At 39.5% G+C, this 126,194-nt stretch overlaps 1 protein-coding gene across 3 annotated transcripts; it reads right to left on the bottom strand.

Moving 5' to 3' along the window:
* Positions 1–25,881: 25,881 nt before the first annotated feature.
* Positions 25,882–125,848, bottom strand: Scel (sciellin). 3 transcript variants are annotated; one of them, XM_036199394.1, is made up of 30 exons: positions 125,743–125,848; positions 109,580–109,641; positions 108,806–108,920; positions 105,758–105,817; positions 101,960–102,028; positions 98,261–98,299; positions 96,975–97,052; positions 96,068–96,157; positions 95,324–95,389; positions 76,359–76,439; positions 74,187–74,252; positions 71,837–71,896; positions 67,831–67,875; positions 66,295–66,354; positions 65,949–66,008; positions 63,872–63,928; positions 61,431–61,490; positions 60,000–60,059; positions 56,482–56,541; positions 55,226–55,285; positions 47,647–47,706; positions 47,452–47,511; positions 47,261–47,317; positions 39,262–39,324; positions 36,478–36,570; positions 35,499–35,570; positions 33,209–33,283; positions 30,203–30,311; positions 27,952–28,054; positions 25,882–26,793 (listed from the first exon to the last, which is right to left on the bottom strand). In XM_036199394.1, the coding sequence occupies exons 2-30, from the start codon at positions 109,620–109,622 to the stop codon at positions 26,777–26,779; spliced, it is 1,938 nt and encodes a 645-aa protein (XP_036055287.1). In that variant the 5' UTR covers positions 109,623–109,641; positions 125,743–125,848; the 3' UTR covers positions 25,882–26,776. The 3 variants fall into 3 exon arrangements, with proteins under 3 accessions (XP_036055287.1, XP_036055288.1, XP_036055289.1); XM_036199395.1 differs by lacking the exon at positions 47,261–47,317; XM_036199396.1 differs by lacking the exon at positions 96,068–96,157.
* Positions 125,849–126,194: the final 346 nt, after the last annotated feature.

The following is a 126,194-nucleotide window of genomic DNA, read 5'->3' as shown; positions in this document are numbered from 1 at the left end:
AATAAAAAGGTGGTTTCAGAGTTTACAGAGAAGACATTGACATGAAAATGCATTTCTCATTCAAAATTTTATGGGAAACATCCATACATCACAAACTCAAAACCAGATAAAGAAATGTGTATTTTCCAATAGTCCTTATTCGGCACACTTTAAAGATTACACAAAGTCACTGAAGTTACTTTTTAAAAACTAAAATTAACTTAGTCACCTGTAACTCTCATGTTAACTACAACTATCAATTACCAGTTCAACCACTTATCCAGCAACAAAATTGCCCAAACAGCATGTGCTGCCTAGTGTATATCAAGTTGACACCAGCTAGAGTCACTGAAAAAGAGGTAGGGTCAATTGAGAAAATTCCTCCACAAGATTGTGCCACTGGCAAGTCTGTAGAGCATTTTCTGAGTGACTGATGTGGGAGGGCCCAGCTCATCGTTGAGGGTGTCATCTCTGGGCTGGTGGTCCTGGGTTCTATAAGAAAGCAGGCTGAGCAAGCCAGTAAGAGTTGGGGAAGTTTAAGCCAGACAAACCCTTCCCTTGCCAAGTTGCTGTTGGTCCTGGTGTTTCACCACAGCAATAGTAATCCTAAATAAGACACAGCACAATATCTTCTTGAACATAGGAATAGAATTCCTTAAAAAAAAAAAAAATCTAGCGACACCCTGACTGTTGTTATCCTGGTTTTACAAAAGAGCCAGGTGCAGTTACTTGCCCAAGTTTAGTCATGAAAAAACAACAGCAATTCTCAACTGTTTCTACTGGCCCAATGACTCTCCTCTTTGTTCCACATAAATTCACGACCATGGATCCAATTACCTCAAAAAATGAAAATTCACCTGAAGTGTAAACTGAAGATCAAGTTGACAATACAGAGGACAATGCTTCACTGAGTCTGCCTCACACTGGAAATGCCTGCTATCCATACAGGAAAGAGTAGAATGCTGTCCATCTCAAGGCCCATGTGGTCTCTCAGTGCACCATGGGGTGGCCAGCACATGGCAAAGAAACATTGAAATCATTTTTTTTAAAGATGAATAAGTAAATTCCCCAGTTGTATCTGGAACTGAGATCAGAACCTGATTAGTTATTTGCATAATTGCATATGCCCCATTTATCATGTAGTAGCAACATGGGAAGATAAGAAGGCTTTTTGTAGGCCCATGATAATTGATTATGTCACAATGACCCAGACAGAACTAGAAAAACCCTTGCTGCATTGAATGTGCTGTGTTTTGAAGTAAGTGGGTAATACAGAAAGAAATGAGTACATCAGTAACACTCTGTGTTTGGATTGCATGTCTTAACCTCACTCAACACTCCTGCTTAGACTCATGTCAAAAAGTCATGTAATTATACCCTATAAAGCCATACAGTAGTGCTTATAGTAAGAGTAATAGTAATAATAATTGTCTGTTTCTTTGGCAAGCTATACTTTTGAAAGCCCCTTGCAATAAATACTTATTATATGTCTATTATGTTTAAGTCACAGTAGTATATAATTTTTAAAAGTGAGTAAGTGTCTCCACTAAGACCTTATCTAGTAAGGAAAGCAGGACCCAGATGACTAACTATAGCTCAAGACTCAGTGTGACAAGTATAAAGATGAAAACAAAAGTCAGCAGTGTAGGAGGTGGCCAAACACAGCGACTTTAGCCATAAGTTCAGGTAAGGCTGCATGTAGTGAGAGACATGACTTCATCTGGTGCCTTCCATCCAACTAGAAAGCATTAAGACAAGTATGATATCCATTAGTCAGGATACGGATGCGTCCATTCAACAAAACAGTGGGGATGTAGCTCCCCAGATCTCAATACTAAATTCTCAGTATTGTCTCCTCAGTAGTCACTGCTTTTTTTTTCTTAAAAACTCTAATTTCTAGCATTGTCATGATAAAGAAATTGTATATAGATTTTCTTAAGAGTAGGTATTGGTGCTTAATGACTACATATATATGAACTCATCTGATCATCAAACAATGGCAGAGTGGTTATTATTCTAGTCATAAATTAGGAACTTGAGACACAGGAAGGTGAACTGGCCCAATGCTTACTTGGTGAATAAGTAGGAGTCATAGCAAGGCAGCCTTACCTAGCTTCTAGCTGAGAGCCCACGTTCCTAGACCATGATATCTCTCCTTGGGTCTTTGGAATCTCTGGCAGAGTTTTCTGATTTAATGTCTGTCTTATTTGGGGGGGTTAGTGTTGCTGTGATGAAACACCATGACAAAAAGCAGGTTGTGGGGGCGGAGTATTCGGCTTCACTGAAGGAAGTCAGGACAATCACTCAAGCTGAAAGGAGCTGATGCAGAGGCCACAGAGCAGTGCTGCCCACTGGCTTGCTCCCCATGGCTTACTCAACCTGCTTTCTTATAGAACTCGGGACCACAACTCCAGGGATGGCCCCACCCACAATGGGCTCAGCCCTCTCCCATAAATCACTAATTAAGAAAAACGTCCTGCAGGCTTGCCTACAGCCCAGTCTTCTGGAAGTATTTTCTTAAATGAGGTTTCCTCCTCTCAAAAGACTCCAGCCTGTGTCAAGTTGACATAAAATTAGCCAGCACAGTCTCCATCACCTGCCAAGAACAACTGCCAACCAATGCAAAACTCAGTGGCCAGGGCTGCCTTGAACAAAGGCACAGGGAGGTATTACTGGAACTTTGAAGGTCACCAGCACAGATTAGAGAACAGCCAGCTTCTGAGATCTACAAAGTTGCCAGTGCAGACACAATGCTGAGGCAGTACAATGGTTCTTCACTCTCACTCAATGTTTATTTCTGAGCAGAGGACAAAGTTGGTATAAGCCATCTCTGCACTGTTTCCCATTTCTGGACATTACAGTTCTTTACATGCTAATATCTCTCTAAAACATGTCCCAAAGAAACAATGATCAACCCAAAGAGGTATCACACTGGGAAAATGTTTTATTTAAACTATATCTTTAAAGTATTTTATTTTAAGATTACTTTATAATTTATATAATTTTATATATAATATATAATAAAATAGTTTTAAATTAAAACTATACTTAAAAGTATATTTTAAAGTATAAAAGTACATACACTTTAAAAAAGAGTCAGAAATGTTTTTTACCTAAAACAGTCTTTTTTTTTTTTTTTTTTTTTTTTTTTTTTTGGACTGGGGTTTTCTCTTCTTGAAAATAAGTACCTAAGATTGCTAAAACCCCAAAGAATAGCAATATACTTAAAGCATCTTTAAAGTATGCGCATACCCAAATACCATGTGTTCCTTCATGTGCAGAATAGGGGTGCCTCTGTGTGTGTGTGTGTGTGTGTGTGTGAGAGAGAGAGAGAGAGAGAGAGACAGACAGACAGAGACAGAGACAGACAGAGACAGACAGACAGAGAGACAGACAGAGACACACACACAGAGAGAGAGAGAGAGAGAGAGAGAGAGAGAGAGAGAGAGAGAAGGGGAAAAGGGGAGGGAGGGGGCAGTGAAGGAGGGAGAAATGAAAACTGGTAGGGAACCATGAGGGAGGATATCTTTTTTTGTTTTTCATTTTACATACCAGCCACAGTGCCTCCCTCATCCCTCCCCTCTTCCACTCCCCCCATCTTCTCCCCCCCCACACACTCTTCACTCACTCCTCAGAGAAGGTAAGGCCTCTTTTGGGTAGTCAACAAAATCTGACATATCAAGTTGAGGCAGGGCCTAGCCCCTCCCTGTGTCAAGACAGAGCAAGGTATCCCTCCATAGGAATGGGCTTCAAATCCAGTTCTTGCACCAGGGATAAGTCCTGGTTCCAATACCAGGGAACTCACAAACAGACCAAGCTACACAACTTCCACCCACATTCAGAGGGCCTAGTTCGGTCCCCTGCAGGCTCCTCAGCCCAGAGTCCCGGAGCTCCCAGTAGCTCAGGTCAGCTGTCACTGTGGGTTTCCCCATCATGATCTTGACCCCCTTGCTCATAGAATCCCTCCTCCCTCTCTTTGGACTCTGGGTGTTCAGCCCAGTGCTTGGCTGTGGATCTCTTCATCTGCTTCCGTCAGTCACTGGATGAAGGCTCTATGATGACAATTAGGGTAGTCACCAGTCTGATTACCAGGGTAGGCCAGTTCAGGCACCCTCTCCACTATTGCTAGGAGTCTTAGCTGAGGTCATCCTTGTGGATCCCTGGGAGTTTCCCTGGCACCAGGTTTCTCCCTATCCCCGGGATGTCTCCATCCATCAAGATAGGAAAAGGATATGTTAAGATAAGGGGAAAAGGAAAGGGAATGGAACCCATCTGACCCGAAAGCTAACAGGAGGACTGTTCGGTGGGGACAAGGACACCTGCAGCAGGGAAGGAGGTAAGAAAGGCCCTGTGGAGGGGAAGGACAGCAGGAAGGGCCGTGTGGAGGGACGTGAATAAGAACACAGTAAGATGAGACATGATGTATATAAAAATGCCACAATAAAATGCACAATTTTATCCTAAGTTAAAAACTGATTCAAGATAAATAAAGCAACACTCTTCCCAATAGCCAAACTACATAGTCAGCCACTGTCAGCAGAGGAATGGATAAAGTGTGGCCCTTGTACACAATGGGGAATTGTTCATCCACAAGAAGAGAAAGGCCCAAATTTTGAAGGGAAAAAGATAGAAGTGGCCAGTACAGTGTTCAGCAAAGTAATATAGACATAGAAGGATGAGGACCACATAGTTTGTCCCTCATCTGTAAGAACTAATGGCATGGAAGTAAAAGAGGGAGGGAGCCAGTAGGAGAGAGCAGGGACAAGATAAGAGAGACATAACCGATCCCCCAATAGAGGCACACTCTGTGCCCAGTCAAAGATGTCACGGAGAAATTCATTGACTTAGTGAGTTTTGGGGGAGTTGTTCTGTTTGAGTTTTGGGTGTGCTTTTGTGTGTGTGTGTGTGTGTGTGTGTGTGTGTGTGTGTGTGTGCAAGTGTGTGCTTGCGCATGCCACATGTATGCAGGTGCCCTTGCAGGCCAGAAGAGGGCTTTGGATTCCCTGGAGCTGGAGTGACTGGTGGTCATGAACTGCTGGTAATGGGCGCTGAGACCTGAACCTAGGTTCTCTGCAGGTACTCCCAACCACTGAGCCATCTCTCCAAGTTTTTACAATCAGTGTGAGCTGGTGAATAAATAAAAATTACCTCAATTTCTTTCAAAGTTTAGCAATATAGGACAAAATGACTTTGGTATCATTTGAGTCTTGCTGAAGAAAAATGCTATTTACACCACCATAGGGGATGGGTTTAAGGTTTGGAAAGGATTACTTTAAAAACAATCTGTTTTCATGTCTTCATGAAATGTTCCTCTCATCTCAACAGTCTATGTAGTGGAATTTTCACTCACTCAAAGAATTACTTCTCTATATTAGGAAAAGATGACTTAGGACAAGAGAGCAAAAGGCTGCCCAGTCATCATGTTCCAGGAGTCAGTGTTTGTTTAAAGGAGTGTACACACCCTGTACACATAATTATTTTAAAAAAACAATAATAATAAGATTATAATAAGATGATATGCATTGAAGTTATCATCTGGGAGCGGCCTTGGTCTCCACAGAGATGCTGATTATACTCCTGCCCCAGAAAGTCTGTGCCATCATGCCTAAGGACATGTCGTTTGAGTGAGAATGTCCCTCATAGGCTCAGATGTTTAGGTCCTTGGTCCCCAGTTAGTGGTGTTCTTTGAATAGGTTAGAAGGTGTGGCCTTGCGGGAGGAAGTGTATCACTGAGGGTGGGATCTGAAATGCCAAAGTCTTGTGTCCTTCTCAGTGCACAGTCTTCATATGCTGCTTGTGAGTCAAGATGTGAGCCTTCACCTGCTCGAACCGACACGTCTGCTGCTTGTTTTCATGCTTCCCCACTGTGATAGACTCTTTCCCCTCTGAAACTACAGCCAAAGAAATCCATCTTTCTATGACTTTCATAGTGGTTCATAGGTCATAGTGTTTTTATCACAGCAACAGAAAGAACTAACACAGACAGCCAATCACTGTACAGTGACATTTTGTTCAACAGTGAACTGTATTCCTATCGTGGTCCCATAAGATGATGTCATTATGTGACATTGCCATCTTAGTTTCTGTCAATGCATTTATGATACTTTCCCAGTGATGAAATCATCGTAAAATACATTTCCCAAGACATATCCCTATTATGAAGCAGTATATCGCAGTATGTCCTTGTTTTTTTTTTTTGATCTCCAGAAATAGCTTGTTACCAGAAAGAATGATATGTATTCATTGCTATAAAATGCTTTATGAAAAATATGATCGCCTTTCCCAAACCAGAATTGAAGCTTGAAAATTATTGGCTCTGGGAAATAGAGAATAACCAATCAGATGTGATAGGAGAGAATTCACAACAGGAGAGTTTTACAGCTTTATACCCTTAAGCTTCTGTCTTTAGACTCTGGACTTAGTCTGGTGAAATGTAAAAGCAATTTTTACTAGCACATGGAAATTAATATCTGGAAGTTCCCAGATGCTACTAGAAAGCAGAAGACAGAGCAAACAAAAACAATACATACTGATCTTAGTATTTCTATTGCAATGATGAAACATGATGACCAAAAAGCAAACTGGGGAGGAAAGGGTTTATTTGGCTTAAATGTCCACATTGTAGTCCATCACTGAAGGAAGTGAGGTCAGGAACAGGGAAGGAATCTGGAGGTGGGAACTGACACATAGGCCATGGAGGGGAGCTGCTTACTGTCTTGTTTTCCATGACTTGCTCAGCCTACTTTCTTATAGAACCCAGGACCACCAGTTCCATCCACAATGGGCTGGGCCCTCCCCCATGAATCACTAATTAAGTGCCCTACTAGCTTATCCACACCATGATCTTTTGTAGAAATTTTTCTCAATTGATGCTCCCTCTTCTCTGCTATGGATATTGCTCTATATAAATAAAATGCTGATTGGCCAGTAGCCAGGCAGGAAATATAGGTGGGACAAGCAGAGAAGAGAATTCTGGGAACAGGAAGGCTGAGTCAGGAGACTCTGCCAGCTGCCACCATGAGCACCAACATGTAAAATACTAGTAAGCCACAAGCCATGTGGCAAGGTATAGATTTATAGAAATGAGTTAATTTAAAATATAAGAATTATATAACAAGAAGCCTACCATGGCCATACAGTTTGTAAGCAATATAAGTCTCTGTGTGTTTACTTGGTTGGGTTTGAGCGGCTGTGGGGCTAGCGGGTGAGAGAGATTTGTCCTGACTGTGGGCCAGGCAAGATTGGAGAAAACCTCTCTGATGAGTCTAGCTTGTGTCAAGTTAACATAAATCTAGCTAGTAAAACTGACCCCTTGTTAACTTGACACACAAACACATCACTTTTCAACCAAATCTTTCCTTTCTCAATTATCCCCAAGGTGGCCTATTAATATCACGGTATAAAACATAAATACCTTTGAAAGTCCCACCATCTTTACAATGTCAAACACATTAAAAGCTCAGTCTCTTTAAAACATTCAATTTTTAAAAAAATATATAAAACCTTTTTTAAAAGTACAAAGTCTTTCAAATGTGGGCTCCTGTAAAAATCAAAATTAAATTAAATACGTTCTTCAAGAGAGAAGAACCAAGGCTGTTCTTCAAGAGGAAAGAACCAAGGCACAGTCATAATATGAACACAGCAAAACAAAGCTACAAACTTGCATGTAACTCAATGTCCAAATATCTGGGATTCAATCACAAGCTTCTCAGCTCTTCCAAGGGGCTTGGGTCACTTTCCAGCTCCATGAAGCATGTCCCTTAGGCTTAGGCTGGCACCCCTCCACCTCTGATGTACTGTGGGATATTTGTACACCGTGTGAAGATGTATTGCTGTAATTAGTGTAATAAAGAGCTGAAGGGCCAATCGCCAGGCAGGGAGGATAGGCGGGATTTCCAGGGAGAAAGAGACAGAGGAAGAGGAATCTAAGCTCTCGAATTATGAGGGAGATGCCAGGAGACTCAGAACAAGTCAGACATACAGAAATGGATAAGAAGTAAAAAAAAAAAAAAAAAAAAGCCACATGGTAGAATGTAGATTTTAAAAAGCAGATTAATTTAAGTTATAAGAGAATGTTGAGGGGAGGGGCAAGCCTAAGCTAAAGACCAGGCTTTTATAACTAATAAGAAGTCTCTGTGTCATTATTTTTGAGCTGGCAGCCCAAAGAACAACCTGACCACACTGAAGTTTTGGTGGTTATCCAGTGGTACTGGCATCTCCAAGCTGCTGGGATCTCTAGCTGCAACTGGGATGAACTTTCACCAATAGCTTCTCTTGGGCTCTTATCAGGGACTCTAGCCCGCTACCCAGTGCTCTCCATGACCCTTCCATACCTTCAAAACCAGTACCACCTGACTCTTATACTACCAAGTTCAGCTGCTAGCATGAGGTACAACCGCAGCCATTTCTGTAAGACAGCTTCTGTGTGCTGACCCTGAGGAAATACTTCCCAGAAGGTTTTGCCTCAGTGATGCTGGACTTTCTCACTGCTGATTTCTTAGCTTCTGCCAACCACCATCAATTATCCCACTGATGCAAAGGTTTCTCTTCAGTGGTGACAGTCTCTCATAAACCAAGGCTGACACTTCAGCCACAGATGGCCAGAATGACTGAATTTAAATTCAAGATAGCAAATAGCTCCAGTAGTCTTTAAACTTCCCTCTGAAACTTCACGAGCCAGGCCTCGATCTTCTGTGCTGCTCTGAACATTCTAATCTTCCAAGTTCCTCAAGATCATCCCACTGAGCTCTCAACACTCAAGGGCTGTTTTAACCCAAAATTCCCAAATCCTCCCCCAATCCTCCTTCCAAACATAGTCAAGTCTGACCCAGAAATACCCTACTCCTGATACCAACTTGTTTTACTTGGGGTTTCTGTTGCTGTGATGAAACACTCTGACCAAAAAGCAAGCTGGGGAGGACAGGGTTTGTTTGGCTTAATGCTTCCACAGCACTGTTCATAATAGAAGGGAAGTCACAATAGGAACTCAAACAGGGCAGGAACCTGGAGGTGGGAGATGATGCAGAAGCCATGGAGGGGTGCTGCTTACTGGCTTGCTTCCCATAACTTGCTCAGCCTGCTTCCTTATAGAAACCAGGACCACCAGCCCAGGGTTGGCCCCACCCACAATGGACTGGGCCACCCCACCACCACCACGAACCACTAATTTAGAAAATGCCCTACAGGCTTACCCACAGCCTGATTTTATGGGAATATTTTCTTAATCTAGGCTCTCTCCTCTCTGATGACCCTACCTTGTATCACACAAAGGTACACAAAACTAACCAGTACAATAGGTTTAAAAGATCAATGCATGGAGCTGGAGAGATACGTCAGCAGTTAAGAGTACTGGCTGCTCTTCTAGGGGACTTGGGTTTGCTTCCTCTCACAATCAGCTCTAACTCCAGTCCCAGGGAATCCAGTGCCCACTCTGGCCTCTTCGACCACGGTGTGCTCAATCTATATAGACATGTATGTATGCATGTATGCATGCATGCATGTATGCATGTATGCATGTATGTATGCATGTATGTGAACATAAAAAAGAAAAGATCCCTTCATGTCAAGAGTCTTTTGATCCCAGAACTTGGGAAGCACACATAAGCAGGTATATCTCTGGAAATTCAAGTCCATCCTGGGCTATATTGAGAGTCTGAGGCTAACTAGAGATTTGCAGTGATACCTTGTCCTGAAAGAAAGAGGTGGGGGGAGAGTTAGCTCATTCAATGATTTTTCTAGGAGACAAGTACAGCTACGACCAAAAATCAAAAATAATTCCTCGGAATTTAGACAATGACTGTGTAAGCCTAACCGGGTAATAAGATGCGGTGGTAAGTTCTTGCATACTGGCTGATAGTACTAATTTTTAATCTGTGATAAGAAAGCATTGTCTATGTAAATCTGGATCAGTAAAATATGATATGATTTCCTTTATGGTTTAGCACATGTCTACTTAAATATTGCATATACTGTATTAAGTATGATACATACATGGTACATGCACATGTAATCAGTTCATAAATACAGAACATTTATCTAAGCTTTTAGTATTTATAGATATATATGTAACTTACCTATATTTGTTTGAAATTAAATACTTGCATAAACTATCTTACCAATCACTAAAAATCTAAATCTATTACAATAGCTTATATGTGTTTTATGTACTTTACACTTACATATTTGAGGTTTAAACCTTATCTGTAGAGTTTGTAGGCATTCATTCACTTATACATGTCTACATATTATTCTATTTCCTTATCTGAACTGATCTTTATGACTTCCTTTTCTTTTATCTTTTGGGTTAATTGTGAATAAATTCATTAGTATGGACCATTTAACCTATTTGTACTACTTCAATTATACCAGCCAGAATTTATCTAGTTCACTGAATTTCAAAAGCTTTCTATCATAATTTCCTATTTCTTTGGAATGATGCTAATTATATATATACATATATATGCATATATGTATATATGTGTGTGTATCTTTGGTATCTCTAAATAGACTTATTCTTAAGTCTTCTAAAATAACATTTTAATTTTATTTAATGTCATTTATTTTCCAGTTACAATAAATTTATAGAGAATACTGTTGAACCCCATTCCTGGTACCCCAATCTGTATTAGTAGGGTTCTCTAGAGGAACAGAATGGATAGAATGGTAGACTTCCCTCCACTATGCCATCAGGAACACTGACAATTTGACGGTGTATTGGACAGGCTTGGTCATGGTGCCTGTGCCCCGATATCTTTCTCTCTGACACTCAGTCCTATGCTGTCACTCTGGGCAGCAAGGGTCAGCAGCCTTGCCTGTCTCTGGCCTTTCTTCCTGGAGGTAACAGAAGGAGAGGGAGAGTGCTCCACTTCTCTCGGGCGCTAAAGCAGGTGTTCTCATGGCTTCTGCTGCTTCTGTTGCTGAACAAGTCATCCTGGGGCATCCGTCGTCAGGACCCCTGCACAGGCTGATGTCCAGAAAAATCACTCTAGTCATTTTACTCTGTTCTTTCTTTGTTCTCCTGTAGTTTTGTGCTGGGACATAAGTTTATGAGCGCTTCACAGTATGAACTTGGAATGACATTTTGATGCATCTATGTTCTTGTATCATTTACTTAAAAAAATAGTGGATCATAACCCCTAGCACAGTCAACACCCGACTGCTTCCTTCACACTCCACTGTGACTGAAAATAAGCCTCAATGCACGCTACTCCACCAGCATGCCTGCTGCACTCTGAGGAGAGAACTCAGTCAAGGCTTTGTAATCCCCCTGACCTCCGTTAAAAAAAAAAAAAAAAAAAGAACAAATTGCATGTTGTATTTTTCTCCTAAAAACAAATTCCACCTGTGTTGATGTGGTGACTTACATGTGGTCAACCAAAGTGGCAGGGGTTATGGCTTGTTTCTTTGCCCCTGCTTCCTAGAAGTCCTGGTCCTAGATTTGTGACTCTTGTCTCTATATCCTGGTCGTCAGCTAGGAACAAACATTTATATACATACATATATATATATAAAATGAAGAGTTGATTTTTTAAAAAAATGTTTAATATGAGTTGTAATGGATTTTAAAACTTAGGATAAATGATATTTTTAAAATAAGCAACTCAGAATCATACTTGTGATGTTTTCTCTTTTTGGCACAGAAAGGAATGGAGAAGATGAGGGAGGTTTACATTTGGACTTGTTTTAAATTTTTAAAAGCTGTTCTTTTAAATTTACCATCTGTTACTCCAGTACTTCAAAGTGGCTATGGTAACTGTTGGGGGATACCAGAAGGCACCATGGCATAATTGGGTGTGGCTTGACCCTTCCTGTGCCTTCCTCATGGAGGAAGACCAGTTCATTGTGAGTCTTGTCACATTTGCAGAGTGTTTCTCTGAAAATATAGATTCAAAGTCCAGCTAATCCACGGCAGAGATAAAGAATTGGCTGTAGACATTTGCATAAGCCATTGAATTAAAAGGTGTTAATTCGGGGAAGAAACTCCTATCATCCTCCTGAGGTGGACTTCTAACATAAACAACATTTCCAACAAATTTATCCAGAACTTAATAACACAAAGAAAAGATGTTTAAACCATGCGATTAGTCTTTAAGAAAGAATGATCAACTGTGAGGTATGTTAGCACAGACTTTAATCTCACTGCTTGGGAGGTGGAGGCAGGAGGATCAGAGGTTCAAGGCTGACCCTTAGCTACAGAGTGAGTTTGAAGCCAGCCCCAGCTACATGAGACTCTGTCTCAAAAACAAATGAAAGAAAACAAGTCAGAACTAGGAAAACACAGACAGACACACAGACAGACAGACCATAGCTATATTTCAGACCCCGTCCCTTACCTAGAGATCATTGTGAGTTGAAGAAAGCACACTGTGAGTGGTGGCAGTGGATTGGTTACTCCAAAGTTGTGAGCTGTACGCATAGCAAAGGAAAGTACATGCATAATGCATTTGCACCACTGAGAGCTGCGTGACTAGCACAGGAGAAAGTCGGCCACTGAGGTGTGGGATTTTACCGCCAGGGTCCTCAGCGAAATCAATCACAATATCAGGATGGATTTGCCCCACCTTTTTTATAAAGGAAAACTTACCTGAAGCATGGTAGACTGAAATAGGCTAGGGATGTAGACCAATTGAGTAGCGATGGGTAACTTTAGAGATTTATTGAGGTCTTTAAATACCATGTACGTCAAAAGAGGAAATATTCTTGGAAAAAGAAATGATAGGCTATATACCTAAGTAATGCACTAGATAACCCTGCAAATTCTTACCCAAAACTAGTTGTACTGTGTAAAAAAAAAAAAGACTTGAGAGACAATTTGTATTAGCTTAAATCATCCAAAGATGGAACCATTTCAGTATGAACCAAAATATTAACAACCTTCAGCTGAAATACATCAAAACTGTCTACATCTATTAGGCAAAAATGACCTTTTGGCCTCTGGGGAATATAAGATTTGATTTATGATTCAGAAAGCTAATAAGAAGTATAAAACACTCACTCCACAGAATTTCTATTCAAATTTATAATAGCCAAATTGATGATGATACAAAGGGTCTTTTCATTGGTATCCACTGGTTAATAAATGAAAAAGAAGGGAAAACCACATATTGAAATTCCTAATAAGTTTCTAACCTCATAAAATGAGAGGTATGGCATTATGTGTCTCTGATGGAAGTACTTATGTCAGTTACTAAGAAGACTGGGGGGGGGGGAGCAGTGGGAGAGAGCTGTCAATAAATGCTTGCGTTGTAAGCCTGAGGACTTGAGTTCTCTCCTTAAAACCCAAAACGGGGGTTGGGGAAGGAGAGGGGAGAGGGAGAGAGAACCAGCCATGGTGAAATGCACTTGTAATTCCAGGGATGAGAAAGCACAGACAGGCGGATCCCTGGAGATGGCTGTCCAGCCAGCCTTGTCTACTTGTTAAGTTCTAATACCAAACATTGTTCTCTGTCCCCTGCCCCCGATATGCACTTGTACAGATATGTACATGCAGAAAGGAGAAGGGAGATGGAGAGGGAGGGGGAGACAGAGAGGGAGAGGAAGAGAGAGAGAGGGAGCTTCCACACAGTTCATCACCACCTTTACCACCACCCCCATCACAGAAATAAATCAAAAATACAGAAGCCAGCAAGGTGTCTCAGTGTGTAAAGGTGCTCGTCACCAATCCTGACAAGCTGAATGTGATCCTAGGATCCCACACACTAGAAGGAGAGAAAGGATTCTTATAGATTTTCCTATGCCATCCTCTTTGGGAAAATAAAACTGTCAACTGTAGGAACAAAGACCCAGCTGCTGCTGGTGGTCTTCTCCAACAACAAAATTGCTAAGGGGAGGGGGTAGAGGAGAGATGGGGAAGAACCTGTACATGGTAGTCAGCTTCCCATCATGACAGAACATACCTGAGACCACCAGCCTAGAAGAGAATAGGCTTATTTGGCTAGACAGTTTAGAAGTTCCAGTTCATGATCAGTACATCCCTTTGTCTTTGTATCTGTGTTGGATCATCATGGTGGGAACACACGGCAGAGGGAAATCCCTCATCTCAATGCCAGGAAGAGAATAAGAGGTCAAGAAAGGGGCTACAATCCTACTGTCCCTTTCAAGGGGATGCCTTGCAGTGACCAGATGACCTTGCATTAAGGTCCACCTCTCAAAGTTTCACTAAGTCCCAAGAGCCCAAACTGGAAACACCAAGCTATGGATACATGATCCTCTGGGGACATTCTAGATCCAAACTTTACTGCTGTACATCAAAAGAGACAAGAAAATGTTAATAAAAGGCGGTGCCTAGAGATCATTTGAATCATAATTCAAACATAAGTAGAATGACGTTTATGGAATATTTGGGGAAATGTGAACACTATATGGATATTTAAGGAGACTAGAAAATCATACCTGATTTGATACATATAATTAGATTCATTATATTCAAAAATCTAAACACAGTAATTATAATATTGTAAATGTATCATATTAACTATCGTTCTGTTACTCTTCTGAAATAGAAACAAAGTGGGAAAGTGTAGGGATGGAGTAGGATGCCTTTTCCTGGAAGAGTAAGCTATGAAGTGTTTTCAGACTTGGTTGTAATTTTCCCAGGACCGTGTGTTTGAGCAATTTAATGAATTGGTAGACTGTTAGAGGACTTGAGTGGAGGAGAATTCTCTCTATGTCACTTCTCTCTACTAATGAGAGTTGGTTGACATTTCACGATGAACAGAAGTCATTGATATTGACAGCGTCGCTTTGTTTAACTCCTTGAAGTAGAGTTTGGCTAAGCAACCTAGAACTTATGATCTTCCTGCCCCCCCTTTATGAGTGCCATCCTTTCAGCCTGCACCTCCATGTACAGCCCTATCTCAAGAAAGAACAAAACATAAATACATGTGCCTACATGTGTATTTGTTAAAATGTGGTGGAATCTTAAGGTAGTTTCATCTATCCTATGGATTAACCATTGAAGATTGAGTTATAAAACACAGGAAAGGAGAAGAGGAAGAGAAGGAGCAGGAGGAGGGCGGAGGGGAGGGGGAAGAGGAGGGGAAAGAGGAGGAAGAGTTCTTGAAGAGAGAAACAGGAAGAAATAGGCACCTTTGAGACCGGATATTTTCATGTTTGTGTACCCTCATGTTGTCATGTCTAAGTATGGAATTGAGCACATTAACAGTGTATACCTATGGTGATTCTTAAATGCATTCTTTCTATACTGTGGCTGAAAATGTCCCAGATTATGGCATTTCTGAAAAGGGAAGATAATAGATCCCAAAGCACACTCCTGTAAAGAGCCTGAACACAACAGGTGTCCAGGGAGGGAAGTTACTGTGTCAAAATATTAATACGGACAGAGGTTTTGATTCTCCCTGTCATTTCCAACTGTTAAAGAAAATATGCATGCCCAGTTTTCCACCTCTCACCTCCTAAAAGACAAGGGTAACTTTCTCTTGAATTTCATCTTAAACTACTCTACTGAGTCGTTTGGAGAACAAGAGGAGAAGGGAGTAACATTAGGAAAGCTGGGATTTAAAAATATTTTTTATTAATTAGATTTTTTTCATTTATTTTACATACCGACCTCAGTTTCCCCTCCCTCCTCTCCTTTTGTCCCCCCCCCCACCTCCCATTTACCCTCCTCCTTATCCATCCCCTCCCCATTCAGAAAGGGGCAGGCCTCCCATGAATGTCAACAAAGGATGGCCCATCAAGCTGAGGCAGGACAAGCTCCTCCCCCTGCATGCATCAAGGCTAGGTGAGGCAACCCAGCATGGGGAACAGGTTCCCAAAAGCCGGCTCAAGCACCAGGGACAGGTCCTGATCCTACTGCTAGGAGTTCCACAAACAGACCAAGCTACACAACTGTCACCCACATACGGAGGACTGGGTTGGTCCCGTGTAGGCTCCCTAGCTGTTGGTCCAGAGTCTGTGAGCTCCCATGAGGTCAAGTTAAGGAAAGCTGGGATTTTAAGACCTCTATGGGACTAGTTTGACAAAAAGAAGAGAAGAGGAAGAAAGGGGAAGCAAATCAAAGCGGATTGTAGTCTATGTTTGTGTCCCCTTGACAGGCCTCCAAAGGGCACTAGACAAGACAGAATCCTGTTGAATGATGTGTCAGGAGCTGAGATCCCCTTAGTGTGCTGTTATGGGACTGAAAGTACATATGGATTTATAAGGCTTCCCTGTTGGCATCATAGCTGTGTAGAACAGGGCTAACCCTGCCCGGAGAGAGATCTGCATTTTTCATAGGCTTCTGGGAAGTAACTTCTAAGCCTTTGGATGATCCACCATTCTGTGTATCTAGGTTTCCCTAGGGTCACAAGTCATGCTAAATGGATATTATTACACTAACCAAGTTGTTTATGGGAGGAAATTTTGGGCAACTTCAAATCACTCTACCCCCAGATGGGCTGAAAACTAAAGTCAGGCATACAGAAGATCAGTATGCTGCCGTGACGAAATTTCAATAAAAATCCAAAGCTAAGGGGAGCAACTCTGATGGTCCTTCTTCAGGATGGATGTCCATGAATCACTGTAGAGGAAACAGGTACAGTACACACAGGACTGAGGAGAATGACTGAAATTCAACACTAAACATCTCTCAACACTGTCCTGTGCTCTTATTCCCTTGGCTTCTGCCCACTGCATCCTCTCTTTGTAACTATGAATATAAAAAGGTTCCCCAAGTTTTGTGAATTTCTTTAGTGAGTCATAATTAACAGTGGTTTGGTGCCATTATTATCATTACGGGGTGTTCCCCTACAAGACAGCAATACCTGAGGGTCAGTAAAGAGCATGGAGATAAACCACTCCAGAGTTGGTTTCAGGGAACCGTGTCTGCTTTATTACACATGAGCAACCACTTGTAGAGTGGGAGCCTATGGACTGTGATTGGTTAGCACATTACCTAGGACTGGACAGTGAGCACTCACACCATCAGGGGCTCTATGTGGAAGAGACTCATTGAAGGAGACATGGAGAGTGCAGACTGTCCACAGGCCAGCTACTGGCTAGTCAGGCTACTTCAGAATTCAGTGTTCTGACTTCTGGGACACAGTGTGCCATGTTTCTTATTTAGAAGTGCACTGTGCCAGGGAGGCTGACTGCCGGCTCATGACTGCATTTTCTCCTACAGTTTGGGGGTCCTCTCTGACTTGTAGTTATGTAAAAAGTAAATGGTGGATTTAAGCACCCCAAACCAGTGTGGGTCTATTAAAAGTGAAGATGGCTGAAATTTTTTGCTGAAATGTATTATGAGTTATATTCTTACACACCATTTAAGTGTGAAAATTACAAGTGAAAGCGGGAGCTATATATACTTAGAACAGAATTATAATTCAGTTGAGTGTGGTGGCTAAGGTCTTTAATACAACCACTTGTATGCCTGAGGCAGGAGGATCACAAGTTTAGGGCCAGCATGGGTTCCATAAAATTACATATTAATAAATAAGCTGTATTTCCAGAGAAAACATTAGAATTCATAATAAAGGGAACAAACTCAAATCATTTTTACTAGAGTAAATCTAACAATGTGGGTCTAACAGTAATCATAAACATAATGTTTTGGAGGCCCAGAATGCATATTATCCATATTAACTTCAGGTCCAAGGTTTGATGCTATAATGTATTTCATGGTACATGGGCTCAACATGACTCCAGTTTTAACTAATTAAATAGTATCAGGGTACAAAAAGCAGCTCATGAAAGAAGAAATCTACATAAATGTAAGGTAGATTGTGGGAGCCCATTTTCAGGTTCCTAGTGGTTTATCCAGCAGGTCTGCATAGAGAGGATGATTGGACCACGGGCCTGAGTGCAGGTGTCTGAGAGGGTCTGCACTTGGCTGTGCTGGGCGGGTAGGGGGGATATCTTTTGCTCCACCCCTTGGCGTTTCTCTAAATAGGGCAGAGACAGAGGGCTTGTCGAACAGGTTCCAGGCCCTCTCCAGGCTATCCTTTATTTTCTATCTGTTTATCCCACAATCTAAATCTTTCTACCTAATATTTCCTGCTGTGTGCACTCAAGAAAACTCTGGGGAGCTGTGAGGTTGGTGGGTAAACGCCCCACAGTAGATAGAACTTTTTTTTTTCTTTTTTGCAAATATATGACAAAAAAAAAAAAATCTCATCTAGACAAAACCACAAGTTAAGTAGGAGTTAGCATAGTGTCACTCTAATTCTAGAAGTTAATAAAATACTGAAGCATCTAAATATAAGAATAGCATGGAAGGCTTAATCTGTCACACTATTCTATTCTAGTGAGGTAATTTTGGGGTTGTTATAATTACTTTAAAATTCTATATATAGCATAGGAGATGTTAACATGTTGAGTGCCAATCTTAGCTTTACCAGTGAAAAATGGGCTGTATCATGGTATTGGTCATGATCAGAGATCTCCAACTCCCTTTATCTTTAAATCTGGCAAAAATTGGAGGCATCAGGTCAAAATCATAAACAACCACATGGATCTAAAACACTTTCTTAACATTGAAAAATTTGTTTTAAATGATCTGGGGAAAATGTAACCACAATGTTTGTCTATAAGGACCATGTCCAGCTAGACTATGAGCTGACAGCCACTGGCGAGTCACAGAACAGGTCAGTGGCACTGTCCTTTAGGGATCTGTGGCACCCAGAACCTGTTCCTTCAGAACATTTGTGGTGTCTTGAATGAGAATGCCCACCTCTCCCCCCATAAACTAATCTGTTTGAATGCTTGCTTCCCAGTTGATGAACTGTTTAGGAAGGTTTAGGAAGTGTGGCCTTGTTGGAGGAAGTATGTCACTGGGGGCTATGTTTTGAGGTTTCAAAAGCCCATGCCAGCACCAGCCCCTCTCCCTTTCCTTGCCCCCAAGTCCCTTCTCTTCACACCACCCCCTCTGCTTACAACTTACAAACCAGATATGATACCACTCCAGATCCACGTCTACCCACCTGCTTCTGTGTTCTGTTCCCCACTGTAATATTGGTAGACCAACCCTCTGGAACAGTTAGCAAGTTCCCAATTAAATGCTTCATTTTAAATGTTGCCTTGGTCATGGTGGCTCCTCACAGCAGCAGAACCATTACAAAAGCCATCATGCTAGCAGGAGAATGGGTAGGAAACACATTTCACAGCCTCCCTTGTAGTTAGGTGTGGGCAGTGTGAGTGACAGCTAGGAAGGAGATGACCGTCACATCCTTTCTCTTTCTCAGTCACACGCCAGTGTGAAGCAGTTAAGCCAGCTTTGATCACAAGGCATTAGAGCATGACAGAGTAACAGTATGCTCTGGACAGTTTTGTGTACAAAAATGAACTTTTGTTTTACTGTGAAAAACAGTGAGAAAAACCTCCCTGCTTGAGATACTGCTTTTAGTTAGGTGTTCTTTGCTAGAGACACTTAGTCATGCCATAAAAAATAAAGATTTATATTTATATAAATTTATATAAAATGCGTGCTAGAAGTCAGTGCTTTGTACAGTAGAGAATGAGGAGATAAAAATTAAAGGCTAGAAATCTAATATAATATACCAGAAAGTCATCATTTAAAGACATGTTTTATTTTTGTCTCTCAGAGTGTGATAAACTGTATGTTTCATGAGCTGGAAGCATCTTACAGTGCCATAAAATAGAAAAATACTCAAACACATGGAGTGTGTGCCACAGACAATGGTGTACACAGAGGCATATGGTGTAAGAAGAAAATGAAGTACTTCAAGTTGTCTCCGGACCTCCCCACATGCACCATGGTATATACGCATGTGCACACATGGATGTATATGCACTCATATGCACAAATAAAAATGTACTAAAAATTTAAAAATAAAAATGAATTTTGTAGGGGAGAGAGAGAGAGAGAGAGAGAGAGAGAGAGAGAGAGAGAGAGAGAGAGTTACTTAACAAAGGAAAAAAGCAAACAAAACCCAACTTATCCAGATAATTAAGGTTACTCTCTATATGATAGTCTCATAATGGGATTACGTAGTCCTCCCCTTCAGTACCTACAACCTCATGAAAAAAAAGGATCAGAAAAAAAAATCTTTGAGTAGCAAGGTCATCAAAACCAGAAGAGCCAAAGAAACCATCACAAGCCACAAGCAAGAAGAAGCAAAGGAGGCGTGATGAGGAGAAGCGATGCAGTCCACAGTTGGGACCCTATGGAAGAAAGAAGACAAAAGGAATCCAAAGGATGCAGACATGAGTTCACACCACAGGTTCACTGGATGTGCCAATAACAGCGTGCACACTTCAGCCCTCCTCTCTGCTGTGGGGTAGCTCACTGCTGTTTGAGTTCACTTCCCCAACAACAAATGTTGCCAAGCACCTTTCCTATACCGTTACCTTTTATGCATCTTCTTTTGTGAAATATCTGTGCAGATCTTTTGTCTATTTTTTGTAGCAGGAATCTTAACAGGTCGTATTAATAAAATCAAACCTGAGGCCAGTTTTTGGGGTGAACGCTGGAAGATCAGAGAGACAGAATGAGCCAGCTTCCTAGCCTCGCCAGTTCCTCAGCTGATCCTGTTTCCTCAGACTGGATGCTTCTCAGCTGAACTGCTGCTCCAAAGCCTACAAGCTTAACCAGCCAAATGCTGCTAGTTTCTGGTCTTCACGCCTTGTATATCTTTCTCTTTCTGCTGTCGATTCCTGGGATTAAAGGCATGAGTCACCATGCTTGGCTGTATCCTTGTGGCCTTGAACTCACAGAGATCCAGAGGGATATCTGCCTCTGGAATGCTAGGATTAAAGGCGTGAGTGCCACCATTTTCTGGCCTCTGTATCTAGTGGCTTTTCTGTTCTCTGACCCCAGATGATTTTATTAGGGTACACAATATTTTAGGGAACACAATATCACCACAATCTTTAATGAAGTTTTTTTTAATTTTTATTGTGTTTTAAGAATTATTTGGACATATTGGGGACAAGTTCCTTAACAGACAAGTGTTTTGAAAATATTTTCTCACTGTTTGTGGCTTATCTTTTCATTCTTTTAGCAGTTTCTTTTACACAGCAGGGTTTTTTTTTTTTTTTTATTTTTCCCAGATCGTTAATTTTTTGTTCTGTAAATAATGGTTCCTAGTGTTCTATCTAAAGCTTCATCAGGTTGAAGAGTATTTGGGTTTTCTCCTACAAGTTTTATAGTTTTCCATTTTGACATCTAGGTCTCTGAGTCAGTCTCTGAACCTCTGTGAAATGTGTGAACACAAGTTAGTGGGCCAGATTTGTCTCAGCGTGATTGAAATCTGCTCATAAATGCAATTAATATTTCAATGGCACAATTAGAAAACGGTATAAATGTCATGTCAAAACACAAAATTACAACACATTTAGGGATCTGTATTGACATTATTTGTGACTGTAGGTACAGCCAATACCTTATCCTATCAAACAGGGCCCAGAAGAAACTGACTCTAGAGACTTTTCCATTTCACTTGGGAAAAAGAGCAAAATTAACAAACTGTGATGATTGTCAAGTGAGGTATATCAAGTTCTAAATGTTTCTCTCTCTCTCTCTCTCTTTTTTTTTTTTTTTTTTACCAGATATGATTTCGTATTGCACAAGGGAAAAGAACGTGTATAGTTGATGAAATTCCAGCAGGAAGTCTCTCCTGGATGAGAAATAACGCTGCTTCTGAGTTTAACATTTTCACTTGAAACCACCCCCCCCCCCCCCCCCCTGTAAGAGATAAGACATCTCCTGCCTCAAATGAGGTGAGGGATCCCACACCACACCATTGTTTGTTCCCATCCCGGGTGGGATCCAGATCACACTCGCCAGTCTCCTGACGCTCCCTCCCACTTGCTTGTGGGCTCCTCTGTCTAGGGAGAAGCTTCACCCTGGGGCTTGGAACTAAGTGTTCTTAGGAAAGAACAGAAAGTTGGTCTGAGTCCTATCTGAAGAGTGTTTTATGTGGGGACTAAAAGAAACTTCAGGATCTTTTGGCCGCCCTGTCTCTTAGCGTTTGAATTTCTGTCTCATTATGTTGAAAAGAAGCGAAGTTAGACTCACCTGGAATGTGATCTGATTTTATTGCCAAATCCAGGACAGCTCCTCACCCCAGCTGTTTCCCGGGCCGGTTCCTGCCTATTATCTAGGTCTTATTTGAAATAACCCCTCCCCCTCTTGCCACATTATGTCCCAAACCCTCCTATCCACACAGATGGCATGCTTCATTTCCTGGGTGGGTTTATTACTGTGGTTTCTCTCTTTCTTTCAAAGTGCTCCCTTCCCCCTGTAGACTGTAAGTTGCTTTCAATGAGGTCAAGGGCCTTGGCTGTTCTGTGCAGCACTGAGGCTGAGGAGCCGTTTCCTCCAAACAACTGAGAAAGCTGGGGAGGCTCGGGAAGTCACAAAATTCACTGGAGGCCTCTCCAAGGTTGTACAAACAATAAATAGTTGCAGAGGACAGGGGCTCTCTAGTCAGCCAGTGTCTGAAGTCCTGCAGGGGGTTCCAGGAGACAGCTTTAGAGTGATTGCCTACGCTGGGTGGGCTTCTCAATGATACAGCTGCCATCGCGTTGCTCATAGTCCCTAGAGTAAGCACAATTCTCATTGGTTCACCAGGCTAGCCTGGTGTGGGACTGGTGCCTGTCTAGGGTTGTCACCTTTCTGGCAAGATCAACGAGATTCTGAAGGGAGACTCTTGGCCTACCTGACTATTGCAACAGTGGTCCCCAAGATGGGATTTCTCCAGGAATCTCATGCTGGAGGAAGAAAAATGCTAAAAAGCCTGATGCCAACCAGAACAACTTTTCCTTCTTGGAAGAGATTTCACACGGTGTTTACGTCCAGTCTGAGCACTTTGTTAGGACAGACTGGGGGAAGATGGACTGGGAAGAGGAGGGTTACTAGATATCTTTACATGTTACCATTCCTTTTCTGTTTAATTAGCTAGGTGAGCACATGGTGGTGATCCTGACTGGTTAAGGTTGCTACAGCCCTAGATAAGGTTGCTACAGCCCCAGATTTGACCCTAAGAGTTAGTGCCAGGCTAAGTAAATGTTTGTTCATGTCTCCTCAACACAACACAGACTGTCAAAGAAAAGCTTAGAGTTGTTTAGTAATTGAATGAATAATGAATGAATGAATGATGGTAGATTATAAACCGTGGATTCTTTTTTAAACATTGGGAAAAAAAATCATCCCTTACCTTGTGCACTTTACCATTTTGCAGAACCATTTTGCAGAAGACACACTTATCAAATGGCAGGTCAAAGATTCAATGAATAGTGCCTAGTCTAGTTTTTATCCTTCTATGTTACCCAGGCTGGCTTTGAACTTAATGTCCTTCGGCCCAGCTTCCCATGTGCTGGCATCGCATACCCAAGACATCCCTCTAGCTGGTGGCCAACTTTTGTGTTGTGAATAATTCAAATAAAATTCTAAGTACAAACAAAACACTCAGTGATCCATAGGTATGTAACAAAATAGATCTTAAGCAAATAAGGTGAGGAACAGAAGCAGACTTGAAATCTCTGCAATGCTTGAGCTCTTGGTACATTAGAAAGCCGCATATCAAACAGGAAGCCGTCAAGATAGGCAGAAAGTAGCCAGCCCAATTTAAAGAGGATATTTATAGGTACCTCTGGGGAAAATGCTGACTACTATGAAAGAGGTAGAACTCTACAAACCAATTTATTTACAGGGTACCAAAATAATTCCACTGGCAACTAAGTCATTCTCATTATTAGCTTGTTATGATGTAGATAAATCACTTGTTTTGATAGAGCTCTGAATCCAGCTGGACAGGACATTGTTCTAAATGCTCACAACTTTCCAACATAGTAAACAAATCAGCAAGTCACAGCAGTGGGAGCTGGACCATCTTGTCACTCAGAATCAATTAACTGAGCAACTGCAGTCCCATAATTAAGGATATATTCATTCTTGAGTCAGATCCTCTTACTTGACCTTCCTTTAAAAGTGCCCACTCCTTTAACAAATTCTGGGTTTGTTTTTTTTTGTTTTTTTTTTTTTGGTTTTTTGTTTTGTTTTGTTTTGCTTTTGCTTTTATTTTGCTTTTATAAAAGGACACTGTTGTGGGTTTGAGGAGAGGGCTTTATCAGTATGAGATGTTTCGTGATAGAATGAGTGAATGATGATAGTGTTTGCTACACAGGAATGAGACTCCAACTCTGATGCCCAGCACTTCATGTAAAACCTAGGCACGATGGTTTATGCCTGTAACACCAGTGCTGGGGAAGTAGAGCCGAGCATCTGAAGGAGGCTGGATAGCTAAGAAGATCAGTGAGCTCCAGGTTCAAGGAGAGATCATGACTCAGAAAAGTGGAGGGAGGTCACCGAATCACCACATCCAAAGTCAACCACCTCTGACCTCTACACATATGTAGTTGCTGCACACACATCGCACATGCACACACAAAGAAAGCTGTCTTGATAGAACAATTATTTCTCTTATGGAGACTTTTTAAAAATTTATATCAGAATTCAGGACCTGGTATTGGTGATTTGGTAATCTTATTCAGGAGTAGTATGCCAATCATATCATGGTTAATTGATGACAAAAATGATGGAATCTTCCAGACTATTTAAAGGATCTGTCATTTCAATAGAGAGAAAATCCTCAGACATAATGAAGTAGTCTTAATGAAGCAGAAACCTTTGTCTCTCTGATGCATGGATATTCTGTTTTCCAACAGCTTTTAGCTTGGTTTAATACATTATTGTACAAGAAAGTGTCCATAAACCTGCTATGGAAAAGTGAGAAATGTGTCCTCTTCAGATTTTTATATTTGTAAATGATATTCAGATGATTTTAATTACTATAGAGGCATTGAGATGTTAATGTACTTTATAAAACAGACGGGGCAATTTAATCCTTGCTTTCTGCAGTCCATTTCAACTCTAAGAAAATTATTTCTTTTGATCCACTCTGATAGCATGTAATAAAGGAACAATAAAACATATGGCTCAATTACCACTGCTTCTCATCAAGCATGAATTAATGAATATCAAATTATTATTAATTGTTTTTCTGGCTCCTTCCCCATAGGACAATTACACATGGCTGAATTTTGATAAGCACTTTGTATTTAACACTTTGTGGACCAGTGTCTAAGCGGGACTGGTGCATCCAATTATCACACAGGAGAATGAGTTTTTGAACTTATCACTGTTTGCAAATCATGCAGTCATCTTTCAGTTTCCCTAGTTTGTTTTCTCACAGCTTCCTGCCAGTGCCCTAGAACTCCATGTGCCAGCACAGCCCAGTCACTCTTCCTTCAAGAAAGAGTTGCGGGGTTGGGGATTTAGCTCAGTGGCAAGCACAAGGCCCTGGGTTCGATCCTCAGCTCTGGCAAAAAAAAGAAGAAAGGAAAAAAAGAAAAAAGAAACAGTTGCTATGTGCCCATAGAACACTTTATCTGTTCAATTTATCTATGTTAGCAATAAAAATGGTTTCTTGTGTGATTATTGAATTTCCAACTCTGAAACAAAAGGATTCTTTTTAAAATAAAATTCAAAATAAAAGATACATTTTAAGCAGTTAAAAATAAGTTAACTCAGCCAGGCAGTGGTGGTGCACGCCTTTAATCAAGGACAGCCTGGGCTACAGAGTGAGATCCAGGACAGGCACAAAAGCTACACAGAGAAACCCTGTCTCAAAAAAATGAAAAAAAAAAAAAAAGTTAACTCTCAGGCTGGAGAGATGGCTCAGAGATTCAGAGCACTGGCTGCTCTTCTGGAGGTCCTGAGTTCAATTTCCAGCAACTCCATAGTGGCTCACAATCATCTATAGTGGGATCTGATGCCCTCTTCTGGCATAAAGGCATATATGCAGACAGAGTACTCATGTACCTAAATAAATAAAACTCTCGTAGTGTGAACTATATATAACTTATGGTCACTATAATTGCCAGAAATTGATTTTAGTGAATGATAGTCAATCATTATGGAAACTCATTTTTATTGTCAGTCATCTGTAAACATAAACTGTAACATGCACACATATAACATGTTTATAATCCATAGCTATTACTTCTCAGAGAATTTGTACACCCAGATTTTGAAATGCATGCAAAGAAAGTTTAACAAATTACACATCATATGATTTTACCTATCACCCATAAAGCTATAAATTTCAGTTTTAAGAATAGTCTATAAAAGATATGCCTGTGATAAACTGAAGGAAAATAATTAGGTGAAATTATTTATGTGTCCCAATACTGTTAACAACTATACCAACATATTTCTAAATAGCAAACTTAAATTTCTTTTAGAATCAGACAACTGGAAAAACAAAAAGGGACCTTGGAAATCATTTTGACTAATGCCTGTGGTGTCACAGAAGTCAGGAAACTTTAAGTAATTTTCTAAGGTACAAACAACTTGTTACATTGATCTTGCTGAAAAACTATAAGAAAATTTCTATGTGCATTTTCTTTTGCAGAAAAAAACAAGTTTATCTTGCTTCTATGCCTATTTGTCAGGAGGTCAACAATGCTCTAATACAAATTATTAGGGGAATATAGGCTAGAAGATAGGAAACTTGGTTATAATGAAAATCAAGATGGGCAGTCAAATATAGAACAGGGATGGCCTGTTCAGGGCTGACACTGCTCACTGACATTGACTTTGGTAGCTAGAACTATGTGAATGTTTATCACTAAATCTTACCAGATATCAGATGTTCTTTTCATGTATGTGACCTTATTCAAAGTAATTAGATTATTTGTACAATAACAAAATTGTTATTTTGATACAAGAGATAATCTTCAATGTAAATCTTTTCTAGAGCATATATATATTCTTAAAATGTAGCTTTGAATTCCTTAAATGAAGGCTTTTCTTCGTCATTTCCACATACCAGTGTTACTGAATCCACTTTGCTGAAAATTCAAAAACAAAGACACGTTAATCAATATGAAAATAAAACCACCACTGAAATGTGAAAGAACAGCCATTCTCCCAGGGGCTCCTACTGGATGAAGCGTTCTCTGATTCCTTCTGGTCCTGAGTTCTTCACTCTGGTTTTGGTCAAACACGAAATGCCACACACTGGGTGTGTGTATTTAAGAATCGAGTGAGATTCACAGCTGAGCGGGAAACAATGTGGGGAAGCCAGATTGCGGAGTACAGATATAATCGGGCTTAACCTTACAACTGATTCTGACGCCTAACGGAACATGGGTCTCTGGACACTTTTCCAGATGTAGCCACCCAGTAGCTCATTCAGCTCACCCATTTGTCATTAACTTCTGTACTTTCGATCCCATGTAGGAATCCCTAATAATCCCATTCACTGTCCCAAAGTCAGCAGGAACAAAGGCCCTTTAAACATTGTGATTGTGGTCAACTTTGGACCTTCCCCTCAATAGCAATTTGTTTCTCTTGTTCTACTTACTATGCACTTCCTTGTAACAATCAATTAAATCTTATAGGACCTTATTTTTCCAGACATATTCTGCATGTGTTTTAGATCAGTACTTAAATTTCTCATGCTTAGTTAAAAATGCACGCCCATAACATCTTGCTTTCTCTTTACTGATGCTAATTAAGAGTCCAAATTATAGTAACATTTGGTCTTGCATTGTTAAAAAAACACAAAACTTACATGCTATATTTAACATAGAATATATAAAATTAACTATTTCAGGTAAAAGTAACATTAAAAGGCATTCACTGTATTACCAGACTATATTTAAATGTACTTCCAAGTCCAAATGGACATCCACAGAAATGATTCAACTTAAACAGTCATTTAATCAGCAAAAATTATTTCTGCTTCACAAACTGGAAAATTCTCTAAAATAAATGGCCTCTTTGTTTATACTGCATCCTGACTGATACAAAAAAAATAGTATAAGTATTGACTGATTTATACCATTAAACAAAATGCTGTCACGGTTTAACTATCTGCCACTTCCTTCTTCATTAGCTGCATTTCATGAAGTATTGAACTTTACCGGAATATTTCATATTTATCAACACTAAATAGTCATCTGAGTTAGTAAAAATAATTGCTGCTCACTGAATATGGCACTTACCCATCACTTTAGAGTAACAAGGCTCACAATGTATGGTCTGTCTATAAATCCAGATACTGTCACCTGCTTGTAGATTTTCCAAAGGCTTCTTGCATATTTCACACTAAAGAAAACAATATATGGAGTTTATATACTATAGACTGAGAATGTGTCCTCAAGGGAGTGGGAATAGAAAAACCTTTCAGTTCTTCTAAGACCACCCTCCTGAGAAAGTCACAGACAGTCCTGAAGAGATGTCACAGGGAAACTGAGTGTGCTTGCCTATCATCACATGCCAAATTTTTCAAATCAATCTCCACAGCATCCTTCCATGTGCAGGTAAAGTTCAGAGAATCTTTACCACCAAAGTTTTCTGCACAACTCACAATAGAGCAGACAGAATTTTTCACAAATTGGCTATGCCCAGAACAAGATAACCATCTAACATCTCAAACAAAAGCACAGATTTGTAATTATCATTTGCTTGCACAAGGGAGAGCTGTGCAATTTGGGTACAACCTGTTGAACCAAACAAATTGCTGATCATACGGGGACGGGGTGGGGTTTGCCTCCATTTTCTTCAGACCTGTCTGTTGCTCATTGGCCAACTTCCAAATATGAGTTGCTGGTTCGCTTTCAAGATGAATTCACTAGAGCAAATTGCCTTTGATCCGTTTATTAAACATTTAAACTAGTTTAAGTGGTTCTCTGTCACCATGGCTGTAGAACAATTTGTCTTTTTCTGTGAGTATGAGGAACATTTTTCTTCTGTCATAGTCTCTAATGCATAAAATGGAAATGAGTAACTTAAAATATAATAAGTGAAAGTTATTCCTATTTACTAAGAGCAATAACCAGGAGAATTTCTTATTTTAGAAGATGTTATGCATACTAATTTTAAATTTTGAAGATATATGCTTTTATTTAAGGGAGTATATCTTGAAACTAGAAATACTTTCATATTATAATCGAATACTTGTTTTCATTTTCAGATTATATTTTTATAGTGCTATATTGGGTTGTGGCTTGTTATTTATTTATTTATTTATTTATTTATTTATTTATTTATTCGATGCATGTGTGCCATGAGACTCAAGAGGAGAGGTCAGAGGAGAACTTGTGAGAATTAGTTTTGTGGGTTCGAAGAATCAAACTCTGGTCATCAGACTGGCTGCAGGTTAGTATACATGCTAAGTCGTCTTACCATCTTTGTATCCAAAACAAATATTTCTGATTTCTAGGTAATTGGTGGACAAGCAATCAATGGACAAAGTAGTACATCTATTTGGCTAAAGTAAATAATTTTCATCAACCATAGAATCCATCATAGATCTGTCACTAGATGGGTCATCATAGGTCCATCACTAGATGGGTCATCATGGGTCCACTACTAGAAAGGACCCAGACTTAGGCAAGTGATTTTCAAATTGAATGCATATTAGACAAATCTAAGGAGCTTTTAAAGCTACTGGTGTCCAAAAATAATCTCTGAAATCTTAAATTTTCTGAGTATGCTAAGATTTTTTTCCTTAATCAATCTCTGTGACTATAACTCATAACGGCATTGAGAACCACAGCCTGCTCAATGATCTATTTTACAGATAAGGAAACCAAGGCCATTGTCATGTAAGTGATTGCCCAAAGCCGCATGGACACCATACCAAGGGGCAGAGTTGGAACGGAGTCTTCAGATACCTAGTGCAGTGCTCATGCAATGACACTGTGGGGTTTGTGACCAACACAACACCACTGCGAAGGTGAGAAGAAAGCCAATTAAAACCGAACTTGGATGCCTTTGCTATTGAACATTTCTGTTACTTATTAAGCCACAGTTAACCACAGTCTCAACAGCAGACTAAGGTTAAACTACTGTGAGACCTGAGTCCTGAGCTCATGACCAGAGAGCTGCTAGCTTTATTCTCAACAGTCCATTTTCCATGACTGAGTTGGTTATATTCGCTGCAATACATTGTTTATTAAAATGTTACAGAAACGTAAGAATGAACGAGCATTCACCTTTTCCCAAGACTTAAGATTCCTGGCTAAGGGATGTGTGGGGGACGAATTCTAAGCCTAAAGCCAAGGCAGTAATTATAGACCTTTGAGGGTGGAACTGCGGAACATGAAGAAATACTTGGGTAGCATGTGACTAATGTGGATTATAGAGTGTTTAAAGCTTTACCTTCCTTCCAAGCATCTCAATAAATAAACGCTCTTTTCCTTGTCATTGTGCAACCTTACACTTGGTGACATGAAACAAGCACATGTTTACCTTAAAGCAAGTGGAATGGCAGCAGATTTGTAGTTCATCTAAAATCATTTTAGTCTCTACCCCCAAGGGCTTGCGGCAGTAAGTGCACATATCTCTTTCAATGACAGACCTGTAGTGACATAAGAATTAAAAACAATTTAAAATTGCCACCATGTGGGGACAGGCATATTCTCTGTAAAAACATGTGGGAATACATTGATCCTGATGGAGCTTCAGGGATCACACAAACATCCAAAAACATGTTGTTTACTTATTCTCATGACAAGATTAATTCTATAATGATGTCAAGGAAACAGCACAAGGGAAAAGTCTCAGCTTATTAATTTGCCAGCAATCAAGAACATATCTAGGCAGAAAAGGATGCTCAGGTTCCCAGTTGAACTACGACAAAAGCATTCCTCGAAGCTTACGGAACACTTAAACTAATTTACTTATATACTGCATAGGGAAATTGTACAGCCGATTAATGCAAATTTTTAATTCTGGAAACATCCAATAGGCTCCAAATAGAAATCAATTCAGGGATGTGTTTATGAACTCATAAATGATGAATCTACAGAGTCAGAGTCATCTGAACAGTTCTCTTGGTACCATGGTGAGAAGCAGGCAGGATACAGGGATGTAGATCACGGCACAATTAATTTATTCTCTAAAGGAAGGTATGACCCTGCCAAAAATTAGATGAGAGAAAAAGTAGTTTTTCTTACTTATTTTAGAAACTTAATATTCAAACAACAAATGAACTATAGATACAATCAACACAGTAAACAATCTTAAATCATGTCAGAACCTTTAAAAAAAGGCCCTTTTCCTTTTGAAAGGTCTTAAAATTGTCTTAAACCTCTCCTGGAAGACTTTACTGGTCTTGAGGCATTATTAGCATATAGGTCCAAAGTTTTCAGAGTAGCATATATAATGAGATAGTGAAATAAAAATAGCCAATACTTGTATAGTACATACATAAATTAATCTTATCATGATCTGCATCCCTGTATCCTAACTCTATTATCCTACCAGGAGAACAGTTCCAATGACTCTGACTGCACATGTATGCAATACATATACAGTACAATACACATATAGTGTATGATGAGTCGACTGCACATGTATGCAATATGTGTATAGTACAATACTCATATAGTATATGATGTGTTGACTGAACATTTATGCAGTACATATACAGTATAATACTCATATAGTATATGATGTGTCAACTGTACATTTATGCAATACATGTACAGTATAATACTCATATAGTATATGATGTGTCGACTATACATGTATGCAATACATGTACATTACAATACTCATATAGTATATGATGTGTCAACTATACATGTATGCAATATGTGTATAGTACAATACTCATATAGTATATGATATGTCCAGTGCATTTTCCCATGTGCTTTACTTTAAAAACACGGTTCATCCTGAGAAGTTGGGATTGTTATCATTTGTATAGCTCTATAGAAAAGAAAACAGGGACACAGAACAGCAAGTGAACTGTGCTCTCACGCAGTCAGGGAAGAGCTCTGAATGCAGCAATGTGATCCAGAGTTCTTTGCCTGCCTGTGAGGCCTTCTAACATCCAGAGCTGAAATGAGCTAGTCATGCCCAGGCACCACCCTTCCACCACCAAGAGAAGCAGCAAAGAAAGGGGAATTGAGGGGATGAGAAAGTGAGAGGAAAGGCATTAAGAGTTGATAAACCTTGTCTAGTTTTGTCCTTCCAGTCATGCTAATTGCATCATCCTAATCACTATATACATAGATATATAGGTATGTAAAGATTTACATATATGTAAATTACACAATGATTCATATATTATATGTGCAAGTTACACAGTGGTTTATTTATAAATATTTGCAACTACTAATTTACTCTATGACTACTTGCATACACATACCTGGCAAATATTTCCCTATGAATTGTCCCTATCTTCACATATGTATATATGTATGTATACACACACACATATATGTATATAACAAGGCTTCCCACTTAAGACTACAAGCACATCACAAACATAAAATAGTGCCTCTGTATTATCGTCTCATTCTGTCAGCACTGATAAAGATCCAGAAACACAGGGAAAGAAGAAATTGCCTCTTCCGATGAGACACTCTTTGTACTGGGGAGGCCATGGCCATGGAATGCCATCAGAGAAATGGCTGCTGCATTTATTTCCCTTAGTAAGAGGGATGTCAGATTGTATTTTCAAGAGTGATCTACTGTGTGTTTGCTGGGTGCTAAGTGATGCATGAGAAGCAGAAGCTACACCTGAAAACAAGCTCTGTCCTTACTCCAGGTAGCCATGTTTCCAGCCTCTGCTGGAGAAACCTAACAGTGGAAAAATGGACTCTTGTGTACCAGCCTGTTTCTAGAGGTTGAGTTGAGATGCTAATGATTTTCACTTGCATCCCTGGAGATGTGCAGGCCACTCTCCCCTGAGGATCACCTGGAGACCCCCATGGAATGTGAAACAATAAGGGAGGGTCACCAGAAGAAAAAGTCTGGGATGGGGCCTGTTCTCCATCCAGCATTAAATGAGTGCACATCCTAACCCTTCTAGGAACTGAGGTGAGTCCATGTGTTGGACCAGGACATCCACGTAGCTACCTTTGGAAAACCAAAAAAAAGGAAGGGTTGAGGGCAATCTAGTGAAGCAATCAAGCTTGCTTATAACACTGCAGGTAGGGGACTCTTGGGATTCACCAGCAGGAAGAAGGCCAGGGAAGTCTGGAAGGTGTGGAAAGGTCTTCTAGAATAACAGATATAAAAGCCAACAGCATCTAGGAAGCAGGTTCCTGAATGCAGAACTGTGCTGCGGTCTCTTCATGTATATTCCTAACAGTTTCCTACCTGTCTACCAATCAGAACCATCTCCAGACAAGAGACAGAGAGAAATATACATATATGTATATGCATATGAAAGTGTGCATGTTTGTGTGTATATATGTGCATTTATACACTTTATGTCTGGAACGGAAATATAAGCATACTCACCTATCTGAAGTTGAATAAACAGTTTGTATATATTTTCCTGAGATATTTTCCTGATATCCATCTTTTGGTGATTTACTAAAAATAAACATATAGGGACATGTGAGAATTGGGACATTTTCCCTAGTATTGCCCCCACATGTAAGGAAACATGCATCCCTTCACACATTATTTTTATGTTATTATTTATAATATTGCAAACCCAGATGATATCCTTACACCTTTCATTTTTTAATCTGTAGAAGTAATGATGCAAAGACCCAGCAAGTCAACACATCACACATACACACACACACACACACACACACACACACACACACACACCAGGCTGAGACAGTCTAAATCTAAGTATAAGCAATAAAGACATCATAGTTTTTCACAAAATTTATACTTGTATCTCACTTATTTACTTAAACAAAGCCTGCTAGCCTACAGGCACAGGCCTATAATTCCACTTCTTTGGAAGGTGAAGCAGGAAGATCTCAAGTTCAAGACCTGTCTAGACTACAGAGTGTGCTCAAAGCCACCCTAGCAAACTAGCAAGACCCTGTCTTAAAGCAAAAATTAAATAGGAGAACTGGAGAGACAGTTTAGTGTTTAAAAAAAATTTTGCTCAGTATGTGTAAAGCCCTAAATTCAATTTTCAGCGCTGCAGAAATTAACCAATTAAGTAATTTAAGTAAGTAAAATAGTCTAATATAAATAAAATACCAGCAAGAACACACACACACACACACACACACACACACACACACACACACACACACACACACACACTCGAGCACCTTTGCCAAGGCTATTGGGTTCAATCCTGAACCCAACTCTATAGACTTCATACTATACTGTGCCATCTGTCAGTATAGACTTCCAGAAAGTTGGAGATATTTGAGCAACATCACTGTCATGTTAGGATAACAAATGAACAGCAGCAAATCCATCCTTTCAGAATATTCTACCCTACATATTATTGGTCCAACACAATACAGTATTATCTATTATAGTTACAGCTCTTACATCTGCATTTGCATCAAAGCACATTGAATTTGTTAGAATGATACCCGGGACCCATGTGGCAGAGTTTCTGATTCTTCAGGTCTGAGATGGGGCCAAGTAATTTTCACTTGTAACAAGTCTGAAGTGATGCTGTTGAAGCTGGCCCTGATACTACATTTGAGAATTGCTATCTATACACACATACATAGCTATTCCAATAACATATGCACAGTAGTTTGCAAAAGCAAACTATAGCCAACATGGCTAAATAATTCAAATATGGTTTAGTTTCTGTACTTGTATAAATCAAGTTAATATTTTTAATCAACTATTCAATAAGTTAAAAAAAAAAAAACACCAGAAAGTAGTGTTTAGTAGACTATGCCTAATTCTAGAGAGTTACTGTTTCTTAAAATGCCTATTCCTTTTACTCTATTTGCCAATATTTTGTGTCTTGTCTTTACTGTACATCATCCTCATGCTATTTACAGATGTGCCAATTTCTTTCAGATTCAATAACTATTTATTTTATTTCTCCTTAAATGTTTTTCTCTTTTAGTTTAATTAAAAGATAATAGGAATTACTGTCATGGAGCCACAATAGAGTGAAATTTGAATTAAAAAAATTACTTTGGAAGCTGTATGTTTAAGTTACACAGGGGTTTGACACAAAGAGGCATTGCGTTGTCCCTGTGAGGTCCCATGCAAACAAAAGATACCCTGAACAACTGTCTTAGGCTTTTTATATGTCACATATGTCTGCATTTGTGTGCTTTGCCATTATATTACCCTATAATTAGGCCAATTCTCACTTTTTTAAACTCCTTGAAAACTAACTATGTTGTAATCCATAGCCTCAGCTGACATTTTTGTCAACATCCATCATTCTGTGCAGATGGTTCCATAGAACATAGATGCTCTGCAGTTCAGGCTATGATATGCTGAGCTGTGTTAGATTGGAAGTAAATAGTACAGAGTCTTTGAATTAAGGTGATTCAAATTAAAAGATTGTTGTAACCAAATAGTCATACATAGCTATGTAGTAACATTTTGATTACCAATCCTCTTACTTATTCATTAGTCATTTGCAATACTTTTGAGTATATACAATGACTCTAAGTCATTTATCAACTGCTTAATATTGGAAACAACATATATATTATTTGTGTAGAACTTACAATATTCTTAAGCTATCTTCTCTATGAAAAAGCACCCCCTGAAATGGTAGCCCCTCTTACATGGCATAGATCATTTCACAGCTGTAGAAAAAAGTGAAATATCTGAAGCACTTTTCTGTTACCTGTTCTCCACATAGGTCCTTGTATAGATAACCGTGTCCTTAGGGCCAGCATTCCTGGTTCCAGTATTAGAGCTACAATAAAAACATTTAGTTTTATATTGAAATGTACCTTGTGAGGACAATAAAAACATAACCATTTTCCAACTCAATGCAAAAGGTAATATATATATATATATATATATATTCTGTTTAAATGAAAATGTTCAAATGTTATTGACAAACTCCTGCAGAATTTTGCCACCCCTTCCCATTCAATTCTTAACATCCACTGTCTTGTTCTATTTCAGTATTACTATTGTGAAAACTAATGATTCAGTACATTTGTCTTAGAGCATGAAGATCATTCCAACTATCCATGTACCGTATTTTAGTGTCTTTTTCCTCTGATGCCCTGTTCATTTTTCATTTCTAAGCCATAAATTTCTCTAAAAAAACTTAAGTTAGAAATGAACTTTAATTGACTAGCCAAACCTCAGATTAAATGGCATATTCAGATAGATCTAGTTCAAGAATGTGAATACACAGGATGGAGAGATGGCTCAGTAAGGAAGAGCACTTTTTGTTGTAGGGAACCCAGGTTTGGATCCCAGCACCCACACTGGGTGGCTCCCAATCATCTGTAATTCAAATTCCAGGGATCTGATACTTTCTGGACTCTATGGTACCAGCACATGTGTGGTGCACATACATAGACTCAGGTATACACATATACACACAAAAGAAAATCGATGAATCTTTAGAAGAAGAATGTCAACATCAATGTTGCAATCATGTTTTATATAATTGTAGACTTTAAAGCAACAACCACATTCTATATTCTCTTATGTGCATCCCAGCAATAATTGCATTGCTGACTCAACAATTTCATGTAAGGTATTTACATATAGAAAGTTCCACACTTTAAAAAATGGCTAGCTTACATGTAAACAAATAAACACAGGGATAGTCCTGTGTCTGGTTTTGTAATTATCTTTAGTACCTGAGGCTGTTTCTGGCCTCATAAGAATAGACAGAGGTTCTTGTGGACTCCTTGAGTAGAGTGTTGGTGAAGCCATTGACTTGGCCATCTAGCCTGCAAGAGGAAACATATGTGTTTGGCACTCAAAATTAAGGTCACTTACAAATATTTTTGATTTATTAAGATTTTATTCAGTAAACAGTATTTCTTTAAATCTACCTAGTTTCTGCACAAAGACATACAGTAAAGTATAACAGTCTGCTTTACTGGTCCACTGGCTCCACAGAAATCACTTACTTACCTTCAAGAATAATCCACAAACACAGGCCATATTATCTAATGCTATGGTAGAAGGTATTTTCATTAAGGATGGAAATTGGTTCCTCAATCATTTTCATAATAGTGGCGCCCTTTAGAAAGTTTCCTTTATACCATATATCTAAGAATTCATCAACTTAATGAATGATCCAGGGGTTGCTCTGAGACACTTCAGTTCCCACTTGCTTTAATGAAAGATAATACTTTGAAGACTACAGAAGTCTGACCTAGATTTCTGCTGATCTAAAAATGTCATCATGTTTAACAGAGCATAAACACATTCAGTTTCTTCCCTGCAACAGAGGAAATTCTCAGTGAAAAAAAGTGAAAGTTGTAGTATTTTTCCTCTTCTGTCTTGGTAAGTTTTTGAAAGCAAAGGCGTGCAAGTCCACAGGAGAGCTCAGATTTTCATTAAGCCTTATTGTCAAGCAGGCTGTCTGTGGGTGGGTTTGTGCACTTCAGTGCTAGTGCCCACAGAAGCCAGAGACAGCAATCCTCTGGAGCTGGAATAATAGGCATTTGTGAGCTATCCAACATGGCTGCTGGCGACTGAACTCTGGTCCTCTGCAAGAGCAGTACATGCTATTAACTACTGAGCCTTCTCTTCAATCTTGTCCTATATAACTTTTAAGGAAGAAAATGTACTTGATCATCTCTGACATACAAAAAAAATTAATAAAATAAATAAAAATATTAGAAGGTACCCGAAACTATTTTAGTTTTTAAACTATAAAAAAATGTAATCCTTGCTAAACATACACTAACATTTCCAAGAATGAAGCTGTGAATTGAAGTTAGGATAACCTTTCTGTTGTGTTAAAAAAAATTTACAAAGTTTTTATGTGTTGCTGGTGTGTTGATTTTAAATGCATCAGGCCCTACCATCATAAATTTAAAGTTATTATATTCATGTGATTATAAATGTGTATACACATTTCTATGACAATATATGTTTGTGAGCAGTTGTGTATGTAATTAACATATTGTATATTCATCCATAATAAGTTACTTTGTGTTTATTTTTACCTTTAAAAATCTTGCTTTAAAGGAGATGTTTTCAAGTTAGAGCAAGTAATAGAAATGTGGGGTCACTACTGTCATAGAAAGTTTCCTCTTGGGATTATTAGGCTATGTCATTCCAAGAACAATAAACTTGGTTCTGAATTGTTGAAAAATATTCAAATTTAGTGCTTTCCTATAATTCATAAGACCTCAGTTTCAAACTCCAGCCTCACTAAATAAATATTAATTATATTCAAAGCTGTCTTAGTGGTGCAAATTCAAAACATCACCTGTTTATAAAATACACAAACAGAAGTGGGAAATAATCTGTAAACACTGCTATTCTCTACTGAATTGTGTTCCTTAAAATGCATACACTAAAGCCCCAGTTTTCAATACATTGTTTTCTCACCAATCTTTTCTTGTTTCACAAACAGAAAAGGGAGCAGCTTTTAAATCAACTTAAGTGGAAAGTTCCTTAACAGCATTCAAATACTCAGAGTGTATATGGCATTGATCACTTCCAAGTAATGTTTGCCTGAGATGGGTTAAGTGTCAGTCCTAGGCTGTGGATGCGTCTCTATGAGCTGCAGATCCTACTGAACATTTCTTTTCTCTCATTCAGTCATAGGCTTTGCTGGGGTCACAACAAAAAGGCCCGGATGATCTGGAGAACCAGAGCAACATAAACTCTATCAGATTCAAGGGCATTTTGCAGACAGTGGGGAAAGACAGCCAGCTCCTCTTTCCATTCTACTCTTTGCAGAAAATACCCACAATATTATTTCTTACATAATCACAGAAGCTTTAAAAAAAAGAGCAGAGGCACCCTGGGAAGGTTAAAAAATGAAATGATTACTTTTAGAGTCCTTTAAACATGTGTAGCAGCATTGTTACACATGGAGAAGTTATCCATTCCTCCCTAACTTAAGTTGTGTGTAACAATGAGGCATCGCTTCTCTTTTTAATATTCCTTTTAATTTCAAACAAGGTTTTAAGAGGCATATATAGTGTGAAAGCCCTTATACTCTGTTGTGCAAAGAAATTTCAAATAAGATTTTGCTTTGTTGCTATGAGAAATTTGTGTGTGTGTGTGTGTGTGTGTGTGTGTGTGTGTGTGTGTTTGAACATGAGATATTCAAGGAAGAGAGCTGCAGGGTACTTCTTTCCCTACTGAAAACCTACCAAGCAACAGTGAGTAAAAATAAATGCTTACAAACCAAGCAAAGGGCTTTGAATTTTCATGACACCTTTTATACCAAGTAACAGGATGGAGCAACAGGAATGAGAAATTCTAACACAATTAGAACATTGTTAGTTTTTTCTGTTAGATATTAAGCATATGGTGCTGTAACTTTTCTGATTTGGATAGTACTTACATTTAAATGCCACAATTCAATTCAACTCCCCCAGAAAATTTTCTAAACTATCACTCAGGTACAAAAGGAATTCCTAAGAAATAAAGCCAGTTGCAATTGATCTTACCTTCCATTCTTATTTTCAGATATGTGAGAATCTCTTTCAGCCAAATTTTCTAGGCCCTGGTCTCTAAAGAAAATAAAAATAAATAAAAAAAACCTCCAAAAACATAATGTGTATGTGTGGTTTAGTTGTAACACAATTGTAGGGAATAAAAGAAAATATTGCAATAAAAATCAGTACACATCTTAGACATAGTTATTTTTGGTTTAGAAGTGCCTAGGAGACTAGAAATTGGATATTGAGCTATTGGTTTGTAGGTAAATATGCAACTATGGCTGGACTAGCCATGAAGGATGGATAGCAGGCTTGTCTAGTATGCAGAAGGTCCTGGGTTTGATTCTAGCACCATTTGAAGGGCTGTAGATTTTATAAGTGACAGAGAAACTGCTTTTGGAAAGCTTGGGAAATCCAGGCTAAAAAGTGTTTAGCTCAGACTGAATGGGTGCTAGGTATATGTCCTGAAGCATTTATCTCAGCTTCACATGGATTACCTCATTCAGATCTCACAGGATCTCACAGTTCTGGCCTGTGGAGCTTGGAAACACTGAGTGAACCTCCCAAAGCCTGTGAACTAACTTACAGAAGAATGAAGAACTGAACTCACACTACCCTCCTCCCAAAAAACCAATGCTTGAATGTTTTTAGCTGGAGACTTCATTCACTCCATTGGGTTACAGAAATATAAAACCTCAGACCAACAATTGAATAAGAAATTCACAAGGTAGAGGATAAGTGTGGTGATGAGATTAGGCTGTCTTAGTGATTTTACACCTTCTATGATTTACAGGGTCCTCCAGCATGTTATCCTAGATAAGTCATTTACATAGTACCATAAAGTTAAAAGGTCCTGTTTGCTTTTTCACGAGTCTGGAAAAGCCTTTGTCATGAAGCCTCCCATTTCTTCCCCTTCAATACATACTTCCTTAGGCTTCATTTTTTAAATGAGACTCCGAATATCCAGTTCAACATGGTTTTGGTGAGAAAGACACAAAACGACAAAATGATTAAGCTGTGAGTAAAACCAAGTAAAAGAAGAGTGAGTAATAGTGAATAGACTGTGGGAACATAGCAGTGAGTTAGTGGTAAATAGTGAATAGACTGCGGGAACGTAGCAGTGAGTTAGTGGTAAATAGTGAATAGACTGCGGGAACGTAGCAGTGAGTTTGATTCCACAGTCCTGAGGGACTTTCTCATTTTCATTTCAGCCCTAAATTTTTACATCTTTGGAATTAATTCCAGTTTCTAAAATTCTCCCTTCTTGCACTCCAAAATGTTGGATTCAAGTAAGGTTACTCTAGAAATAATCAGCATGTAGATTCTCACTCACAAAATTAACACTGTTATGAATGCAAAATACAATAAAGAACTCTCATGTTTATGTGGAGAGAGATTAAGCAATATCTAAGCCATTAATAATTGAAAAACTATGCAAATTAGCCAGCATACTTTAGCTTCTTAAACTTCACACTTAAAAAATATTTGTGTGCTTTTAAAAATGTAGAAATTAGTTTAAATATCTTTAATGTGAGTTTAAATATTCCAGTGAAATTATGTAAAATGTACCATATTTCAGGAATATTAATTGATGTTGTAATCTGAATGATGACACAAAATTCAAAACTGAATTCCTCCACATTAATCAGACAAAGTTGTATAAGGTCAATCCTGCAAATTTATAATGCAGATAGAAGGCTTTGAATTTGCCTAAATGATGGTTTTCACTAATTATTACAAAAGCCATCATTGTGATATCAGAGGCTACCTACCATTTTATCTTAGCAGCCTTCACTAGGAAGTGTTTCTTTACTGGTGGAAAGCTTGACACATGGACTATTATAGTATTCATCCAGACTGGCAGTGATAGATGGTGAAATATCATAAGATATGTGAATGGTAGGAAATCAGCATCCTGTACCAGGAAGTTATTCTCTTTCCTCTTTGATATCATCACAGTAATCAGCTGCTGCATTAAGGAGGCTGTGGCTTTTTACAGCTTGGAAGTAAGGTCTAATACAGACTTGAGCAAAGTATGTGTTACATAAATATGTGAAGATACAAGTTAAGGAGAAAAGTCTGGAAGACAGTTCCCCCTCGTAGTCCAAAAGGAAATCAACCCTGCCATGATGACTTGATCTCAGATTTCTCACCTCCAGAACTATGAGGGAGCAGTCTTCATATGTTTAGGTGATTTAGTTTATGAGTATTTTTTTAGAGTATTCCTAAAAAGTCTGTATTGAGTTTCTCAACCTAAGAGTAGACATCTTCAATTCCACAAGAACAGTGTACTTGTGACTGCTGCAGATACTGGGTATTTCCTTGCCTACAAATTTCATGCTTGCTCTTTGGGCTGTAGTTTTGGAGAGAAGGAAAAAGAATAGCTCCACCAGAGGAAGCAGAAGAACCCCTATTCTTACAGATTCAACACTACAGCAGGTAACTCAAAAGCTGAGTCTATGAATGCATTTAAAGAAGATACTCCCAAAATAGGGTGAGTCACCAAAGAAACCATATTATTAGCATTCATAAGATTTTCATATTTTATTAGATAACAGCACACATCAAGTTTGGTTGTGAAAGCTATAAGGTTTCTAATTTGAATAATCTATACCAATATTTAATGCAAACTAAATTATGAAAATCACACAATATACATTTGCTTGGGGTATGTACACTGATGGATAGCATTAGCTAGATGTGTAGATACAGTAAAAGAATTTTAGACTACCCAAGTTAAAGGATGCAAAAAAATAAACGTTCTTTAATTAAGATCACATGTATTTCATGGCATCTTTTACACTGTGGCAAAAGATGAAAAATTGTGAGTCAAAGTATGGAAAATAGATTTTTTTATAGAAGTCCAAGCCAAATATTGCAAAGTTGAGCAAATGCTTGATTCAAAACTCTTTCTGTGTCTTTTATTTTCATTTTGGTGGTAGTAATCAAGCCCAGGGCCTTGTACATTCTAGACAAGACTTTTGCTAAGCTCTATCCATAGGTCCAAGAATTCCTTTAAAATGAAGATTTAAATACATTTTGGGCAGACTGTGAGTTATTTAAGGAATAAAGCCACATACATATTTTTCAGTCTAAGAATTCTCCATGTAATAATATAATGCATTCTCCATAGTTGTGTGTTTTATGATACTTTGTGTTCTGACAAATAACATTTGCCTGGAAATCAGAGAAGCAGAGCAGCAGCCACTAGAAACTTCTTACCAATATGAATCCTCAGACCGAATGCAGTGAGATCCTATGTCCATTTGCCTTATATTCCTGACTCCATCTCGCTAGTGCTGGGATTAAAGGTGTGCACCACCACCACCACCACCAGACTCTGTTTCTCTTTGACACTGATTCAATCTTGTGTAGCCCAGGGTGGCTTTGAACTCATGATCTTCCTGCTTCTTCCTCCCAAGTGCTGGGATTAAAGGCATGTGCCACCACTGCCTGGACTTTATAGTTACCTAGTGGCTTGCTCTGCCCTCTGATCTCCGGGCAAGCTTTAATTGTCATAACACAAACAAAATATCACCTTATGGGCCAAATCAAGGGGAAACATGGAGTTTCTTTCTCCTTAGCTTTTCCTAGGATGTGTTCCCACGTGAGAAAATTATTAACGCAGTTCTAACTACTCTTCCTCTCTTGTGTGCATGTAGGAGGAGTTTATTAATAGGGTACAATATGTTTCTCTCTACACTGCTAACTTCATCTGCTTCTGTAAAGTGTCCAACACAGTTACAAAATTAAAGAATTTCCATACAAAAATTAACTATTTTTCTTTTATATCAGGAATTCATATGAGGCATTAGATTTTTAGCTCAAAATGAATCTCCTTGAAAGGAATATTGCATTTAGTGAAACAACTCACATAATTCCTTGGCTCACTGACATAGCAAAATGGGATGACATTTACATACTTTCATAATTCTATTCAATAAGCATTTTATATTCTTAAAGATTTTCTATTCAAGAAATTAATAGATCTGAGTATGATTTAAATATTTAAAATATAACACATAACTAATAATTTTAGTGTTCCTGATTCACTGTGATTCCTTGAGATTGTCATAAGCAGGAAACAGTTATTGACTCAAGTAAAGAAATCAATCACATAAAATAGATTTATTTTATTTAGTTTCAGTGGTAGGGGCTTTGAATGTTGGAGATGGAATACAATGGATTTTACCTAGGTAGACTGTCATGAAACGTTGATTATTCTGATATTTAGCCTTAATTCACATTCTATTTATTAAAAATTTAATATCTGTCAGACATTGTGTCAGCTACTACACTATATAAAGAAAGAAACAAGGTCATTCCATTCATACCTATAAAGACCTTATAGATAGAAAGAGATTATTAGACAATAATTCACTCAAAGTTCATATGTGGAATGCTGTACATATGGAGGTTGAACGGGGCTTCCCTGAGTCTGAGTGAGAAATACCAGGCTGGTACCCAAAGGACATGCAGTAGCTCCTCCAGCAATGCAATAAGAGGGCAGCCAAGAGCACAAGTCAGAGAGAATGGGGATGGGAAATGGGTCTGCTTGTGAGAGAAGAGTAACAGGACTCGGGGGGAGTCCCACAAAATCATCATGGTGGTCTGTGGAGCATGGTTAAAGAGCATGGCTGTGACCAATGGCAACAGGAAGACAGTGGAGGATTATCCTGGGAAAATGACATCATCAGCCTCCTGTTTTAGGAAGATCACTGCTCATCCCTGTGGACAGATTGAAAGTTAGAAGTCATGACTAGCAGCAGAAGTGGTTAGAAGGCTGGAAAGTAGCCATCACCACAGCAGCACTATGGAAAATGCAGAGCCGCTTCCAGAGATTGTGCTGAGAAGCATCTATAGTGATGATGGGTGGATTTGAATGAAGCAGTACAGTAACTCACCCCATGTTTATGTCTTGAGAGGAATATGAGAGACTCGCAGCAGGGAGGTAGGAAGGAACTGACCTCATGTTACAGTACTAAAATCTTAGAAGGTATATGTTAACAAACAGGGAAAATGCTGACAAATGGAACTATAACTACCAATGGAAATTATTTTTGCTCTATGTGAATGATGCCTTTTTTACTAGGAAATCTTTAATATCACTTTTTTAATTTTTGCAGTATTCTTCAGTACCTATTTGGAAGCAGAAATTTAGAACATTAATAATTAATCTAACACCAGCTTATTGACTACAGATAAATGGGATCTATCTTTAGTGTTGGTTCATGTTACTCCTAAAAGCCATGCTATTTCTCATCGAATAGATGGAAATTCTGAGCACATCTGCATTTGTTCTGGGTTGTTGTGTTCCTGGGATCTCAGGATGCTTGTATGTATTTCTGATGGATGAGTGAAATTTATTCAGTCTCTAACCGAGAATTAAATATGCAGCTGCTGGAAATGTCAGTGAAGTCACACAGAAGATCGGATTCACTGCTGCTTTGCTACTAAATGATCAGTGCCTGGGTTGCATTGCACTGATGTAAAAAGGCTTTGTGATGGTTCATCCCACTAGTGTGAGCTTAACTCCCTTTACTATGCCTATGCTATAATCATGGTTACATGGTAGATTCAGGTGGTTGAATCAATCCATAAATTCACTCTTCTGAGATAGTTCAGTCTTTTCTGTTTGTCTGCTGTGTGATGATTCTTGGTCATTTATCATCAAATCCACTACACTACTGGAAAATAGCCAGACAGGTTAGCTTAACTGACCAAGCTGTCATCATAGAATTCTATGATGCCAGATTTTTTTTAATACTTTTAATATTAATATATTAGCTTAAGAAAAAAAAATGTCCTCTTTCTGTGGATTTCTGGAAAAGGAGTTACTAGCATACAAACTACTTTTTATAAAGTTTGCCTCTTGCAGTAAAACCAGAGGCAAGACTCTTATAAGAATTGCCATTGCCAATATAACCCATTTGATGATGATAGGCGAGAGGCAGGAGGTGGAGAGCATGTTCCCCTGTTAGTTATTGCATAGCCTGGCTATTAGACCTGTTACCAACATGACTGGTAATCTCCCAAAACTGCTACTGATGACAAGAACAATCCACTCTATAACTACCACTGTGAAGAAATTATTCTATTTAATTCTAATTCTCTGGAGTAAATAGATTTTGTTAGAGAGCTTAGGATCCCTTAACCACATATCTTTGTTGGTATCCTCAAGGTCATAATGTCAGAAGAATCTGAGTTTATATGTACTGTATATTTTCTTCCTTTGAAGGACAGTTTGGTATCCTTGAGCTATAGTTTCTTCTACAAAATAAGGCATAGGAATATCTATCCATGGGGTATAGTGATCATAAATCATATGCAATTATTAGTCTTAATGTCCAGGTGCTCAGTAAATACCCTCTGAGTAGCCATTGATTTTTAATTACTTTCAGGATGCCTGGCTTTAAGACTCCAACACTCTAGTGATAAAAACACACAAGAACAAAATAAGGTATTAATGTAGGAAAGAAGGTAAGACTACATTGCCCTTTCTCTCCTCATAGGTTCATAGTAATTTTTGTAAATAATTTGTTGCCTTCATTTCAGAATATTAGGCCATGATTCTCAGTTATGTAATTATGATGATAAAATTTCAAGTAAGTAGAACAATGTGAACTTTAATTCACTGATAAAATGTGTGTTGCTACAAAGTTCCCCTATTATTTATTGCATATCATAGTTACTAGACCTGTTACCAACATGACTGGAAATCTCCCAAAACTGCTAATCATGATGAAAACAATCCACCCAAATAATTGGACATAAAGCCCACTCAACAGAAAGGAAATCATTCCTGGTACTAGAAACCTAGATATCTTCCTGGAGCTAGTATGATTATGGACTTTGAAAACAATCTACTACCATCGCTTTGCTAGACCCTCCCACTTCCTTAGTACATTCTAAATCTTACCCTTACCCATAGATAAAATGTAATGACCTCCCCATCAAAGATGTTTCTTCTTATAGCAAATGGAGACCATTACAAAAAATTACAACTAGACACTATGCAGAGATCAACAGACTGTGGAGAACCCAGTTCCCACAGACACATCTGCACCACAGCTCCTGTATCTATGGCTTATGGAACATCATAGAAGAGACTACAGAAAGATTTTTAAGAGCCAGACTATCAGGAAGTCTGCTATGAAATAGTCTATCCTAGAAATAGCTGCATAAACAAGACCAGAACACTGACAATATTAACAGATGAACTAATGTGAGAGGGAGAAATTTCACAGGATCACACCCTTAGACCAAAAGTAGAACACCAGTGACTGATGGGAGAGGGAGAATTAGCCTCTCCCAAGAATAAGCTACCTTACTATTTATCCAAAGTGGTCATCCCTGAAACTATATACACTCAAACAACAAAAATAGACTCTTGAAGGTTGTATTTATATATTTGTACATACATGTACACATGTGCACATAACGATAATAAAGAAAATGAAGCCATCAGTTTGAGAGTTGAGGGACATAAGAGAGGTTGCAGCAAGGGTATCTTGAAGGAGATAGAGGAGGAAAGGGATGAGGGAAGGATATAATTCTACTTTAATTTAAAAATAGCAAATGAGAGAATAGCTTCAAACTCAAGGTGTAAGCCTGAGGTTAAAATGTGCTATAATACTTTGTAGGCCCAGACAAGCTGAGGATCTGGGATTTTGGAGAACTTAAATATCCTTTCCAAGTTGGTTGAACTTCCTCAAAATATTTTGTCCTCTTACTTAGTTTTATTCATTTTTCATTTCAAAATTCCTTTTCCTTTAGGGAACAAACATTGGGTTGTCTTGGAACAAATAAGAAACCTAGAACTCACTCTAAACCCAAGCAATTGATGCAAGAAGAGAGCAATATATCTCCTTGTTGACAAGAGACACACAGGTTACAAATGGGTTATTTGAAAACTAAAGAAAATTAGAAGCCTTATTAAAAAGAAAGAAAGAAAATTCCTACCCAGGACCTTGGGAATACATCAAACCAGCCAGGTAAGGTCACCTACCGATTTGTGTTTCTGAGAGCAGAAGGCTTCACTTTAATAAGATTGTCCAAGTCTTGGCTGTTTAAAATAGTGAAAGGGGGTGGATTAGCAATGGCAATTTAGTTATGCTAAAGCAACACAGAAATAGTAAAAATCCATTTCATACGAGGAAAACAGCTGAAAACATGAATTAGCAGCTTTAGTTTTATTACCTTTGATCATGTCTGATCACTGTAGGATTCCCCCTGGTGATGCCATCCAGATCATGGTTTCTTTCAGTGGAATAATAGATAGAAAACTGGTTAATGATAAAGTTATTTTAGTGAGGACAATGCTTTAACTCTACTTGGAATAATACAACATAATATTCTTCCTGATACAAACTCAATAAAAATAAGTTTTATTACCTTTGGTTGTTTGCAAGAACATCAGGATTTACTTTGATGAACTTATCAAGATCTTGGTGTCTTTAAGGGAAAAAAGACAAAAGCATTAAGGGTTAGAGATAGTAGGGTTTAGAGCATTTGTAAATGGCCTTTATGGGAGGCAAGGATTCTATTATGGGATACATCATTGTAGTAGAGAACAGCAATGGTATCTTTCCCACCCAAAACAGGATACAAGAATTATGCCCAAAAGAACTTGCTGAGTCCACACACTTTATTTCCAGAGCAAACTACCAGGGAGTGCATCTTCAGTATTCCACAAGGAATATTCAAGGATTAACATTTTTCATTGTTTCACCATTATGAAGACACAGACTGATTCTCAAGTCTTTGCCATTTTAAAGATCATATCAGTATAAAAAACAGGAGCTCAAAAGCTGGGATGTCCAGAACGTAAATCTAGCAAACAGCTTCCCAGCAAGCTATCAAAATCATGACTTTATACTGACTGAAGAACTGAGTTGAATTTAGTTGTTCATTGTTAAATTAGGTGCATACTCTATAAACTGTCCACTATCTCCTTAAAGAGTCGTTGTTTTGTTTTGTTTTTCTTTGCTTCTTTTTTACTTTCTCAACTACAAAATGGCATTTCCCCCCGGGACTCATACCATTAAGCTCCTTGGTATAACTCCAGTCTTGAGGCCTAAGAAGTAAGCATTTAAAGTATCCTTCTTAGCCTTTTAAATTATAATCATTCCATACACTGATCATGTAAAGCAGTGAATGTTATTCTGGCTTCTCCACACCTGCTTTTACCATGCTCTGATCACATCACCCTTTCTTCTACCTGCTTTGAACCTTCTGGGTCTCCCTTCTTCTCCCAGTTCCCTTTCCTTGCCCTAACAGACTGTTTCTGTTGTCAGTGCCTTGTTTTGTTTTGGGAGGTTTTGTTTCCATATAAGAGAGAAAACACATGACTTGTCTTTCTTCATTTGTGATGTTTTACATAACATGATGCCTTGTAGTTCCAGCCATTTGCCTGGAAATGATATAATTTTGTTCTTCTTCATGCCTGAACAATTCTCACATAGATACATGGGTATGTATATGTACTAATCTGTTTTCTTTATTCATTCATTTGTTGGCATGCAGCTAGGCTGATTGTTTAGCTTAGCTGCTGCAAACAGTGTCATGATAAACACAAGTGTGCAGGTACTGTTAGAAGCTAAGTGAGGTAGGAAGCCTTAGGGACAAGTGTCTACATTAACATATCTTCTAATTATCTTTTCCTTTGACCTTGGCTAAAACTTTTGGGGCAATAAGCTAAGTGTGCCCAGAATCTCTATCCACCATCTGTCTTTCTTGAGCTCTATGACCTGAAACCAAGGTTGCTCAACAATGCTCATGAACTACTGAGCGTGCTTGGCAATGTGCCTGCCCTCAAAATGCTCTTCCATGGGAATATACATAAGCTTTCTGAACAATATGGTCCTTCGCTTAAGGAAACTATTACTTTGGAAATGACTACTATGTTTTCCTTACCTGGTAAGATTTATTACAAACCTACTACACTCTCTTATTTCTTGTTTTGGATGGTTTTGTTTTTTTCTTTTACCTTGAATTCTTCAAGATACAAACTCCACTGCATTAAAATGTCTTTTTTTGAAGGCTGAAAATTTTCTCTCTATATATCCAAGAGTAGTATAGCTGGGTCATATGGTAGGTCTGATTTTAGTTTTTTGAGAAACACCATAATGATTTCCATAATAATTTCCATTCCCACAAATAGCATATAAGGGTTACTTTTTTCTCCTTATGTTCACCAGTATTTGGGGGTTTTGTTTGTTTTTTTGTTTATAGTTTTGGTCTGTTTTTTTAATTTTATTTTATTTTTCATAGTAGCCATTTTGACTACACTAGAATCCAAAAATAGTCTTAATTTACATTTCACTTATGGCTAGTGATATCAGGTATCTTTCTGTTATGTTACTGGGCATTCATACTTCTTAATAAGTGCCTATTCAGTTCATTTGCCTACTTTAATAGGTTTATTTATTCTTTAACATTTTATAAATATATACTCATAGAAAGACACATCGTATGCTATGGCAAATGATTGAAGAAGGATAGTATCTTCTCCTAGTACCATCTGGGACAGCAGCTTGCCTGGGTCCCCTTCCCTTCAACATTTATCAGTGCAAAAGGATTTTTTGCACTGATAAATGTAAGGGCATATTTTACTAATCAAGAGGATTTCTACAGGGTTAAACATAGAGGAAGCCATTTAGCAGGGAGTCACCAGCAAAGTCTGAGCAAAGGCAGCATCCCCGCCCCAGCCTTTCCACAGAATGTGTGTCCATCATGGCTTCCAGTACTTGGAGGTATCTTCTCAGTTTTCAGATCTTCCTGATAGGTGGAAAATCTCAACCTAAATTTTTACTGTATTGAGTTATCCTCAAGAATAATATTTTCAATTTTAAAAAATCTATAAATATAATAGGAAGAATGATTGGCAAATGAGCACAACTAAAAACATAATTTCTCAGAATAAATCACTTGGAAACATTTTGTTAGAGGTGCCATGGAAATTAAATGAGACAACAGGCTGGAAGGGCTGTTAAAAACTAAATGATGACACATATGTAAGCATTTAAATTGAAGTTAATATATTAAAAGGAAAAAGGAATAACAGGCAATAAAACCTTGTAGAAGGAAAGACGCTTTTAAAAGTCACAGCTTGTTTACATTTACAATCAATCACATTGGGTTTGGTGTGACTGCATATACTTTCCATAGGCTCAATTTAGAATAAAGACGAAATGCAAAAACAAATGTCAAAGCTTCCCTCTCTCCATATTCTACTGAGCATAAAATAAGATTGTTCATCTAAAAGTCTAAAACAGAGATATTGGAAAGAATATTATATAAATCACAGTAAACACACACACACACACACACACACACACACACACACACGGCGGGGGATTTACAACAAATAATGTCCTAACAACATCAGAACTTTAATATTTTCTATTTGATTCATTCTTGTGAGTGCTGATTGCTACTCATTGAATTAACTATAAAAACCATTAATAAGGGGCATACTCAAAGTTTGAGAAACAAAAGCCAACAGACATAACCACATGCAATGTGCTGCCACTCCTTTAAAAAAAGGCAACACAGTGTGTCACCACAGCAAGGGTGTAAGCAATGGTCCTGAATCCCCTCAATGAGTGACAGATGCATCTTATCTCAATAAACTGGAAACAGGAACTGGAAACACTATTTCCAGGCCCTGGATCCTATGAACACAGGAATTCAATGTTTCAATTTTGTCCAGGAAAAACACAACATCTTTCCTATACAAGCTCCTGATTTGATTTTGTGTTAGTGATGGGTTAGAGGATGCACCAGATATTTAGGTATTACTTCCATGGAGGTTAAGACTCTAGAGTGTATTGTAGCCATCTACACACCTGTGCTCATGTCATCCATATGTGATCCTTCAAGTGACCCTGTCAGACCACTAAGGGACACTTCCTAGCTGTCCCACAACAGAAAGCCCCAATCCTATCCTTGTAGCCTCCTGCATTTTCTGAGACACTTAATGAAGCTTTATTTATTTGAAGATGGAAGTCTGTGTACTATGGAGTAAAGAACAGAATTCAGCTGGAAACCACAGGACCCTATGGAAGACATAAGTGTGTGAGTGTGTGTGTGTGTGTGTGTGTGTGTGTGTGTGTGTGTGTGTGTGTGTGTGTGTGTGTGTGTGTGTTAAAGCCTTGGTGTTGACATGTGTAAATGAGGAGCTTGGACCAGACACTGCCTACAGCTCTGTCCTCTCTAACATCAACCCCAAGATTACAAATGTTACTGCGTGTAATGTTTATTACAACAGCCTTTCATTTCATTTTTCATTTTAAATGCAACTCACTGACAATACGTTCTATATTCAGCCAGCAGTACATGGGGGCTCCTAAATGTAATATATTAAACTGACAACCTATTATTGTCTTAGCGTAACATCTCTCTGCCCTGCTACATAATTAGCTTTAATCTATGCTAATTGCCTGCTGTTAATAAGATTGAGTATGACGACCGAATTCTCTTTTTGGTGTCCACAGCCTGTAATTAGAACTAACATGCAAGCAAATGACACCTAGTGATAGCTGTGAACCCAGTAGGTGCTCAGTGATTAGTTACTGCCTCGGCAATCACAAAACTACCATCCGTCTTCCCATAATTTTCTCTGTGACCCTGGACAAATCGCTTAACCTCTCTGAGTCCTGATTCCCCCTTCTACAAAACAGATTCAGCTGGAATGGGTTTCCAAAACTGTTCCCATCAACTGGGCTAAAGTTTTCCAAGTTTCCTCCATCCCATCCATAAGGTTTTATGAATTTTAAGGTGTTATCAACACTTAAAAATGGAAATTATGAAAACATTCCTAAGATTTTATACAAAAAGCACATATATATGCATATATATATATATATATAAAGATAAAAAGTGAAATTAATTATCTTAGAGAAACAACTCAAAGAATTATTAAATTGAAGTTCATATCCCCTTTGTAAGCACAAGCCCTGTAAAGAACAATAAGCCTCATAAACTTTCTACTGTCCCCCAGAAAATACTCTTCTACAAAAAGGTAGATGCACTATTAATTATTATTAAATGAGGCATATTGGTTTATGAGACAGCTATCATTATTCAATTTTAACTTCAGAGACAAACGCTCAACATTAAGGCTTTACAAACCAAACAGAATGACCCGGCTCCTGGCCCAGCTATGTCCCTGCCTCCCTTCCTGGTTGGTCCCATCAATTACTTTACTTAAGACTAGGAGAAGGTCCCACTATGTACAGTGTTCAGCTGCCTCTCTAAATACTTAAATTAACATGTAAGTTTCCAGGTACATATAAAAATAGTATAATATTTCAAGGATTTCATTCAATTTTCCCATAAAATGATTATGGTGTTTATATTCCTATTATGTTTAGTTAAGAAGAAAGGAAACAAAACATATTTTCCTTACCCAGAAGTAGTTTTGATGGCTTTAGGTCTCAATTTCTCAAGAACAGAAGTGAGTTCAGTGTCATGCAAAAATATTCTAATTAACTATAAACCTGTTATATTGCCAGTTTTCTCACAAGTCATTTAAATCTTAATCCTTGTGAGTATGAGAGCAGCAAACTGATATTCTTCAGTTTATTCATTTTTATACAAATAACTTATTAACTACTAATTTGCAGCATTAGCCTCCTTATGTGATTATTGTGTCACAATGAATTTCTCAAGTAGTAATTATACAGAATTAGCATCAGTATCATCATCTTAAACAATGTTATAGTGAAATAAATAGAAGCAGTAATAAAAGAAAACCCTGTCTAGTATTTTACAGATCAACAAATCATGTTCTCTTTTTTAAATTTCCTCTTTTGAAATGTCTTTAACCAAATAATCCTACTCCTTCTACCTAAATTGGAGGATTTGTTTGTTTGTTTACTGAGGGGGTCACTTTGATAAGAGTGTCCAGATCTTGGTTCCTGAAAGTAATACATTGAGATATCTGACAAGGTCAACTGAGAACAATTTTATACTATACTACTAAATAAAACAATTTTATTTTATACTTTCCAACCTCAACATCAAATCAAATTCATATTTAGTAATTTAAAACTCCAGCCATGACTTGAATCCTCTTCTTAAATAAACTTTATTATACACAATTTACAAATAAACAAATCACACACCTAAATGAACCAGACACAAAGTCTACACATCACAAGGGTTTCTCTGTAGTTAGAATGGCCATTCGGAACCAAAGCTCTGGAGCTCTACACTGGATTTTACACTTTCACTGGAAAGGATTTATTTGCTGTCTAAATTCAGCGTCTAACAACAGGTTTTATTCTTATTTGGGTTTTGAGAATCTCAGGACAACTTAGCACTGAAGATTCAAATATGGGAATGCAACATCATCAGCTTGGCCTTACTATGATGAAATCATTTATGGAAGGCGGGACAGCTGGCTATGTTGGAGAAGCTGCTTCAGCTATACTGTGAAGTGAATCACCTCTCCCTTCCAAACACAAACTGTCTAGGCTAATGATCATCTGAGTAAGCCCCCTCCCCCCAGGATAAATCCCTGCCGCATACTGGTTTTATAACAAAGATTTACTGGAATACACTCTCGTTTATTTACACGGTGTTTTCTACTTACTTTCACAGTAGTGGCAGGATTATGTAGTTAAATGAGAAATTATTTTGGCCTCTCAGACCTGATTTATTTGCTATTTAGATCTTTGAGAAAAGCTGCTGGGGACTTCTGGTATAATCTAGATAAGCTTTGTTTTTTTGTTACAGTTGTTACACACTGTAAAACAGAGATCATCCCTAGTCTCAGAGACAGGAAACAGTTGGGAAGAAAGCCTATCTCTACATGCCATTCATATCTAACTCAACTCAAGTTGACACAGCAATGCATGTTTATGGTTTGATTTTGTTTCTTTGTTTACTTGACCTGGTACGTCATAGGGAAAGTTCTTTCTATATGAAATACAAGTATCATTTTTATTTTTCAAAGGATCGAATGCGATTTTTAATGACTCCCTAGGCTAGAGACATAGCTCAGTGGGTAATACTTGGTACACAAGCATAAAGACTGTAATTTGGATTCCTAGGACCATGTGAGATGTTAGGCAGGTAGGTAAGAAGGATGTGAGAGAACAGACAGAGATCCCAGGGCATGCTGGGTAGCTAGAAAAGCTGAATCCTAGCTAAACTAGCCTAATCTGTGAGCTTCAGTTTCAAGTGAGAGATTTCACCCCAGTAATAGAAGATGAAAGCAGTTGGGGAAGGCACACTATGTCCACCTTTGACCTCTACATACACACAATACACAAATCAGCCCCTATACATAGACCCACATACCCAAGAGGACACACACACACACACACACACACACACACACACACACACACAGTTCCCTAACTTTAGAGTTGGTTGGGTTTTACACAAAAAGAAGAAAGGGAAAAAATGGATGAAGAAGACAGGAGAAACTTTTGCCATCTGCAGATTTCTATTTCAACTACTTTTGTTTTGTTTTGTTTTGTTTTGTTTTGTTTTGTTTTCGAGACAGGGTTTCTCTGTGTAGCTTTGCACCTTTCCTGGAACTAGCTTTGTAGACCAGGCTGGCCTGGAACTCACAGAGATCTGCCTGGCTCTGCTTCCCGAGTGCTGGGATTAAAGGCGTGTGCCACCAACGCCCGGCTCAGCTGCTGTGTTTTAAGAAATCCTCTCAGGACGCTGCCTTATCCCATGGGGATTCCAATCCACCTTAAGCACCAAGCATGGAACACAAACGCTACAATGGAATGAGTCCACCTCTGTGTTTCAAGGACTTTCTGTCTCCCACCACAGTCCATAGCTGGAGAAGCCTGGGTAGGGGTTTCAGCACCAGCCTATGGGTTGATGACACCCCTGTTTCTGTTTCTGCATCCCCTCTAAGGGACGTCTCTAGGATAGTATAAAGGATTTCTCTGATTTTTAAGAATGAAATGGAAAAAAGGAGAGAGAAAAGTTTCATAAACTTTACCCGTGGTTAGCTCTGTTGGTTGTGGGCACAGCTTTGATGAAACTGTCAAGACTCTGACCACTAAAATATATAGAAGAAAAAAACCTTATTAGTTAAATTACATAAAAATGGTTGAAATTATTTGTTAAAACTGATAAATGCTTTATGATAAAATATTTACTAAAACCCTAACACCAGCCATTTTGTTGAAACTTAGTAATGGAATTGGTTCTAAAAGCATCCAATGAACAGAGTGCTCCAGTTAAAGAAAAAGCCAAAGCCCAAACAGATGAGTCCTGACTAGTCTGAGATGACACCTAGACCCATGTCTGTGGGCTCTAGTCTACCAGGCTCTCCCCTATTCTGTGCCTTTCTCTGCTAAAAGAGGCCAACCAATAACAGTGTTTTCTGTATTTATTGATAAACAACTTGAACTAAAAGATCAAAGGTACCTTCACTGTACTGGAAATTACGTGACAAAAGTCTCTAATGTCTCAGATATAAGGTGGTCAGGGTCAGTACTTCAATCGGGAGCAGCCAACTTAACTGGTGATTTCATTACACTTATAAACACTGATCAGCATTAAACCAAAAGGAGGAGCATATTAAATCTTACCCTTGAAAACTTTTTCCTATTGTTGAATTCACCTTGATGAAATTATTAAGATCTTTGTAACTTTACACAGACAAGTCAAACAAAAACCCACTCAATAAAAATGGAAATAAACCCACTGGCCATTTTGCTTTGAATCCTATGAATCCATATGTTCTCAAAATTAATTTCACTATTACGTTTTGATATAAATCAATACTGGTCTAAGTCTCCAGTTTACAGGAGCAAAGTTTCAACCTCCAAACACATCAGTGCTACACTGGCTTTGTTTCCCACTTATTCTCAAAAGAAACTCTAACATTAGGGCATGGCTGAGATTATTTTTCATTAGCTTATTTTGGAACAAAGCAAGGTTTTACCCAGAAACAGCCATGCTCACCCTGTAGCCACAACTAAATTGTGTTCTGATGATAATTTTCATTTTCAGCACTTGTGTCTTAAAGGATCTTACAACCATTATGCCACTTGATCTTTCTTGCTCTCTGCTGCCAAGGAGAGAGTAAGCCTGCGATCCTCATGCTGAGACTGCACAGCTGCTGCTCAGTGTCCATGGGACTTGCTCAGAACCCCTCCTAGTAAGCAATGAGCTTTAGACTTCCTGGGTCCTTTTGTAAGTCCTACATACTGATACAGGAAGAAGAGAGATAAGATATAATTCTCTCACCCTTGGTTACTCCTGTTTACTTCCGGGGTGACTTTGGTCAGATTGTCAAGGCTCTGGCCCCTTTAAAACATTCAAAAAAAAACAGAGTGGTTAATAGTAGATTTTCAACTAGTAAGAATAAAAATATTAAGTCTCAGAAATAATATAAGCACTCATTGAGATCATACCAAAGAGTTAAAGGTGATTATGCAGGGATAGAGGGGAATGACTTGGGGAGACAATATTTCAATCTGCAGACATTTGGCTATTAGCAAAATTTCACTAGCACTCTGCATCTAATGGTACCCTGTTAACCACTTCCAAGTATACAAAACATTTTTTAATTAGACCATATACTTCTCTCACAGAACATTCCAGAAAACTTTCTCTCTTGGTAGCAACCTCCAACACATATAAAACAAACTTTTTTAAATCTACATTTTGTTGATATTTTTGGAACGTTTTCTATTTCAAAACTGCATTAAGATAAGTATACCAATTTGTTTAAAATGCACTATATGCAATTTGGTATCTACTTCTGGTACTCATAACTCATTAGAATGACACATTGTAATTGATTGTTTTAGGACTAAACAATAAGAAAACTAAAGTCTGTAGACTCCTGAAATGTACCAAAATTTAAGCCATATTGGCTAAACTATGAACTCCACAGTTGCTGAAAAACACTTGAGCATTTCACTGTTGGCCTTAACTACATGCCTGCTTCTGATCTTCCTGGAATGATGCTTCTCTTATTGCATATGCATGTGCTTTTCACATACATCTCACCAGCAAACACTGCTCTGATCTACAGAGGATGCCACATGGGGAGAAGAGCCTGCTCAGATGACCCCACGAAGATGTCTCTGAGGTTTCATTTACACAACATCAAAGATACAGTATTTAGAGGCAACCAGATGTTGACCCAAGTTTTTTTGCTTGATCCAGATGTCCCAAGATGTGATACTCAGACTAAAGACAACAGAGAAAATATGTGAACTTTCATTATGGCAATAATGAAACAATTAACCCCACAGAAACAACTGCTGTATTCCAGATTAGCCTTTGTGGTTTTTCACCTAAATGAAGCCAATGGGATTTGAATCACATGGTCCTAAGGAAAAAAATCCCAGGTTACAATTAGAAGGTTGTAGTGTTCAAATCAGTAACAGATCAGCAAGCACCACAAGCCCTTTCTTTGAGAGTGCTGGTTGAGGAGTTTGCTTCCATTGTATTATGTAGACTTCAATCTCTTTAAACATTAGATGAGCCCTATAAATGTATAGGGTTAATTAAATTCTTATTACATGAATCAATAAAAATAATGTCGTACTCTAATTATTATAATGATATACTATTTGAAGTTTAACTATGTGAATCATTGCCTCATAGTGTATATATCATCAGTATTTATACGTTCTTGCAGTCCATAAATAGCACAGACCAATGATCTGACTTTTCCAAGGATGTTAAGAATTGAACTCAGAGTCTCATGCTTGTTCCTGACAGAGATCCCAATTATATATTTAAAATATCTACAGAGTCTCATTATGTAAAAAGTAAATTAAAAGTAGTATCCTTAAAAGATCATAGAAAGCACATACATACAAATATGGACATATATTTCATGTGTCCACATACATACATGCATGCATACATACATACATGTGCACATAAGTCATGTATACATACACACATGAACACACAACCACTATTTTCATATGTGCAATAATTCTCTTGTACAAAATACATATGTGCACACATTCAGGCACATGTCCACCTGCATACATACACAGGCACATATCTCCACATGTAAGCATACACATGTGCTTACATAAGAATGCACACATGGGGTTGGGGATTTAGCTCAGGGGTAGCGCACTTGCCTAGCAAGCGCAAGGCCCTGGGTTCGGTCCTCGGCTCTGGCAAAAAAAAAAAAAAAGATTGCACACATGCGAGCAAGCATTTAAAACACACAAGTGCATACCTCGTCATGCACACACATACCCATTTCAATATAGAAGGAATAATAGGTCACAGTTTGAAGTGTTCTAATAAATATTAAATAGATTAAATATAAAAATAACACATCAAGATGAACTAAATATACAGATTGTCCAGACCACCATGAAAGTGTAATTAATCAGAATGTTTTTCTAACACGGACTTCTGATTCACTTTTTGTATCTAGCATGTGCTGAGCACAAGGGAACTGTGATTCCTCTTTGGTAGATGAATGTGCTGAGAGTTTTGTGTCAGCTTGACATATGCTAGAGTCATTTTGGAAGAGGGAACCCCAATTGAGAAAATGCCTCTACCAGATTTGCCTTTGATCAAAGCTTTGGTGCATTTTCTTGATTGGTATTTGATGTGGGTGCACCTACCGCTTAGGCAAGTGATCCCACCCCTGGGTGGGATGGTCCTGGATGGTATAAGAAAGCACACTGAGGAAGCCACAAGAACAAGCCAGTAAGCAGCACTTCTTCACGGCCTCTGCACCAGTTCCTGCCTCAAGATTCCTGCCCTGTGCTCCTGACCTGACTCCCTTAGAGATGGGCTGTGACATAAAACTGTAAGGTAAAATAAACCATTTCCTACCCAAGTTGCTTTTGGCCATGGTCTTCATCACAGCAATAGAAAATTAACTTAAGACATTGGGTAAACAGAGTCGGTGACATGGTTAGTCAGAAGCTGAACTTGAACCAGGGCTTTCAGATTTCCTGTTCACATTAACGCTTCAGTTATCTTCCTGAACCACTTAAGGAGTCAAGAAACCCATGTGTTTTCTCAGCCAGGATGCAAGATTTAGTTGTTTTGCCAAATTCCCTGGGTGATTGTGCCTCTGACTGTGCCACACAGCCAAAAGCAGGGCAGCTTGGCAGTGTGTGCAACAGTTTTAAGCTGGCTGAGCCTTTGCTCTGCCAGCATAGCCTCTGGGGTGTTGGTGACTCATTTTAGAATCAACAAATAATATCATATACTGAGTTAACTAAGTGGAAAAGAGTTCATGGAATTATTTAATACACTATTTTCAGCTACATGGCAGCAAGTTCAGTTTCAAAATACAGTTCATATGCACATGCACACTGTCCTGTATACACAAACACATACATACATACATACATACATACATACATACATACATACATACATACATGCATAAGCATTTATGTATACTCTATTCTTATGTACCCATGTGCTCTTATGTATACCTCTACAATACACTCACTCACATACTTTCATAGATATAATTCTTATACGTACACTTCACACACTATTTATACATGCACATATACACTAATACACAGTTAAATAATATAGCTGAGAAGCTTATTCAAAACTGTCTTGTAATTTCTTAAAATGACCAGATAACAAATATCACCAAAAAACAAAATGAAAATGACTCTGTGCTTAATAAAATGTGTTTGAGAAAATAAGTGAGCTGTTTGGTCTTGAAGTTCTATTCTGCATTCCAAACACGAACACTGGCGTTCTAATGCTTACAACTGCCTGGTAAAGGGAACCTCTAGATACATTACCTCTTTATATTTTTATTTGCTTCAGGATTCTCTTTAATCAATCCATCGATGTCTTGTTTTCTTTGGAAAAGGAAATTAGTTCTAATGAATGTCATTAAAATAAAACACTAATCAAATTAATAATAGCTCAGATATTAAGAAGTGATAAATGTAAAAGTTCTCTTCACCAGTGCGAACATTTAAAGTTCTAAATGAAAAGGACAGATGTCTTATATCTAAGCTGGAGGCCATTTCAGGTTAATTTTCTAACAACACACACACACACACACACACACACACACACACACACACATAGGTACTATCTGTTCTGTTCTCAGAATAGCAGTACATGTGAAACTTCTTCCTGAACAAAGTCAACGTAGTCTTCAGATCCATCTATAGTTAGATCATTTCTAATGGGTCACAGTGAAGCAAGGTAAGTTAGATTAAGTTATTCAGTGGCACCAGACTGAATACAAACCTCTATTCAACAAATTGATACAATATCTTTTTTGTTTGTTTCTTTAATAATAAGAAAATAATGATGACAATGTAATGATTTAACAAAATTGAAATACTAAGAAAGCATGCCCTCATATAAACCTATCAATCATGCCCATGTCGAAACCTTTTAGATATCTTTTACCTCAGTGTTTATTATTATTATTATTATTATTATTATTATTATTATCATTGGGTTTTTTTTGAGTCAGGGTTTCTCTGTGTAGTTTTGGTGCCTGGATCTCACTCCATAGACCAGGCTGGGATCCAAGTGCTGGGATCAAAGGCATATACCACTACCACCCAGCTTCAGAGTCAATTATTAAGAGTGACAAAGAGCAATATTTAGAAAAAAAGCAAAACTCATTACATAATAAGAAGCATAATGTCTCTCTTCTTACTGATCTACATGCTGTCCTATTAAAAATCAAGACGCACATAAGCTATGCTCCAAGTAGATAGTTGGGGGGGAGATAGTATACATAGAGATTGGGTGCCGAAGGCAACATAGCTCTGGACAGGTGATGCAGCTGTGAGTCATTACTCCCATTTAGGTACTAGGCCAGCCTCACCCTGGGCTGTAGCTGAAACTGCCATCTTTAGAGGAAGTGACTTGTGGGAGTCTTAGTCAAAGCTGGCTTGGATGTCCATGTCAACCTAGAAATGTACTTTGGAAATTATGTGAAGGCTGCATTCTTTAAATAAAGATTTCTACTCTCTTATCAATAACTCAAAAAGAAATAATGTCCCAAATCAAAGAGAAAAGTAACTCAGTATTAAATATTGAGACAATCATTTTAAAATATATTTATGGTAGACAAGGATGAATGGCCACATCTCTCATCTTTATTGGCTAATTACATACTTTAAATTATGGTTATGAAACTAAAAAGTCATTTGCCTTCTGATTATTATGTAGAAATCAGAGTCAGAGACATTAGTGAGACTTACCCAGAGGTGTTTTCATGTCCTTTGGGGTTGATCTTCATAACATTATCAAGATCTCTACCTCTTATGAAAAGAATGTTTGGATTAGTTTCATGACATTTCCATGGAATTAGATATATATCACCATTCTATGTTTGTGGTGATTAACTCAGCCTTTGGTGAAAATTATTATACTGATACTAAACATATTTTAGAATAAAATTGACCACATTATATAGTTAAAAAAATCTCCAAGATTTTGTCATGCTATATATAAATGTAAATTTCAATGTAATAACAATACACTCTTCAAAATGAAGAACAGGGCTACAGAAGTAAGACACAAGAGAAAGAAGCTGTAATTCCCTTCACACCACTGAGAAGGTTACCAGTTATGCCAAGAGAAGCCTGAGACTCAGATAGCCAAGCAGTTCTTACCTGCCGCTTTTATCTGCTGTGGCATTCATTTTGGTAGCTGAACTAAGGTCTTGGCTTTATTGGGTTGGGGGTGGGAGGAAGCCATCAAAACTTATGTCAGCACCAAGGAAACAGTGTCTGCCACACGTGAATGCTGACATGTATATGACCTCACATAGACTGTGGCCAAGTACACAGGGCCTTGTACAGGTTCAAGCTAGATGGGGCCCCAGCACTGAGAGAGAGGAGTAGACAACTCTCTCCCATCTATATCCAGGAAGTTATCCCTAACAGACAACTGATTGCAAAGGAAAAGTTTTCTTCAATGGAGGGTCACTGAGTAAATAAACCTTACTTAAGTAGGTGCCATGCCTAGCAGGAGATGACCAACAGAAAAGGAACTCAATAGTGTTTTAGAATTTGCCTATCATATATTGAGCTTTTTTTTTTTTTTAATCTTACTGGTCTTTTGTATATTATGGTTTTCAATTTTGAGTTTTTATAGGTGGTGTGTGTGTGTGTGTGTGTGTGTGTGTGTGTGTGTGTGTGGTTTCCTGTGCTTTTTGTTGTTGTTGTTGTTTTCTGGTTCATTGTTTTTTATTTGACTACTTTGTTTTTTCTAAAGAAATAAAGGTATTAAATTGTGTAAGGAGGTGGGGAGAAACTGGCAAAAATGGGGGAGAGGAAACAGTGATCAGAATATACCATATGAATATGCAATTGAAAAACTTATGCCAGATTACATGCAATAGTCTCTGAAAACAGTTGTGCTGGCTAGTTTACGTCAGCTTGGCACAGCTAACGTCACCTGAGAGGAGTGAACATCCATGAGAAAATGACACCTCCATAAGATGGGGTTGTGCACAAGCCTATAGAGCATTTTCTTAATTAGCAATAGATCAATTGGGGAGGGCCCAGTCCACTGTGGATGGTGCCATCCCTGAGCTTGTGGTCCTGGGTTCTATAAGAAAGCAGGCCAAGCAAGCTGGTAAGCAACATCCCTCCATGGCCTCTGCATCACCTTCTGCTTCAAAGTTCCTGACCTGCTTGAGTTCCTGTCCTGACTTCCTTTGATGGTGAACAGTGCTGTGGAGATGTAAGCTAAATAAACCCTTTCCTCCCTACACTGCTTTGGTCATGGTGTTTCATCTCATCAATAATAATCCTGTGTAAATGAGAATGTGTCTGATTGTGGTGTCAGATGTTTCTAGAAACAACTGACTGGAAAGACCTTTGCTTTAATTATCCTTGGCTTAACTTGGTGTGTTTGTATGTGGTATGTGTATTTGTATTCATGTGTGTGACATGTGTGCATGTGGGTATATGTGTACAAGTGTATAGTTGTGTGCATGTGAATCCCAGAGGTAAACATCAAGTTTCTTACTCTACTGCTTTCTACCTTGCATCTCTCATTGGAGCTGGAGGTCTCAGATGCAGTTAGACTGGTTGCTCAGCAAGTTCCAGGCATCCCGCTATCACCTGCTCCCTAAGTCCTAGGGTTTCTGATGTTCCTCCTTTACTAGGCCTCCACATGAGTGCTGGGGATCTGAACCTATGTCCACGTGCTTGTACAGCAAGTATTTCACTGACTGAGCCATCTATCAACCTACCTCGTTTTCTAGCTTCTTATCTTTATTAATTTTCACAGTGGTACTTGATTTAAACCAGTCTATGCCATGTCTCTCATTTTGTAATTTTTCCTTTACATTTCTTGATTCACATTAAAAATGTATATGTGTTTTTACTATTTAAGAAAATGTAGAATGAAAGATTTGGTAGAGAATTTGCATGGCCACCCTTTAGAAATGGCTCATATTCCTTTGACCTGCTATTTCTGATGAACCTAAAGAGTTCATCAGAACCTAAAGAGTTCACTAGAACCTGAAGAGTTCACCAGAACCTGAAGAGTTCACCAGAACCTGAAGAGTTCACCAGAACCTAAAGAGTTCATCAGAACCTGAAGAACATAAGTATAACACTCCCAGTTTGACAAGGAGTAAAAGGCTAACCAAAACAAAGATGCCCACCCATGAAGGCGCTTTACTTACCTTTTCTCTTTGTCCGTCCTTTGATTGATTTTCTTAAGACTTCCAAAGGCTTGATTTCTTTAGAGCATGGGGTTGGGGAAAGAAAGTGTGCGAGAGAGAAACTCAGTGGCATCTTCAGAGTCTCTTAGGACAGCTGCAGATTTCCCACAGCTGGCATAAGATGCAATCAGCGCCTAGAGCTGGGAATTCTCAGAAATACCTAATTAAAGTGGCATAAGATGTTCGAGGGGCACCTCAACCTCAAGACATCAACCATGACTTAGTTACAACCGAGTCAGTTTGAAAGCAAACTTCACCACCAGGCCTCAGCCTTTTCTTTTGGGGAGTAGATCAGAAGGAGGCTAAGTTGAACATATGCATGGAGTTTCATCCTATTTAAGCACAAAAATTCATTCATGCTAGGTAGAAATCAATTAGTTGATCAACACTTTAAATGGAAATATTTTGAGGGCTTTGAGAGATTATTTCCCATAAAGATTTCCAGAGTGTCCTGAAAAGGTCTAACACCACCTGGAAGAGTAGAAACAACTGCATTGACTTTAGTGCCTTATGAAAACTGATGACATAGAATGAAACTTTAATATACCCAAATCTAAGAATTATTAAAGGCTACTGGTTGTCCATACCTGTAATCCAAGCACCTGAAAGGCTGAGGCAGAAGGACTGTGTGTTTGAGACTAACTGGGGGTACACAGCAAGACCCCCTCTTAGAGAAATAAAGAAGTGAAAGCTAACCTCCTAACACTACACAACTGACCAAATGCTGCATGTTGACATTTTCATCTCTAATGGATTTCATTGTGAAAGAATTATTGGCATATTAAGTTCTTTCTCTGTAAGATGGAGAAGGGAAGAAGGACAAGAAATGAGGACTTTCTCCTTCCTATATCTGCAAGGTCACTTACTCCTCATCAAGCTGTCCCACATTACATGTCCCTGTCCCTCCCCCTTGAGCCCATACCATGACTGACAAGGCTCGCCCTGCTTTTCCTGTTTTCTACCATTCTTTTGGCTCTCTCTAAGCTTCTTGTTTTAAAATATCTGAAATGTCATTTTTTCCTCTGAAATACAAACTGACAGTGCAAAACTACTACCTACTCTCCACCTGCACTCTCCATTTGGAGGATGTCACCTACAATGCATCAACATGCCTGTGTGACTGTTCTGAAGAGCGTTCCCCATCATAGAGACTTTGCTCTGTGTTCTGGATCAGAAAGCCGATTGTGTATCTGATAGGGTTGACTTGGAAAACTGGGGTATCATTCCGTGCACACACTGGCACAGATAAATGGTTTTGAAAAATAACTGTGACAACAGAAATAATTGTCATCTTAGAAAGGCAAGCTTAATGTCTAACCAAATGCAAAGTTGGTGGCCAGTCTGGGGAGAAGTGGGGGAAGTCTCATAACCTTTGTCATTCTTGACTGCTCAGAAATTTTATTAGTAAAACTTTCAGAAATTTGATTTCTTTCAATGTGAAAAATATTATCAGTAATGAAAAGCCAATTTTCTAGTTTGTCAATATGAGTCTAAAATTGTAAATTCATCTCCCAAAAGCTACTAGCTTAGTTTTTAATCACCAATTAGCCCACTGCAAAATTTTTCAGTATCTTTCAACATTAAGATATTTACAAATACTTATGAAAAGATAAATATATGAGGTGTGACCAAGATCCCATCTAAGAAGTGCCTTCTACACTCTAAGGACTTCAGTGGTGAGTGAATCCATTCGAAGAGCCAAAATGCCTTGTGGTCAATATGCTTAGCTATAAGCTTCCTACAGTAACTGGCCGGGCTTCTTTCCTTTTTAATAGTAAAGGGGGTGTAGAGATCATCTAGGCCACACTTCTCTCCTTATGAGATGAGGAAACAAGTCCCCAGAAACTAAGGCACTTGACTAGGTCACTGAGATCCACGATGGCAGTGGAACCACTACTGAGACACCCGGCCTTCTCTGACCCTTACCCAGAGTCTGTGCCATCAGACCACCTGATCCTGGCCAGAAAAGACGGCCTCCTGCTGACAACAGAAAGTAATCAAAGGGTCACCCCAAGTGGCCTGACTTGATGGCTCTTACCCTTTGCCATCTCTGTCCATCTGGGTGTTCATATAGATGAGACTTTCAAGACTCTGGGCTCTGGAAACAAAAACGAATCGCAATAAAAACCACATGTTGAAGTGAAATTGTGTGGTGTCTTGAAAGGTCAGATATAATAAACATTTCCTATGAATTGCTCATTTACTCTCATTGAATGGAAGAGCGGAGATCCTTCCGGGCAATTATGTCTGAACTAAATGTACAGTGCTGAGAGAGCTAGCCCATCTGTTAGTATGTTTGTCTGCTAGAGGACACAGCTCCCTTCCCTCCACCTCCACCGTCTGAAGGAAGACACAGAACATCTAGGGCGGACAGACGTACTTACCTTTTGTCTATCTGCTGGGCCTTCAGGTTTGCTCGGAAGAGGCCATCAAGACCTTGATTTCTTCAAATACATTGATTAAAAATCTCATCAGTAATAATGATATCAAAAGCTTATACCAGTTTACATGTGAAATAGAAGCTGGCTGAGAGAGATGAGCTATGGTCTAGGAAACTTCTTTATTCCACACAGGTGTTTTCACAAACTCCAAATTTAAATTATAGAAAACCTTAGAGAAAGTACAACCAAAGAGATAAGCTAAGGGTAGACAAGTCTGTAGAAATGCTGTTTGGGTCCATGAAATGTTTCCTTCTTATTTGTCTTTTATTCTTTTCTAAAAAATTGTATGTATATGGGTGTTCTGCCTGACAGCATGTCTGGGTACCATGCACAACCCTTGGTTCTTACAGAGGTCAGAAGAAGGCATCAGATCCCCCAGAACCAGAGTCCCAGATGGCTGTGAGCCACTATGTGGTTGCTGGGAACCAAACCCAGGTCCTTTGAAAGAGCATCCATACTCTTAACTGCGGAACCACTCTCCAGCCTGTTTCCTTTGTTTTTATTTTTGAAAATTAAAGTATAATGACATCATTTTCCCTTACCTCTCTGCTACCCTTCCAATGTACATCCCCTCTCAGATTCACAGCCTCTGTCACTTTTTCATTAATTGCATATACATATATATCCATTTTAACATAAGCCAGTATTTATAGAGCTATCCATGTTGTAAGACTGTGTGTGATGTTTCAGGATATCCTGAAAACGTCCGGCAACACTGGCTCCAAATTCCCATGTGGCTTCCTCAATTGGTGCTGAGATGCTGTCAACAAGACATTTTCTCTTCCTCTGGCTCTGGTTCCTCCACTGCCTATGCCTCATGGGTCAGCCACATCCACTCATTCACACCTGCCTCCACAGCTCCTGATCTAAAACCTCCTGTCTGTAAAGACAAGGAAGTGAAGAGCAGAACATCTAGGTGACTTTTTGTCACTCATCCCACAGATCACTGTTTTCAAAACAGTGTATGAAAAACCATGTTTCATAGCACTAGGTCAATGAACCAAAAGGATGTTTCTATATTTCTTTCTTCCCTTTGGCATCTGCTGACCGTTTCTATCTCTGTCATTCATTTGTCCCTCCAAGAATATTTTCTTTCACAACTCCAAGTGATTCAAGACTGGGGGGTAATAATAACAGAGTTATTAGTGGTTCAACTCAAAATATTCAGCAATCAAGTGAGACTGTGTATATATAAATGTATTAAAATACCAAGAACTGTGGTATATGCATAAACATACAATGACCTTAAATTTTATAGAACACAAAAATCAAAGATACTTAAGTATTAGTACTTTAATAACTGTTTGATTATTCCTCCAAGCTTTTCACCCAAGATTTATGAGGTATTATTGACTATTCAGATATGTTGATCCTGCTACTTTAAAACCAAACACTGTTTTTAATTCTGAAAAGATGATACAAGAAGTCACAATGTTCAATTCAACAATAACATGAAAAACAGACCTTTTTAAACCTCACCTGTTCAAGCTTTTATTCATTCTGATGAGATTGTCCAGTTCTTCACTTTGGGAAGAGAAAACAAAATATAATATTAATAATAAAAAAAAAACTTCCCAGAGTCAAAGGGCAGATTCACCTTAAAATAACCCTGAGTACTCAGAAATAGAACGTGAGCCCCCACGTTAATTATCTGTGAAACTCTATTTATCCTTCAAGGTGTTCCTCAAATGCCATGTTGCCAAAGAAGCCTTTCCTGGCCCATTAGCTGAAGTCTCCCCTATGTTTGGAAGTCTTGTAGAGGTTTGTATATGCTTTGTCAACTTCACTGTGTATGCATTATAGCAATAGCAATTGTACTTCTGTTGTGTGTTAATATCCCTTCCAGTACACACTACTTCAAATTCAGGACTGTATTTTACAGTGCATCCAGTCAGGATTTAATACATTGCCTTTAGGTAGATGTTTAATACTCAATTTTAACTGAATCGATAAGTACAGGAACACTGGCTAATTATAGATTCTATTCTTACACAATGTAGCTGCCCAGAAAGTAACGACTCAAAAGACACTGGCTCATTTCTTAAACTCCTACAAGTTCATTCTAGGTCAAGTAAACTTACAAGCTTGTTTCTAGTTTGAGACCTGCAAAACCCCTTTCTGGCAGCCTTTTGGGACATGATCTATTTAAGTTAAGCTTCTGGGTTGAAGAATTTCCCTTAAACCGTGGGCTCAGCTCTCTTCCCCAAGCAGGGAGCTGGGCTAGGGTGCTTCCCAAGAGTGTTCTTTATTCCTTCTTCCTGTGTGCTCCTCACACTATGCCTTCTCCACAGATTTTCTTTCCTTCTTCCATCTACTGTTACCCCCATTTCTTTTGCATTCCTTATTTAATGTTTCCATCCACACATTGTGGCTCTCTCCCTTTGCTGCTATAGAGTCACACGTCTCCAGCTTTCTCAATGTTCTTCTTGCTTCTTGGGTCATCTCTAGTGTTGATCAGGAGACCAGTATTTAGACCTTCAAGCTTCTAAGCCAGAGACATCTACACTGCCATCTGAAGGACACCATGATTCATTGTTGACCCTGATGAATCTCTTCAGCTCATGTTGATACAATTTCCCCACAGGTAAAATAACAAAAGTAATCATGTTCATCTTTAAAAAGAATCAAATAAGTTAGCATACAGTTCTGAGCATAATGCCCAGAAAGCCATAAATTCTTACCTAATCTTAGCCATTATAATAAATAAGACCTTGTCAATATTTTTCACGAAATTCATGCTTGCTACATTTACTTTTCAATTGAATTTCTAGACAGCTAGATACTGTCTCAGCTTCACAAACGAGCAGATGCATCTGTTCTGTGTGGTGCAAACGCTAAGTAAACCAATATTGCCAGAAGAACTGTCCTGGACAGTTCTCTCAGAGACCTTCTTCCCTATGTTTAATTCATCACCGATATGTAGATGATTCGTTTAAACAAGCTTTGTACATTTAATGATAAGACTGAAAGTTGAGAACAAATACTGAAATGTTTGAAAAACAGGTACCATCTCTGACAGAAAAGGGGATGGAGTAATATTCTACCCTCATGGGAAACAAATTGCCTAGTATCCAAACATGGTGTTCTGTTATTGTTTCTTGCTTGAAATGCTACCTGATAAGCAGAGACTAACTGAAAATTTGTTTCTATCCCAAGGGAAAGAGCAAATGTAAGAATCCTGTAAATTTTAGCCCCAGACGTTTGTGACTGGCATGAGCCACAATGATGAGATTTTTTTCAGGATTCAAGGTCTCTGGTGTTTATCACAGAAAAATTAGCATAAATCATGAGAAGACATTCTGTGGTAAATTAAATACCATGGAGACAGCATTCTGAATGAAGAATCTGAGCTTTCAAAATGACTGTAAACTGATAAAAAAGCTTTTGGTATTAAGTTTCACCATTGTCTTTGCAACAAATTAAATGCCCTTCATCAGATAGCAGTAGCTCTCTGTCCCACAAAGAGCAGCTGGGATAATGGAGCTCTTTCTGTTCCCTTGGAGAGCCTGTAGTACATTTCCCCAGTCCATGTGAACACAGCATTTTCTCCCGATGATTACTCTGTCTCTGTGAGATCTGTGCCTGTGGCTGGGGATCAAGGACAGGGAAGGCAAGCTGCTGATGCTCTCGCTCACTGTGTGGAGTGACTCATGTCATGCTGTCCCTGTTCTTCCCCACCAGTCACTTATCTTTCCCTCTATCTCCAACTGAAAAAAAATATTAACCCAGACATGGCTGCATCAGACCTGTCACCCTAGATACTCAGAAAGTTGATGCAAAAGGATCACAAGTTCAAGACCTGCTTGGGCTACAAAGTGAGTTCAAGGCAAGCCTGGGAACTTAAAGAGACCTTGATTTGAAATTGAAAAAATGCCTAGGAAATCTCTGTGACAGACCACTTCCCTGCCCTGTACAAGGGCTCAGTTTAAGTGTCAGTACTGAAAAGCTGACTTCAAAGTAAGTTAATAATATCAAAAATATAGGCTCTTAAATGAAAGAAAAATGAAACTTGAACATGAAACATGCAGACACTTCCTATTCTCCTTCTAACACCAAGCTCTTATTAACATCAGGCAACTTGGTGTTTGTTGAGAGAGGGGCTCACTCTGTAGTCCAGGCTGCAACTTTTCCCAGCCTTCCAAGTGTTGGGATTGAAGGTGTGTGTCAGCACATCTAGCCTTTGGGGAGGGTGGTTGTTTGGTTTGGCTTTTAGTAAGATGCACTATAGTAAATTCTTGTTGTTGTGTAATTACATTAAACAGGGAAAAACTTCTCGTGTCTGGGATTAAAGAAATGAGATATTTGCAGCCGGGATTTGTACATATTCCTCCTTTAGATAAAGCTGCATGTTAGGGTGTAAATGTTTCTGGTGACTAAGACAAAGTATCTTCGCTGAAGATGAGGATGAAAGAAAGGGATGACAGTAAGATTAAAGAGAAGGTGATGTGTTTGTGCAGATAACAGAGATCCAAAAGCAAATAGGCACTGTGCAGCAGAAGCATCAGCTCTCTCATCACTGAGACGGACCAGAGTGGCACTCCACTGGGTTGGTCACACAAGGAAGACTTCACAGGGCATGTAGTGTGTGAGCTGGACCTTGAAAAATGGTAGGTTTGACTAGATGGACATGATTGTGTATCATGAGATTGGTATCGAGCACCATGTAGAAGGAACGGCAGAAACAAACATGTCTGGAACTGTAGAAAGACCAGTGGTCTAAGCTGGTATCAAATATGAGATAAATATGTGGGTGAAGTCAATGGTTCTGGAACTGAATGATTCTAGATCCTGTTTAGCAGACATAGTCCCATGTAACTAAATGGGCAATGGGGAGTCGTGGCAGATATTTACAGAAAAAATATCTGGCATTCAGGGGCAGGAACGAGGGTGGAAGGAAGAGAGGCTAGAGGAGTGTAAGTCAATTTGAATAGCCATGCTAGTGTCTTACCCTGGACACAGTGAGGGCTTGAACTGGCAGAAGGCCGCATATGTACACGAGACACTGTGGACATTTAGGTTATACAAACGTAGACTTCACAGAGGGTAAAGGGATGGGAGAACTGAAAATGACTTTTGAAAGTCAAGCCTGCAGGGGTGGAAGATCAGAAGCAGAAAACAGCACATCTGGGAAGAAAGGGGAACATGGTCCAAGGATATTGGAATGGTGGTGCTAAGGGCAAACATAAGTGAATATCTGGGCTCGAAACACAAACACAGGACTGGAGATCTGATTGAAACCTGAGGCCACTATGAAGAGTAGACTGGATGGTCAAGATGGGCACCCATAAATGTCAGCACCACCCACTATGATGGATACTTACAGAGAGACACTGAGAGGGTTTTTTTTTTTTTTTTGCCTTCTTAATTATATACAATAATCATCACTGGGAATTGGCTCATATTTAGAAATTACAGTGGGCCAGTGGCTTGCTTTTAGACCACAAAAACAAGGGGGGAAACAAGCTTGGGAGCTTTGGGATCTCACCCCTTGTCAGTTTTCTGAAGTGAAGCGGCCACCCTGATGATGTCATCTAGGTCCTCAGTCCTTCACAGAACAGAAAGAGAAGCAGGTTAGTGAGGATGGAGTTAGACTGTTGGAACTAAATTTCCTAGAGTTTCTGATGGAGGGAAGGGTAGTCCACAGTCAAGAGTGACAAGTTTAACAGAATCACAGCTTGATCCCATCGTCTCCACTCATGGTACACACAGACACAAGCATCCTTCATTGCCACTGACTTCCTTCAGCAGACTAGACCATTAAACTCTCACAGAAGATGCATTGGCATCAGTGGCATAGACAGCACTGTGTGGGAGGTGACGAGAGCGTCACAAAATTCTAAGTTCAGGGAAGTCCGATTCTTTCCAGGTCTAAGGCATACATGTAGTCTGCTTCACACCAGGGCTCTTCTGAGAGTCAAGGGGAAAATACAAAAGAAATTTTACTTCGGAAAGTACCTTAGCCATTTCTTTCACTTTTTATACTGATGGAACTATAAAACTATAAATTTGTAATACTATAATTTTTCAGTTTGTTTTTTTTTTTAAGGAAAAAATTCTGGGCTGGAGAGATGGCTCATATGTTGAAGGCAAGGCTCACCACCACCACCCAAAGTTTCTTTTTTTTTTTTTGAGATTATAATGTAATGACATCATTTCCTCCTCCTCCTCCTCCTCCTCCTCCTCCTCCTCCTCCTCCTTCCCTCCAAACTATTCCATATACCCTCTTGCTCTTTTTCAGATTCATAGACTCCTTCTCCTCTACCTGCACGTAAGTACAAACTACTCAGTCTGTATAATGTTATTTGTATATACAATTTTAAGGCTGACTGACTGTTTGGTATTGAATAGCCAATAGGTGTGCTCTTCCTTTTGGAAGACTCTTTCTCCCATATTCAGCATTCCATATGTAGCCCTGACTGTCCTAGAACTCACTGTGTTCATAACGGCCTCAAACTTGCAATAATCCCCTTGTTCCTGCATCATAAGGGCTGGGGTTACAGGCGTGTGCCACTGTGCCCGGCTTTTTAAAAAAAGGAAATTCCCCAAAGCTATTACTTTTCCTAAATAATAAAGAAGAAGAAATACAAACAAAACATATCCAGAATGAATGCTAAACTAGGTACAATTAGCAAAACAGGTATGAATCAGGACCGTGGTGGGGAAACGCTTCCTGACCAAATTAATCCACATGATGCATGAACCTGTCCTGATGTTGCAGGACAGGCTGAGCATGACTTCTACAGCCACAACCAATGGAGAGCCTTTGTAGTACAAGTTCAACTAAGCAAAACTATTTCTCCTTATTTATTTATGCCCACTCAGCAACAGTGTCTGTGGTGGTATTGTGTTCCCCCAAATACTGTGCAGGCTAATAAACTTATCTGGGGTCAGAGAACAGGACAGCCACAATATTAAACATGAGGATAGACAGTGGTAGCACGTGCCTTTAATCCTAGCATTCCAGAGACAGAAATCCCTGTGGATCTCTGTGAGTTCAAGGCCACATTGGAAACAGCCAGGCTTGGTGACACTCGCCTTTAATCCCAATAAATGAGCCTTTAATCCCAGGGAGTGAGGGCAGAAAAGAGAAAAATATATAAGGCGTGAAGACCAGAAACTAGCAGCATTTGGCTGGTTAAGCATTTTATCTGGTTAAGCTTTTAGGCTTCTAGCAGCAGTTCAGCTGAGACCCATTTGGATGAGGACTCAAAAACTTGCAGTCTGAGGAAACAAGACCAGCTGAGGAACTGGCGAGGTGAGGAAGCTGTGGCTTGTTCTGTCTCTCTGATCTTCCAGCATTCACCCCAATAACTGGCCTCAGGTTTGTTTTATTAATAAGACCTATTAAGATTCCTGCTACAAGTGTCCTATATTTTGAAACAAGTACAGAAAATAGAGAGATAAGCAAGCCTCCTTCCTTCAAAGGGTTTCATCTCATCCTATCCTTATGCTCAGACAATTTTGGATTTGCAATATAAATCTTAAGACGAATTTAAAGAACAAGAACCTATAAAAACATGTATTACCTAGCCAGGCATAGTGCCACACTTTAATACCAGCACTTTGGAGGCAGGGGCAGATGGATCTCTGCAAAATTGAGACTGGCCTTGTGTACATTAAGTTCTGGGACAACTAGTGCTACATAGTGAAATCCTGACTAAAAGAATAGTTTAGTTATTATAGCTAAAGTTGACCAGAAAACTGGTTTCATCTAATTTATTATTTTAAAGTACTCCAGCAATACTCTGGATCATATTCAGATTGTATAAAGTACTCCAACAAAGCATGCTTTATTATTGGTACAATTACACACATGTGGACAGAGATCTCTGTACCTGATATTTCTTTCAGCATGCCTATTGGCTTCTCCATATGCACCTGCTGTAGTTGCATGTATCTGCCTAGATTTTAAAAAATAATGCCTGTTAGGTAAGAAAACTCTTTCATGCTAAATTATGTGTATGAGAATACATTTATGTTTGGAAATATAAATGTTATACTATTGACAAAAATTTTACTTAGCTCTTTGTAATGGCTAGAATTCAACCATCCCCCTTTTTGAAAGTCGAAAAAGTACGCAGTGCTAATTTTACAATATCAACTTCTTTTCATATGTTTTAAACCACTAAGTACATTTAGTAGTGTCTGATCTAGACATTGTTCATTTTATTTCCATTCATCAAAATGTTTTGTCTTTATCTCCATTAGATACTTAGGTAACATTTTAAATACTGAGAATCATTTTTTTGTTAGGCGCCAAAATAGTATTTTTTCTTAAAGATTTATCCCATGTGAATACTGCCCAGAAATGTATTTTCTCGGGTAAGACAGAAGTGAGTCTATATTTCAAGTGCATCTCCCACACCGAGAAAGGCCACACTGAACTGGTAGCAGCAAATTGTAAAATGCTAGGGTGTCAGAATTTATAAGACTTCTTTCTCTCTTTTCCTTAGACCGTGGCTGACCTACTTATACATTCTTGCTTATTCTCAAGAAGCTATATTCAACTATTTTTTGTTCTCCTGAGGACATGTGTTAATTACTTCCCTTTCATATTCGTTCATTAAAATCACCATGCTGTGATTAAAGTGATCAAGGTTTTTAAAACATGCATGTTGTCCCAATTTTATTTTTCGGATCATCACTGGAAGAAAGAAATGAGAACAGTAAAAGTGGATTCGACCAATTCCTATGAAATTAAGCCATTTCTGAATATAAACATGTACAGCCCTCTAGTGTCAGTGATTTTCAGATTAGAATTTAGGTGGTACAGGGACAACTTAGTTCAGTTCCTCAAGAAAATCTATTCTCATTATGACTTAATTGCTTAATGCTATAAGACTAAGAGAGAACCAATCGGATAAGACAGGAAACCTGAGACCTTGCTCTTATGAGATAATTATAATCATTGCAAAAATGAAAAGTTATAAAATGAATCCATATCATTAATTAGTTCAGTGAAAAACTATTCTCCTGACTCATTAAAGCAATATCCTAAGGACAAAATTTCAGAGATCTGGAGGGATTTTATTGGCAGAAGTTCAGCTCTAGAGTGTTCCCCCTGTGGGTGAGCATGGTGCCACTCACCCCCGTTCTTCAGTCAGCACTTTCTAGCAGGTCTTATTTTTTTTTAAAAAATGCTCCTATAATTGTGACTTATGAAAACAGTTCTACAGTTGTGTCTTACATGGCATCAAAAATCCCCCTCGAGAGGCCAAAATAACAAAAGAAGTAAAAGCAGGCGTCCAGGCAGATCAACACACTTAGTCTCCACTGAGACACTGAGATTTAACCTGACAATCTAGTGAGAAGATGGGACATCCATCTTGAAAAATGGTTCAAGATCATCAAATTCTGTAACAGGGACACATAGGAAGACTGTCAAGCCTCCGAGTTTGTTTCTAAATATTAATTATAGAGTGGCAAAGGTTCAAAGTAGAAAGTAAAGTGTGTTTTTTCCTGACCTGGAGATAAGTTATTTGGAATATTCTTCAATAGTCATGATAGCTTTGATATAAAACAAAAATTCTTTAGTTTTAAAAAATCAAGTAGTCACCTAAAGGTATCTCAAGCGTAACTGAGGACTTGGGTATTAATACAAGGCTGTAAGAATACCCCTTATCGCAATATATAGCTCATAAGGGGAAACTTAACTGCAAGAAACTAATAATGAAATATATTCACATATTGTCATTTAATATGGTTCCATTTAATAGGCATGAGATATATGCCCAGTTCATACATTCATTTATATCAAGTGCTAACATATACAAAACTTTCATACAAACACTTCTAATGCTGCCAGCCAATGGCTATTTCAAAGATAAGGTTCCCTAAGACAGGTAATAGCCCGCACTATTCTAAAGCAAAAGCAATTACACATGTGCATTGATAGAAGTTCTGTGAGTCTCACATTAGTGAATGCACACAGAAAGCATGGCCACACCTTGCATGAAGCCATTCACAACCCCTTTACTGCCATTTCCCTCAGAAGGGCGAGTCCTCACCTGTTATCCCGTCTCAGTTGTTTAGGAGAAGCAACGGGAGAACAGGGTTTCGGAGGGATTGGAGGGTGAACAGCAGGATCCCTTTGAAACAGAAAACAGCAGTCATTACATCATCGAAACCTTATCCATTTTTATCTATTAACCCACAACATCTATCATATACATGGAAATATCCCTTAAACTCATGACCCCATGTATGGGGAACCTGAAAGGTCAGAATTCACAGAGCATGAACTCTCAAGAAGTCAACTATTTTAAATATGGATATTTTAGAAGTCCATTAACTGGACTTTTGGAAACTACAGGTAAAACTATGGCATGCCCTTCAATTAGCTTACTATTTTGCTAGTATATTTGGTGAGTCATGACATTTTGAGTTGTCTCAGGAGCACAGTAAATGGTTCCCTGGTATTAATGTATAAGCTGCTTTAGGGATTATGTCAACTCACAGGCTGCTATAGAAACAGTAAGAAAGTTCCTTATGTGATAGATCTCATAGAAAACTTGGCTTGGAGATTTTAACTAATTCTTGACTTAACTATTACCAACACATGACACTTCAGTGACAGCAAAACATGAATATGCCATTAGTCAATTTTCAATGAGGCAACAAAGAAAGTAGACCCAAGAAGTACACATGATTGGGTGACAAGGGAACTGGAAAGGGGCAAGTATGTTTAACTTTGGGTGAAGTCAGCTCCTTACCAAAGCCATGGTGCCCTCCAGCTTCCCATCACTGCCACATCACCACTTCTTTATGGCCCTGATGCTAAGCTCTGCACCTAGTGAAAAGTGACCCATGGTCTGATCCTTTAGTCCTTTGCAGCTGCTGAGTGATGTGCACTCAAGTACAAGGCTACCTGCATTGCCAGCTCCATGGTAATGGGTTGAGCTTATTCTGCTTCTTCATCTGTAATAAGCTCTCTAACAGGATTGTTGGGGGGTTTTCAAGGCTGAATGAGATCATGGTTTTAGTCAGCAAGCATCGTTTGGTAGCTTTCTGTGTGCAACACGCTCTATGAAGTAAATAACGGGTTTTGTTTCCAAAAAGCTCTAAATATACAAATAAGTGCTATTGTACAAAAAGAAAACATCAGAGTAAAGACATAGAGTAATGGGAGTCCGGAAAAGACATAAAGGGATGGGGTAGGGACTCCCACTTTATTAGCATACCCTTGGAAAGCCTCTGTGCAAGGCAAAATTAAAACTGAGAGCTGCAGGAAGTGACAAATACCCTGAGGACAGCTGGGCTATCAGCTTAGCGATAGCATTTGTCACTTGAAACTGTAGGAGATAACCAAAGGACAAACTGGGAGCCAAGGATTCCTGTCTCACATCCCTTGGTATTTATGGATCAAAAATTTGAGAAAGGAAGCCCAGGAAAAGGTGGCTGAAAGGGAAGAAGATGAGAGTGAGGAGATGGGGTCCGGGAAACCAGCTGAGCAAAGCCCTGCCCAGTCTGACTGACAGACCAAGAAAGGCAAGGACTGTGAAAGTAGCGTGACTTTGGCAGCGTGGTCGGGTCATCGAAAGCCCTGACTGGAGCGGTTCTGATAGAACATTGCACATTTGGGGGTGGAGTTGGACATACGATCGGAGTAGACTTAGGAGAATGTGAAAGCAGGAAGAAGAATTGAAGTAGATGTTTTACAGTAAGGTCCAAGGTCCAAGGTCTTGTGACTGTGTGCAAGCATGCATGTGTGCATGCAAGTGTGCAAGTGTGTGTGTGTGTGTGTGTGTCTGTGTCTGTGTGTTTTTTCTATGCTTGTGTGTCTGTGTTTGTGTTTGGTCTTTCATAGAAACACAGATTGTGTGAAAAGGAACAGAGAAAACCAGAACAGCTGAGATACGTCAGCTGAATCCACGAGCTGGTGCTTAAGGTGAGGCTGAGGAACTCCCAGACTGGGCACAGGCAGGAGAGATCCAAAGAGATGCGACATGGCAGTAAAAGTAAAGCTCAGAAAGTGACATTTTGTGGTCATTTACCAGGGCCTGGCCTGTGTGCAATTAGGGTGTAGTGAAGAAGACCTTTGGAAAGGAGGCCAAGAATGTAAAATCCCAGAGGTGGTATCCTCTGCATAGATATGGAAATTGTCAAATATTATAATGGGGTTTGAGATGTTTATGAAGAACAGAGAGTCTGATGTCAAAGTCTTTGAAGACTGAAGCTGAGTGACTCAGAGGCCTTTGGAGGACGCCAGTAAAGAAGAAGAGCCCAGACAATATGGCTGCTAAGGAGAGATAGAGTTTACAGAGGGAGGAGTTAAAATCAAAGCGGGGTAGAAGCAGGACCAGACCAGATCCCTTTCCTTCCTCGATCCCCGTGATATGTGGGCACTGGGGAAAGCCCTTGCTGAAAGAAGGGTGGAGATGCAACACACCCACAGGATGAGCAATGGTTGAGCAAGGCTGTGGAGCATGGAGTTGATGATGGTGGATGCTAGCCAGAGTGGAGGATTTGATTCAGGATGCTGTCAACTGTGGTGACCTCAAGGATCTAAGAATCTGTGGTGCTGGCCCAAGTGGCTGGAAATGACCTGACTGGATTTCTTACAGTGTCAATGGACACAGGCCGAGGGGCCATGTTTGGATTTTGTTCTGAGGCTCCTGGGGAACACAGGGCACAGGGTTTCCTGACTCTTAGTTCCATAACAGTAGGCAAGGTGTGGTGGTATTGTGTTCCCCAAATATTGTGCACCCTAATAAACTTATCTGGAGTCAGAGACAGAACAGCCACAATATTAAACATAGAGGATAGGCAATGGTAGCACACGCCTTTAATCCTAGCATTTCAGAGGCAGAAATTGCTGTGGATCTCTGTGAGTTCAAGGCCACATTGGAAACAGCCAGGCATGGTGACACACGCCTTTAATCCCAGGGAGTGATGGCAAAAACAGAAAGATATATAAGGCGTGAAGACCAGAAACTAGAAGCATTTGGCTGTTTAAGCTTTTAGGCTTTGAGTAGCACAGTTCAGCTGAGATTCATTTGGATAAGAAGAACTCAGAGGCTTCCAGTCTGAGGAAACAGGATCAGCTGAGGAACTGACGAGGTGAGGAAGCTGTGGCTTGTTCTGCTTCTCTGATCTTACAGCGTTCACCCCAGTACCTGGCACTGAGTTTGATCTTATTAATAAGACTCTAAGATTCCTGCTGCAGCAGGGTTCACTAGAACAATTTGCACGGAGTCCTCTCCCCATCTTGACTTAGGGTCCTATTCTACAGCCGGGATTATTTTATTTCTAATGATACATCACCTTTCTCAGAAGCTCCCCTTGTGATAGGCACACACATCAACTGATAACCAGTACTGCATCTGTGTGGATTTGCTGATCAGATGCTTTCCTTCCAGAAGCAGATGGAAGAGAGGGAAGAATCAACCCAAGTAATACTTGGACTGCACAGGGCAATGGATACGCAGATAGGCAGGAGGGTAGAAACCACACAAAAAAGGACAGTTAAAAAATGGGAAGTAGGTCTGTGCCAAGCTTTGCTCACACCAGATCCACATCAAGGGAACATGAGATTTCTTCTATTTTAGAATGGCTGAAGCTTCAAAGAGGTGAGTAAGTATTTGTTGAGTGAGTCAGGGAGGAAAATGTTGGCAGAGGAAAGAAAAATAGATCTGAGATGGTTGGGGTAGCACTCGGTAAAGAAAGGTGGATATGAAGTCATGAAAGCCAAGAACAGTGGAACATACTTAGTTCCCTGGGTGGCAGGTTTGCACCCTGCTGGGTCAGTTGCAGGGCAATGCCCTGCGGGCTTCACTTCACCTCAGAGGAGCTTCCATTTGCATGGCTGCATTGACAGCCACAGAGGACAGAACCCAAGCCTGGTGTGAGGGGAGGATGAGAAAAGTCATTCACACTGTGCCAGGAACACTATGTGAGCCAAGCAGCGGGATTAAAAATGAAAGGCAGGCAGGAAGCTGTGGCCTGGAGTGTTGTGAAGAGGAGGAAACAAAAGGCACTTATTGGAGTGGTCTTAATTGAATTCTTCTTTGAGACGTGATCTTGGAGCTTAGATGCCCCCACTCTCTCCTCTGTCCTTCCTGGCACCCTACGAGCAAGCTTTCAGAGGATCTATGCCACCACATTAGTGGATGTAATTGTCGAGTTGTTTCAAGGGATAAAAAGGAGATTTTTCAAGAGAAACACATGAAAACTTTCAGATTATAGCGTAAAGACCAGAGCTAAAAAATAAAATCCTCCGTAGGAAGGGCTGTTTATGTTGGTTGTTTTTCGCAAACCCCTGCAAAGACCACTTTAGGTCTTTAGTCCCTGTGTTGCTGTGGGGTAACATGCTTGGCTCAGGACTCAACAAGGAGTTCCAGTCTGTGTTGGTGGTCGTTTCTCTTACTGCAGCACAAGCCTGGGTTCCACCAAAGACAACCAACCCTCATGTGTAACTGGGAACTTCCCTCCCACACCTCACTGTGCCTCTTTCTTCTTTCACACAAATAGAATTTCCGTCCCAGCACTAGCAAGGGAGTGTGGCTGGACCAAGAAGCCAGCTCTCAGCTGTTCCTGCCCCGTGACTGCCGCCTGCTACTGTTTCCCTACCCCAGTGGACTCTTACTCCTCTGAAGCCGTAAACTCAAGGAACCTCTTGCTTCGATAAGTTGCCTGGGTTATGCTCTTTTATCACCATAGGAAGATCATTAGTACAGTCACCATATCCATTTAGGAATCTTAAGGCTGGGTGAGGCCACAGTCCTCCCCAAACACGATTCCAGATGTTGACATCCTCAAATATCAAAATCTCTAATGTCTACATCCCTCAAAATCCAAAATTTGAAATATAATTCCAGAAAAACAATTTTAAAATCCTTTAGGAATGACTGTGTATCAGCATTGACAGGCTCTCATACATATAATTTTATTAGTTCTATAAACATAATATATGGGTGTTTTTTTCCACCGAGGGCTAGAAAGTTGTGTGATTTTCTTTATACCACATTGCCTGTCAATATCTCAGCCAACGTTTTGGTACAGGCCATTTGATGTTGGTCACATACTTCTTTTCTCTTTACCATACTATGTCTAATCAGGTTTAAATGCAAATTTATTTTCAAAGGCTGCTAAGTCAGGCATGGTGGTACATCTCCACACTACCAGTCCTTGGGAAGCTAACTCAGAAGGATCTGGAGTTCAAATCCAGAGAAGCAGCCATTATCAGCTCAACAAGAACTTGCTCCACAGCCACCTGTGGTTGAGTTTTAGGATAGACGCCAGTGTATGAGGCTGGAAAAAGTATGGCCCGCCCTTGCAAAGAGCTGATAAGGCATAAGGCAATGTCCAAAGGAAAGATACTGTAACAATTGGTGAGTTTCTAGTGGCTAGGGTCACTACTAAACCCTGAGCACAGTCAGGAGTCCAGGATTTCTGCTCCAGACTAGCTTTGAGGCCGACTTTCTGTGAGCAGGAAAAGGATGCTACTCTTCTTGAATCCCTGCTTCTTTACCTACAAGAGACAGGCTGCTCTAGATCTCTGAATGACCATTCAAGGAGACAGTAACTGCACAGAATTCTCCATCCCTGAAGGCCCTGGCTTCTTTTGATAGATTAAGTAACTTGACATTTGAATATTGGGCTTCTTCAAATGTATGTAGATGCCGTTGTGGCTAATAAAATTTAACTTTAGCATTGATCTAGTACATAGATCCACAACGGCCAGTTCTCTGATATGGATGTGATTTATCTCCCAAAGGCTGCTCTCTCAGAAAGATTGGTTCCTGGTTCGGCAATGAGAGGAGTAGAACCTTCTGGTGGTGGCATCTGGGGTAAAGTGGCTAGCAAATCATAATGTGTGGATCCTACTTGAGTTCCCGTAAGAGTGAATTAGTAAGAAAAGAATGAGTCAATGTCTCAGTCTGGTACCCTCTCTCATGATACCGTCTCCTCCCTCAGACACCCTTGTGAGGAGGTCTTCAGAGTCTGAGCACATGAAGCTACCTGAGCTAGGATTTCATTCCCAAAGCTATAAGCTAATCTTTCCTTGATAAGAACAGAACTGCAGATTTTTTTTTGCTTTAGCAACAGAAAATAACATAAGATATTGGTTCAGTCATATTAGCATTCAGTCTTTAGTTTTTACAAAGAAGTAGTAATAATTGCCCAGCCATTATCAGGTGAGACAGGAAAACACATCAGCTCTAAAGTAGCACCTACTCAAAACAGGCCAACCATAGACCTCTATGTAAAACATGAAACTAAAAGATATTTAGAAGAAACTCTTCGTGACCACTGATTAGACAAAGGGTTGCTAGACATGATACCAAAGGCATAATTCACTAACAAAAACCTGACAAATCAGATTTCAACACTTTTTTGTTCTAATAAATACATGGTTAAAAGATTGAAAATATTAGCAACACATTGAAAAAATGTAAATCACATATGTGATAAAAAGATGTATGTTTTTAAAACTCTCAAAACTCAACATTAAGCAAATGAAACACCCCAAAGGTGAAACATTTGGATGTATACTTCACAAGAAACTTTGTATACTTCATAATTTGTTTGTACATTTGATAAACAAATATATAAAAGGACATATTGCACAGCTGGTCCCTAGAAAAGCAAGTATCCAAACAATATTGAGATAAACTATATATTAGAATGGTTAAAAAGGTTTTTTAACTGAAAATATTAAACCACCTTAAGGAAATGGAGCAAGTAGGAGTCTCATCCTTTGCTGGTGTGCATACAAAAGGGACAGACATTTTGACCAAATCCTGTGAGGTCTTTACAAAATTAAGCATATGCTTATCACATGACCTAGCAGCCCCACTCATTAGCATTTGCTTAAGAGAATTAGTTAAGCGTGTTCACACAAACCATGTGACATTTTTCCTTTGGTTAGTGGGTAAATAAAGTGTTCATCTCTACAATATAACACTACTCTCAATAAAAAGGAAGGAACTACTGATGACCACAGAACCCAAATTCCCAAACATATCAAGCTGACTTTGGAGATGGAATTGGCTCACTCTTTCTCTAAACCCAGACATATTGCTAAAAGAAAAGGTTAAGAGATTCTTGTGTCCCAAATCAGAAGATCCCTCTGGTGTGGGACAGAGAAAAACCAATATTTTTATTTAAAATAGGTTGATTATACATGCAATATCTTTCTAAAGAAGAAAAGGGAATATGATATAGATATAATAGGATAAAAGGGTAAATTGCTGAACCTACTTTTAAAGAGCAACAACTCATTTAAAATGTTTTACATTGGTATAGATTTTAGTTTATTGATACAAACTTACAGTTAATTTTATTATACTGTGTATATATTTCTACTCTTGTTTAAGGTATTATGTTTGTACAGCTCATTTAAAATTGTAATGGATAATTTAAAAAAAGATTAATAATTATTCATCTATGATAATCATACTTGTAACCATGTTAGTTAAGTCTTCTAGGTATACATAGAGATATTTCAGATAGATAGGTAATCTTCAAAGACCTACATAATTTAAAATATTTAAAAATTTTAGATTTTCTGGACAATGAGACATGTCTGCTCCTGGCAGCACCAATTTACTTCAGAAAGGAGGATGGGCATTGAAGACACTCCATTATGGAGTTTATCTTCTTCTTGGTAAAAATAGCCATTTGGGCAAGAAACTGTTCTTGCCTGGACTTCTTGATCAACTGGACATGCAGGACCCATAGAAAGGTGACCACTGAACTTTGGTTGACAAAATGGTCCTTCAGGTTCCTGCTTCGCAGAGGAAACTGCCAGACATTCTACAGGACACTGGAAAAAGTGACCAAGAGACTCTAGCCCTGTGGGCTGAAGACAGATGCCCCAACTTTACAAAGGAACATTTGGTTACTGTCCAGGCTGCCAGCTGTCTGTCTACCCTGCAAAACTCCTGAAAGTTGCTTGCATCCTTCTCCCATTCCTCAGATAATAGTTTATCCCTTCTGGGGTCTTTGATGTAGTTGAAGCTAGATAGTTACAATTTTCTTTAGTTATGATAAAAGACAAGTTAGATATAAAACCTTAGACTCACAAATATAAGATAGATATCTTCTTTAATTTCACCAAACAGACTAGTTATTATAAATAGACTAGATATTATAACTGTAATTCTTGCTTAATAATTGCTTTGTTATCTGTAATTTTACTATGTGCAAGTTAAAACCTTCCTTTTTTTTAAAAAAAAAAAAAGTGGGGGAGTGCTGTGGCATATTCTGTATGTCAAATGTGTTGCTCTGATTGGTTAGTAAATAAAACACTGATTGGCCAGTAGCTGGGCAGGAAGTATAGGCAGGACAAGCAGAAACATGCCATCGCCATGACAAGTGAGATGTAAGGTACTGGTAAGCCATGAGCCATGTGGCAACTTATAGATTAATAAAAATGGGTTAATTTAAGATAAAAGAAGTAGATAACAAGAAGCCTGACACAGCCATATAGTTTATAAGTAATATAAGCATGTGAGTGATTATTTTGTGCATGGGTTGTGGGACTATGGGGGCTTGGTGGGACCTGGAAAGACGATCTCCAGCTACAGGCATGCATTGCACACATTCAAAAGATTGTACATCATCTAAATCACTGTGTGATTTTTTTAATAGCTGAGAGATGAGAAGACAAAAGAGTATATTCCCCCATTTCCCAAGTAAATGACAGTCTTAAGAAAAATGACAGTCTTCACATGCTCCTCCTATTCCCAAGGTCCTTCTTAGACACTGTGATCAATATTCCCCCATCAACCACAGGACACCACATGCAAGGCTCCCTGCCTGCAACTTTTACTCCAAAGCCCCTTTTCTCTGCTTACTACACAAGGTAAACCTCCCTTGCCTCACTGTGCTCTACTTCTGCCATTATTGGTAAGGAAGAAACCTGGTTAAAGTAACTCTCTTTACAGCTTGAATGACCAAAGTCAGCCATTTAGATGTGCCAGGTGTTGATACTTTGAGCTGAAATATAGAGTCTCTGATAGAGATTTGGGCAATGCTGCTAAATAGTGAAGCCATCTCATTCTTGTTCAACCTGTCTGGCTTTTATGATCGGGGCATGGTGATGTTTTGGTAAATGATAAATCTAGGTATCTTGACTTTCCCAGATTTTTCCTCATCTCTGCCGTGGACCTGAAACATCTCTGCTTCAGAATCATCAACCGGTCTTTGGCAGACAGAAGAACAAAGGGACTCCACGGGAGAAAGGCGCCATGGGAAACTGTATTGGGCAAAGTATTGGTTTTCACTTGTTGTTTGAATATGTGAGTTGTTTAAAACTGAAGTGGAAAGGCCCAGGGCTGCCTAAGTCGCCCGAACACAACTGAAGAAAAAAACAAGTCCTTGCTCAAGGTCAAGGCCTTTCCTCGCTCACGCTGAACTAGCTCTCTTGTTGTACTCAAACGCCAGTGACAAATCTTTACCCAGCCTAATGTCTTCATTATTTCGGATGTTTAGAATATGTAATCTGGGCATGTGGGCATGATTTTTAAAAGTATCTGTTCTCTGGCATGTTACCAAGTATCAGACAATATTATACTTATAAGAGATTCTCACTTGTGTAAAGATTTTTATGGAGATGAAAATGAAATCTGGTGTGTGTGTGTGTGTGTGAATATGTGTGAGTGTGTGTGTGAGTGTGTGTGAGTGTGTGAATGTGTGTGTGTGAGTGTGTGTGTGTGTGTGAGTGTATGTGTGTGTGTGTGCGTGTGTCATCAAACTCTGTAGAGGAACTGGCACCAATAGAGTTAAAAATGCAGCAGCATAATTAGAAGGTTACATTTTACCATTTATAGTTACAGACAGAAAAATATAACTACAGTGCAAGGTTGCTATGGCAACTTGCTTCGCAATCAGGATTTTTTTTTTCCTCCTCTAATTCTACCAATCCCCTAACTGCAAGTCAAAACCATGAAAGAAGAGGTTGAATCAAAATAAGGGTGAGATACAATGGTGGTGCGTAGGAGACGGTTATTTTCTCATTTACCAGGTGTATGTCCACTGTCTTATTGTCATCCAGTGTTTGTTTTCTTCCTTTTGTTTAAAAATGATTCCAGACAAAAGCATACTGGCTTCCTTAGTACTGGAAATGGGGACAATGGTTTCATTGTTCGCCCTCACTCAGCATTCTGGATAACATTGATGTTAAGCAAGGACCCTAACATGGCTCAACAAATTGCTTGCTTTGCTTTCAGACACAGGCTCACTGTGTGGCTTAGGCTGGCCTTGAACTCATGTGTGGGGTCCTGTTTTCAGGTTCCTCATGGCTTTACCCAGCAGGTCTGCATAGAGGATGATTAGGGCCATAGGCCTGAGTGCAGGTGTCTGAGATGGTCTGCACTTGGCTGTGCTGGGGGAAGGAGGTCTTTTGCTCCACCCCTTGGTGTATCTATAAATACCCTGGGGCAGAGTCAGTCAGGGCCCATTGGAAAAGGTTCCAGGCCCTCTCAAGGCTATCCTGTATTTTCTATCTGTTTATCTCCGCACTATAAATCCTTCTATCTAATATTTCCTGCTGCTCACACTCAAGAAAACTCTGGGGAGCTGTGGGGTTGGTGGGTAAACACCCCACACTCGTGAGCCTCCTACATCCACCTCCCATGTTGGGATGGCACCAAAGCACCTGGCTAACAAGGTTTTTAAATGAATCTTTTGTGACATATAACCACTAAACATTGAAATCCCCGAAATCATAAAAGCATTTGAATTCATGAAGATATAATGTGTGGTTCAGAAGACAGAAGGCAGCTCTCTGTCACTGTTACATGCATGCTCCACGTCTTCTGCGTGGTACCTATCATCTGTTCTCTCATTGGCTCTAGCCTGGCAAACACTATCACTCTTTCAAAGGGATCACATGATGAAAAGGAGTTAAGAGTCAAATAAAAATATACAGATATGAATTAGTGACTGCTGGCAATTGCTTTGTGCCAGACCTTCTGACACTGTTTTAAATAAAAGCAGTGAGAGAGAACTGGCCAGCACCTCTGACCTTCCGATGGTTTCCTGTACTGATGCATGTGCTTCTACACCTGCTTCGCACTGGCATGAAGTCAGAGTTCAGATGACATAATAACACAGTGCTGATTCTTAAGCAGAAAGTGGGGACTCCAAAAGGTACCGGAGCTTACCACAAGGTATGAATGCATATACTTATCATGACCTGTGCCAGCAGCATGTAAAGATACCTGACAAAGGCTGGCTACCCAGAACTCCCCACAGAGAGTTCCATCCACACAGTGTGCTCACAGCACTCACATGACATGTGTGCATATTTGCACACACACCATCATTCTGCCATCAGAATCTGACTCTTCCTGCTTTATAGCCCCCCAACCTCACTGCACCTCACCTTACTCATTATTTTCATTATTTAACTGCCAGTTCTGGCACTATGTCTTTGAGTCTACTGTATCCCAAATTCTTCTTCTATTGCCTGCTGTTTCGTATCGCCCCAAATTTTGTAGGCTCCTCCACCTTTGTGTTCATCAGATTCCCAAGGACCACTTGAATTAGCCTCCATGTTTAGTGATCCATGGTGGCTTCTGAGTCTCCTGAAGCAGGGGTTGGGTCTAACTCCTCTCTGCACCTCTGGCATCTATCCAAGTACTTTCTTGCACATAGACAGAGATCAACTATTACTTTTTGCAAAGAGCAGACATCGGAAGAAAGGGAGGGCAGTAGAGAAGTATTTAATCAGTCATCAAAACAAGCACAGAGAATTAGGCCCAGCCAACTTCAACAACACAGATGAGGTAACAAGCTGAGGAAAATACATTGTTTTATACATGTTATGAATTAGAATCAATGGATAAATATGTGGTTGTTGATAAATTACTATAGATCATTTACTTAATAGTCCAAAGGATTGCAGAAGATGATCCCATTTATTTGATGAATATACTGTGGTAGTTATTTAATGTAATGTATTATTAGTTGCCAAATAAGGATTATTAACAATAATTTTTCTGAGTCCAGATTTCAGAAAAAACAATTCCTTGGATAGCATCCCATACTCATTCCCTTATTTGATATTTTCTCCACAAGTAACTTCATTCTAAATATGTCATCCCTAAGTTAGGACCCCTTAGCTTCTTAGGGCCCCTTACCTGAGTGCCTCCTCCATCCCAACCTACCTCCAAGTATTTCTTATTGCTTGAGAATCACTTCCACAGAAACAGCCTTCTAGCATCCCACAATCTACTTGCTCAAAGCAAAGCATGGTAGCAGCGTCTTTGGTCCTACTGTACAAGCAGTGGGCAATAATTTCAGCTGGCACAGAGTGGATGAATCACTATGTTTAAAACCACTTGGGGCTCCCAAGCCCTTCCTGTGTTAACTTCTCTCCTTTCCAACAAGGAATGGTCCCCCAGGTCTACAGAAGCTAACCACACACATCAGATCTCCCAGAGGATACTGATGCTCTTTGTGTAACCCCTTACTGGATCTTGTGTTGCTGCTAGACTGGTTATTTATATTTGTCATTTACACCTTCATCTAGCATAAAGAACTCCAAGCTGCTGTGGCCCCTCAGGGTTCTGATACATGAATTTCCCATCACATTCCCAAATGGCATCACCTGGACACATAAATTCCCCCTTATCCCTCTCACAGGAGCCCCCTTCCACTTTTCCCCTGTGAGTGTGCTCCACATGCAGGCAGTTGCCTTTGGAGTTTCCGCAAACCTGTCAAAGCACCAGCCAAACTAAGCTCAGTGTGCTACTGCCACCTAGTGTCGATTTTTTCCTTGACCACCACTAATCCTGAACACTACAGTAAAGGCGGGGTAAGAAAGGAAGACACGGAAGTCAATAGTAGAAGTTGTCAGCCCGAGTGGCACCAAGTGTTTGTAGGCCTATGACTGGAAAGCATAGTTTTGTTGTAAAAGGTAGCAAGACTGAACACACAGAATGCCCCTCCAAGGGTCAATGGATCCTCGGTTAGATATGAGGATGATCTCGTCCAGAGAGGGCCTGTGGGAAATGCCAGTCAATGAGAAACACCTGACAAGGGGGTGATGCCAGAACTCAGGGAGACTTCTGATTCTTGGTATGTAGTTTGGCCGGACCTTCACTGGAATGTCACCATCCCTCTCCTTCACATCTCTACTTGATCCTTATGCAGGTAGCATTTCAAGAACCCAAGAAAACTTTCTTACCTTATGTGGGACTAAGAGAACAGGATGGTATGAGTCAGAAATGAAAATCATGAAGAGAAATCAGATCCAAACACAGCATGAGAACTCCAGCGTCTCAGAATTTGGAGAAGATAACATTCAAGACAGAAAGGCTGGATATCCTGAGGGTTGCTAGAGTATAGAGAATAGAATAAGCAAAAAAAAAAAAAAAAAAAACAGATTAAATAGCTGAGCCCAAACAACAAGGGGGATTCAGGATGAATGGAGGACAAGGAAGTGCCAGGAGCCCTGCTAAGGACCTGGCTCATTTTTCTAAGATAACACAAATCATTTTAATTGTTACTTATGGAAGAGGAGATGATCTGATTACTACTTTTTAAAAATAAATATAACTTTGTCAACCATATAGAGGGGTGAAGGGTAGATATAAGGGTGAGGGAAAGAGGACTATTAAGAGAGCTTCTATCGTCCTAATCCAGGAAAGAAATGATTCAAAATGGTATGAGTACAAGGAGACACACGGATTCACAAAGCATGTGGAAGACAGGATGCCAGCATTGCTCATGCACCGGGAACATGTGGTTAAGTAGGAAAAGGTGGACAAATCCCTTTGACTTTTGTGATGGTTAACTTTAACTGTCAACACAAACTAGAATCATCTGAGCAGAAAATCTCAATGAGGGATTTCCTACACTGAGTTGACATGCAGGCGTATCTGTGGGAAACTGTCTTAAGCAAGTTAATCAATAAAGGAAGACGCAGCCCAGTATGGGAGGCGCCATTCCCTAGGTAAGGGATCCTGAACTGTATAAAAGTGGAGAAACCAAGATGAGCACAAACAAGCAAGGAAACAAGTCTGCATCACTTCTCCCTGCTCTTTACCATAGACACGATATAAAAAGCTGTTCAAAGTTCCTGCATTGACTTCTCCACGATGATGAAATGTAACCTGGAATTGTAAGATGAGATCAATCTCCTTCTCCCCTGAGTTGATTTTTCTCAGAGTATTTTATCACAGCAACAGAAAGAAACTATATTTCAAGGTGCTGGAAAATTTGATGATGTTTACTAAGGTAAAAAGATCAGGCTTCAGTAAATTACAAATATCATGAACATGCTGAGTTTCCAATTATTTTGAGACATTTAAGTGAAAGTGTCAAGGAGGCGGGTGACTATCCAGCGAAAATCAGAAGGGAAGTCTGGAGGAGCAAGTGGCTTTGGGAGCCCTGTCATTGACACTGCTGCTGAAGGTCAGAGCACACCATCAGGAGAGAGGAGAAGACGGCTTTGAGCTTTAGGCACATCAGCACATAATGATTTGGTACAGGATCGTGAAGAAGAAAAGGTAACCCAGGGAGAATGGTTTAAAAGACAATCTAGAAAAGGGTGTTGGGGGCTTAGTGTGGTCGTGAAGGAGCAGTCTAGCTGTGCAGTGTGAAAGAACAAGTCCTTGCAGGACCTGCTAGATTAGCAGGGGGTTGTCACCAAGGCCATGGTGACTTCGGGGAGCCCTGTTCCTAGGAGGTGAAGATAACGGAAGCCAGCAAAATACAGATGGAAATCATTGGCAGGGTAAAAAAGAGAGAGAATGCCAACTGATCGGATTTGAAGGCTCTGCCCAGAAAATGTCAAAGATGATATTTTTAAGATGGAAGATTTGAATAAAGAGAAAACAGTAAAGCAAGAGCTGTCCTGGGGGGCAGGAGAATAGACACATGAATGTAATAAGGGACAACTAATAAAGTTAAAATTGTTATTTAGTCTTGATAAAAATGAAAGGAAAATATTTGTGCTGATGGCTTCAGATAAAACTTCAGAGACTATAAACTTGCTGAAATATCTTGATAATTCAAAACACTGTGCTGGTGATTTGTGTTTCAAAACATTTACAAACCAGTAAGTAGTACACTGATCACAAGAGCAACCTCAGAAGTCAGTGGGAAGAGGGAGGAGGGTTTGCTTAAGTGAACTTTACATGCTGCGTCCTACTGTGATGAATTAAATCTGTCTCTTTAACATCCATCCCAGATGAAGGGAAAGGCCTTCAAACTTCTCAATTTTCCCTCTGTTTTGTTTATCTGAACTCTTCATCTCAAGACTAATGTATATGTAGCAGAAAATTATCATTTTCTTAGAAAATTTTCACTTTTTATTTAGTCTTAGAAATCTTAGTTTGGAAATTATTGAAACTAATGCAAAGCCATGAGTAACAGTTACATTATTCAAACAATTAATTTATCATGAAAATCATTTTCAAATGTGAGAATCTTTGATTTCTTTTCATTAATAAGAGTAAAGGCACACAAAATTAAATCTTTTACCCAATTCTATTGATGAGCCTTAAAATTTCCTTAAAGCATTTCAGAGTGGTGTTTCAAAAATTAAAATTGGTCTTTGTGACATTCACATTTTCTTCTGCACAAAACATTTTATTTTATTGTTTATAATTTTGTTCATGATTGGTTTGGGGGATTTTGCATATAGTTCAGGAAAGGAGTTCAGACTTAGCTATGGGAATGTTTAAGTTACAAGGCTGTGAAAAACTCAGAACATATGAGGGGTTTGGGTTTGTTTTTGTTGTTCTTTGGTTGTTGTTTTGTTTTGCTATGCTTTTTTTTTTTTTTTTTTGGAGCTGAGAATCGAACCCAGGGCCTTGTGCTTGCTAGGCAAGTGCTCTACCACTGAGCTAAATCCCCAACCCTTGCTATGCTTTTTTTTTTTTTTTTTTTTGAGACAGGTAAGATTTGTTTAGCTATAAATGTGATTGGGAGGCAGTTAGTTTTGTTTGAGACAGGATTTCACTGTGTGGCCCTGGCTAGCCTGGAACTCTCTATGTAGACCAGGCTGGCCTTAAACTCATAAAGATTCACCTTCCCTTGGCCTTCATTAATAGAACAGGTCGAAGCCTTTGTTCCAGTTTATGCTGTATTAAACACAAGCTTTCAATCCAAACACAACTGATTTTGATTTCTTAACTAGCATGTGACAAGAAAGGAATGATCCATGGTGTGGAAAGCTGCAGAAAAGTCCAGGAAAAAAAGACTGGAGAGAGGCTGTCTCTTGGAATGGTGGTGCAGTCTGGAAGTCTCTGATATAAAACATCATTTCAGTGACAGATGCAAAGGGAAAGCATACATGTGCAATGAACAGAAGACAGGGAGGCAGTCAGGGGGGACAGTCGAAAGAAGAAGCGAAGGAGGAGAAAGAGGAGAAGATCCCAGCACACGAGCTAGAGATAAGGAGAAATAAGTGTAGCATTATGCTCCCAAGGTCTGAAAACTCATAGTCCCTAGTTTTAGCTGTTGATGACCTATTTTCATTTACTTTGGTTCCTCTGGGGTCAGAGATCTGTTTGTATAGCGTTCACTCCTTTATGTCATTAATAATTGCTTCTATTTTTTTCAGTATTTAATACGAAGTCTACCTATCAACCTTGGGATAGGTATACAAAGATGAGAAGCAGACACTGCACTCCTACTCCAAGGAAAAGCTCTTTACACCCAAGTCCTTATACACTGCCATTGTCCCCTCCTGCCCTGAAAGCTCAGGGAGAACCCTCAGTTTAGGCAGTGTGTAAATAACGCAAGATTCTATGATGGGAGCAGAAAGCTACATTGATTAACGAAACCTAACGACCTCCTCATTTTCTTAATGCTAGTGCTGTGTATCTGAGCTAGGTTTTTTCCCCTAAGAAACATTATTATTCATTTCATCTTCCACACTGGACTCATTCAGCATATTGTTGAATTGCTAGGGCTTTTAGCCAGGGCTGCCAGCTCCAAGCAAACCTATACCCACAATCTCAACATGTTTTGAATGTATGAGATCTTGACTAATGACCAACCCTTGCACATTTTTACAAAGTTAAAGAATAATTTGTCCATTGTAATGATAATTTATATTAATACCAAAAGAAAGAAGAATGAACCAAAATAAAAAGTTATTTTGGAGGGTTGGGGATTTAGCTCAGTGGTAGAGCACTTGCCTAACAAGCGCAAGGCCCTGGTTTCGATCCTCAGCTCAAAAAAAAAAGTTATTGTGGAAATATCTAATAAATACTTCTAACAAAAATACCATTTGTTGCCTATAAAAGAAAAATTAAATGATTCTCCTGATACTTGAGGGTACAGGAATACTCTAATCAACATAGGGAAATGTTGGTAGCTCCATGAATACTATCATCTGTAGAGCAATTACCTAGTAATACCCTGAGGAAAAAGGATGCTTTAAATATGCTTTATATACTTGGCAGTTCATATAACTGGAAGTCACCTGCAGATATGTATGCTTAAGAATAAAACATTTTAAGACAAAGTGGATGTTATTCCAAATTATGAGTATTCAATATGTTCTACAACTTGATTGACACGCCATATCTATATATAAATATATAGAAAGAAGTATGTGTGGTGTGGAAAGTAACTTAATTTCTTTGACAAACTAAAGCCTATTTATATCTTTACAGATCTAACTTAAATTATATTAAAGTTGAATTATAATATTATATGTTAAAATACATTTATATATTATTATATATGCTATATATTATATTATAAAGTTGGGTTGTAATAAATTATATTTCCACATATTTCTATCATTTAGAAATAAAAGAGCACTGGAAGCCTGTGTGGCAGATGAACATTTAGAAAATATCCCAGTATTATATTACACATACAGTTTCACAGTTGTAAGCAGGACAAAATCCCACTGAAATATGGAAACATTTTGGTGAAGATATTCTTGGCTTCTGACATGGAAAAGTGTTGGATATCTGAATACAAAGCTGACCTGGTCCAGTGACCCCTCCTCCCTCCTGTGTTAGTGGCGACATCCACCACTGGAATTCAACACTTGTAGAAGACACTTCTCTAAAAACCGAAACACAGGCTGCATGTTTTGTTCACTGAGAGAGCCCAATAATCCAGAATGATGTTTGACATGATGATTCATCTATTGAATACTTGCTAAATTGTTGATATGCCCTGCATGGGCACTATAGAGTAAGGGATCCCTCAAATAGTCTATAATTTTAATTATGTTTCTTCTGAAAAACAATAAATGAATAAATAGAAAACACTCGATTATCAGTTCCTGTTTACAGGAAACTTGCCACTCATGTCTCACTGGTCAACTGGGCTCATCACAGCCTGGAAGCAGATGGACTCACAATGGAGCCCTGCTTGAAATTTGGCTCAGTTCTCCCTCTGTCACTGTTACAAGCTGAATTGTGTCCCCTAAAATTCCCATATGGAAGTCTTGACTTGTTCTTCCTGAGAATGTGGCATTATTTGGGAGCAGGGTCTTTTCAGGTATTGTAACTTAGTATAATGTCACACTGGAATAAGTTGGAATTCTAATCTAATAGATCTGGTGGTCTTAAAAGAAAAGGAAATTTGGACTCAGCTATATGCTCAGGAAAGATGGCACATGGAGGTGAAGGTTGGCATGGAAATGACACACACAAAAGCATGCCTTTTCAGACCAGGGAATGTCAGTGATTGCCAGGAAGCCAGAAGCTACTGGGGAGAGAAGGATTCCCTCACAGCCCCCAGGAGGAGCCAATCCTGCTCACATTGTGATCTTTCACGGTGAGGCAATAAATTTCCACTGTTTGTTCCACTATATTTGTAGCACTTTGTCACGGAAAACATTGCAGCTCATATAGGCACCTCAGCTCTCACAACTTGTCATCAAGGGTGCCGAGAAGCCTGGCCCCACTCCCACTGGGCACTGTCTTCTTCAGAGTTCACAAAATTGCCATCAGCTTATTGAAAAGCATCCACAATTATATGCTGCCAACGACTAATATGTTCTTCTATCAGTGGCATAGCAATTACCTCTGACACCTTCCCTTACCTTCTGCTTGCTCCAGTGCTTGGAGAGGCATTGTGACCAGGAGGGGGTGGTGGGAACCAGGACTGTCTGTTAAGAAATGACACCAGTCATAACCACAGCATTTGAATGGCTGATCCCATCCCACATCTGGGGGTGGGAGGGCAGTTGATAGCTCAAAAGGCAACAAGGTAATTTTGCAGGAAGCCTTAGAAATAAAATGAACACTATTTTATAAATGGAATAAGAAGAAAGGATCCTATACTTCAGGCTGTTCCTGCCCTCCCTGCCCCCGCCCCTGCCCCCGCCCCTGCCCCCGCCCCTGCCCCCGCCCCTGCCCCCGCCCCTGCCCCCGCCCCTGCCCCCGCCCCTGCCCCCGCCCCTGCCCCCGCCCCTGCCCCCGCCCCTGCCCCCGCCCCTGCCCCCGCCCCTGCCCCCGCCCCTGCCCCCGCCCCTGCCCCCGCCCCTGCCCCCGCCCCTGCCCCCGCCAAGCGAACTGCTTTTTTTTTAATTTTTCATTTCCTTTGACACCAAACAATGTGGACATTTCCTGAAAAAGTGAAAAACGGGGAAAGAATGATAACTTAAATCTGGACTGCAGGTTTGTGTGTGTTTATCACGTTAGCCTTCCTCTATTTCTACCTTCCTGGTCTAATTCACAATGGAAATAACAACTTTATTCTCTAGCTATAACATGATGTTTAAACTGTAAGACAGAACACTCTGACAAGGATATTAAAACAGAAGGGAACACCACAGAAGGCTGACCTCGGCTTCAACATCTGCCAGAATGATGACCTCATAGTACAAGGATATAATTTCAGATTGCAGCTGTAGCTGAGATCTCTACTGAGAAGTCTAAGATGGAAAAAAAAATAAAGAAAAGAAGAAAAGAAGCAGAGACAGTAACACAGACCAGGGAAGGGATGCTGAGGCTAAGGGGGTCCGGAGCGCTGGCCAAGATTCTCAAAGCGAAATGGCTTAATGTGCTTGATGCAAGTATCTCCAATTGACAGGACTTCAACCTCCGGCTTAACCTTATGCTCAAAAATTCTATTGTGCTATATACTACATTTTCTTCATCCGTTCCTCCATTGCTGGATTTTACCTACATCGGTTTCCACAGCTCAGTTCTTGTGAGTAGTGCTGGAGTAAATGCTGCTATATTTGATTGTGTTTATTTTGGCTTTAAAAAATTAAGTTCTAAGTATTTTCACACAGGTATATATTGTCCATTGAGAATATCTCTCTCTGAACCCCAATACCCTCATCTATTCCCTCCTTCCCCCATTTATCTGGGATATGTTGGCTTAGAGTCCTCTGGGTTAGTACTTAGGAATATACTGGATCATGTAGTAGATTTATTTTTAGTTTTATGAGTGATGTAAAACCATATATGTTGAAAAAGGACAAAGGAACAGAACAAGGTCCCCCAGAAAGAGCCTTGACTCTGCTTTCAAGTAGAATTAGCCTAATGTACAGAGCAAAAGAAGACGCTATGGGTACGTGGTAATGTGTGGTTATTCACTTTTCAAGTTAAACTCACCCTTAGCGCAGCTCCAAGGAAGGTTACTTGAAGTAGCATAGCTCTTAACATCTAAGCTCACCACCAACATCACCTAGAGGAGCTTAGAGTATAGCTCAACCAGAGGCAGACACAGGGCACCCATCTTACCTCTTTTTCTTCCCAGGGGTGGTAGCAGGTGTGGTAGCCATGGTGGTAGTGTTTGCGTTAGGGGAGCTTCCAGCTGGCCTGTTTAGTGAGCAGAACAGATCAGCACCTTCCTTCAGCTTCTTCACCACTACCTCCTGCCTTTGAAACATCTTATAATCCACTCATATCCCAACCTACTGTCCATCCACAATAAAACATTTCACTTGAAGACTGAAAAGCAGTACGAGAAAACACTCTTCCATAGTTCCCCTGTCCTGGATGCTATCAGGCTCTCACACAGCTGGTTAAAAGATAAAGTAACTGGCCGAGAAAGTTGTTAACACCTGGTGACATACTATAGATTTCATTCTCTTAATTTCATTATTTTGTTGTGATTGACAGAATTATGCTGGGTCTTTTGCATTAGAAATGTGATCTTAAGAAGAAATTGAACAACACACATTAGTAATCTCCATTTGGTATTTATTCTCCATTTTGGTACATATTCAGATCCTCAAAAAATGGCACTGACCCAGGGCCTGTTTTATACATTAATATTTGGCTCCAGCATGAAAAGTATTTTATCTATAAATACAGTTTTTAAGGGTAATTATGTTAAAGCTCATCCAATTTGTGTTGCTTTTAAATACTAGGAGAATGTGCCAAAGGAAATTCATTTCATATTGTCCTGGTTTCATGATTCACTGAGTTTTCACAGAGGGAAGCAACATTGATGTGGGGGGTACTGGGTAATAAGGTGAGGTATGGAATGAGAAAGAGTTGGTTGCCTAAGAAATGAGGGGAAACAAAGGCCATTGTTTTATTTTGTTGAGTTTTTATGTGTAGAGGTGTTTGGCCTGCATGATTTCTGTGTACAACTTGCATATGTGGTGCAAAAAGAGGCCAGAAGAGGGCAGCAGATTCCCTAGAACTGGAGTTACAGGGGGTTTTGAGCTGCCATATGGATGCTAGGAATCAAGACTGGGTCCTCTGAAAGACCAGCCAGGGCTCTTAACCATTGAGCCATCCCTCCCGCCCTGAGTCCATGTTTAAATATAAGACTAAAGGCATTGATCTAAACTTTAATGATATTTTTAGAGTAATGGTCAGTACGCTTTTTCAGTACGAGTCCAGGCAGAAAAGCACTTGATCCTTTGAAGCCTGTATTGGTTCTTCTCCTTGGCTACTAACTCTGCCAACACCACAGGGCTAGGTGTATTCCAATGACACTTTGGCATGAGGGTTGTAAGCCTGGATAGTTTTTTAAAGTATACAAGGAAACACACACCAGTTAGGAGAACACTTACGTCTTGGTTGCTTCTGGTGTCCTAAACACGGATAGTGTTCTGGAAGAAAAAAGGAACAGTGGCACAGTTTCAGCAACCGTGAAAACCTAGTTAAGTCTTCCTTTGTCTGCGCTTGTCCAGGAATTAAAGGTTACGAGGAAAAACTAGAGGTTACTTGAGAGGGAGGAAAAAACATCACTATTTGAATAAATTTGGTGAGATGCTTTCATGGTTTTTAAAACCTCCTGTACTAAATCCCAAGATATTCTTTTTCTTCAGAAAAGTCATTATTATTAAAGTCAATGTCTTAAGATTCTAGATTTGATAATGTCAAATGTAAAATTCATAATCTTACCACCAGAACACCTTAACAGAGACATAGATGAGCTAAGAATAAGGACGCACAGTAATGGAGCCCCTGGGTTTGTAAGCCAGGCAGCATTTTATTCTACCATGAGCAAAATCAAAGGTTTTTACTTGAGAAACATTGTTCTAAAAATATAGAGGGTAATATGGTCTGCACAAGGCTTGCACCATATCAACCAGTCAACATTCCAGAACATAGCAAATAGGGGATCCAACCCACCAACTGAAGAGGTTATTAACAGTTCATGGCTTCTAAAAGGTCAAAGTTTTGCTTTAAGAGTGCAGTTCTGCTGGGCGGTGGTGGCACATGCCTTTGATCCCAGCACTCAGGAGGCAGAGCCAGGTGGGTCTCTGTGAGTTCAAGGCCAACCTGGTCTACAGAGCAAGATCCAGGACAAACACCAAAGCTACACAGAGAAACCCTGTCTCAAAAAAAAAAAAATGAGTTCAGTTCCTGGTAGGTTGACAGTGCTCCAGTAGATGATGTCACACCTATGAGTACATGGACAGCACAAACCTGACTTGGGCTATACAAAGAAACAATAAAGACATGGGGTGGGGGTGAGGTGGCTACAGAGATGGTTCAGCAGTAAGGGGCACTGATTATTCTTCCAGAGGATCTAGGTTCAATTCCCAGGACCAACATGGCAACTCACACCCTCTTCTGGTCTCCTCCAACACCAAGGCATGCACATGGTACACAGATAAGCATGCAGGCAAAGCACCCATGAGAATAAAATAAATAAAAGTTTTTAAAAAGGAATTGGGGATAAGAGGTGGATCTAGGAGGAGTTAGAGGGAGGCATGGCAGTGAATATGATCAAAATATATTGTATGCGTGTATGAAAGAAATTTTCAAAGAAATAATTATATATTTTTAATATACAGAAGGTATATCAAAATTACTAAAATATTACAGAAAGTATTAAGTATGATTGAGAGTTGTTAGGTAAAAATAAATAACTAACACTTAGAAAGGATTATATTTGAGCCTTTTCCAAAGTTAGTGAGTGATGGTACCTATTGGTTAGTTGGTTTTCCAAGCTTTGGGCCTTAACTGTCTCAGCACCAGCATTTCTGTCTGACTCTCAACACAACACAGAAGTTTGTATAAACATTTAGCTTATCAAATGTCCTCCAGGTCTCTTTCATGCTTCAACAATTTTATATCTAATCTTTTTTTTTTGTAAAAAAGAACTTGTCTATGTGTTACATTTTACAACTTTTTGAAAGTAAAAGGGAGCTGGTGAGCCATCTTGACATCACTTTGAATTTGGGGTGTGTGGTAACATTTGTTGTTCACCTTCCCGACTCATTGAAATCTTAATCCACTTGTTACTTTTCATATTTTTATAGTTCAATGACAATACTCCCTATGTTGGTAAAAGGCATCAATGAAATACTTTAGTGGTCTTTAAAAAAGTCTGTAGCATAAATAATCCTTTGTGTTTGCCTTCTTCTGAGCGCACAGAAGCCACATTTACCACCTGAAATGGCCATGAAAGAGTGTGGACAGAATGTCGTTACCATATCCAGACCTCTGTAAAATTCCCTGCCTACAATTTATGCTCTTTCCTCCTCCCCTACTACAGTTTTGATGCCCATGGATTGAAGATGGCAACATTAAAACATGGAAAGAAGTTGGCTGCCTAGTCTCTCCCTGGATACTAGACTATGACAAGTCAAGCAACAATCTATTGTTAAACCATTTAGATTTGGGGAGAAGGAAGGATGGACTAAAAGCACCCCATCTTGACAAATTAGTCTACTTAGGTTGGGCCCTAGGAGAGAACCTACCGCTATTATTCTGTTAAATTAACATATTATTAAATTAACTCCTTGCCATTATAACCATACATTACTGCATCTGAGAAGCTTCTGTTTACATCAGGCAGTGGTTGGCACAGTGACTCACAACTATAGCAGACGATGATTAACACAGAGACCCACAACTGGCCAACATGCAGAGAATAAGATACTGCAGAATGTTCAGCTCCAAATGTAATACATATGCCATAGTCTCTCCTCCCAAAGCTCAGGGATCTCGTTGTGGAAGAGGGGACAGAAAGAGTGCAAGATAAAGAGACAGTGGGTGGCTACAAGGGAACAATGTGTTCTGGGCACAGCAGGGCAGGCATGCATATACACTCACAGCAGTTCTGATAGCATGCACAAAAGCTGTGCAAGCCCACAACAGACCAAATCCCAGCATCTAAAGATGAGACCTGGGCAGGAAGTCCCACACCTAGCCATGGGGCTATTGGCAATTGTCAGTTTCATGAAGGGAGAGAGAATTTTCTCTGAAACTGTGTCCCCCAATAAGTTGACCACACTCTGGTGGAAGACCTCATATCTGCACAAATTAATCTGGATGAAAGAAAAAAAATAGGACATAAAGTTTAGGCAGTGAGGTGGTTTGAATGAGAACAGAGCCCATGGGCTCATATGTTTGAATAATTGGTCCTTAGTTGGTGGACCTGTTTGGGAAGGATTAGAAGGTATGGCCTTGTTAAAGGAGATGTGTCACCAGAGGTGGACTTTGAGGTTTCAAAACATGAGCACCATTCCCAACATGCTCTCTCTTCTTCCTGTGGTTGTGACCAAAATGTGAGCCCTCAACTGTTCCTTCACTTTGGCATCATGGACTCTAAAGCTCTGAAACCAGAAACCAATTAAATGCTTTCTTTTACAATTTTCCTTGGTCATGGAGCTTTATTAAAACAATAAAAAAGTAAAACAGTGAGTGTGGGGTGTAGTGGATCTGGATGTGGAATGACAGAATATCATCAAAACAGATTGAAGGGCAACATTTCAAAGAAATAATGTTTAAAAAAAAGATCCAAGGAAAAGATTTACTTCTACAACAGAACACTAGGGGGCTCCCTAACCTAGTCTATTAAAATTACTCTCCAAATTAGCTTCAGGATCTTTATTTTCCATGCCACACATTACTTAATTTTTTAGTATAATTCACGTTTCTAACATCGATGTATAAGTTTACAAGGGGTTTCACAGAAGCTGCTGTTTCTCCACCATCACGGTTGAAGAACCCATGACCAGAGAATAGAGACTGATATTCCTCAGAGTCCAGGCAGGGCCTGTCTTACCTGTACTCAAAACTCATACTCAAATCACAATCTTTCAAATTAACCTACTGTTCTCTAAAACCTAGACCTCTGGGAAAATTATATATCTAACTAAGATTCTGTGAGTTGAGGAGACAATTCAGTCTTCAGAGGCTTCTCCTCCTTGGGAAAAAATAGCACCAGTGCAAAAAATCCTTCGGTAAACACTCCACCCCCTCCCTGCATCGAAACATTGAAGTTCACACACAGTGGGTTCGAAGCACCTCACCTGTCCAGCGCGTCATCAGATCTGTACCGGCTAAGCATGGCTTTTGGTTCACTTCTCTCAGTTATTTTCCTGTATATTGACCAAGAGGCAAAATTACAAAATTAGCTCATAAAACCTATCATAAATTCGACAAAATGTTGACCTATTTAGCGAGGAAAGGTACATGTTAGGAAGGAAAGGCAAAGTTGGCATACAGAAGTCTTCCAAATTTTGACTCAGATAAAATAAATATGGGAAAACTAATAAATGATACATCACTGGTTTCAGTGATCTTTCCATGCTGTCATAAGTCACTGAAGTGTGACATGTTCACACTGAAGGGAAGGATATCTGACACTAATGCTGTAGTGGCTGATAAATACGGGTGCTGTCTCAGAGTTGCAGGTTTCTACAGAATCTTTTCATCGGGTATGCTTTGCCCAGTTTTGTTAGGTGCTGTAAGCCCTCTCAGTGGGCTAACTCCTAAAATGCTTTATTTAACATTCAGCACCATGGACAGGCACGAAAGCCAAACACCTGTGACAAAAAGCTCTTAGAAGGAACAGAAAAGAGAGAAAGGGAAAGGAGAGCGTGAAAGATGAAATGATAGATGTGTAGAAGAAAGGGCAATGATAGAGGTGGTCAGGAGAGGAACAAGAAGAAAGAAAAACAGGAAAAATGGAGAAAGAGGAAAACAAAGAGAGGAGGCTCGGCATTGAGAAACATGACCCAGGAAGATGGGACTGCTCAAATAGAAGAAATCCTACTTCATGCCTCAAAGTCCTGTAACCCATGAAGAGCAGGTTCTGTGGGAAACTATGGTGTGATTTGTTGTGTTTGCATTTCTTGGTTTAATTTTTAAACTCTGAGTAGTATGTTTCTTGTTTCTTTTTTCTTTCTTTCTTTTTTTTTTTTTTTTTTTTTTTTTTGAGACAGGGTTTCTCCATATAGTTTGGTGCCTTTCCTGGATCTTCACTGTAGCCCAGGCTGGCCTCAAACTCATAGAGACCCGCCTGGCTCTGCCTCCCAAGTGCTGGGATTAAAGGTGTGTGCCACCACCGCCGCCCGGCTTGTATGTTTCTTTTAATTGCAAATATTTGGAAGTAGGTAATATACAATGCATTTTGTTAACTAAAAATGCATCTTCTTTATCCTAGAGGGACAAATACAAATTACAGACATGTATCCAAAGACAAAATGTGCTTGATGTTATTTAAAAAAAAAAAAAGAGTTCAGGCAAAATTCAAGGAAGTTATACATTGAGGAAACTGCTTTTTAAATGTAAAAACCAGAGGATTTCCTGATAAGGTGCAGAAAAATAGAACAGACATGAACATTTACAAACAGACATGAACATTTACAAACAGACTGATGGAACAGTACTGTGAAGACAAAAATGAAGGAAAGAAAACTCTGCTAAATTTCTCAAGTTTTGAAGACAGCTTTTAAGCAAAGTCATGAAGTCATGAAAAGGCCCTCTTTTTTGTAGCAAAATGGCAGAGTGCTGTCTACTGTGTGAAAAGTTCTGGATTCTCCTCTCAACATCTCAAAACAAACAAGCAAATGCACAAAACAAAAACATAAACAATTTTACAACAACAGCGACAAAACCAGCCCATTCACAAACCCCATCACTTTAGATTTTGGTTGGCTTTCTTCTTCCTAGGTCTTAGCACAAAAGCAATGCTTCCTGAAGTCCTGTGACCTATGGAGAGCAAACTCTGTGGGGAATTATAGCATTATTTATTATTATTATTATTTATTTTCATTTTCTCCCCTCCCCCACCTTCAACTGGGATACAGATTCAGTGGAAGCTGGGCTATTTTGGATCCAGTTCTGAGCTCAATGTCTGGCTCCAAGGATCTTCCATAGATGATATTAACATGAATATATGATCTGTCCAAGGAACTACAGAGTAAGATTTTCTAGGTTCAGATAACATGATACTGTTATCTAAGACAATGAGGCTATGTTAGCTCAGTCTCTGCTCTGCCAGCTCTTTGCACACATTGTCACCTCTGCTGGAAACCTATACCTACCAAGTGGCTTCACTTAAGGCTTCCACCTCATTCTTTAGGCAGTAGCATCCACCAAAGACCACTTCCTCAGTGGGGTTTGGAATTATACAGGCCAAAGCAATCTCTCCTTTTTCTCTATTTCCACAACACTGTCACACATCTGTTCCATAGCTACTCCTTACATAAACCACAGTGTTGTGGCTCATGATCTTTTCTGTGAATGTAAGAGTTTCATGATCTGTACTCCCAAAACCCAGCAGATGCTCCAAGATGGCTGTGTGACCACCACAGGAAACCCTTGGGGCTGGGTCGAGAAGTGATGAGCAGCATCATTTGAGCTAATACCAGTAGAATATGCCATACTCCTAGAGGAATCTTATTCTGTGATATGAATTATAGACCATCTCTAGGTCCACAGAGCCCTGTTACTAATGATAAAAGTTTGGTGTACTGCTTTAGTCAAAATGCTAACCACTAAGAGGAAGAGTTCAGGAAACCAGTAATATTTAAAGGGTAAAGTTAGCACAGATGGCACCACGGTCCTGTTATAGGAAGGTGCACTATGGGTAAGCTGAGAAGATGGTACTTAGTCCTCAGTGCCACAGTTCAAATGGGTGTGTGTGCTCTCCAGTGTCCCAGAGAAACACTAGTAAATGCATGGAACAATTCTCCTTGGTAGTTGGATTCAAATAATCAGTGTCTCTTTGCTTGGTGAAATGAGGGCCCACTGTGAACCAGATGCCAATCACCAAAACAATGAAGAGTAAGCTGAAGTCACAGACAGTGAATCCCTAGACCATAGGACAGCAAATTAAAATTCCTTCAGAAAGAGAAAATGCCACTGAAAAATTGGTTATCATATGGATGGGCCAATATTTTATTGTATAAAATAGAATTGTTTAAAAGTACTTTCAAGGACAATAAATCAGGAAGTGGGGACAAGGGATAATTTAGAACAAATATGTGGCATATATGTATAAAATGTCACAATGAAAATTATTACTTTTGTACTAACTTTAAAAAGAATTAAAACCAACAGTTAATCTGTTGAGCTAAAAGCTGACATTAGAGACACAAAGTGGTAAGTTAGGCACCTTTAGAACAGATCAAATTTATGAAAAGTTTTAAAATGGTTAAGAAAAATTCACAACTATAAGATTCAAAAGTAGATACATTTCCAGGTGTATGCGTAGTTATTTTATTTTTAATTCACACTCCCTTACCAAAGACTCCTTTCTGGTACACAAATATAAGCCACTGCACCAAGTGAAACTTGACTGTGATAAATATTTAGGTTCTGCTAACAGGTGTGGCTGTTGCTAAGCCTGTGAGTACAAGCATGTGCCAATGAGAATATTATCTGTTTGATGGATCTGAGACTATTCACATCGTTGTGATTGCTCATTTTATCTGAATTTTCCTATCAATTTGTACTTGTCAGTTTCCTTAATAACACAGACAAGTCAGTGTTTTGTCATAAGTCCATGGCTTTCATAAAAGAAATGTGTTGTCCCATATAGCACATGAGCTCTGGAGCTACTTCTGTATTTTAGCCTTCTCTCCCTGTCAGTGGAATGGAATGAGATGATTTATGACCCTCCTTCGAGCCATGGTTCTGGGAGCTGACACAGGACAGTTTTCTGGAAGAAAGCCTTAATGATACTCCAGATTCTCCTTTACATGTGTATGTGTTGAAGAAAGCCCAAGGCTAGCTACAAGTACTCATCTGGCTTGAACAAGTTCTCTCTCTCTAACATCTCCATTTTTGTTGTAAGTGATGTAATTGTTGGAGACACTCACCTGTCCAAGGCATCATGGGAGTTATGCCGGTTAAGCACCACTCTGCCATAATTTTCATCTCTGCAGAGAAAGACCCAAATTAAGTCACATCAAAAGTTACCATAATGTTTGCTAAGCACTAAATAAGAGAGACAGGGAGGGAGTTTACAACTTCAGGCAAGGTTCATTTGTTTTACTCCATGCCTAAGAGCCCAACCGTAACTCTAAACTAACCGGTCACAACTTGCAGGAGTGGAGTGGAACAAGTTTGACAGTACAAAAGGCCATTTGTCCCATGAGATCCCACCCGATTCAACAATGAGTCAGTGCCGTTTGTTGTGATTGGTTTTGGGTTTTTGTTTTGTTTTGTTTTGTTTTGTTTTAAACCAGAGTATGGGAACATAAGACCATTGACTTTATGTGTATTAGTTCTTTCCTGCAAGAAGAAAAGACAAAAGTTTTCTACCAACATTCTTTGGGCTTAATTAAGCCATGGTGTCTGCACATTTTCATGGATTTGCCCATTCACCTTGGCAAAATATAGGGAAACAGGACTAATGCCTCAAATGAGAGAGATTAATCATTCTCAGGAGATGAAGCCTGTTTTTTGAACCATGAGATGCATGTGCCTTAAAGTCCCTATTAAATGAGGCAGGGAAGACACTGCTTAAGCTAGTCTACAGATGAGGTTGTTCATTAGGGATTCTATGGCTTTCCTAAAGTCACATGATTATTAAGTGACTAAGGTAGCTTAGGACCCACCTCTTTGCTTCCTGTCCTCTGTTCTCTTTACAGTCAACCCTGTGACGGAATTTTACACGTGAGTTGCCAAAGCTTTGTCATTCTCTGTTTGCAGAGTGGGCATGAAAGTGCAGGTGGCCTTGGGAAGTGGCCTTGAAACCCCACAGAGGGCAGGTACCTGAATTTCTTCCTGCCAACCCCCGAAACCTGAAACACCACATTTTCTCTGGTTGGGCTCCATTAACATTACTCAACATTCTGGAACAATGCTTAATAAAGCTATAAAAGAAACTATAGCAGACAATTAAAAAGCAGAGGAACTGCAACAATCTAGCAAAGCATACGCCCTCAGAAGGCCACCAGGAGAAAGTCCCCCTCTTCCCTGGTATCCTTCTGCAAAACTTAAGAAAGCACAGCAGGCACCAGGCACCTTCCTACCTGGAAACAAATGATAACACACAACCCAGAGCTGGACCAGTGGGAGCTAGAAAAGCACCAGAGCCAATTTCCCCTTCACTCAGCAGCTACCGTGCCATCCAAACTGGCTTCCCTGGATCTGATTAGGGAGGCTCGCTTTGGCATAGAATCAACATTGTTACCAACTGTGAACCTTCACCATCTGTATAAATACTTAGAAGTCAAATTTTACTATGCACATTTGCTATCACATGGCCACTACAGAAGAAAAGTACTCTTACAGAAGAACTAAGTGCAGATTTGTGGGAGGGAATGATTGTCGTTCAACAGTGCTCAGTCTAATAGTGATTGCATCTTTGCACATCACAGTAAGTCCTTCAATAAACAAGATACAACAGCAGAAGACAACAGATGCTTTCACTACTTATTGCCAGTACATTCCTCAAATAAGCATGTCTGGATAGTGTGTAAAAATTAGAACAAGTATCCCAAAATGTAGTTTCTCAGCTTAGAGCTGCCAACATGGGATGCTAGAAAGTTTCTGTTGTGATGATGTGTGTACACTTCAGGATGTTTATCAATACTTTGAACCTCTACTCACTAAGTGTTAGGTGTGTACCCCAATTTTATGACCAAAAATATCTCCCAACATTGTCAAATGTCCCCCTAGGTAAAATTGCCTCTGATTAAAAAACACTGGTATAATGGAAAGACAATGGATCATGTTAAAATATCAATACAACCACAAAATAGCTGTGTGCCATTTGGACAAATCAGATGGCTTCTCAGAGCTGTAGATTTCTCTCCTATAAATGGAGATTATAATACCTACCTTATGTGTTTATAAGACTTAGTGATACTTCATGAACAAGATACTAACACAAAGCTTAACACATAAAGAAATCAGAAAATGTATCCATAATGATGCATAATTTATAATTCATAGCTAATTAATGATAAAGATGGATCTGGGTTACATGATATGTATCATAAATACGTTGTGTAATAATCTTTTTGTACACTGTGAATTTATGTCACTCTGATTGGTTTAATAAAAAGCCAACTGGCCAATAGCTAGGCAGGATTTTAGGGGCAGAGAAAATGCTGGGAAGAAGAAGGGTAGAGTCACGAGGAGACATGACATGACATGTAGGAGATGAGATAATAAGCCATGAGCCACATGGCAGCATGTAAATTAATAGAAATGGGTTAATTTAGGTTATAAGAGCTAGTTAGAAATCAGCCTAAGCTATCAGCTGAGCTTTCTTAATTAATAAGAAGTCTCCATGTAGAGATTTGGGAGCTGGCTGGTGGGACAGAGAAAGATTTGTTACATAAATCTATGTTGACAATATTACTAGAAGCCTATGATTATAGTTTCAGATCTTTAAATAAATAGTTAGCAGAAGTGGTGCTCAAAGCCAGCGAAATTTTGTCAGTGTTTGCCCTTAAATGAGGCACCTAGAGGAAGATGGTCAGATGGGCCCAAAATGGGTGGGAGTTTGCTGATTTTACTCACACATGTAGAAGCTTTAGTTATTATTCTACAGTTGTAAATTTGAAGAGTTACTGGTATGACCAATACATCATAGAGGGGATAAACTGCCACCTTTGGGGAAACTAGGGTGTCTTGCTTTCTTTTTGTTTAAAAGGAAGCACAAACACCCATTTAAGGTGACAAGCATGATCTCCTCTGTAACAACTCACATCCTTTTGTATGTAAATGCTTATTTTTAAAAGTGCAGGTTTTCTTAGGAATATGGTAGAACTGATTTATGCTTACCAACTCCTACACAAATTAGACTGTATAGCCAAGTGTTTTAGTGGGAAAGGCCTGCTTTTTAGGTGGCCATATCTTTCAAACAGAGATACCTCTCATCCATCCATCCACCCTCCCGTCTCCACACTTACTTTTCTTCCTCAGGGCGCCTCTTTATCCAGCTGTTATCCTGTAAGAAAGCCCTTCTTCTGTTCACATCATGAAAACCCTGTTGTCTCAGGGCAGCCCCCTGGGTGCTCTTCACATCTATCAAGAGAAACATGAACAGCCGTAGGATAGTGAAGCTGCGTGGGGGTGTTAACCAGAAGGTCTTGAGAGGAGCACTGGCAAGTCTAGTAGCAGGATGCCCCGACAAGAAAGAACAAATCCCACACCCCATCACCAAAGATAACAAATAAAACTGCGCAGGTGCCAACTGAAACCACCAGTGCAGCTCAGGAGGCCCCAACAGTGGCCCAGAGAATGTAGGATCATCAGCTGAGACAAACCAAGCCAGGGTTTGGTGGCCAGCCATTCTGCTCATAAACATTGTGCTTATAAACACACTGTAAATTCTGGTGCATTTGATTACACATGACCTAACCCATGCATCTCACAGGTACCAGAGCACAGATCACCCTCCAAATGACATTTATGTTGATTGTTAAAAATTTTAAATTACAATGACTAAAGTGGAAACTACAGCATTTTTTAATGTATTTTAAAGAATTTCCCATATGACTACTACATCTACATTACATTCCCCTCCCAATCTCTCATTCTTACTTTAAAAAAAAAAAAGATGCCTAACTTAAGCAAAGCTAATAACGCCATTGTAAACAACAGATATCTATAGAAAAAAATGTATGATCTATGAGTTGTTTCTCTTATTTTTATAATATTGTAGTAAACATTATCTGTATTACCATTTCCAGTAGGAGACTTTTTTCTCGAGGAAAAATTCGACATGCTGGATTATAGTGAGGATCTAAAATTTGAAAAAAAGGGGATGAGAGACAATATAGTGAGGCTATTAAGAACCTTCAAGGAGCAATTGCTAAAATATAGTTTTCAACAATAGAGATAAAGCCTACAAGTATAAAAATGTTACATAAAGTGCCTTCCAAGAATTCGAGGGTATATCTGTTCCAAGGAATTTATTTTATTTATTTTATACATGGAAAAAAATGAGGCCAGAATGTTTCACATCCCCAGGGCTTTAAAATAAGCAATTAATTAAATTCAGTTTTCAATTGATTCATTTATTCAATCAGTAAATGTGCATGAGTTCCTGCACTGTGACTGGCTCCAGCACAGTGAGTCAGACACGTGTTGGTCATGGTGGATGGAGAGAAAGAGACACTGTGCTAGTCTTGTGACACAAGGGAAGAGGGCCTTAGAATGGGCTTACTGATTCCTTCCAGGAAAGTCAAAGTAAACCCAGGCAACTGGTGTGTCATGAGAGGGGAAGCAGCAAGATACACAGAAATTCCAGATCTAGACAGACACTGGAGATTTTAGACAACCATCCCAGGGGAAATCTCCAAGGTCCTTAGCCATGACCAGAATGGGAAAAGGTCTTCACCAACCCCACATCTGACAGAGGGCTGATATCCAGAATATATAAAGAACTCAAGAAATTAGACATCAAAATGCCCAACAGTCCAATTAAGAAATAGGCTATAGAACTAAACAGAGAAGTCTCAACAGAGGAAGTTCAAATGGCTGAAAGACATTTAAGGAATTGCTCAACATCCCTAATTATCCAGGAAATGCAAATCAAAACGACTCTGAGATACCACCTTAAACCTGTCAGAATGGCTAAGATCAAAAACACTGAAGACAGCTTATGCTTGAGAGGATATGGAGCAAGAGGAACTCTCCTCCACTGCTGGTGGGAATGCAAGCTTGTACAGCCACTTTGGAAATCAATATGGTGCTTCCTTAGAAAATTGGGAATCAGTCTCCCCCAAGACCCAGCTGTAGCATTCTTGGGCATCTACCCAAGGAACGCTCAATCATACCAAAAGGGCATTTGCCCAGCTATGTTCATATCAGCATTGTTTGTAATAGCCAGGACCTGGAAACAATCCAGATACCTTTCAACTGAAGAATGGATAAAGAAAATATGGCACATATACACAATGGAGTACTACTCAGCAGAGAAAAACAATGACATCATGAGGTTTGCAGGCAAATGGATGGATCAAGAAAAAAAATCATCCTGAGTGAGGTAACCCAGACTCAAAAGGATGAACATAATGTGTACTCACTCACAGTAGGACACTAGATGTAAAACAAAGATGACTAGACTGCTACACAACTCCAGGGAGGCTACCTAGAAAACAGGAAAGGACCCTTGGAAAGACCCAGGGATCACCCAATGACAGAGAAATGGATGAGGTCTACATGAACAACCTGGACGAGAGTAGGAGTAATGAAGGGCAAGATTTGAGGGAAAGAAAGCTTAGGGGAGCAGGAGATCCCAGCTGGATCAAGAACAGAAAGGGAGAACGAGGAATAACAGACCATGATAAATGATGACCACATGAGAACAGGAATAGGCAGAGTTCTAGAGAGGTCCCCAGAAATCCACAATGATAGATCCGATCCTCTGTAGTCTGCTGGCAATGGTCGAGAGAAAGCCTGATCTGACCTGGTTTGGTGATCAGATGACCAAACACCCTAATGGTCGTGCTGGAACTCTCATCCAATAACTGATGGAAGTGGATGCAGAGATCCTCTGCTGGGCCCCAGGTGGAGCTCCAGGAGTCCAATTTTTGAGAAAGGGACTGTAAGAGTGTGAATTGTTGAGAGCAAGATTGGAAGAGCACAGGGACAAATAGCCAAATGAATGGAAGCACATGAATTATGAGCCAGGGGCTGTGGAGCCCCCAGCTGGAGCAGGCCCTCGGGATAAGTGAGACAGTTGAATAGCTTGAACTGTTTGGGAGGCACCCAGGCAGTGGGACCCAGACCTGTCCTTAGTGCATGAGTTGGCTGTTTGGAACCTGGGGCTTATGCAGGGACACTTTGCTCAGCCTGGAAGGAGGGGACTGGACCTGCCTGTACTGAATCCACCAGGTTTAAATGAATCCCCAGGGGAGTCTTGGCCCTGGAGGAGATGGGAATGGAGGGGAGGGGCTGGGGGAAGGTGGGAGGTGGGGGTTAGAGGGGGGAGAACAGGGGAACCCATGGCTGATGTGTAAAACACAAATATAATAAATAAAAAAAAAGGAAAAAGGAAAAAAAAGATGTGAAGGGCTTAATATGAGCCCAATCTCAGTTCCTCTGTGACTGATGCTGTTCCCTAGAAGCTATTCATGTCCCTTCTTATATTTACACATGCATTAAAAATTATATTTGATGGGAGCCAACACAATTGCTCAGCAGGTAAAAGCAATTGCCACCAAGCCTGACGACCTGAATTCAGTCCCCATAATCTGTAATCAAATGGGTGAAAGGAGAGAACTGACCCCTGTAAGTTGTCTTCTGGCCTCCACACATGTGCACAATCATACACAGACACACATAAGAAATAAATAAATGAAAACAGATCCTGAATGACTATGTTAGCATGACAATTAAGACTGTCTGCTGTGTTTGTGTTCATCATTATTACAGTTGCATTTTCACCTCTTCTTTCTTAAGAGAAGTTAAAATGAGAACACTTCCATGAATCTTAGAAGCATTGTAGACCTAAGGCACTGTGCCTAGTCAGTCCTAGGTTACCTACCTTGAAAGTGGGGTTTACAGCTCTAAATCCAGAAAAGTCCAAGATAAGTGGGGACAACTAGTCATACTAGATGGGTAATTGTGTCCTTTGTGGTATCCATTCCACCAGACAGCATACGGAACTTGAAGAACCATTCAGTCTTAACCTAAGAAGTAACTTCTAGGATCAATTTATCACATTCAAGTTCTATAATCATAACCCTTAACTTTCCCTATCAAATGGGTATAATGAAACTTGTCACTTACTTCATAAGGTTATTACAATGATGATGATTAAATGAATAATGTCCATAAAAATGCCTTGTTAAACTGTAAGTGCTGCTTAGTACAGTACTATAAGCTGTAGCTCAACCTGGAGATTCTTAAGTCCTCTTCCTCCATCTTTTGAAGTCAAAAGCACTTCCATCGGTATCGTCATAGACATAAGGACTCATCCATGTAACCTGGAAATGACTGACTCAGGATAAAAATGCCAGTCCCATGTATCAAGGCAGAGGCAATTCTGTGATGATAATGTGTACTTGGCAGTTTACTAGGGGATCTCGCTGAAGCTCAGTTGGCACAAAGTGTATCCTTGCTCAACTTCTTCCTTCCTATCCCTCACCTCCTGCTCCTGTGACTATACCTGCCATAAGTCACAGACACCCAACTTTCCTCTCATGCACTGCGTCTAGGGGGTCACATATAAGACAAAGACTAACAGCAACAATCATGGGCACTGCCTTCTTAAGCTTGGAGTCACCCTGGGACCTCACAGCTCAGGTCCCTCACCTACAAATAAGGTAAAGCCGAGTTGTTGTGAGAATCAAGTGAGGACACATGCACAGTGTCAAATCATTGCCCAACTCCATTGGAACTCAATAATTCTTACCTTCATGCCTTTATTATTATTATTATTATTATTATTATTATTATTATTATTACTGCTTTGGAAAACAGAGCAAAAACAGGAAAGAGAGGGAGGGAGTAAGAAAAGGATAGGACAGGCTTTGAAAACAGGCAAATGGATTTTCAGAGAGTGTGGGACAGCCCCTGGCTGGCTCATTTGGAGGTTGACCAGATATCTTAGGAAAATGGAGCAAAGAGAAACCTAACACAAGCATAGGGTTATTGAGTGGCTCAGAGGATAAAGGTGCTTGCCACCATGCCTGATGATCGAGTTCAGTCCTCAGGATCTACATGGTTGAAGGAAGGTTGACTTCCAGGGCCTGCCCTCTGACTTCCATATGTGTGCTGTGACAAGTGTGGCCGGCATATGCACACACACACATTCACACACTCACACACACTCACTCACACACACTCACTCACACACACACATACACACACTCACTCACACACACACACACTCACTCACACACACACTCACACACACACACACACACACACACACACACACATACTCACACACACATACACACACTCACTCACACACACACTCACACACACACAAACTCACACACACATACACACACACACTCACACACATACACACACACACACTCACTCACACACACACATACACAAATAAATGAGACAACACATATCTCAATTATTCACTAATTTTGCCTCAAATTCAGCCCCACTTCTTGAGATTCCTGGCTTATCCATTTCCTGTTTCCAAATAGAATCTAGTAAGTTTTCCTATTTCCCTCTTAGCTGACGACGAGAAACACCTCAGCTGACTGGAGCTACAAGTCGAAGGCAGTCAGCATATTTAATGTATATTTGTAATACACTTGTGAAGATTGCAAGTTCAATTGTGAGACCAGGAACAGGGTAAGTGAAGGAAAGACAATATATAATTATCTGCTCAGTGGGCTGCCTCTTCTGAGAAACTGGGCTTCACTGAGCAAGGCTTAGGCTTTCTCTTTTGTTCCTAGTGTAGGATAATGCAGACACTGCCTAGCTAATTCCTACACTGAATCCTGCTTCCAAATTCACATGTTGAACTCTAACCTTTCATCAGACTATGGATATTTGGAGATAGTGACTTTTAAGAGGGGGGAATTAAAATAAAGCCTTCGGGTAGCAAGGACCATTCACTTGCAAGCCAAGGAGAAAGAATTCAAGTAAGCCTGAATACACTGACACACTGATTTTGAACACCCAGCCTCCAGAATCTCCAGACAACACATTTTCACTGTCTAACTCATCTCACACATCTCTGTGTGGTGTTTTATTATGGCATCACTAAAAAAAAAAAAAAAAAACCAACTCAGTGCTTATGAAAGAAATAACCAAGCTTCTTCAAGGTAGGGAAGCCTTCCAGAGAGGTCTGTACCACAGTTCCTAATCTGTGCCCTCAATTGACTCAACTGTCATACTGCACAGAGCAATTATCAACATCACAAACATATGTTAGTTGAGCCCCTGCTTTGAGAGTATAATGTACATCATGGACATAATCTCTCACTATCAAAGGAACTCTGTGAGCTGGTTATTATTATTATTGCCGACACTCAGATAAAATATGTGAAGTTCAGGAAGAGTATCATTTGTCCAAGATGCTAAGTGGCAGAAGGCAGACTTCTCAAACAAAGCCAACTCTTTTCTGAGCACCCAGCAATCATGTTCATTATGAGTCACTCAAGACTAGACGGGTACACTGGAGATAGAGTGACAGGGACATAGTGCTCCTTGGGGGCCTGCCTGACCCAGGACATCTCACAAGCCCAATAAGTTCCATCCACAATGCATCAGGTCAACCAAGGCAGCCTTTCAAGGAATCATTGCTGCAAACCTTCACAGAAGATTTTTTTTGGTATGTTCTTGAACATTATCTGGGTCATTAAACATATATCAACACAAAAACCTTCATGTCATAGAAACACTTTTTTGTAATAGCAAAAAACAGTGGAACTAACCCAAATACCCATCAGACAATGAATGGACATATAGTTTGGCATATCCACACAATGGACTATTGCTCAGGAATACACAGGACTGAAGTACTGTTTCACGCTGAAACATGGATGAAACTTGAGACAGACTAAATGAACGGAGTCAGACACTAAAGAAATGTGAACAATTGTCTATGAAATGTGAACAATAGTCAAGCTCTTGGAAAAAATAACTTGTGCTTTTTAGAAGCTAGGGAAAAGAAAAATGCTGCTAATGGAAATCAGGCTTCTTTGGGGGCAATGATGTTCTGGAATTAGACAGTGGTGATGGATTACAAACCGGTGAATTGAAAAGAAAACATTGACTTTTATATTTTCAACGGGATAAATGTTACGGTATATAAGTAAGCTTTCAACTAAAAAACCCCAAACTAAAAACGGTCAGCAAGCACAGGACATACAAGAGCTCGAGGGACAGCCTGATTTTGCCTCCATGGTTTTGCCAAAATAAAATGAAGTAAGATTTTATTTCACAGGATCATTTCAGGTCCACCAGGACTTATATCCATCCAACCACTGGGAAACATTTTTGCTTCAAGATTTCTGGCTCCTGACCAGATGCCAATTTCTGTGTTGGGTTTGGAAACAGAGTCACCCTCTTTTATAGGAAAGCATGACTGAGAGTCAAAAGGAAAATGTCAGTCTCATTCAAGATTATGTCCGTGTGAATTAACAAGTGATACAGCAGACTGTGTGGCAATAAGAGAGTGCAACATTTTGTCAAGTTGCATAAACATATAACTATTGGGTGCTATGTTTTCTGATATTTCAATTAGTGTGCTATATAATGACATATCATATATATCCTTTTTACAGTACTATATTGGATAAATAGAATATTTGGTACATATATGGTAAGTATATACTATATATAGTTTATTTGTAAAACAAATAATGTAAATAGCTATTCCTATATCATTGAACTTAAAATTCAATGTATAGAGTGCTCATTTAAACACATAACTCATATTATGTTTGCCATGTTTTATCCATACCACTTCTGCTAGCTTTTGGAACAAATATCTTCTGCATGTTGTAATTTGTCTTATTGTCACTGGAATGTTAATAATGATGCCTACTGGATCTTTATACTTGTGTGTGTGTGTGTGTGTGTGTGTGTGTGTGTGTGTGTGTGTGTGTACATCTTTATACATTATACAGAATCTTTTATACTTTATCCTTCCCTCCCATTTTGATGTTGATGCCTCCTCTCCCTGTTGTATCCCATCTTTGGCTTCTTGTTAGGCCTCCAGAACTTTCGATTTTCCTCAAATTCTCATAATCTACTTGACTATCCATGCCAATCTTTCAATCTTTCTGACTACTAGCTAGCTTGAAGTAAAGTATGCCTGGGCAAGGAGCACATTAAGGCTGAGAAGTGGCTCAAAGGAGAATGATGAGCTGTGATCTAGCCTCAGGCTGAGACCCAGCTGTGACACTCATTAGCCACGTGGACCAAGTCATTACTCTGCCTCTACAAAGTGGGGCTTAGGTCAGGCTTAAAAGGTTTCTGTGAAAACTAAGATTATAAATTACTATAAATCATCTAAGCTATTATTATTGTCTGAACTCTCCCCTGTCCTTACCAGAGCCTACAAAGGCAACAGATGCCTGGGTTGACACAAACACTGAGGAGTACATGGGTGAGAGACCAAGGAGAATTCAAAGAACAATCCCTACATGGATTTGGAGCCAGAGAGCTGCACACCGTGGAAGATGCAACAAGACAGAAAATGCATATCCAGAAAACAAGAACAAGGTCCCCTTAACTACTTACTCCTAGATACCTCCCAGAGGTTCTACGGTAGAGCCCTTGGGTGTTTACACTATGTCCAAGCCCAGTCATGAAAAGAGAGGAAGAGGTAAAGGACTGGAAGCTGGATCAGATGCCTATCTCCTTTAATCGAGCCTTCCGAAGAATACCTCACTACCCAAGCATGAGAGTGCCACACCTTCTAGGAGGATGTTAAGTCTGTCGTGTTGGAGTTAGTCCTAAACGTGAAATGAAGAGGCAGTTCCTGTTGTTTTCTTTTGTCTTGTACATAGCACTCTGTAAAAGGCTGGCAATGTGACAGTATCAGGATCTTACCCATCCTAGCATGGTACCCAGGCCCTGGCGGCAAAGCTGATGAACTGAGGATACAGAGCTATGGAAGATGGAAGCACTGGTTGCCGTAACAAGCATGCTTTTTGTGTGTACCCAAACATTTTTATTAGTTGAATGCCAATTACTATTTCTATCATGTCTTTTGTCAGCTGGCAAGTCACTGAATGTATAACTGGTCTCATATAATTGGACCACATAATTTTTTCAATGAATTTTCATGGTCAAAAAAGGTCAAGGATCATCACTCTGAAATTCATATTTAGAATGCCACCAGAATGCCAATCAGGCCTGTGATTCTAGTTATTGGGGACCCTGCTTTGACTACATTGTATATTCAAAGCCAGCCTGGGAAAGTGAGTGAGATTTTTGTCTCAAATTCTAAGGAAAACAAAACATAGAAAAGGACCAGGGATCCTGCTTAGTGGTAGAGTCCTTGCATAGAATGAAGAAGAAAAAGAAACACTCTTCGGATACCATGGCTTCTTATTTTTTTAATTAAAAATAACACTTACATGTTTTTTAATTGTGTGAGCCTTCTTACATTTCAGGGGCCATCAAAGAAACCCTGGGCACATGGGAAAGGATGAAAAGGTAGAGACCAGACATAGGCCATCACAATGTTTTTAGAGACTCATGACACAGAATGATGGCCTCTCTAGTATCCATTCTCCACTTGCCCCTTACTTATAGATAAACCCCACTTCCCAGCCTCTGCTGAAGTGGCAAGAGGGCACATTTATAGTTCAGGCTACTGAGGCTAAAGAAAAAGTCCCTTTTTGCTTCTAGATGCTCTTCTCTGAAGGTAGGAGTGGCCATGTTGGACTTGACAGGGTCATAAAGCTGCCACAATTATCGTCCATTGTCTATCTTTTCCTTTTAGAAGAATAAACTTTTCCTTCAGGAAAAGTGACAAAGCTCCTGTTATTATAAATTAAGTTGCTTTTTGATTTTATTACTCAAGCCTGATATTTTTCCTCCATATTTCTAAGATGTATGGAACAAATAGGTTTAAAATCCAACAGGTATCACCGAAAGAGAGTCATGATTCTTTTATTAGTGAACAGCACATATATCTGTGATCAAGGCTTTTAGCAAAGGGGGCCACTTGCTGAGTGGCTACCATGTGCCAATTCCTGTGATCAAGCACATGATCTTTATTTGGTCTTCTCAGATGGGTACTATTATCTCTAATTACAGGAGCCCAAGATGTAACCTGCACAGATCACAGTAAGTGGTGAAACGGAGCTGTAATTAAGTGTGGATGACTATAATGCAGTAAGTGGTTCTATATACAACTCAAAATGCTCTGGGATATTGCCAATAGAAGACATGCAGAGAATCACTCCTGTATACCAGGAGATGGGCAACAAGGGAGGGTGGTTGCAGGTACAACAGTAATGAAGGCCAACCCTAACATCTCCAGACAGCTCAGCCTGGAACTTCTCAGCTCCCACCACACTGAAACCAAGTGTGGTAACACTAGGACTGATAACACACTGCTTCCCTGGGGCCATCTTGCTGCCAGCCAGCTGAGCAATGCTTCCTATTCATTTCCAAAACTAATGTTGCCCACTGATGCAACCTAGACAATAAAGGAAGATGCATTGTATGCTATTTTCAGGTAATAATAGTTCATTAAGAATTCTGATTTCCCCTCTGAAATAAAAATGACTGATATGGCAGAAATTAATTTTTTTCTTATTTGATTTAAGTATTACTAAAATAATGGTTGCCTGCTCAATGATTCAAGGTGGGCAAGGTCTGCTCTGTGGACTTCTTTCTGTCTCTCTTAGTGCCTTCCTGCATAACTTCTCTCAGCCAATTATCATCAACCTGCTTTCTCCTTTGATCAGCCCATTCTGTGGTCCCGAGCCATTTCTAGAGGCTTCCAGAGCATCTGTGATGCAAGCCCCTTTCATCCAGTTCCACTTCCCCAGGCTAACAGCAATGGAGTTCTTCTAAGTTGCTAGATAGAAAGTAACATCTTTTTAAAGTAAAGATACTTCTTAAGCAGTTATTAAAAAAGGATCAACAACATACAGTGTTGTTTGGGGAATGGTCTTGCAGTCACAAGCCTCTCAAATAGAATGCTAAAAATTAACTGAAATAAATAAATAAATAAATAAATAAATAAATAAATAAATAAATAAATGAATGAATAAATAAATAGATTTAACTGCAGAAAATTCGTATTTTTATGGAATTCTTTAATGCAATTACTTTTTAAGGACTAGAATTGCCTGGATTTCAACATCCAATCAAATCAGGCCACTTAGTAGCCTCAGTTCAGCTAATAGGTTTATTCTTAGGTGCCACCTTCCAGTCTCAATGCAGTAAAGTTTATAGCTTCTTGGGAGAAAGACCGAGTCTGTGTGGGACAGTGGCGTAGTCAGCAACTGTGCAGAGCTCTCTGTTTTCATTTTTGTGAGACAGGGTCTTACCATGAAGCCCAGGCTGAACTCCAGAAGCTGCCTCTGGTTCCAAGAATTTGGGGTTACAGGAGAGCAACCATATTTTAAATGTGGAAATTCATAGAAAAATGGTGCTCTAAGTAGAAACTACAAAAATCATCTTTTGATTTGGGTTTTGTTTCCAAAGTCCTTGCAAGAATATTGTGATACGTCAGTATTGTTAACTATAGTTTGTAATTGAGGAGAAAAAAACCAGAGAAAGGGTCCAGGGTCTTACAGCCAACCAGAGTTCTGGACTAGAAATTCCCATTTTAATTCTAGCGTTCTTGCCACAGTAGCCATGTACCCGTAACCACCTACAGTTTAGAGAGCCATATATTCAATGTTCAACATCCAAGTTTAAGTCCTCCTTCACTCCAAAGTACTGAATGCCTAAGCTGAGACTATAAATGTGAAGCCAAAATTCTCAAGGAGAGCAGAATAAATAAAACAAAGTAAAAGCAAAGCAAATATAAAAAAAATATTGTCAACCACCAGCCAATCTTTCCTTTCCTCTGCGTGGCTCAACACTAGAAGGTGGTCCTTTGCATTCACTGTTTGCAAGCTCTGTCCAAAGACATTTGTCTTTGAGTTTTATATGAAATTACTCTTAAGCTTTGAATCAAGAAACCCATCAAACTTCTCAGTTCTTGGATACCTTAGAAACCATCCATGCCGCCTGCTTCTTAAACCTGCAGTCTGTCCACCCTCAGTTTGCTTTGGTGGTCCGTGTTGTTATAGTTTGCCATTGTTTGTCTGAGAATTGAGTCTAGGGCTTCATAGATGCTAGGCAAGCACTCCAGCACTGAGCTACATCCCAGGTATTTTGTATTTTTAATAGTGACATTTCCTGGGGTAGCTTTCATGTCCATCAATTAACTGTCCACCTTGCCTATCCCCAACTCCCTCAGCTTCTGGAATTCCCTAGGACATCTCCCAGTTCAGCTACAATTTCTTTTTTCATCTTTGGGCCTTCTCCAAAAATAGACTTTAAAAATGTTACCCAAGGATAAAATGCCTCTTGGCTGAAGTAACAATGCCTGTGTCTTTTTCTGCTAGCTTCTCTTAGGATTGTGAGAGCAAAAAATTAGACTGGATGGGGGAAATATACAGAAAGGGAATGAATGAAAAGTGAAACACAAAAGGAAAAAAATGTAGAGCTGAAAGTAGATTAACAAAGCAGAGGATAAAGGAAGAAACCTGAAAAAGCAAGGGGAAAAAAAAAAACCTGGTCATAGGGTAACAAGTTTATGTTTTATGTACATCATCCCATTTGAGACTCACATATTTTTAGGTCAGTAGTTTACAATAATTATCTTTATTCTACAACTACATGAAATGCCATGACACTCTGGGGACCAGGGAGTGGAATTTGACGTTTGAAGGAAAATGTTGCCCACCGGCTCATGTACTTGAATACTTGGTCCTCAGTTACCAGGCTATTTGTAGAGGTTTAGGTGATTCAGCCTTTCAGAAGGGAGTACATCCCTGGGATGGACATTAAGATGAAAAAGCCTTGCTGCTTCCAGTCTGCTCTCTTCATGCTTAGCTTTGAAGATATGAATTCTCAGCTTCCTTCCTCCACCATGTCTCCCCTATCCCATCAGGAACTCTTATCCCCTAGTATTATAAGCCAATGTAAACTCTATCTTCTTGACGTTACCTTGGCCAAGGTGCTCTAATCTAGCAACAAAGAGCAGCTAACACAATTGCTATGATTAAAGTAACATCAGAGTCATTTTATGGAAAGCTAGGACAGGCATTGAAAAACCATTATCTCAGGATGAATAGTTTGCCTGGGGTTACAGAGCCAGTGAATTACACAATGGAGGTTCAAACTCAGACCAAAGTTCCTGTCTTAGAAACATAGCAAACTAAAAGGGGGAAGTGAGTGGAAAGTTACTGGACTAAAGGAAATGGTAAACAGAATATCAATCCCTTTGCAGCAGAGCCTTGTGATGGGTCAACAGCTGCAGGAATTAGAGCAGATTTCCATAACTCATTTTACCAAAGTATTATGGGATCAGCAGAGAGCAGCAGCTGGATAGGTTAACTACTTCAGAATCTTTTTCCTATTTAGTGAACTCCTAATGCATTTATGCAAATGGCTGACTTTTCGGAGAGCAATGAGAACACGAGCCTAGGACAAATGTCTGTAGAATGGAAATGTGGCTAGAAAAACAGTGTAAATGGCAGTGGCCAAGGTGTACACCTTGGTTTATAAAGAAGCTCTGGGTACTTTGTTCCTCAAGAATCACTGTGACGGGCAGAATCTCTAAGAATAGGAAGAGGTCAACTGCTGTAAAACATTTTCAAACGGAGAAGAAGAGAGACCCCATAATGACAGACCTGTGAAGGGAAGGACTGCCCTCAAAGAGCTATTATCACCCCCAACCATGAAATGGTATGAAGGGGAAGACACATAGAGAGTTCTGAGTACCTTAGCTTTATGTCCATTTTGACAAGTCCCCTAGGTTAACCTGCAAATGGTTTACCACAGTAGACATCTCTGTTGAGTTTTACCCAATGATGGAAATGCAGACTTCTCAGCTGGCCTGGACTTAGATGGTTAGGAGTGGGCCATTTATTTTCTCTCACAGACCAAAGGCCTAAGCTTAGCAATGGGATTCTTGATGATAAAAAAAAAAAAAGGAATCCAAAATTTAGCACAAATGAAATCTTTTGTTATCCAGATCTCTGAATGTTATCCGTTTTCTATCTTTATAACTGCTAACATAAAACTGACTCTCTGATAGTTCTTGGTTTTAATACATGAAAATCTCCTGATCCTCGCTACAGGATAATTTGACATATCACTTACGTAACATCCTGATTATTGGGACAACTGTCCATTTCATCCTACAGAGACACTGGTTGAATACCAATTAACAAGCATTCAATCATATAAAAATTACCTGTCATCTGAGTGCTATCATGGACCATTCCTAGTTCCAATTGATTCAAGGTCAAGCCTATCTGGGGAACAACCCCTTCAATTTCTTGCATACAGATGCCTTTTAAGTTTTTGCACACAGCATCCTTAATGATACTCAGTACAGACCATTTAAGTGAAGTTAGTTTTGTGTGCAGACATACTCTGCTGACCATGTAATTCTTATGTCCCTTTGGGAAGCCTGCTGCAGTGTCTTAGGATGTATGTGCTGCAGTAAACTTAATAACTAGTTCATTGTCTTCTAAGGGAATGTCTACATAAAGGAGGTTTACTAACATTTTAGAGCCAAGAACCTTGGGCTTAGAGACTAAGGATCAATTATTTAGATTTTTAGAGTTCTTGAGTGTGCAATTTCAGTGAGCAGTCAGGACTACTGGTTTTCTTGTCTAGATATGAGCCTATTGTCCTTTAACATAAAATTCACTCTTTCAATTAACAACCACAATAAAAGGACAATCTGTATCTTTAAAGAATTTGGCAACTGACATAAAACACAAGCATGATAAATCAAGCTGCCATTTGCAAAGCACATACCTGAGGAACAGCCTCACCCAAATCTGGAAATCATAATCTTTGCACCATGGCAAACAGGGAGCACTGGGCAGCTACAGGTAGGTATATGGAAACTTCTACCTACAACTGTTATTGATTTCAAAGTTCTTGAGATGAGAAAATAGAAAAGGATCTACAAATGCCTGAGAAGTAGGATGCTGCCAGTAGGGAAACTGGAGGAAACAACTAAGATTTCTCTTTAAGATTCTTGAACTGAGGAGTTTCATCTCCTTGCTCTTAAGGAATGCTTGGAGTTAATGCAGCCACCATACCAGATGCTATCTGAAATCATGTTTTCTTGAGTTGACTGCCTGGGGGACCATACGAAGTTCATTCCTCAGTATGTAGTCAGTCAGTCACTCAGAGCACACTTCTCTTTTGTTTACAAAGTTCCCAGGAATGGGACTCTCTGAAGAAGAGCAATCAGAATTCTGACAGTCAGAGGAGACAGCCCAGGAAACAGAGCCTATGGAAAGGCAGCAGAGGTGAGGAGCACGCTGACTGTGAGGGCCAGCGGAGGTGAGGAGCACATCCAAACACCACAAAATAGAACTGTATTTCTGTGTCAAAATCACATCACATACACTACAAGAGCATTGGGCACACTTGTTTACATATATCACTTGCAGTCCTTTGATAAAGATGGAGCATAGTTCATTTTATTACTACTTTTTATAAATATCATTGAGAAAAAAATCTAATAAGGCAAATGACAGAGATCTGACTTCACAATCTGGTTCTGCCACTCCAGGCCTGGAAGGTTGCCTAATACTTATTCTTTGTTGTCTTCATGTAGAAAATTCAAAGGGTAGCGCCAGTGAGGTGGCTCAGTGCCTAGAGACCTGATTTGATCCCTGAAAACCAAGTAAAAAGGCTAACATGGTACCACATGTGTGTTACCTCAGCATTGAAGTAAGACTCAGCAACAGGATGATTGCCTCCAAGCACATGGGCCAGCTAGCTCAATACACCCCACAGCAGAGACAGAGAGAGATGCTGCCACAGCAAGGTGGAAGGAGAAAAATGGCTCCTGAAAATTGTCCTCTGGTTACCACATACATGCTGTGGCATGCACACTTCCATACTCACACACGTACCATATCACACATGTACAGACACACATACACACACATTAATAATAATAGTGATAAATATGTGTTTAAAAGAAAATGCAAAGGCGGAACTAAATTTATACCAATGAGATGCTAAAGTGTACATATACCTAAATTTCTATAAAATTCTGACCTCTTTCCATGCATTCTCCGTATGTCTTGACATTTAGAATCCAAATGTCTTGGTAAACTCTTAACTGCTTAGCTTTTCCAATATTGTAAATACTAGAGCATGGCCAGTATCAGAAAAGCTGTCTCTGTGTCATCTACAGAAGTGAAAGTCAGTTTTCAATTTTATGAAAAACAAAACAGTACTCCACATACACTGTCCTCGGGCTTCCTGCTGCCTGCACATGTTGAAAAACCAAGTCATCAAATCTGTCAGTAAACCATAGGGAATTGAGCACTGACACGTCTCAGCCACTGAGACTTTGGTGGCTCAGTCAGTCAAGAAAGCAAGGAAACCTCTAGTTCTTAAACAGAGCCGGGTTTGCAGAAGAAAGGGGCAGCTACCACAAGTCTCGGTCAATTCCCATGGCTCTATCATAAACAGAAGTGATCAAAGGAAAGGGGAGGAGCAGACAAGCCAGCTGGTTTTTTAGGCATAAGATGGGCAGAGAGGTTGAAAATTGCCTCTGCATTCTTTAATCCATTCTCAAGCTAATTCAGAACCTAACATACACACATGCACACAGACCCCTGTGAAGAACCACACATCTCCATGTCACCCCCTCCTTCCTCCACACCATTCCACGGTTCTCTTACATAAGCAAGGGTGATTTTCCTACCCGAAGAGAATAAGGTTGAGTGGGTTCGCTGTGTTTGTCACAGTTGAGAAAAAAAAAAAAGACACTATTTGTAAATCAATAAAGTTTAAATTTTCACTAGAAACATCATCTGTGAAAACAGGAGGATCTTTTTATAAACCAATTTTATAGTCACTGGATAAAACAGACCAGTGAGTGCTGATTGAGAGCTTTATTATCTAGATATGAAGTAGAATTCTCAAGCTGCCAGCTCCCATGGGAAACTCAAAGGGTTCTCCATTTCTGTGATGCCGTGATGTGTACTATGGCCAAGTTAAAAGCTGTGGGAACTGGAAGTGCAGAGCTATGGGCATACAGAATACTCATCAGAGGCTGTCAAAATCTAGCTGGAAACAAGTCAAAAATAATACAGACAACCCTGATCTGAATCATTTGGAAGGAAAGCAGAGAAATTTATGCACAAAAAAGCAAAGCAACTGTGTTTATCTTTGCAAGTAGAATTCAACTTACCTTTCTTGTGCAGAAACCCAGAAGAACTCTTGGCTAACCGGCCCGCAGTGATTCCCCAAGTGGATCTGGCTAAAATAAATGGGCACCTGGAGCTTCCCTGGTGCAGTTCCCACCTCGGTTAATGAACAGCTTACAGGCTTCTCTCTCAACACTGAGTCACGCAGGGAGGAGGTAGGCGGTGTGAAAGAGGGTGTCGCCTTGTACAAATACCAGCTCAACAAAAACAGTCTCATTCACAGGCCCACTGTCTCTGTTGGTGAGTTCTTCATATAACTTTGGTGCTCTGCCCCGAATGCTCTCTCTGTCAACTCCTTTAACTGATACCCACAACACACGACACTGGCAAGCGGGCGCCCCAGCCCACCATTGGTGAATAAGCTTTTAAAAAGCAAAATTAAAAACTCGAAGTAGAAGGAATCCCTCCCTCCCTCCTCATACTACTTGGGGTGTGA

This window comes from Onychomys torridus, chromosome 9 (genome assembly GCF_903995425.1).
Source record: "Onychomys torridus chromosome 9, mOncTor1.1, whole genome shotgun sequence".
NCBI classification, from domain to species: domain Eukaryota; kingdom Metazoa; phylum Chordata; class Mammalia; order Rodentia; family Cricetidae; genus Onychomys; species Onychomys torridus.
Note: the sequence above shows the minus strand (reverse complement) of the source record. Positions and strands in the feature narration are given on the sequence as shown.

Bases quoted from the DNA above. Each gene is read 5' to 3' on its own strand.
- Scel (XM_036199394.1), bottom strand. From the start codon at position 109,622: ATGTCGAATTTTTCCTCGAGAAAAAAGTCTCCTACTGGAAATG. The intron at 47,318-47,451 runs GTAATAAAACTA...TATTTTAAACAG, and splicing joins GTGATCAGACATGATCAAAG to CCAAGACTTGGACAATCTTA. The intron at 36,571-39,261 runs GTAAGATCAATT...TTCCTCTTGCAG, and splicing joins TCTGAAAATAAGAATGGAAG to GCTAGATGGCCAAGTCAATG.